The sequence below is a fragment of the Phoenix dactylifera genome, chromosome 8, assembly GCF_009389715.1.
Source record: "Phoenix dactylifera cultivar Barhee BC4 chromosome 8, palm_55x_up_171113_PBpolish2nd_filt_p, whole genome shotgun sequence".
NCBI classification, from domain to species: domain Eukaryota; kingdom Viridiplantae; phylum Streptophyta; class Magnoliopsida; order Arecales; family Arecaceae; genus Phoenix; species Phoenix dactylifera.
The window spans coordinates 23,042,523-23,155,712 of record NC_052399.1 but is presented as its reverse complement, the minus strand read 5'-3'; the positions used below and the strand labels follow the sequence as shown (position 1 = coordinate 23,155,712).

The window sequence follows — 113,190 nt, the reverse complement described above, 5'->3', positions numbered from 1 at the left end:
TTCTTTGTAGGAGCCTTTTTGTTATTTTGTGGTCCTATATATATAAGTTCATGCACTTGATTAAGGTTATTGAATGATTAAATGAAATAGCCTTCTTTTCTCTTCTTCTTCTTCTCCCTCCTTTTCTTTTTTTCTTTCTCCCTTCCTCTCCTCCCTACAATTGTCCTGCTATCACTTCATGACAACATGAGTAACCTGAAAGGACAATCAATGTTTACTTGAGAATATCGAGAAGCCGAAGAGAAGGATTCAAAGTTTGAGAGGGAGGCCTTGCAAATCCACAGCTGATGTGTCTCCCTAAAGACAGACATGTTGAGCGTGAATAACTAAGAAATATCATTTGATTAAAAATAAATTAAAAAAAATCTAAATTTAGGGTTTGGGGTTTCCTAGATAGGAGATGTTTCGTGTCTTGAACTAAATTATGTAACTATCTTGGTTCTTATTCTAGTACCTGGGATACACGCTGAATTTAAGATTCTGATACTTTTAAATCTTGTGCTCTAGCATATAAAAGAGTTTTCATATATCCTTTAAAAAAAAACACATCTACTATAATTTTTGACAATACAAATTATCACCTTAAATTATGACCACGTGCCAACCCTAACTTTTAAAGTGAAAGGCTGCAAAAAAGATTGGATGGGCCCATTTTTCGATGTGAAAATGACCCCAAAATAACCCAATTCAACTGCATAAAAATTTAAAGAAATAACCAGTCATAAACATTGATGGCAAAATATGATTATATCATGGTTTGTCATTGATTAATGAAGTATGGGTGTTGGTGTTTCGATTTGATGAGTATGTTAAAGATGCCCTTCATAAGTGTTCTTTTAACTTTTGTGATATGATGTTTGCTATCGTAGCTAATCGTTCTTGGTTAATTTTTTTATTCAGCATCGTACAGGTCTGACAACCAACAACTTGTTGGTCCCTCTACAGTGAATAATGTCCAGGGAGACCACGCATTGATCGGAACGCAATATGAGTGCGTACGTACATTTGGAGGCAATTTTGTTTACTCCTGCACTACTACCGCTTTGCAGGTATGGAGAAAGGCTAGCTTGTCTGTCCATCTCCAGAAAACCACATAAAGCCACATCAAGGTATGTAGACAGGTTAGATTGTCTATCAAAAAAACGCGGCCTTAGCTACGGTCATCAGCTAGATCCAAAAGAATCCAAGGGGCAATGGTTGCATCCACCATTTGCTCCGAAATATCTAGACAATGATGAGGAATGGAGGAGGTTTCCAAGCATGTCTTCCGTGAAGCTAATGAGGCCGCGGACTAGATAGCTGCTTATGTAGCCATTCACTCGGATAGTATCCTGTGAGCTGGAGATGGAGAGCTGCCTCTGGCACTCCGAAGTATTTTGTTTTCTGATTTTATTGTATGCATCCATACTCATATGGTATGATCCACCCACCTAAGAAAAAGAAAAAGAAAGCGAAAGCCACAAGGCACGTACAACAACAGATGCAGTTGACATGGCCTCTCAGGGCCCAAGCATCTGAGAGGGAGGCCCAATGGCCGGATTTATTCCCCAAGGGCAACATGCCGATAGGTTTATGTTACCATGCCCAGCAGACATTTTATGGCTCCACTCGCCAATCAATAAAGCTTTTTAAGTGTAATTGTACATAGACCCAACTTGAACATAAAACCAAACAAAAGCTGCTCAGGATTAAGGAACATATTTATGAACAGTTACTATATGCATTACAGGCTTCTAACACAGAAAAAATGCCCTCATTATCCGAAGGCAATCAATCACATAGGATGGATATGAGAAGTTGCAATCACAAATCCAAGTATGTATCTTTGAAGGATTCTTTCCACATACCCCATTTCCATCTGATCTTTGGGAAATTGCTGGTACACTTGGAACTAATACATTCTCTGGTGGCAGATTCAGCATCCGCATGAATAAGAATTGCCACCTCACAGCAAGGGCTACAATGATTCAGGATGAAGAACAGAAGAGCAGTATCACATTCCAGGAGTGGCAGCCGTACTGTCAATTTCTTCAAGCTCCCCAATTCGCATGAAATGCGAAGGTCCCCAAGGCCACAAGTTTTTTGGAGTTCATACCAAACCCCGGGGCCCAAATTTAGTTCATCCATATTAGGGAAGGCACTCATCAGATCAATAAAGCTGATAGTATTTGATGACTCATCAGCTTTGGTGCATCTGGGTGCCTCAAGCTCTAGCTTCTTAACAGTTTTGCTGCTCAAAAGCACTTCTGCCAGGCTGCGTATATCCAAAGATTCTATACTAAGTGACCTGAGGTTAAGAAACCTTTCCACTTTGATGAGACCACTAGGCCTTTTTAATATAAGACTGAAATTAGTTAGCGATGGTGCGCACAGATGAAGAACCTTTGGTTCAACACATTTCAACTGAAGCTCAACCAAGTTAGGTGCTTGGATGGTTAAAGAGAGTGGGAAGTTCGAAACTGTCCAACAACAGATCCTTAACTTTGAGAGACAAATCTTGGGCTCCTTAAGACCGCCAACCCCAATCAAATTAAGAACTTCAAGGGAAGGAAAGCACTTGTTCACTTTCTCAAGGTCCTCATCATCTAGTCTTATAAATTCCATTGTCAGAGTGGTTAGTTTCTGCATTGGCTTGAGCCCCTCAACTGATAGCCAAGCATTTCTCACTTCCAAATTAACAAGGTTGTAACCTGCAATTACAAATCTCTAGATCAAGATATAGTAATGTTGGGGAAAAAATCTAAATTACAATGCTGCCGTGTTGGAGCATCTCTTTTATGATATATCCAGAGCTCTAGTAGTAGTTATAATGGTTCCAAAAAAAAAGAAAAATTTGCTATTTCTCCTCTCAAAAATATATTATAGCAAAAAATAAGGAAAATCTAATTTTCTGAATAGAAAAATGAATACTCAATGCAACATATAGAATAAATTTAAATAAAAATATGCAGGAGCAGGTTGTTGCATTGCCTAGAAGTAAAATTCTTTTGTAAGATTGTTGCATGGCGCGAACCCTAGTCTACCACAAATCAAAATGCAGAAATGGCACCTCAAAAGTACCTATTCAGCATGTAGGTGCCAAAGCAGCATTATACTGTTTCATAAGATCTTTCCTTTGGAAAATATCATGTTAATTCAAGCATATCAACCATTTCTGTTGATTTGTGAATAAAATGTTGATTTGTTACTCATGGTTATGGTGGTGTTATGGGATCTCCATGTCCTCCTCTTGTATAATACCAGCTTTGCTCTCAAATTTTTATTAATAAATTTGCAGGTTCTTTCATCCCACAATTCTTGAACATAAATAAACCATTATTTTTAATCCATGGCTATCCAAGGGTTCGGTACAATTTGTCTCTAGGCAAGGTTTGGAGGTTCTTAATCGCCAATTTGGGGACCCAACAAGCAACAGTTGCTGCATCCTTATCTATCAACAAAGCAGATAATGAAAATAAACCATTACTAATTGGATTAGGGTAACGCCACTATAGTTAAAACTCATCTGTTACAGTCGGAAGTTGATTGAACAAGTAATATCATCAATTTCAAACTATGTTTTGGCTGAAACGGACACTGTCAGTGCAACATGGATACGAGACTAGGGGAGTATTACAAGTACATGCATGAATCGGGTTAAATATATCATTAATCATGAATATCCATATTCTTATATGATTAGCAGTCGGAAATATGAGTTCTGCAACTAATTTCTGTATCTCATCCAAGGACGTAAGGGGCAAAAGTGATTCTTTCATAAACATCAAATACAATTGCTGCTCAGAATATCATCATCTTGATCATCATAAGACATCATTACCACTAGTTAAAACACTGAAACAAGTTTTAGACTTTTGGTGAAAAATATTTGCTAGATCCATCAAGAGCCCCAAATAATGCCTTTTTTGTTTTACCTACCATATACAACTATTGAATGAGTCTACTTCTAGAAAAATCACATCCATCAGAAAGCCAGTGATGCTACTTACAAAAATCCACATGTTGGCAAAGATGATGCCATATCAACAAAAACATTCGTCATGCACAAATGTCAGCCCCAAATCACGCATATTTCCAGCAAATCGTAGTTTCCAACACAAGACATATTTACAGAATCCACCTATAAGGTCAACTCATGATGTGATCAGATGTTGATTACATTGCAGGTTAAGAATTGAACTTAAGAATTTTGTTACAAGCACAAACTTTCTAGGACCATGATTGGAAATTCAAGAGTCCATATTAGTTAACACTATACACAATTTTGGGTAACTCAATGAGCAATGTCTCTGGTACATATTAGAAGCATCCAATGGGACCATGCACCAATTTATGATGGCCTAGAAACGCTATGTTAGAATTATGTTTACCCACTAATTTAGTGTAATTGTTAAATTGGCATAGTCAGAACAACAATTTAGATCATGTTTATGTATCACGTCAATCAAATGAAAATTCCTTCATGAATATCAAAGGTCCCCAAAGGGCATATCACTTTTTTGTGCCATGCATATATATCCTTTTTCTTAAAAAAACAAAAAAGAATTGTCCTTCAAGAAGTCTTCCTTAAAACACAAGCCCATCACAATTAATTCTTTCATATTGTTTTTCTGGTAGACCTGTATTATATTTTATTGAGCAATGATGAACTGATTATCAAATCAATGCACCTGATATACGCACATTAAAATTTCAATTATGGGAAACCACCAAGTATCCAAACTTGACTTGAACACTTTATATATAGAGAACCAAAACTTCCAGGCTTACACCAAATGACTAATCTCTGGTCCATTGACACTTCTAACAAGGATGTCGGTGAGCCTTATAATCAGACGACATGCCAAGATAAAAAATATATAAAATATTCTTCCCTTCAACCAACATTTAGTTTACCTATGCAACATAAGACTCTCTTTTAGAAAAACTACAGAAGGGATTGATGTATACTTGTATAGGCGTACAAAGGGTGAAATAAAGTTTAGCATGAGAACTTTTCCCTTAGACCTTGGTGTCCCAGCTATCCTGCAGATACCTCAGCACATGCTTAGAGTGTTCAGAAGACCAAGCTAAGATGATTGACAGTTTTTATCCACCCAAGAAAGGACATGCATATCCAAAAGGAGAAACCTTTCCATTGCAATGAATAAAGGAACTTTATCTGAATGCAAGATAAGAAATTTACTGCATTTAGGTCACAACTCACAATATTTAACTTAAATTATTGGTTCTGTCCTCAATCCAGCTTTTTTGACTCAGTTGAGAAGGATATCATCACCTTTAGAAGCTCTTATCTTTACCATAGGAATTAGCACAGAAGCATTTTGTCTTGTGAAATTCCCATTACTCAACTGCTAAGCTTGCATTCTTAATCTGGTGTTAAAACATTACACTATATTATCAAGGTTAGAACCACCACTATTTCTAATGCAAGGAAACCCGCAGGAGTTGATCATTCAAAACGAACATCTTTTTCAAAACTCTACATGTCACCCTTTTTCCACCAAAAACCTATCAGAACACATCAACTATCCATTAGTCATCTATTATGCGGCAATGTAGTACGTGTTTATGTTTAACCAGGAAAAATGTAACAATCAACAGAAATGTCGAAACTTAAGCTTAAATCCAATTTGTAGTATCACGTAAGCTTGACATCCCTGTTGCTAGACCCAAGCCCAGATGAGAAAAGTAGAAGGTTGACATCAAGTTGCTAGCAACTCATAAAATATATGTCAAAAACTATGAAACAGATCCAAATTTAATACGCATGTTAAATATTAGAGCATCCATTGTACCATGCAATACGCCACAACTTGACCCAATTGTTACGAGAAGTGGACTAGGGTTTGCTGGGTCTTTATCCAAAGTCCGCAATGTATCGTATTGGTTTAGTACAATACATCCTTGTACCGAAATAGCTCTCTAACAATTTTTCTTAAATTTTATCTCGGCATGCCTCGATACAGGTTAGTACGCCTCGATACGGGTCGGTACGCACCTCGGTATAGGTCGGTACACCTCGGTACGGGGCTGTACAAAGCTAGTCCCGACTTGAAGTTAAGTTCTATGCTGGTTTTTTCTCCCGTACCGTACCGTCTGGTATGAGGCGGTACGGCAGACCATGTCTTTATCCGTAAAAAAACCATGTTGCAACGCAAACCGAATGTAATAACAAATGAGCAAGGGTTGTCAAGGTATTACCTATAACCAATGTGCTATAATATAAGCAGTTTCTAATAACAAATGAGCAAAGATTATTCAAGATTAGGGGGTCTTCTAGTTTTAACCTTGTACAGTGGCAGTCAGATAGAGTGATAAGAAGACAAGAAAAATTACATCATGCAAAGATTACCCTACAAAAGAAAAAAAAAGATTTGCCACTTGAAATATCGAAACTTCAAAAGAAAAAAAGCAGAAAACTCATGGATATGATGACATGTAGCAGAATCAATATTGTTTTCTTACAATAAACTAAATGAAGGGACAGTAAATGTTCGAAGTAGGGATAGAAGTAAACTATTGTATCTAGGTAAGGATGATAATTGAGATAGATAGATGAAGAAATGACAGAAAGATTGTACATAGTGATAGACTAATAGCTATTAGATTAATTTTAGATGAGGAGATGAGAACGGAAGAGAAAACCTTAATTAAAATGGATGGAAGTTAGAGAAAGAATATGGAGAAACTTGAAATAACATCAGAAGTGGTCCGGATAGGAATACTTGGGAAACAAAGATTCAACCTCAAATAGTTGGGAAAAGGATAGATGATTATAATTATAAAGCAAGCTCTCTTTTGCATCTAAACTACGATAATCCTAGTCTGTATCAGGAGGATAAAGCCAACATAATAAGTAACAATTTTGCTACAAACTGGGAAAGAAGGCTTGCTTGAGTTCAACATGCATTACACACAAAAAAAAGCTCCCCTTTCTTTTCTTTTTTTCTTTTTCTTCGATTCTTAATATTCGTCGGTTTGAGTCCAATTTGGTTCTTTTATGTTAAACATGTGCCTTTTTTTTCCGCTAAAGCGGGCATTTCATATAATACGGGTACGATTACACCCAATCGAATCAGAAAACATGTGCCTTCCCAGGCTGTTTTCGGTTTTCTAGGCAATTCTAGGTAAAGAGAGCTTAAAATTCTGACGTTCGTTTCTTTTTTCCAAATCTGCCCCTCTTTCTTCTTCCTCTTTGTTTTCTTTAATTAGCCATTTATCTTGATCGATGAAAAAAATCATCGGAAAGCAATTTCTGGAAATAATTAGCCATCGTAAGAAAGTAAGAGATAAGCAAGGTTCAAGAAGGCTCACAGAGATCGGAGATGAGACCCAGCGCCCCGGATCGGCGCCAGCAGGACTGGATCCAGAAATCCGAGATGGAGAGCGACCTCAGCCTTCCGCCCACGAGGGGCAGCCACCGGGACAGGAAACCTACTGCGGTAAGGTGGAGATCGTCGGCGTCGTCGAAGTCGTCCTCCTCCCAGGCGGCGCCGGCGGCGGAGGGCCTCTCGACGCCGATAGAGAGGGAGTCGAGGGCGGCCGAGTGGAGGGAGACTAGGTTGGCGACGAGGGATTTGAAGGGGAGGGTGCGGTCCCGGGTCTCGGGCGCGCGGGATCGGAGGAATCGGTCGCGAGAGCAGAGGACGTTAACGGAGGAGACCTGGTAGGAGAGGGACCGGAGGGTCCTGGAGACGAGCCGGCACCTGGCGACGTCGGCGGAATCGCTGAGCCGATTCAATATATCCAGAAGAAGGGGAGGAGGGAGGTCCTCCATGGCTATGTGCGGGGGTGGGCGTGCCCTCGGTGGTCGGTCCCTCGCCAGACGACGTGCTCTGCTACCAAGCGCCGCAGGTACCCAGAGACCTTCCTATATTTAGTAATATATTATTAACATAATCGATAATTATAATATTTTATTATAAATTTTTTTGGTCCTATTTTAGTTTTCTGATAAAACTAAAATAATTTTTTAATTTTTTTATTAAATATTTCTATTCCATCTAAAAATACTTTAGAGGAACAGAAATTGCTTTCTAACCTACCGAAAGCTCATATCAGCAAAGATATGATGTTAATGTCTTGCTATAAAGTTAAATGAAAACACCGTAACACAGTCCAATTGTCAATTCCAACGGCAGATAGACTCATGTTATCTATACAAAAAACAAAAATAAATGGAAGGAATACTTAGCATTTCATCCTCATTTTATTTTTATGCCATCAAAATCTCATTAAATATAGATGGGTTACATATTTTTAATAAAAAAAAGTTGTAATATCCAGGCTCACATAATGTAAGTAGAAGTTATCAAAATTCTGTTGCTGAATTTTTACCAAGAAGCCGTGAAAAGAATGTCTACAGTCTTCTGGCGTAACGTGAGTAGTGAAAGCAGAGGGTGTCAATTTCTTGCCCAGCATCTCAACCACTAATTACCCGATAAAAATTCCGAAAGCCTCAAATCTAGTTAAAAATAAGGGAAAACCAACCTTAAACCAATGGTACAAAGAATGGCATTTTTATAGATTTTTTATCATGTATTCGATAAATTGACCATATCCACCTCATCCAACTTCCAATCGAAACCAATGGGGCCACCTTGTATGCTTCCTTAAAGAAATGCTTATTATCCTTGTCTTCCAGAGCTTGTCCCATCTTACCGAAAGATTGATTGTAGTATGAAACTTAAGAAATTGGCCTTTCATCTTATTGGAACATATCTTTCAGTGTAACCATGCGATTCTTTTAAATTTTGGTGGTCTTCTGTCCCATAAGTCACCTTTAGGAGACCTCCTTTTGGATGAATGACCCCTTGGTTTAGGCATATAATAGACATAGGATTTTTCGATTGCATCAATTTCCTCGGCTTGAAAAATTCAGCTCTTAATAAATCATCATGAGTAAGATGCAACAGCCTTTAATATATCTACATAAAGAGCTAGATCAGCATTGACTTCTCGTACTTCAATCTCCTTTTATACATTAGATTCGTTTTCTTTGAAGACAAAGTGTCTTCTTTAGTTGGTGAATTTCTCCGTTGCTCGCCCTCTTCTTCAACCGGTGCTATCTTGTTGAGCTCAATATTGGTCAAACTAGGCTAGGGTACTAGATTGATAGTATGTTGGCTATCTATTGTTGGTTCTGTTGCATCTAACAGCTCTTCGTGATTCATTTGGCTTGAATCCTTCATAGTGTCTTTTGCTAATGTGGAAGTCTTTAATTCATGCAATTCTTCATTTGTTGAGTTGAAGCCGCCTGAGATGTTGGATCAATGATATGTTGACTGTCGGCCACAAAGACCATACTTTTGACATTCTCTTCTTCTACTTCTGGGACACTATGCTTTTCAAGACATTTCTTAGCTCCATTTGCCACTGGGATGAATCTCTCAACCGGGTCAATTTAGCCAACTTGATGATAACTTCCGTGGCCAAAAACATCTTCCCCTTCGACCCCAGCGGGATTTACTTGGTCCTCACAGCCTCCGACGTCACTGTCGAGCAGTTCTGCATGGGTTCATGCGGCTTCAACGGCACGGTTTTGCTGTCTCCGGGCAAAAATATATGCCATCACGGCCCATGTCGGCGACCCCGGCGTCCAGTGCCCAGGCTTATGCGCATGGCCGTTCGCCCAGGCGCCCAACGGACCACCGGCGCCGCCACTGGTGGCTTCGAACGGAGCTGGCGTGGATGGGATGGTCATGAACGCGGCGGAAGTACTCATTGCAAGGGCCGCCACAAACCCATTCCACGATGGGTACTACCAGCTGTACCATCGGAGGCTTCAACAGCATGCGCCGGGTTCTTCGGCCCGGGGGCCTACCCAGGATACCCTGGGAAGTTGATGAACGATAGCAAAAGCCATGCAAGTTCTAATGTTTATGCTCCCGGTGACCGGAAGTTTCTCCTTCCGGCTATCTGGGATCCACCCAGTGAAAGCTGCAAGGTTTAGACAAACCACAGTAAAGTTGGTGCTGGTTGATGGAAGATAAATAAAGTAGCATTTGATAAGTAGGTTTGTGCTATGGTTTTACAATGGTTTGTAACAAGTTGGATGATGACTTGAATGTTGTTCAACAGTAGTAGTATTTGAGGGAAAAAAGTACTACTTTTATGATTGATATAAGGCCATCACTGGAAGCAGGGACAAGAATGAAATATCCGGTCAACAAAGCATCCCAGAGATGGACCTCCATGTCCCCCTTGATATATAAACCCTGCCATGCTTATTCACCTAGGCCATCTCATCTTTAACATTCAGGACTTCATCCTAGTCCTCGGAGAGATGAAAGTACTGATGGCATCCCCTCTTGTCTTGATGCTTTTTCTCTATCTTTCTATATAAATCTGTTGCATATTAAACAATGAACTTTAATGATAATAGTATATATTAATGCCAATATCATTAGTATATATTGTATATTAAGTAAAAAACTTTTATGATGATTAAATACATTAATAATTTTGGCATGAGCATGGAATGGAAAAATTTATGTAGAAGCTCTCATCATTAATACTAGAATAGTGTGAGATACAAGGTTCAATTTTTCTTCTTTTTCCAACTATTTTTCCAAAGCAATATTGACTATGTAATAAATTAAAATAAATAGAAGGTTTAAATACATAGCCAAATTTCTATTGCATATTAAGCAATGAGCCTTAATAATGATCATGCACATGCATACCAGTATCATTAATATATATTGTATATTAAGAAATGAACTTTAATAATTACTAGATATATTAATAATTTCAACATGTATATAGTAAATGAAAATTTTGCACAAGATGAGATCTGGGTAGAAAATCTCGTCATTAAAAGGTACAATTTTTTTTCCCTTTTCCAACTATTTTTTTAAAACAATATTGATGATGTAATAAATTATAATAAATATAAAGCTTAAATAGTCAAATTTCTATTTCACATTAAGCAACACGCTTTAATGATGATTGTGCGCATTAACACCGTAGCAATGAACTTTAATGATTACTGAAATTATTAATGTTGGCATCTATATGATGAAGGGAAAACTTTATACAAACCGAGATTCTCCTTTAAATATATGTAATAGAAATGTAGATCTTCATCCTAGTCCTTGGAGAGATCAATGAAAGTACTGATGGCATCCCCTCTTGTTTTGATACTTTTTCTCTATCTTCCTCTTTCCACAGGCTTCTCTTATCCATTGGAGACCCCCCTAGAAGTCTCAGATTTGATTCAACAGGCATGCAAAGCAACCAAGTATTTCGAACTGTGTGTCTCAACTTTGTCATCTGATCCTGATAGCTACAAGGCTGATCTATATCAGCTCACCAACATATCACTACGGAATTCTTTGGACTATGCTTCAGCTTCTTTCAAGACCGTCTCTAGGATGTTCAATGACACAGGTGATCTCAACCTAAAGAAATGCCTTATTAGATGTGCTAAAAATTACGAAAGTGCAATTGACGTTGTTCGGATAGCTCTCCGGTCCCTGGCTTCAAAGAAGTACGATGACCTTCAGACTGAGGTAGGGACTGCATCTGACGAGGCTGCAGCATGCGAGGAAGCTTTCAACAATTCTTCCCCACCTAAAATCAAATCTCCATTAACCGAAAGAAATGTGATTATGAGCGAACTCTGTCAAATTAGCATGGATATTGCGCTTTTACTTGGGAAATGAAGACCTTTTTACTTCAAGCAATGGTTAAAGTGAATTAAAATATGGGGCATTTATATTGTTAAGATCATAGAACTTTTATTCATCATGCGTTTCTCTCCTCTTCTTGTCCTACCCATGCAATCACTGGCTAATTAGTCTATGAAATTTACATGGTATTTCATGACTTGTCATCACCATCATTATTATTTTCATTGTTGTTGCTGTTATTGTTATTACTAAATTGTTGTTACTGTTGTGGTTATTGTTGTGATAAGAACTCTACACCGTGTGACCGCCTACCAACCACAATCATTATAATATTCAACTCGATCTTATAATAAATTATAATAAACAGAAGACTTAAATAGCTAAATTTTTATGATATATTGCGCAACAAGCTTTAATGATCATCGTACAAATTGATACCAATATCATTAATATATATTGTATATTAAGTAAAGAACTTTAATGATGGCTAAATATAACAATTTCGGTGCACATATAGAATGGAAAACTTTGTACAAGATAATTAGCCTAGTAGACCTGGTATCCCTCAAATCAAAGCAATCCACAGAATTAGCAAGGGAGATAGTCAAGGGATCTGCTATTCATTGTCATCACTAATTACCTGTTTCAAATTGGTGCAGTATTCCAATCATGGTTAGTAATAAAATGAGAGACCATAGTATCAAGGTTATAATGCAAATTAACAAGAGGACATTTATAAACAATAGATATTGTCGACCTTTGTAAATTATTGTATTTTTTATTAATAAAAATAGGAAACGACTTGCTTCCTTTGTTAATACTCAAAAATAGGTGTTGTCAAAATTTCTAGGACTATTAACAGTGTGTGTGGATTCACCATTACCTACGATTAAGCACATTCTCTTCTGTCCTTGAAACTATTTACCACCGCTTTCCAACTGCATGAGGATTGACTGTGGGATAGGTTTGTTCGTGGTTCATGTAGGCCATACTCCTTTAGCACCAACTTGACCCAGAGGGAATTCTTCGCATGCCTCCCCATCGATCAAAGCATGCTTGAGCCAATGCAAATTTCTAAGAGCAAGACCCCCTTGTTGCTTAGGAGATAAGAGGGTGTCCCAGCCAATGTAATGCATGACTACCTGTTCCATTATCCCATTATTGACAGTAAAGCTTTTAGAAGTAGAGCTTTTGCCAGTAGAGCTTTTAACAAAAAGTATTTGGTGTTTGGTAACTATACTTCTAAAGTGTCACAAAATTTTAGCATTTGGTTGGTAATAAAATTAAGAAAGTGCTTTTAGCATGACAAAATCATAATAAAAGATATTGTAGAGTGCTTTCAATTTTTTAATTCTTTGTACAATTAAAAATTATTGTTATAAAATATTCTTATTTTACAAATTATTTATTTTGAATAATATAATAATATAATATTATAAGTATATAATAATATATGCTCTTAAAATATGGTTATTATTATGATATAATAATGATAGTAACATAGTATAATATGGCATAGTATAACGTAACATTACATATTATTACACATTAAATTATTATTACTTAGTATAATATTATTATAATGTAATATATTATTATTATTAATATAATATTATATGATATAATGTAACAGAACATAACATAATGTATCTATTATTAGTAAATAATTATAATACAATACTTTAATATAAAGTATTACATTTATTGTTATTAATATAGTATAAGATTATTATAATGCATGAATGAGATATTATTGTTCAGTGTAATATTATATTAGTATTATGTTACAGTATTATTTTTATATTTATATAATACAGTGTATATATTTTATTTTAATCTAAATATTAAGGTAATTAGCTTTTAAAGGGGGAGCACCAAGTAATAAAGAATGCCATTACTGAAACCAGGAATTCTTGAGTTCGTTTAGTAAAGTTTGTTGAGTAAATGACCAAATTAATCTGAGCTACTTTATTGTTTGAACTAACTCTTCAATGATTCCCAAACCCCAATTATTATTTTCTTTTGTAAATGATCATAGCTTCTTGTGCTTGCTCTGCAAAGCATAGTTTTCCAATATAATATTCAGCAACCAATGTATCGACAAATGGTCTCATAGAAATGAAATTGAAGCCTCTCGAACACATGACTTGTGACTAATTTGGTGAACAACCAATAAGAAGGAAATGGTGAGTCTCTGTTAGCCACACAAATTGGATATTGACATCTCTTCTGGATTTTGTGCTTCAATGTCAACAGACAATGTTCTGAATCTCAGCATATCAATCCACCTCACTTCCAATAGCTTCAACAACGTCCTCACCTTCCGTATACCATTCTCAGTATACCTATGTACTGAATTGAATCTCTTCCAAGGGAATGCTCAAGAGATGAATAATATCTTTTCAGAAGTTGTAGTGAAGCCAGGTGTCTAGCTTCATGAGCTAGCAATACTAAAATTAGGATGTGCCCAAAAAAGAGTTGCATACAATGCATGGAGCAAAAAACTGGCCGGCAAACACTGGCAGTGGCTGTGACTGAAAGGATTTTGACCTGTGAACTTGGTGGAGGGGTTATTCATAGAAGAAATCAGTTGAATTTCATCCTCTCATGAGCGAAAATAACTTGATTTTACTGACCGTAGTGGCAGAACTTAGTGCTTAGGGCCTGTTTAGAAAATATAGCAGGATCGGGCTGGATTTTCCATAGGATCATGGATTACACAGTCTATTTAAGTAAGGCTCGTATCAACCCAATCCTTCTCCAGACCAAGTCTTGTGAGAGGAAGAAAAAGATCTCCATGGATCTTCTCTTCTTCTATCCCTGCAGTCCAACAGGGCTTTTAGAAGAAAACGAGCTGAGCAGGCTAAGAATCCCGATTCCTATAGAAAATCCAGCCCAATCCTGCTAAATTTTCCAAACAAGTCCTTAATAACAAGATTTCCAAGAAAATAGAAGAAATAAAAGGAAAAAAAAGATTTTGGCATTTCATGGATTTCATGTGCTTTCATCTCATTCTTTGCGCTTAATAACAAGATTTCTTGCTCTCTCGTATCTCATTCTTTCTCCCCTCTTATCAGTGCTTCTCAACTTATAATCGTTTGCTAGTTATCAGATTTTGCCTTGACGTCAAGAGAAAAACCGACAAGATGGATCTTTGTATGGCTGCCTATTGGCATCTCTTAGCAATATTGTTGCTGAATAAAAAGGCCATTGCTTGCATCAATAGACATGAGATGACATATCAGAAGGCCAGAGGGTGTTAGATACATCATTATGGAGGAAAAACAGGTACATGCATTCCACGTTCATGATCATCTTCTGGTTTGCCATGATCCGATCCTCCTCATACCTACTCAATGCATGACCATGAGAGCATGAAAGCAGGGTAGAAGATATTGGATAAATTATGAGATCATGAATGCTATGAGGAATCTTAATCACGTATCATTGAGCAATCATGAGCCAATGGGCGACCCATAGTTTTAATTTTCTAGTTGTTTGAGTTGGTTTGATGATAGTTTCTATCTTCAAGTTCAAAGGGATCTCTGGATAGCTCCATCCAGTGGACAACATTTCTTCTAGTCTTTTGCATTGAGTGCTTAATTTGCTTATTTCTTGTCTATTATTGTAATGCATAGAATTCTACCAGTGCTCTATTTTCCCCTGATATATCACAAGAACGTGTTCCTCAAAAAAGAATATCGCAAGAACATAAGCAAATTTATGACTCTGTTTGGGTATGGTTGAATTGTCTCGTCCCAATAAACATGAAGAAAACCTGCCATCATAGAAAGTGAGGCCTTGATGTCAAGAGGCATCTACTTTCTAGCTGTGCTTTTGAAAAAAAAAACCCTGTTTCAAGTTATAAATTTAAATTTATGTTAATTTTCAAGTTATTCTTGAATTAAAGTAGTTGTTCAGTTATCATTTACCGAATCATTCAAAACATCAAATAAGTAATTTTTCTTCTTTTTTCTTTCTCTGCAATGTAAATACCATATCTAATATTTTTTTTCTTCAGAGAAAAATATTGTATCTAACTTAAAGAAATAGTTAATGTTATCTTCTACTGGGCGCAAAAAGAGACACATTTCCTGCTTAAACATGGATATCACACTATGATAGCAGGCATTCTATTAAAGATTGGATGGCTATAATTTCCAAGTGAGATTTACTGGCATTAAAGAAACTATGAATCGAACAAGTTTTGGGGAGGTTTTGTGGGAGATGAAGCATTTTTCAACCTCATACTACTATGCATCTGTTGTTTGTTTCCTTGTACACCATATGCATTTGATGAGCCATTCTAGGCACCAAAAGCGCAGAAGTTCGAAGCCTTCTTGACCCTTGGAATCATTAGGCCCTGCCACCTATCTTGCAGGAAGAGGCAAGCAGCAGAGCAATCATCCACCTTGGAAGTAGGAAACTTGGATCTCCATGCACGAACCGCTGCTTCTACCAATGCTTTTGATGCGTCCTCTTTGCTCTCTGCGGACCACACGATCGATACGACTCGTTCATTGCTGAGGACATCCCATACCTTCAGCCCAACAACATCATACATAGAACGAAGTCAGAGATAACCATTAAGGAAAGAAAGGTCAGCTGAATCTTGATGGTTTTGAAAGAAAGCTTGCATCATTACCCCATCAGTTGCTAGAACTATGAATTGGTCTCTTTCTGATAGGCGGCGGTACGAGACCTGAGGGATGGAGATTACGCCATAGTCCTTCAGCTGGAAGTCTCCGAAAGCACGAGCCATGGCAAGCCCCGGGTAGTTATCATTTGGTAACCATACACGCTGGGTGTGTGGCTCATCCTTCAGTGCAAAGATTCGGCCATTGTTCTTCCTTATTCGCGCGGCTTCTTCTGCACAACCAATTTGATATAATTAATATAGGTTCAGCCTTCAGTTTGATACAGGGAGAAGAGACTGCTTACTAGGAACACAGGGCTTCAGATCGGTCGTAAGCTGCATGGCCTCATGGCGACCCTCTTCAGAGATGGTTCCCATGATCGCCCTTGAATCTCCAAGGTTGGCGATAATTAAATCCTTTCCCTGTTATCAGATTAAGAACATGTAGAGAAATTCTTCAACATAACTAAGCCACGCCCGTATTATACCTGTTTAATGATGGACACTGCTGTTGTTCCACTAAAGGAGAAGTCCAAGTTAGGTTGGAGTTTGAGTTCCTTGTCCATGACTCTAAAAGCCTGAATGAAAACCGCTTTCCACTCATCAAACGTCTCAGGCGATGAGAGGGAGGAATCATCAGCATCCACCGAGCTTGCATCAGTGCCATCACTGGAGTCATCAGACTCTTCCTCGGCGAGCAGAAGGGCGTTGCGTTGTCTGAGAAGCAAGGAAGGAAGGTAGTCTCTGACTAGCCTGCTGACAATGTGACCGTTCCTCCCATGCCCATCAAACACTCCACAGAATACTCCTTCCTCCATTCCATAACCCTTTTAAATTTGAGGGAAGGAAATAGGAACTCAGTCCTCGTTAAAACTCTAATAATATATCTTCTAAGCGGTTTATAAGTGAATTAAACAGCAGAGGAGAGAATTGCATAAATAGTCTATTGTATTTAGAGGATCCTGGGTTTACGGTCCTCTACAGGGAATTTTTCTTCTTTTAAGGGCTTAACATCCAAGGATCTTTTCTGTAATTGGAATTTTATCCAAATGATCATCCGAGAAAAGAAAAAGATCAAGTGGAACTAGAAAAAGCAAGTCTGCAATTTTTTATCTAAAATGAAGCTTTTGTTCCTTCAACTCCCTCCCCCCACCCCGGCCAAGAAAACAGAAACCACATAGCTATACAACTTCGGATCAAAGACGAAAGTTTTTATCTAAAATGAAGCTTTTGTTCCCTTCTTTCGAGAACAATCTAAACAAAGAATGCGAACACCAACCAAAAAATATATATGAAGCTTGTGATTCATGTAATCCAATCTATTCAAACAATAAAAGCACGCTTTTGATCTGAATTATACGAAGTCACATACCGTGCAGAGGATGGCAGCATCTTGGTTTGGACCCTTCTTCCCTTGCCGAGAATATAGGGAAGCGAGCATCCTCACTTCCCCCTCGCCATAACCAAATTCGTCCTCTTCCACTACACACACAATGTTCTCGTCACTCTCTTGTTTCTCCAACGGTTCAGAAGAAAGACAGATCCCCATCAATCTACCCTTTGTCTAGAGAGAGAGAGATTCAACCACCTCTCCTCCAGTTTGCAGTTCTATACCCAGAGACCATATTATGGAAGTCCTAAAGGCGCAAGCCAGAAAATAATGAGATAAAACTCATAAATATGGAGCGGAGAGGGCAAATAAAGCTACGAGTCGCAGATAGATAACTACCTTAAATTACGGCTCTTAGATTAAAAGAAATATTATAAATGCTACTGGAAATGTTATTCTTTATTTTATTTTACTTCAACCTTGGATTTATTAGGACGAGATCCAGTTTGAGATCCACATTAGGCGAGAGATATGGTTCAACTTTAAAGTTAGGTATAAATGCAATCAGTGTGAGATCACCATTCTATCGATTCTTGGCAAAGAACCCCAATGGTATCATTGAATTACTATAGAGGTCAATGACAGGGCGGGCGACCATCGGAAAGTCGTCGGGTGAAAGCCATAGTAGACCAGAACCCATCTGACTGTAAAATATTTTGAGGCAGCTTGTGGGTCGCAAGGTAATTTATCAGAAAAAATAACAAATTTCAATGATTAAAAATAATTTTTTAATAAAAAAATCAAAATTAGGTTTTGCAAAGATCCAGTTTCTCTTGCAATCGAAAAAAAAACAATAGACTGTGCAGGTGAAGCACGTGTATCGTGAGGCTAACAAGATAGCAGATTGGGTAACCTTGTATGTGGCTAACTATTCAGAAAAAACTCTATGACTAGGAGAGAGGAGATTACCCAGTGCTCTCTAGCATTTGTTATCTTTTAATTTTTTTGAATATATTTGCATCCGACATATATGATATATCTACTTCAGCAAACAAAAAAAAAAAAAAACAATACCAAAGAGCAATCTATGTAACCTGTATTTTGGAGACTTGCATTCTAAAAACCATAGAAGTTGAGCTTAGGGAGGATGTTCTCCTTTTGCCAAAAGGTATAGATCTCTTCTAATAAGAAAATTCAACAGTCGGCAAACTTGACGACACTGCCGGTCCTCTGGTTACGAAACCAGAGTAGGGGGTTAACTGCCCCTGTTGTCTGACGAAACCATATGAAATAAAATAGTGGGTCAACCACGAGAACCAATAGATAAATAGCTAGATGCCAAGGAATCTCTTCAGCTCACCCATCAGCCACAAACCAACACCAAACCATCCCCTCTAAAAATAATGAACAATAGCAAGAGGATGACTCAGGACAGCGAAAGGCGAAAACGAAAGGGAAGAGCGTGCGCTTACAGATGAGTGACTTTCTAAAACGCCATTTGGCCCTGCAGTAAACAGCTAAAACAGCGACTGTGCCAAAGTCGAAATGTTCTGTCCTTTCAATCATTACTTTTTTTCTTATCATTAATGGCCTATTTTCTTTGGGTGACTAGGGAAATTACGACTACCACATAACAAGTCTTATGCAAGGGGATGGCACTAATGCAACCTGCTGTTTTTTTATATTAACACTAACATAACTAGCACGATTGAACGCAACTTGTAATCAGCTCAGAATTTTATATCAACAAAACCGTCCCAATAGCTTGAGCACGGATATCCAATTCCTGGGTGCGCATGCAGAGCTTGTAGTTTAAATATCATTCTATGAAAAGAACCTCAAGTGACAGCAGCCATGGTTATGCACAACCAAATTATCCAATAGGCATGAGCCAACAACCAGACACGAAACAATATACAACACTCCGATAAGTGTGCTGCTAATCAATTTTTTCAAAGGGGACAAAAATTATCTAAAATATGTTGAGGCCGCAAATAATGGTAAGAAATCTAACTAGCCTAAAGAGAATCTTTCACCGCCATTGAGGTGGTAGCTCAGTGGAACGGGGCCTTACTTTCAACCAAATGATTCTGAGTTCGAAACGTACGGGCATCGATTAAATTGTGAAGACCGGATGCTTCCTGTTCGGACACAGGGTTTGGAAGGGCTACTGGTCTGCTGGTTGCCTCGGTGGTGCCAGGTGTGACATACTCACACGGAGGATTCGTGCCGAATCTTAGAGAAGTATTATCCGAACCGGGCCCACGGGTGGAGAAGGTATGAGTAAAACTGGCCGGAGTGTCCAACACATGGTCATTTCTGTCCGTATTGAATATTCTCCTGGCGGGGTGGGGGCCCAGTAGGGGCTGCTACACGGGGGTGGGCTCGTCCCTTCCTCCTCCTTTCTCTTTCTTCAACAACAAAATAAAAGAGAATCTTTCACATGTCTTCCAACTTCTGCGGTTGACACTAGTAACAATGATTGACTAGCAGCAAAATAAGGGCCAGAGCTTTATGGCTTGCTACCATTGTTCATGACTGGTCAATCATAAATGACATGTTTGGTTAGGAGGAGTTAGATTCTAAAATACAAATAGAAATGAATGATTCTCATTCTAGCCATTTTGTTAATGGAAGAGTCCTATTGTCATTCTGATTCCGAAGGAAACGAAAATTGCTGCAATTTTTCAAAATCTAGTTTGTACTCTCTCCTATTATTCAAATTCTATTTCTATTTCGATTCCGATTACGATTTCGATTTCGGACATGAAACAAATGCATATAAAGATCAACTGTCACATTGCACAATTTGAGAACAAGATGAAGTTAATGAGGAACTATTTGGACCAAGGACCTATTTGGATGGTGGAAAAGGTTATTCAAGTGTAATCAATCTGCTAATTATCCTTGGATTTTCTATATAAAGTCCAATACAAAAAAAATTAAGGATGTGTTTGGTTTGTGACTGAAATTATTGTGTTTGGTTCGTGAACCAAATTGTAATTGGAATTGGAATCGAAATGATCATATTCTTTGACACGTTTGGTTCACGTCTAGAATCAGAATCAGAATCAATTTGAATACTAGGGGAGAATCAAGATTAGATTTTAGAATATTGATATTTTTTTTATTTTTTTTTCAGAACTGAAAATCGGATTCAAATTGAAATGAAACTCCTACTAATCAGTAGGTTGGGATGAAAGTAATTCATTCCTATTGTCATGCCTGTGCTCACTCCCCCTCGATAATGGAGACCACATTCTGTTTCACTGTAACTCGCCCTCGTTGGCCACCTGCACCTTGCTTCAGCGACGATCTTATCACCCTGTCAGACTGTCACTGCCTTCTCATCATCTCTATCAGTGGTTCGTTATCAGCCGGCTATGCATGGGACCCACCTGCCAAAAAAAATGAAAAAAAGAGAAAAAAAGGGGAAAAAAAGATTAAAGGAGGAGAAAAGGGCAAGAGAGGAAGGGAACAAGACAAATGGGAGAGCGGGAGGTGCAGGAGCTAGAGAAAGATGGGACTTGCTGGAGAGAAATGGGACAGCGAAGCTTCTAAGTGTCTGATTTGAGATATGGAGCCCTACAATATAATCCACGTCGATGATTCTTTCAATCACTTTTGAATTTTCTAACTAATAAATTTTAAGATTGATTTTAAATAAATATATATATATATATATATTAATTTCAAATAAATTATCAATTGGGATTTTGATATCTCAGTCTAACCAATATTTCAGAAAATCACGATCCTCTCCAAAAGAAAATAAAAAAGAAAATAATTTTGGGTGCATTAAGTTTCTGTACACCAAATTCCACAGGCTGCATCCCAAACTGGTCGGGCATTATCCAAATTTTCCGTAGACATGAACCGGCATGAACCAACAACCTGCCCTGAAAGAACAATTCAGGTCCTGTTAGACCCCAAACCAACCGGTTGGGCCTCTATCTACTAATCAATTGTTTCAAAGGAAAAAGAATGTCTGCGATATGTTGACTAAGGCGCCAGACGGTGGTAAAAATGCATCAACCTGGAGAAAAATCTACCACCTATCTTCCAAATGGTACCCTTTGCCGTTGACTCTATTAGCAAGCATTGCCTAGGAATGAAAAGAAGCCAGAACTTCAAATTTTACGGGATTTGTACTGGGTGTGATACAAAAGATCAAAAAGGTCATCTAAAATAAGGATACAAGTAATTATATTTTATGATGATATTTACAAATTAACGTCCATTAGTTCAAAGCATGCAATTTACTGGGTGGACAAGGAAATGCTATGGCTGGAATAGCATCAATTGGAGTTGGTGACTACTGTGTGAGGGACTTAGGGATGTCAGGACAATCTTAAATACAACGTTGCTGTGCGTGGCAAAGGAGCACGCACATCTGCCAGAAGAGGACCAATGCACGTAAGTCCCTGGCGAGTGGCTTAATGTATTTGGGGGTCTAAGACTGTTTTATCTTTGAGACATTTCTTGCAGTGAGCCGGCCTACGGCGAACTCACAAGAATGCCTTTTTCCTTTTCATTTTGCTTTTGAGATCTTTCCTGCGATGGGCCTTTTTTGAGTGGGGCCTGAGACGACCGCCTCAATCGCCTAAGGATTGGGCCGACCTTGGGCCCTGCTAACTCTCAACAATGTAACCTTATATTCCCTGACAAGCTCAAGGGCATCAACTGCAGCGTCATATACATTCTGTGGGCAGTTCTCAGAACTAGGCTTGTCATGAAGATAGATTACATACATGGTGAAAACCTTCAGACTAATTGCAGGCCCCTGATGCTGGGGACGAACTGATGATCTGCAATAAATGAGCATCTGAAATGTAATTTATTTAGATGTTAGCGCGCCCTCTTATTCTTGAAAGAATGAACTATAAATGCTGACTCAGAAAGCCGATGGTGAAGACAAAATTTATTGTTCTTATTGGCGACCTATTGCTAAAATTTCAGCATTTCTGATATTTCAAATAAAAATAATTTGGCTAACCAACTAAGATCCAAATGCAAATGTTTAATATATAGAACAAAAATACTCATAGGAAGAATGCAAGCAATATTATACATGCCAATTGCATTTCCATAAACTTTATACCAACAACATCCATTACTTTAACAACTAGATCCCTGAACAGCTCTACCATCAGCACCACCTAGAGCATGCTAAAACCTGAATTGGCCCCACAATTCTGTCCAACTCCAGTTGTTTTGTCAAAGAGTTCAAAGAAGTAGCTAAAAGTAACCAAATAGGTTTTAAGATATCTGGTTCCAGTAAATTATAAAGAAGGCCATCTAAATATTGGCAAACTTAATACCAGAAAAGAAAAAATAGCTGATCAGGTATGCTCCATTGAATCAAAGAATTACATATAGAAAATAGCTAATTAGGACAACATAGAGAACGCTAGATATCACTGTAATGCATATAAAATGTAAATTAGGACAAATCAACAGGCAAGAAAAACAGATTCTTCTGAGGGCAAAAGAAGATATTCAGTCACTATTTTACTTCTGCAGGTAACGACTTCTTGCTTTTCATGTGTTTAGTGTGCATGAGAGTAGCCATGAATTAAGGTGAAAAATTCCTCCCCAACTTGAACTATAATCACCTTATTAGCCGCTTCGCTTGGCAATAAGCATTTTTCAAAAAAAAAAAAAAAAAAGAACAGGTGCATGCAATCCCAGTGCATAACCACTCTCAATCAGATCTCTGATCATCAGTTAATGAATCTCCTGGTATCCATCTCTGAGCACCAAATGAGAATTCCATCTGAAAGCAAGAAGAAAGATGACACTTTTGCTCCACATCATAGAAGAAAACTATAACCTAAGTTTACGATCACGCCAACCTTGTTCCGATTGGGAAACTTGACATCACATGGCACGATGGCCAGCAACGCGGAAGCGGATTCTGGATCCCTCTCAGAAAACCTCCCGACATGAACGATCGAGTCATGGACTTGCTATTCATTGGCTCCGAGGCGTTTTACATCCTTCGCAGCCTGAAGCGTACTCACATGGAGCTTCCACCAAGTCCCAATGCAGAGTAATGTTCTTCTTCAGCATTTTTTTTTTACCTGTAATCTCATGATAAGAACTGATTAAATACTGCAAATAAAGAAAGTGAGTGTGTGTGTGTGTGTGTGAGTGAGAGAGAGAGAGAGAGAGAGAGAGAGAGAGGCGAGGGGGCAAGAGAAGACCTTGGCGGAGTTGCCCTTCTCGCGGGGGAAGCAGCCAAAAAAGTGCTCAGTGTTTCTTAGGCCCTGTTTGGGGGAGCTGTTGGCAGTAGAGCTGTTGGAAGTAGAGCTGTTAGAAGTAGAGCTGTCTGAAGTAGAGCTGTTATAAAAAGCTGTTTGATGTTTGGTAACTATATTCGTAAAGTGCTGTGGTACTTTATTTGGTATTTGGTAAACAAACTGAGAAAGTACTTTTGTATGACAAAATTACCATAAAGGACATTGCATAATATTATACAACAGAACATAATAAAGCATAACATAAATTAATACATAAATATACGATATAGTATAATATTATTATAATATAAAATAATATTATGTTAATATAGCATAATAGTAATATAATTATTAGAGTAAATTAATATTTGGTAATATAACATAATATTAAATTATTTAACATAACATATTAATGTATTATGATATAATGTAATATATATTATATTTATAGTGTAATAAAATAATAAAAGTATAAAATATTATAATTATTAGTATAAATTAATTTCTTATAATATAACATAATATTAAATTATTTAAAATAACATATTAATGTATTATAATGTAATGTAATATAATACAATATTTATAGTATAATATAATAATAAAGGTATAAAATATTATAATTATTAGTATAAATTAATTTTTCATAATATAACATAATATTAAATTATTTAACATAACATATTAATGTATTATGATATAATATAATATGATATTATATTTATAGTATAATACAAAAATAAAGGTGTAAAATATTATAATTATTAGTATAAATTAATTTTTCATAATATAACATAATATTAAATTATTTAACATAACATATTAATGTATTATGATATAATATAATATGATATTATATTTATAGTATAATACAAAAATAAAAGTATAAAATATTAAAATTATTAGTATAAAATAATTTCCCATAATAATTTTCCATAATTTCCCATAAAATAATTTTCCGCGGTCCAAGGGCTCTTCTTTGTGGTCCACGCTCGAGGAGGACCTCAGCGTCGGCCGCAAGGTTGATGATAAAAAAAAAACAATAGATTGATTTTGGAAGGTATGAAAAAAAATTTTCTTCTAAAATGTGGTTCAAGAGATGCATCCAAAAATTGAAAAGAAAAATACCTTTTCTTACGGAAGGGAGTCTGATGGCTAGGGTTCTTGGCTCCAGCAGATTTTTAGGTTTATAAAGGGACAAACTATGTAATTATGTTATTTTAATATGGGCATTTTTGTCAAAAATACAGCTTTCCGAAAAAGCTGAAACAGCTTCCTCCTAAAAGCTCCAAATTGGAGCTTCCTCCCAAAAGCTGTTTTCAGCTTCCCGCAAAAGCTGAAACAGCTTTTTGAAAAATTTACCAAATACAGTTTTTCATCTAAAAGTACTTTTGGAGGGCCAGAAAGTGTTTTCTGGCCCTCCAAAAGCTCCCCCAAACAGGGCCTTAGTATACATAAATTATGGGCTGGGGCCGCTCTAATACCATTTGTAACAATTCAAGATCTTACTCAAAATGGTTAGCCAAAAGGTATTATTTAGGTTTCTTGATCCCCTATAAGTATCTAAGATCTATCTAACGAATAACCAATGTGAGGCTAAACACACACCCGCACGGCTCTTCACAGTTTTCAAGCCAGCGACGTCGAAGAGAGACGGAGGAGGAGGAGAAGAAGGGCGAGGAGAGGAGGCGGAGGACCGGACCGCGTGAATAGGAAAAAAAAAAAAAATCTAGGGAAGGCAGATATTGTCAAAAAGGAAATATATAAGGGCATTTTGGTAAAACAGCACGTTAGGAAAAAAAATCTAGGGGTGGTTCTATATACACCCCCCCTATTGCTCAGGACACCCCCAAAAATTAAAAAAAAATTAAATACTCTCTACACCCCCCCATTTGCTAAGGACACCCCTAAAAAATTAAAAATTCCTAAATTACCCCCCACCCTCCCCACCTCCTCACCTAAATTGCTCTCTACACCCCCCCCAACCCCCCCCCCCCACCCCGCTCTTCCCCTCCAAAACACCTCGCCAACGCCCAAAACCCCCCCGTTCCCCCTTCTCCCTCTCGTCGCCGGCATTCTCCCGATCTCCGACCACCTCGCCGGCTTCTCCCGGAACCACCTCGCCGGCTTCTCCCGAAATTTTTTTTTTTCACGGTTCGTGCTCCGTTCGGCACTGGATCGCCGAACAAAAGGCTTCTGTTCGGCTGAACAGTGCCGGACAGAAGCCTTCTGTTCGGCACTGTGCAGCCGAACAGATCTGTTCGGTTGAGGGTTGCCGAACAGAAGGCTTCTGTTCGGCACTGTTCAGCCGAACAGAAGGCTTCTGTTCGGCGATCCAGTGCCGAACGGAGCACGAACCGTGAAAAAAAAAAAATTTCGAAACAAGGTGGAACACGTACCTTTGCGGTCGATTCTTCGTCCCAAATCACTAGTTGCTTGTCCATGCTTCGAATGGGGCTTAAATCTCCTTCAAAGATCGCCTAAACGATGTAAATGGATCGAGGGGTTTAAGGGGGGTTTGAGGGGGGTTTTTTTTTTTCTTTTCAAAACGAAACGGAGGAGGAGGAAGGGGGGGTGTATGAGAAAATTTCAAGGGCAATATGGTAATTACACTAAAGGTTAGTTTGGGTATTTTATTTTTGGTTATTGGGGGGTGTCCTGAGCAATAGGGGGGGTGTATATAGAACTACCCAAAATCTAGGGAAGGCAGATATTGTCAAAAAGGAAATATAAGGGTATTTTGGTAAAACATCTAGCCCCCTTTTCGCCGAATCTTTTATAAGATTCGGGATGCAAAGTTAGGGTTTCAATTGAGTTTCTCAGAAATCGCCGTTTCCAATCTCGGGCTTGCTCCGTCGTCCGGTTTAGAACCACAAAGAAGATCGGAGATGGGTAAGGCTTACAACCTCTCTCTAGGGTTTCTTCGTGTTCTTTGTCGACCTAGTTCTAGGGTTTGCTAATCTCTTTATTGGGACTTCGGGGTTTTCGCAGGGAAGGTGCACGGATCGCTGGCTCGGGCGGGGAAGGTGAGAGGGCAGACGCCGAAGGTGGCGAAGCAGGATAAGAAGAAGAAGCCGAGGGGCCGGGCGTACAAGCGGATGCAGTACAACCGCCGCTTCGTCACCGCCGTCGTCGGCTTCGGCAAGAAGAGAGGCCCCAACTCGTCGGCGAAGTAGAGGCCGAGAGAGAGAGAGAGAGGGTGGGCCACAGGTTCTTGGTGCCCTTTATGAATTAGATGGTATTTTAATTTCGTGGTGTAGGATTTTGGATCGTTTGGATGATAATAGTAGAAATATGTTTCCTTTAAAATTATAATTGGTGCTGTGGTATTTTCTTTCTTTGTTTTTTATTTTGAAGAACGCAGACTTATCTCTAATATTATCTCTATCTTTGATTCTTTGCATTTATATGGTTAAACTCGGGTTCTGTCTCGAATCCCGGAGCTCCACACCATTATTCTTCCACCATTTTTCTGAAATATTTCCAAGCAGATTAACGGAGTTTATTTTTCGTAGTATTTCTTTTCTTTTATAGCTTCCTTTTTAGTGTTAGTTAAAAGATAAAATAAAAAAAGAGAAAAGGACGAAACAGACGGAGCTTCCCATGAACATGGAATTAGCAAAACAGGAGTAATATGGCTGAAGAAATTTAAAATAAATACTCGCTGGACAAAAAAAGTGAATACCAAGATGTTCAAAAAGATTAAAGGAATTGGATATATGGATATGTTTTTTTTTTTTTTTTGAGGTCACTTGATCTGTAGGTCTTTTAGCTTTTAAGCATCTTTAATGATATATGAACGGTATAGGTAATGGTTTGGATGCTTTATTCTAAAATTTTAGATTTAAGAAGATTTTAAGAAGATATGTACCATCTTCTCTCGTTGGAAGTAAATTCCATCTTTGCAAATACGTGTACATATGATAAACATAATTAGTTGGACTGGTTATTTTTTTAAGAAACTAAGTTCGATCTACTTGACTGGCCTAGATATAAAAGTTGGAGTACGAGACAGAGAAAAAAAAGTAAAGCCCTATTTGATTTGGAGTAGAAGAGGGGCTCCTCCTTTATTCCAATTTTTTGCGAGAGTTAAAAAATCTAGCCTTTATTTGAAGTTTTTCATGGCTCGTTTGTCTCACCATCGGTAGGTTTGGCCAATCACTATTGCTGGTTTCTTCTCATTCTCCTATTAATTTCCAACGATCTTGGCTGACGATGCTCACCAGATATTTCAGTTGAGCGAATTTTAGGTTTTGAGAGAAAATTTCCAAATTACTTGGGCCTATAGTTTGGTTTTGCTCGCAAGGTAAGTAATGCAATTTTTTTTATAATTTATCGATAAATTATAAGATTATTATATTAATAAATTTGAATTATACTATTTATGATGCATGAATTTGATGAATGGTATTTTCACTGAATATGCTTTATTTTGAAATGTTATGACAATGCATGGTCGAAAATGTTGAACTCGTTAGATTGATTTTGATATCACAAGATATTTTGTATTTTTGTTGAGCTGAGATATGAAATGCATGATTGTTTTGAACTCTCGGTCTGACTATGCTAAAGACTCCGTCAATGGGAGCTAATACGTTGACACTTGATTAGTTCTGAAGGTTATGTTGCAAGAAGATGCAATATACCGTAAGCAGATACGCGGTACTAAAGAAATTTGGCGCAAGATGATGTGCGGCACATTACAAGATGTGTGGTATAATAACCTTGCTATAGAAAAAATATGGTTGTAGCTTGTAGTTGACGAGATGAACTTGATGTTTTTGAAATAATTTAGATTTATGAATAAATTTTAAATATTGAAAAAAGAATGAATTTAGCATGTGTAATATTTTGATAATACTATATATCTAGGTTTGGTTTTGAATTGATAATTCTATATATTTATTTTTGGTAAATAATTATTTAAATTATCGTCTAATTAATTTAATTAAAGTATTTATTTTTTAATGGGCTGCTTGGTTTATTATCCTACGATCTACTATTTTTACAGATTCAGAAAATTAGCTTAATCCAGATATTTGTTTCGGGAGAGCAACTAAAGACAAGATTTTGACATCTTTATTTAAATTAGATTTTATTAGAGTTGATGCAAGATTTTAGAATATTATTAGTATTGGTGAAAGATCTCGCATGACGTATATGGTAAAGTTTTTCTTCTTTTTTTCAACTATTTTAGAAATACAATATAACAATGTAATGGATTATGATATATAGAAGATTTAGCCATATTTTTGTTGCATATTAAGCAATCAACTTTAATTAAGGATAAGAACATTAATTCTGGTATCATTAATACTTGTTATATATTAAATAATAAATTTTAATGATGGTCAAATATATTAATAAAAGCATCCACATCGAAGAACTTGCCCGAGACCCTCGATCCCAAGCCTTGTCTTGCACAAGATATAAATTTTTTTTTCATCTGTTGTTGAAAAGCAGTATAACAATATGGCAAATTATAGTAAATAAAAGGCTTCATTAATTAGTAAATTTTCTATTACACATTTAACAATTGTTGATGATTATCGTGCATATTAATATCAATATCATCGATATTTATTGCGTGCTAAAGCGGTGAATTTTAATATTAGCCAAATGAATGAATATTATTGCCATTAATATTGGCATCCATATGGGGAGCTAAGCATCCATACGCATGGGCGCACACAAATACAGGAGAAATGCTTGAGAACTTAGAGCATTTGACATAATATAACTTAGCATTAGACGAAGTAGATGGACTTCCTCCACCCTTTCACTAAACTGAGCATCCAAAGATGCCACTTGGACAAGGATCCCTCATCTTCCACAACTTCTGCCGCAGTGTGATGCTTTTGCTGACTATTTAGGCCCTGTTTGGGGGAGCTGTTGGCAGTAGAGCTGTTGGAAGTAGAGCTGTCTGAAGTAGAGCTGTTATAAAAAGCTGTTTGTTGTTTGGTAACTATATTTTTAAAGTGCTGTGGTACTTTAACATATGTTTGGTAAACAAACTGAGAAAGTACTTTTATATGACAAAATTACCATAAAGGACATTGCATAGTATTATACAATAGAGCATGATAAAACATAACATATATTAATACATAATATACGATATAGTATAATATTACTGTAATATAAAATATTATTATTCTAATATAGTAATATGATATTGCATAGCATAGCATAATGGTAATATAATTATTAGTATTAATTAATTTCTCATAATATAACATAATATTAAATTATTTAAAATAACATATTAATGTATTATGATATAAGTTAATATAATATAATATGTATAGTATAATACAATAATAAAGGTATAAAATAATATATTATTAGTATAAATTAATTTTTCATAATATAACATAATATTAAATTATTTAATATTACATATTAATGTATTATGATATAATGTAATATAATAATATATTTATAGTATAATACAACAATAAATAACTATTTATCTGTTTAATAGATTATCTTTTTACTTAACTATTTGCAATGGCGACAAATTCACCGTACTTATCAATATCATAAGGATCAGATTATTTGCCACTCACTCATTATTTTTCTTTATATTTATTTATTTATACGTTCATTCGTATATATATTTTTATTTATGCATTTATTTATTTATTATTTTATCCATTGAAATATATTTATTTATTATCTTATTTATTTATTCATTCATTCATTCATTCATTTATATAAATATTTATTTATGCATTTATTTATTTATTTATTTATTCTTTTCTTTTCTTTTTTTTTTAATTTTATTTCCTTTTCTTCTTTTTTTTCCTTTTCTTTTTTTCTTCTCTTCTTCTCCTTCCTTCCTCTGCCCCCTTCTCCGTTCTTCTCCTCCCGCGCACCCGGCAGCACCGGAAGGGGGCCAGGCCACGGCGGCCGCGGAAGGGGGCCGGGCCGTGGCCGGCGGCAGTCTCGGTGGCCGACGGCGCCGGAGGGGGTGCGGCCCTACGGCGGCGGGGGAGAGGGACGGGGTGCAGCGGCGGGGGAGAGGGAGGGGGTGCGGCGGCGGGGGAGAGGGAGGGGGTGCGGCACTGCAGCGGGGAGACACTGCAGCGGCGGGGGAGAGGGAGGGGGTGCGGCGGCGGGGGAGAGGGAGGGGGTGCGGCACTGCAGCGGCGGGGGAGAGGGAGGGGGTGCGGCGGCGGGGCACTGCAGCGGCGGGGAAGAGGGAGGGGGTGCGGCGGTGGGGGAGAGGGACGGGGTGCGGCGGCGGGGGAGAGGGAGGCACAGCAGCGGCAGCGGCGGCGGTGATGCGGGGGTGGGGGTGCGGGTGGGTTGGGAGGTGGTTTGGGAGAGGAACAGGGCCGGGGGGAGGGGGGGCGGGTCGGTTGGGAGAGGAACAGGCGGTGAGGAACCTTTTTGGGGAGGAATTTTTTTTTTTTACATGGGGGTATTTTGGTCAAAAATACAGCTTTCCGAAAAAGCTGAAAACAGCATTTTCGGAAAGTTCCAAATTGGAGCTTCCTTCCAAAAGCTGTTTTCAGCTTCCCGCAAAAGCTGAAACAGCTTTTCAAAAAATTTACCAAACACCATTTTTTAGCTAAAAGTACTTTTGGAGGGCCAGAAAGTACTTTTTGGCCCTCCAAAAGCTCCCCCAAACAGGGCCTTAGTAAAGTTGGGGTTCCGTCATTATGACTCCAATGTAATTTGTGTCATAGCATGAAATCGTCAGTAATTAGGTTGCCTTTTGCATTAGAGTTTTTCAAGGGCTTAAGGAATTTCTTGATTTGTTTGATCACTTCAGGCTGGTCAGTGAATCGTGTCACACCCGGAGCACGACAGACGCCGCACGCCTGCACGGCGGACCGTACAAGCATGCATGGTAGCTGATCATATCAAAATAATTACAAATACTTAAAATTTGTTTAAACATTAATTTAATCAAATAGTTCTTACAATAAATTTAAAATAACATGTGCCGACATAAATCAAATAATCTAACTAATTTAACTGAAATGCCAGTAACTAAAGGGATCATTAAGAAATCTAGTGTCCCATACGATCGTACATCTGTATCTGAAAATAAAGAAAAATAGTAATGAACTATACTAGCCCAGTAAGCAACATAATACTCTAAAGTGGAGTCAAAGCAAGCCAGATATTTAATCAAAATATAAAATAATAACTAAAAAATAAATTACAAATAATATTTTTTTCGAAACTTATTATTATTTTCATAAAAACAAGACGAAGTGTTTATAATATCTCAGAGCTAATGGACTGTGCAATCTCAATGGTATGCAGACACTTGTCCAAACTTGGGTACATTGTAGCTACAACCAAGGCGATGCACTTTGTACAATGATCATGCTAGCTTACATCCACTATAAAACTACCATCTCACAGCACATTTGGTGATTAACTTTCTTTTCAATTTCATATGCACATTTGCAGCTAACCAATAGCAAACCAACTTATAATGGAAGTTGAGACATATCATAAATGAGACATTTATCCTAAGCTGGTGCAGCACCTGCAATATAGTTGGATGATAATCTAGCAAAACATAAGATTCAAGAAAACAATTCATGTCACCTTTTGCCAAAGCAGCATCACATATTGTTTGAAACTTATGAATAGTATTCTCATTTTTCGCATTATTACAAAAGATCCTCTCGTATGGTAAACAGAGGAATGGGAACTACCTGGATTTGTGCAAGAAAAATACCATTTCTTGAATCTTATGTTTTATAGAATTATTAATTTTAAGATTTTTTTTTGCATGAATATCCTTATAAAAATTCAAATTTGCGGGATACCCTCTTAAAATTTATATTTATTTCTGTATTCTCAAAAAATACCGTTTTTGTATAACCACCTCTAATATAATGGTTTTTCTAATACCATTAATAAAAACCATACTTATTTTAATTAAAAATTAAATAAATTTTTGATATTACTATTTTGTCGTCCATTGCCATCATGTTATAAATATTTCTTTTTGCACATATATCCATTAAGGACATTTTAGTTATTTTAATTTGAAATTATTATTTTTTTAGCGATGCTAGATGGCGTGGGTATATACGTAAAAATAAGGATAAAAAATAGGCAAAATAGCAAAACAAGTATTTTACGAGGGTATATATATAAATAATAATTTTGGTAGGATATTATGCAAAGTTCAATACATATGCAAATATATATATATATATATATATAAACGGATGGTCGCCTAAAATCTGAGTAACGGTTGTTATAACGTTATCTCAGGCCGTCATGACGTCATCTTAAAACTGCTTGGCTCTTTACCAAATAAAGAGCGAGAATCCACTTCGAAATATATAGAATTTTTTTGGAGATCCGACGGGCAGGATCGAGCATCCGGTTACGCGTCCTGAACTTGTGAAGGACCGCCTTTGAGGTGCTTTATTTGGATTTTTTTTTTATTTTTATCTTCTTCGTATCAGCGCCCGCCAAGGCTCTCCCAAACGTGAACCGGCAAGCCCCCCTCCCCTTAATTTCTTTCGGTTCTCTCTCTTCCGCATCGCCTCGCTTCTCCTTCCCATCTCTTCTGCTCCGATTGAAACCCTAATGCTTCTCTTCTCTCTCCGCCGGCGTCCGCTGAAACCGAGCATCGGGCGGTCGTTTTTTCTGGCGTTCTTTCGCTTCCCGTCCTGGTGAAACCCCGATCCTTCCGACATTGGCATCGTCGCTTCGCCGAGATTCTTGTTCTCAGCGGCGTACTGAAGAAGAAAGAAAAATTCTTAAGATCCTGAGAAGATCTTGAAAAGGCAGGGAAAAAGGAGGACCTGAAGGTAGTGCTGCCGTCTTTCTTGTAATAGTTCCAGCCTTCCTTGTTGCTTTTCTTTCTCTGATTTTTTTTTCGTGTCTAAATATTCTTTATATCATATCTTATTCTACCGTTTGATCTCAATTATCGAAGGATTTTCTTGATTTGAAGAGAGTTTTGTTTTTTTTCTTCTTTTGGGATTCTTTATAGTTTCAATATGCATGCTGTATTTCTATCAGGTAAATAACTGGTTCGCAGGTGATCAAGAAAGAGTTGGTAGAAAGAACCAACGGCTGTTAAGTAGTTGTCATAGTTTTGTTTGCTCGCTTGAAATAAAAGAATGGGATTGTGCTACTTTTCCCTTCTTACTTTCCTTTTTTATTGTTTTATTTTTGTTTTCAGGTGCATATCATAGTTGTTGATTTAATTAATGTAGCGAGGTGCCATCATCAATATAGATGCGGTCTTTTATAACCTAGTCTCGTAATAGCAATTGGCACTGAGTACTCTGTTACTGAGAATCCTGATAGGTTTTCTCTTTGACTAAAGTATAACTATATTATTAGATTTGGGCATAAGTTACCGTCCTACTTGTCCTTGGAACGACTAAACCTGTTATCGACTCACAAAGAAATACCATTAGGCCCTTCATGTACATGAGCTGGTATATAGCATGTATAATTGTATAGCTTTAACTTTTGTGCCCAGTTATACTTATTTATTTATTTATTTATTTTTTGCAAGTTCACCTGTAGACTTGAAATGCATTTTGCAGTTTGCACCATACTCGCAATATGAATATGTAAAACATCATACACTCATACATGTACAAACATATTGCACAATACTCATAATATGCATCATGTTTGGATTTCTTGACACTTTACTTCCAATATCATGTAAGATGCTTGTGTTTGCAGACCACAGTCCATTGCCGTTGCATCAAGCCACATAATCGAACAGGAGAATCACATGTAAAGCAAGTAGTTAAATTTTGTGATCATAGTTTTTGTAGAACTAGACATTGCTTAACCTTCCTTTGTTTGTGAATCTTTGTTCTGATATGTTAGAATTACTTGTCTTTGTCAACCTAGTAAAAGTTTTTGTATTGAGCAATAGTATGAACCGTGTCTATGCTGATTATGCCTTTTATGTTTATCTCTTGCCTAGGCTGCTTATTTTCTGCAATATGCATGCTTTCTTGTTTGCTCCTACATCATTGAGAATGTATTCTTTCTTATCAATAGTGAATCTGCGTAGATCTGTTATTGCCATGGAATCTTTCTGCCTGATTTTTTTTGTTTGGCAGTAAAGAGGTTATATGGGTCCTACAAAAAAATCTCGAGTTGTGAACAAGTGCTCATCTGAAGCTAATAAGGAGTGGCCTGATAATGATGGGACCAGCACAAACAACAGGAAAATAAGAGTAAGCTTTTTATCACCGGAAGAATCATTTAATCACCTGTCTGATCATTTGCTGTTGCAATGGAGTGACTATTTGATTGTTCTATTTTGGTGCCCCCATGTTCATAAATATGCCATATGAAAAATAAGTATTGTACACTTGTTAAAAATCAATGCAATTTTACTATGTTAAATTTGTCCAAGAAGTTTCCTTTCTTTCATATAGATTGAAGCATTCTACTTCTATGTAGAGAAGATGTACAATTATTTGATCCTGCCATTTTGTAGCAGTCCTGCTTGCCTAACAAGCGGGATGTTAGAACATTTGCATATTGTTTCTGCTCTTTAATTTTATACATTTGATATGACCCACCTTAATCGAACTAAAAATTCAAATTCATCATTTTATTTTATTGAATATATCTATCAGTTTGTAAAGAATTGCATGACATCAGCTGGATTCAACTTTTGATTTTGTTATTATTTATTAAATAAAAGCAAAGAACTTCTATCATTATCCTTTATCTTGTTAGGTTGGTGAGAGATCATTAGTCTTTTCCACGCTTTCTGATTGGTAATTCTGTATCTAGCTAAATACTTGTTGACCCACATCGAGGTAATACATGTATGCAAACAACAAGGTAGAATGATCATTGTATGGGGACCATGATGATGACAAATGCAAAAAAAAAGTCCTCATTTTCAAGAATGAACATTTTAGACTATATCACATTATTGAAGGCCAATGCCCTATCATGTTTAAGCCCACTAATGTCGCTGATGTTATTTTTCACTTATTTTTGACAGTCTGTTTGTATGCAATGAATAGAAACCATGACGTCTTTTATGGGGTACCGCATTTGTATTACATGGGATAATGGGTTCTGATCTAATTGCATGCGTTGATAATGCATGGCATAATAAAATGAGCTGCCTAACGAGACTTATAAACATGCAAAATTAAGCAACTGCTATTATACAAGCAAGACAGAAATATAGTAGGTCCTAGATTCTTTCGGATGAAGGAAAAAATTAGAAGTAGATTAAAGAAAGACTAACTTTATTTTTCATGGTAAGAACTTACTGTTTTATCAATTCTTTTGTGGGTCATGCTGTGTACATTTGAAATGCCTGTTTCAGCGTCTTTTCTTTGTATGGTATGTAATTCTCTTGGCTTGAACTGCTGCTATACACTATGTGGTTGTTTAGCTGGAAAGACAAATTTCTCCCAACTGCTTTGGTTGAATTGACCTTTCTACATAGAGCAGTTTATGGGCTTGGTACTTGGTTATTTTAAGAACGAAAAAAGTTGAAGATCCTACTTCTTTGGTCATCTACTTCAGCTTCTGAGGTTAGATTGTATATAGCCTTCTGCGACATTTTCTATTCCTTTTTGTTAATTTTTGAGAAGGATGTGAACTGCTATCACTTTCGGAGTAATTGATGTAAATGAGGCTATTGTCATTTTGCTACTTCATGTAAATCACCCCCACTAACACCACCCATCCACTGTTGGAGAAAAGCCTCAGGTGCCCCCTTTTCAAAATTTTGACATGATTCAAGTTGGATATGAAGTGCAGGTGTTTCCTGCATGTGCAAATTATACACCTGCTTACTAGTGCAGTATGCCTTGTTTCATTTTCCAGACTTACAACACTGAGCTTATGTGTGCAGAAGAGGAAATTGTCAGATGTGTTAGGTTCTCGATGGAGCAAGGAAGATTTGGAACACTTTTATGAAGCATATTGCAGATATGGAAAAGATTGGAAGAAAGTAAACCATTTTTACCCATCTCGTTTTGATGTTAGACTCAAATAGGATATCGGGCAAAGTGAAAAGTTAATTTTTAATAGGATATTCCGATTACATGTTTGTGCTTGCAAGTGTTTGCGTGGATTTGCAACGTGTTATTCTTTTTTACTCTTTAAGGGAGTTAGACAATGTTCCCCCTTTTTCTCTCTCTCCCTTAATCCTTCTGTGGTACGAGGTCGCTCTTTTTGACTCTCAATTATTCTCTCATGCTTTTATTTCATTTGGATTTACAGGTGGCTGCAGTGGTACGTAACAGATCCATTGATATGGTGGAGGCCCTTTATAATATGAATAGGGTAAGCATGCCTGCTGAAGCTTGATTGCACCATGTATAGTTCTTCTGGGTTTAAAACCTCTCATTCTATTTGCTTCGGGTGCCTGTGCAAAACCATTTTTGTTTTCTAATCATATTATGAACCTTGAGTTCTTTGCAAGCATTTCAACTCACACTTTAAAAAGAACACAGAAAATATGAAAGGCATATACACACATTTAAAACCACGCGTAAACACACAAACACACGCACAAGCACATGCAACTTGCATTGATGCATGCTGTCATATGAGCTTGTCTTCTACCCTTAGCAGTTGGTTTCATGATAGGTCCTTGTCTTGGCTAAATCTGCCTTGACTGGATTTTAACACTAACATAATAAGGGCTGTAGTCTGGTTGCAAAATGTTCTTACAACTTATTGTCTCATGTTATCTCTTATTGTAAATCCGGTGAAGTACATGCCATCCACCTAAACTTGAATATATTGCTATTATAATTTACAATACCAAGAAACTGAGAAGCCAAAAATCAAATGACTTGGAGGTTTCTTAGGTGACAAATACATAAATCACCTAAATTTAAAATTGATATTGATAATCATGATATATAATATCTGAATGCCTATAGCTGGAAGTCAAAATTTGAGGTTTCTTAGCTCTCGAGTGGTCATGAATATCAATCCTGTTAAAAGATTTTTGATATAGTATACGGTCTGAAAATATTTATATCTGCTGGAATTTTGGTCATATATGTGTTTTTTTTGTGTGTAGATCATGGCCAGGCATGTTAATTGTTGATTTAATATGACCACCATCATGCTGATGCCCTTATCTCTTGTTACTGTCCATTTCTTATTCACTAGATGCATGGGCAAGAATCATCCAGAATTATAGAGTCTGGATTTTTATTTATTTTGTGTTTTGTGGATTGTGATCAGCATTTTTTTTGTATTAGATGGCTTATCATGTATTTTGAACCAATGAGATTTGAATTTACATAATCTAACACACATACACCCCCAAAAAAGAAACTCCCCTTTCCATTCTTCTCCATTTATACCGATTAAGGGTTGCATACATTGTCACCAACCTCTTTCAACTCTTTCAAATAGCTCATTTTGTTCATCTGAGCATTATGTAATACCGATGAGCTTTAGATTAGATTTTGGTCTAGGGATATAATATAATAGATGTTTTCCCCCTATTATTAATGCTTATTATTTGTCCTATAAGGCAAGCCTTCCAATCCTATGTGTCGATTTTTTAGCTAACTTCTGACTTAATGGTCTTCCATTCATTCTTTTTGGAGTATAATCTACACATCATTAAACACACATAAATACGAAGTTATATGGTTTTCTAGTGTTTGATATATTATATGATCCTCTATTAATCTCATCTTGTTTTGTTTCTAGATTCCCCTTTGGTCTACTATTAGCATCCTCTTATATATTTTTTAAGCACACTTCAAAGTCTTTTCACTGTTTTGCCGATAGCTGTTCCTTGAAGCTGGAACTACATGAATTCTTTTCCTTGGTCACTTTCTGGACCCCATCTTCTTCTTCTTCTTTCTTCTTTCTTTTTTTCTTTCTAATTTTTTTGTGGTTAAGTCTGGATCCCACCTATTGACCCCTAAATAGTGTATATTTTTGTCAATTACCTTCAAATTCTCCAGGCACTTCTCTAGTTAATCTGATGAAATTAATGTTATATAAGAATTGCATTTGCATGGTGGTGGAAGATGTGATTAAGGTTCCTTAAGGTCTGATTTTAGCTTTAATGTAGCTTATTAGCATATCTATTGTTTATGGCTTCCAGTAATAGTGTATTACAAAATTCATGTCTCATGATTGTTCATGCTGTTTCATCTAAGATTGTAATGGTTGCCAATAGTTTTCTTATCCTGTTCTGTAGTAACTCAGTTCAAATTAAGCCTATTAGTATGCTACTTTTCTTTGTAACGTATCAGCCTCCTATGCTGTTTCCTATCATAGTTTCTTATTTGCATTGAGGCACGACTCTTGTTAGTCCGCCTCAAATAGGCAGAATTCCGATTATTCTTATAATCTCGAAATTCTCATGACTCTGGTGCAGTTGATGCCATGTTTTTATTCTACATTAAGGGCTTCAAGATAATCTAGTCATTGAGATTTGAGAACACAATTTTCTGTTTGACCATATGGTTTTGGTGATCATATGGTATAATTTTCACTCTCACCACTAAATTTGGTGAATGAGGATCCATAAAGCTGACCCCAAATAATTGGGAAAAGCCTGGATGGTTATAGTATTGTTATGTTATATGGTTTCCTTCCAAGAAAATTGGGAAGACACATGGGGGGATTATAGGAGAAAGGAAATTCTTGGAAATGAGTGAAAATGTTCTCTTATATAAAGAGAAAAAAGAAACTTCTGAAAATATTTTTCCATGCATTTTCCCCAATATTGCCTGTCTAAGATTTAAAATCCGTGCCAGTTTCCTGCATTATGGGCATGTTGGAGTGCCTGTTTCATGCACTAGCTTCAAGATGCACTACTCTCCATTATCAATGTGGCAATTATGCTAATTTAATATAGATTGATGTTGTCAAAATCCATAATCTTCCCTAAAATGAACATGTCAAAGTGGTAATTGATCAGCCTGGCCTGTCTATCTAATTCATAATCTTGACGGTGGCAGCAACCCACATTTTTTCAATTTATAAGGTTAATTGCTTGAGAAGAAGTTTTTTAAGTCATGGACAGTTTTGATGATTACAACCTGATATTGCATGTTGGTTATGATATGTTTTGGGTTGTTACTGGTTGGAGAGTTGATCTGTGGATTGATGGATGCAGTTGGGTCAGTCCTCCTGCAGCTGGTTGGAACTGCTTGTCTAGAACTGTGTCATATATTCCTTATTTTGTCATCTTTTGCATTTTGGGGCTTCACATAATATGAACTTGTAGTAAGCACCGATTTTTTCTTTGAAGTTTGATAATCTTAGCATAACTATGCAATTTCAGGAATACCTATCTCTTCCAGAAGGCACAGCTACTGCAGCTGGATTAGTTGCAAGGATGACTGACCATTACAACATTCTGGTGAGAATCAAAATGCAGCTCTTATTTCTGCTATTTTGCTATAATGCCTATGATGCCTTTGTTAACTTATATTTTACATTCAACAAGCAAATTGTTATTATCTTTCACTTAGAAGAAGAGTAACTCAAAATACTCTATCGACTGATTAAATAAAAATATAAATTATGCATGCCAGTGTACCTGTTTTTGTCAAATGGTAAATGCTATACGATGGACCTGTTTTCAGTGGATTTTCCATGACCACATGCAAATTTGGAGAATGTAAAAATGGGAGGTCTTATGAACCTTTTAAAGTTCTCTTAGTTGGGTGGTTGGTGGCTTGGTGTACATTACTTGTTAGGAACCTTCACCATAGTAGAATGGTTCAACTTGATGGTGTCACATTTGCATCCACACAATCCCATGATCCTTCTAGTAGATTCTATGACCTCAGTAAGATACCCACTTTGGATAAGAAGAATCACTATTAGCAGTTCATGGATGCGCTCGCCAAGTTAAAGTTGTCACTGCATGGAAATTTAATTGAAGAATTCTGATGCTGTTACATATTAAACCCAGTTTGGAGTTTATAAGCGTCATATGAGATTAAGTAGTAAAGTGGATAGACGATAAAGTGTAGATTGGATATGTGTGTATATTCACATCCAGATCCATATCTGATTTGATTTAACGGCATAAATAAGGAGTACTGATCTTAATTAAATGGTGTTAACTTGCAGTTGCATCAAGATATATTTTGAGATGGAAATAGATATAGATATATATTATCCAATCTGTTTCCACTTTCCGCCCTAATCATCTGCATATTTATCCATTCTTTGAAATTGAATAGTTTCGTACATAGATTTGATATTGTTGAGCAAGGTCTGCCAGACCGATACCAGGGCTTGTATTGGCCAGCACCTAGTTCGTATATGGTACTGGTGTATATTGTATCGAGTTAGGGCATACCAAAGCATGGGTAGGCAGACGGAGAGAGAGGGAGGAAGAGAGAGAGAGGAGGGAGGGTGGGAGAGGGGCTTACAGAGAGGTGGGAAGAGGGAGAAGGAGATAGGGATGGGGAGAGAGAAGGAGGACTTATGGAGAAGGGAGGGGGGAGAGGGAGAAGGAGAGGAAGGAAGAAAGAGAGGGAGGGAGGCTTACCTCGAGGGCGATGACGTCGGTTGGCATCGCTACATCGAAGGGAGAGGGGGTGGGGAGAGCGAGCAGGCAAGCATTTGAGCAAAGAGATAGAGCAAGCGAGCGAGACCGTGGAAAGCTCGCAAAAGCTCTTGAACCATCGAAGCGGGAGGGGGATGGGTTTTATAATTCGAATCGAATCAAATCAATAAGCCGAACTGTCTCGACTTGGTGTTGGTTCATTACAGGCCAAAATGCCCAGTTCGGGTCAGTTCGACAAATATTGTTGTAGAGTTTGTACATGGGTTTCATACATGCAACTTTTAGTTTTTGCAGTTGCCTTTGTATGTTATGAGAGGAGAATTCTTCACTACTTTGCTTAATTTCCTGGTGCACTGGTGACTCGCTATGATATCCAAACCTCTATAGTTGGTATTGCTTGCATATTTTCCACATCATTTTTTCCTCTTTATGGCCTTTCTAAAATTGTTTTGTTTAACTACATGCTGGAATATTAAGACTTTATTTTTAGATATTGCCTAAAGGAGAACAGCTTGCATTAGGGATAGTCCTTATTCATTACTCCTATAGACTGTAAATTCTGTGTTTGGTCATCAAAATGAAGACAACATACACCCTTATTCATATAACATTTGAGTTACTACCACTGCTGAAGCAGTGGAAGCTAGACATGTGATGTCTGTCATGGGTACGGGTGTCTTGATGAATCCAACATGGCAACCCTTGAAGCTTACACTTGGAAGTAATTATGTAGTACATTTCATATTCACAAATGACATAGGTTGAGTACCAAAGAGATACTGAGATTAGCTTCAAGGATTCAAGTCCCAAGGGGACATCCCGTGGGACACTGGGACGGAGTACCATCCCATGTGTCGGTACAGGGTCGCCCAACCATTGTCCTAGCATTTTGATTGGCACGTCTTGGGACATCCTTCTGTCCCAAGTGTTGGGACGGGGCGGGACGGCGATGCATCCTGTTTCATAGGAAAACCAGGACAGCTCCATCTGACGGGATTTAAAACCTTGATTAGTTAGCATAATTGGAAGATGATGATAAGCCAAAAACTAGGCGAGCACACAAGAAATAAATAAAGTGGAATTTATGAATATGTGTGGGCATTGGTTAAATATGAATTTGTTAAGCATAACTATATTTATAGCCAACAAGTCTTACCACAACAGTGAGTTTGGCTTCATGAATTCCACTTCACTATTTTGTTCATCATTAAATTCAAAATATGGCACTATAAATTAATTTGGATCAATAATGGGTAGTAAATAAATAAATGATATATCATAAAGTAATAACAATTGGACGATAGGCTAGTGAAGCTGATATTAAGAGAGGACTATTTATCATTAGCACATGTTTGCCATAACTAGGAACCAATCTGAAAAAAATAGTAAATTATTTGGAATGAGATACATGGATAACTGCAAAGAATTCTAAACAGTGAACAGATGACTGTTCTTTGGTAACCAGTGCAATTATAAGAAAGGACTTGGGTTCTGATTTTGAACTAGGTATATGATTAAATATCTTTTTTTCCCAAAGAAAAGATCTTTATTCTTGTCTGAGATGAATGCATGTACACATTTGTATGGTCTCATAAGGTCATACTACGAATAGGGTATACTGGAAGCATTTTTGGTGGTGAAATGAATGCTCACTTGCCAATGTTGTGTGCACATGCATTCACACATGTGCGTGTTCTTGTTTGTATGCGTGCATCCATGTGCATTCATGTGTGTACAAGGATATCCGTGAGCTGTTGCCTTGTGATAATCAATAATATTCCTTGTATCTATATCTCATCCCTCTTGTTATTTCAAAGAATAGTTATTATTTCTATTTCAGAAAGTGTTGTATGATGTTCAGATATATACTTGTACATAAGTAACATATTTATTTCACTTATTTGATACGTAACATTATTTATCAAGAAACTAAATCTCGTTGTGTCAGCTGATATCAGTCTAATTTCTCACCTTCTAAATAAGCATATTCCTTAACTAATTTGGAAGTTTTCTATAATTAATTTGGAAGTTATTCTGTTTTAGGGAAAATGACATTCTTGTGATTGTATTCCTAGTTTTTCTTCACTTTCTTCAGTCTACTTTGGTCATGTTAGAGGATGGTCAGAAAGGCCTGATTCCTTGTTGTTGTCTGAAATCAATAAACCATCAACTTACAGGATGGAAGTGAGAGGGACCGAGAAAGCAATCAAGTGTTGAAAGCATCTCACAAGCCTCAGAAACGTGGCCGTGGGAAACCTCAACTTGACATGCCAAAAGGATATGAAGGGCCTCATCCTGATTATTTGCAAAAGCAGTCAGCTGTGTCAAGTTCCGGGCACCAGCCTTTATTGAAAAACCATTTTGGAGGCAAGTATTAATCAGTTAGTAAACAAAAATCTCACTTGGATCGCTATATTTATCCTTTCAAATATAACGGCCTACTAGTTTCGTAGCAAACAGATGCATTCAGTTCATCAATTGCATGGAATATCCTGAATTTTGACAATCTTTTGTTTGAAGTTTAATTTGTTGGTCCTGGATGTTCTGATGACAGGGATATTTATGTCTTAGAAGAAAATAAAATTCTTTCTCAAACAGTTAAATTTGCTTCAAATGGCATTCAGACCTCCCTTTTTTCACATGGTGTCTATTTTCTTATGATATCCTTAATGTGCTTGCATGATTACTAGACAGGAGCATGATGACTAGAGAGAGGGCTTCCTAAAGAGGTGGTTCAGATATGTGTTTGTGTGTATATCAAAGAATTAGGAAAAGTTGCAGTGATCCTTGAGTGTTTAATCCATTAAAGAAAGTAGAAACCAGAGCTTGTCAATTTGTCAAACTCTCTGGAGTCCATAAAGTAGAAAATACAACATTTTATAACTCCACAATTGTAGGTGAGAGAACAAATAAAGTAATATTGATTGTATGTATTTGAAACAAAAATATTGATGTTGGAACTGTGGGAATTGAATATGGAGTTGGAGGTAAGGAGGTAGCACAAGTGAAACCTCGATAAACACTCTTTTCCCACAAGGAATCTGCCAAGGGGATGGGAGCAAGAAGATAACAAGAAGTCCTTTCTACGAAGCAAAAGGCTATATTTGCAATCAAATCATCAAATCTGAAGCTACATTTTCATGCATGTCTAGATTTTGTATAAACCTAGATGGCAATTCTCCAAATCTGTGCATTTACTGGAACCAAGTTCCTAGAACCAAACAAGAATCCAAGAGAAATATAAATTCTACATCCCCACCAAGTACCTAATTAATTAAGAAAAGTTTGGTAACAGAGAAGACATTAAATGTGCCATCCAAAATTCAAATTTGGCTTACAAATAGGATCCAGAATCTGCTGAAATTAGGCTTCAAAATGTCTGGGTTTGTTTGACTTTATGAGCACTGGACTGATAAAGTAGCTTTGCACTGCCAGCCTTCTTGGGGCTTGAACCATGGAAAACCCGAGTGTTGAATATTTAAAAATCATTATTCCATTACATGTCAAATATATTTTATCGATGAATCCTAATATGATTTTTCTCTTGCAAAGACCAATTATTTGATGCAACTCATAATTTTATTCTTGTTTTAATTTCTATACAATTGAAGTAAGTGGAGTGAAATTACCAAGAAAACTGACAACAGTTTTGATAAAGAATTGAACAAAGCTTAATGGTGACTCATTTACATGAGAGGTAGCTTTGTTATAGGAAGGAGTACTAGAGAAGGTAATTTGGTAGGTTGTTGGAAGCACATGGGATAAGGCTTGTTGGTTAGGTTATGATTACTTTCTCATTATGCTGTACCCTATAAGTGCCATAGAGCAAGTTCTTTGCCCCATTATTTTCATGTAAAAACATGGTAATCAGGCAATGCTGAGGGTAGTGCCATGTGTATTATATAGAGATAATATGATGCAATTTAATAAAAAATTCAAGGTTTTTAATTTTAATATTTTGTTGTATTTAAGTAAATCAACATGTTGGCTGCATACTTTAAGAAAAAGACTATGCTTTTAAGCAAGGTATGCCGTACCAGTAGGCGTACCGGTTGCCTACCGGACTGATATGGTACCGGTTTGGACCGGTACCGAACCGACCAATAGCGCGCAACCACAATGCCACAGCGGGCTATGGCATCCCGTTGTGGCATTAAATGCCACAGGCTGTGGCATTTAAATACCACATGACTCGGTGCCGGTTCGCATTGGTCGAACTGGACGAAACCGTTCCGGTTCTGTCTGGTTCGCTCTCAGTTCCAGCCCCAATGGGGTCGGAACCATTTTTCACTGCGGAACCGGACTGGTCCGGTACGCGATGAACCAGCTGGTACGGGCCGGTTCAGCATACCATGCTTTTAAGTTTTGCCAGCAATTTTCGTATGTCAAATTTTCACGTTTCTTGATAGCACTGAAGCCTCCTTAGTTTGTTTATATATGTATCTATGTGTATATATTTGATGTAAGGTGATGTCAGTACCATCTTTCGTAGACCTCATTTCTTTGCCATGGTAAAGCTGTTGTCAGAAATGGCAACGCCTGTAGTATGATGCAACTTTAATATAATATATATAGGTGGGGACCAAGGTCGGAGGAATCAGTACCGGATACTGTACTGGTTCTCCGGCGGGACGACTAGGTACGGGCCGTGTCGGGTCCGTACCGAGAGGGCACAACACCGTGGGAGAGAGGAAAAGAGAGCGAGCGAGCGGGGGAGGGTGGCGGATGCCGATGGAGGTCCGGCGAAGGCCGCGGCTAAAAATTTTTGCGATTTTTAAGTAAGTCGGCAAGCGATTTGCCGACTTCACTTAAAAATTCTGAAATTTTTAGCCGCGGCCAGACTTCTGTTTCGTTTGAAATAGGGGAATCGGCTGCGGCCTTGGCTGCCGCGGCCTCTGCCGGCCCCCTGCAACCCTTCGCCGGCCTCTTGCGGCCTCTTCCGGCCCCCTGCGACCCTCCGGCGGCGTCCGCGGCCTCTCCTCCCTCCCTCTCCCTCTCGCTTTCCTTCTCCGGCTTCGGTAAGCGTCTCGTTTTTACAGCCAGAACCGTACCGGTGAGCCACCGCTATGGCTCGAGACGGTTCCGCTGACCTTGGTAGGGACATACTTCTGAGTTCTGGCTATAATTTTAGTATTGAAATTGGGACTAGAATCCAGAATTGAACTTGAGATAGTCTGTTTAGCAACATTTTCTTTTTCAGAATGGTGCTGCCAATGTGGAAGTGATAGATGGTGGGACCAATTCTTAAACTTTAGTCATTTGAGGTGTCCGGTAGTTGTCACATGTCTGTTACCAAGATCATGAATAAGGGTTGGGAAAGTGATTGATTTCAAGAAACTAGGATATGCTTAGAAAGTAGGCAATATTTTTCACTTTTTCTTGCCAGTTGAATATGAGATCGGAGCTGGACTATATTAAATTGATTCCTTAAAAGCTGTGAAGACACATGGTCTAAGGACCTTATCTAAATGTTTAGGTCTTAAATCACTGAATGACATCGCCCATTCTCTTAATTCAGAATGTACTCTTTCGAACTGGAGCTATATGTTGCATTAGAGTATTAGGGTTGTACATTGTTATTTCAGTTGGTTGACCATGGTATTTTAAACCCTTAAACGTGTAGGAGGGCCAAGGGTGTTGCAGGCCATGATGAGATAATGGACTTAGTTTGGTGCATTATGGGAACTTGGATGATACAATTCCATGTGGAGGCCTTGTTCTTTAATAACTATCAGTGGTGTTTACTGAATGAGCTTGGTGACTTGAGAACTTCAATATTGTTCTCATAGGAGTCCTTTGTTGGTGACTTGAGAGTTTAAATGACAAAGCATATGGTTCTAAAATACATATATTGAATGGGCATATATTATGGTAAAGATGTACATGGAGTTGTATCTCTAGTTTATGGAAGCGTTATAGTGGGGAATGGCTTTGTCTCGTAGCTTTATTTTTTAAAGGTCCATTTCGGATTACTTTTGGAGGGGCCAAAAGTGCTTTTTAGAGTCCAAAAAGTACTTTTGGGCGATGTATGGGTGTTTAGTAAAGAACTTGAAATAGATTTCATGTTCTCCTAGAAGTCGAAAAACCTGTACTTGGCAAAAACTCTAATTTGGATTTTCTCCTCAAAAATGCTTTTTGAAGCTCGTCGAGAAGCTTTGTCCAAAATAGCCCTAAACTTTGTAGTATTATATTATTTAAAAATAATTACATCATTTATTATAATATTTAGATTAAAATAAAATATATAAATTATAGATTAACAACACTTCACACTATATTATATTAATATGAAAAATATTATTATAATATAATATTATAATTTTATAGTAAAATAATAATATCACACATATATTGTGTTAATATTGTACTAGTAATAATATATTAATATGTAATTATAATTGTAATATATTAATATAATTATACTATTATAATATAATATAATATTTTAATAGTAGTATACTATATAACAATATATTAATATGTGACAGTAAAAATTGTATTGTATTATATTATATTATTATACAATATTATATTATTATAATATGTGATATTATATTATAGTTTATCATATTGTATTGTAGTAATATTACGACAGTGTAATGTAATATATAATTATATATTATATTATATTATAATAATCATACTTTAATAGTGTAACACTATTATATTTCTATAATATTATACTATTATACTACAATATTGTACTATTCAAAATAAATAATTTGTAAATAAAGAATAGTTTATAATAACAGGCAATTTCTACCGAACCGGGCCAAACCGCTCGGTTCGGGCAGTGCCGAGGCCGAGCCGACTCGATACGAAATCAGGTCGGTTCGTCTAATAATTTTTGTTGCAGCCTCATACTGGCCGGAACCAGTCGATTTGGTGCAGACTCGATGCAAACTAGCCGAAACTAGTTGGTTCGGTGTAGAGTCGGTGGGAACCGGCCGGTTCACATCGAGTCAACCCAGTTTCGAACTGGGTTGACACTGTGGACTTGCTGTGGATCCACTTTTTCTTTCTAAATACTTCAAAAATAACACTGATTCATGCTATCAGAAGGAAGATCCAAGGCTAAATAAGGTGTGCCTCCTCTTTCTTATCTTATTTTCTTCTTTTTTAGAGGGCTTGAAAAAATAGCTCAAAAATTGCAAAATAAGAAAACATCATGTTAAAATTTTCGATCTGGGCTTCTTTTTTATATGTTGTAGATCTATGGACGATCTATATGCTGACATAAAAATTTTTAATTTTTAAATTATATATAATTTAAAAAATTTAAAATATATATTTGGATTAAATAATAATTTTTTAAAATAAATAAAAATAAAAATTTTTATAAATTAGAAACATATTTAGGGGCATGCAAGCTACTCTTCATAAAAATTTGATGTCTATTCATTTAAGTTTTGATGCGATCATGCGCGCAGTAGCTTAGGCCTAAATTTTAAAAAAAATTAGAAATAAGTAGCCTTTGAAGCATGCTCGAGGGCCTAAAAAAATATATATGGCATCTATTATTGCGTTCTACATGAATCTAGGCTAAAATTAATTTTTTAAAATTAAAAAATAATTAAAAAATATATAAATAGTATTAAAAATAATGAAAAATTAACAATACGTAGTACATAATTCAGAAGTAAATTCTAGGGTAGAAATCATATTTTTTTGAATTTATGATATTTAAACATATTTATAAATTTAAAAATTATTAAAAATGTATAAGTAAATAAAAAATATAAAAAATTAGGGTTATGTATTAGATAAATCAGATGTATTTTTGGAGAAAAAAATTATCTGTCATAATGAAGTTTTGCTATTTTTAAATAATTAATAAACTGACGTACTTGATAAACCTGTAGGAATGGAGCTATCAAGAAGAAAGAACCTAGAGTGTGACATTGGCTGGAATCATGGGCAAATGCTGTCTGACCGACACCATTGGAAGTGCAACCAGCGCGACATAAAGTTCAAAAGAGAAGGGGTAACCAGGTTGAATAGCACTTAGTTGGGAGTTATCCCGATGTATCTATATACCGAAAATGCTCACAGAAGGTTCGACAGCTGATGAAGAAGCACTTTGCTGATTTCAGAGCAGCGAAGGAGGAAATTTTCAAGAAGGCAGAGGTGGACTGCCGGGCTGCAAAGCCACCTCCTATCACTCCAGAGTTAGAGGAGGCATCCGCTCCAGATGACGAGGAGTCACAGATCTAGGCTGCTATACAGACGAGTCTGGATGATCAGTGGCAGCAGAATGAGGTGGCCAGATATAAAGCTTGATTTAGGCCGTTGTATTACGAGTCGGGCTCCAGTTCTGCGAGTAGCAAGGTAGATCTATAGTTCAGAAGGACTGCCTCAGTCAGGGAAGCTGTCAGTAAAGGCGGTGGCTAGATTGCATCTATGCCAGGTGCTTTTGGTAGCAAAAAGAAGTCATTCAGAGAGATTCTGCCAGGAGCATGAATTCATAATTTAGATCCACATGCCTCTCCAGCAAAGATTCAAAGCAGCAAAGGGTTGACTCAATGTTGTAGAAGGATAAGAAGAAGAATATGTGGCGAGCTATTGAATCCTGGTTTCACTTTAGCATTCCAGCGAATGTGGCAGACAATACGTACTACAGGTCTGCCATTTCCGCCATATAGGCTGCCAGTCCCGGTGTAGATCCTTCAAGCCCGAAGGACATCCATGGTGAGCTTCTTGACAATAATAAGGAGCTAGAGAATTGGATTGCCTCCTACAATAGCAAGTGGCCCACATATGGACTGATTGTAATGTGTGATGGTTGGACCAGTCCTACTAGACGGAGCATCATTAACTTTCTGATATACTATGATACAAAGATTTTTTTCACAAGTCGGTTGATGCTTCTGATCAGGTGCACAATGTCTGCTGCTTACATCCTCAAACTGATGGAGGTGATTGATCAGGTAGGAGAGGAGAATGTCGTGTAGCTCATCACTAATAATGGGCCATAATATAAGTTCGTCGGAAAGATCTTGATAGAGCGGCAGCTATATATTTTTTGAACCTCATGTGCTACACATTGTATCGACCTTATGTTGATGGATATTGCGAAGATTTGTAGGGTGTAGCCAAGGTTCGCGGTACCGAGCGTACTGACGTACCGGTCGGCTCCAGTAACGGTACGATACCGGTGCCGAACCGAGCTAAACCGATACCGTACCGATAGGGCACATTCGGCCTGGTTTCGACCCCATCGTCGTTTTTTTTTGAGTTCTTTCACTTTTGGATTTTTTTTGATGTTTTTATGTTTAGGTTTAAGGTTAAAACTAGATGATGCAACTTATTACTTCCAAATGATTCAAATAATGAGATGAAGAACATAAAATATCAATAAATTAAGATACAATCAATTACATATATTTAAAGCACTCTCGGATATCTAAAATTGGGTTGAGTGGCGATGCTTCTCGTCGATATCTGGATCATCAGCATAATATGAAGGCAGATCAACCCATCCCTCTAACTAAGCGGCGTTGTAGTCTTGTATGCTCAATCCTCGAGGAATGCGCGTCGGATCATAAGAACTCTCGGATCTCTCGCTGAAGCTTTGGCTCAGAAAGGTGTCTTGATAATATGGCTGTGAAGGGGCCCATCCGAATATGCCGGCACCAAAATCTGACTCGTAAGATCTCCGGGCTGCGCAGGGTAGTAACCACCGGAAGATGACTCCGATGCACCGCATCCATATGCTGGCTGAGGCTGCGGATAATAGGAAGACTCGGAACTTGATACATCAATGGATTTGACTCCACATAGGAGGTCATCTGCAGCTGCATCCTGGCCTCCTGAACGACTTTGAGGAGTCTTTTTCGATATGCAATGGTATCCGACCGGCCTATATCAGACGGTCTACCGTGGTCCATATCTTGTGTAGCATGCGTAAACTGAGACTCACCGGTGTATCGAAAATCTTCCTTCGGCTGTGTCTCATAAGTAGTACCATACTGTCCTCCACTCCCTCTATGGCTAGTAGATCCATTACCACCAGAACCTTCATCGCTGCTGGTCCAAGTCTCCTTCTCGACACTCTCCATTGGGGCCCTTTCCTTTCCTTTTCTTGTTTGCTGGGATTGACGCCCTCCTGATCGAGTCGACTGGGTACTAGAGTGTCCTCGTCCTCGCATGAGAGGATCGTCTTTCTGAACAGGAGCGTCGTACCAGTCATGCGGTGACTGGCTCCCCTCTAGCCACGTCCGATCAGCTGTAGGAGTGCGTGGAATATTGCGCTCAGCTCATTGCTGTGGATTGACTATAGCCTCGGTGGCTATGATGCTGGCTGGTTGTCGAGGCGATCCTGGCTTATCAATCTCGGGCTCCTGCTGCTGGGCCGCAAGCCAGTCGAGTATAGAATTATCATCATCATCTGTAAAAGTCCTATAGATGGGATCTGCATACTGGAGCTCCACTTTCTTCTGAATGCATTTTAGCCTCAACCGCAGATTGTAGTGCACATAAACTAGGTCGTTGAGGCGCTTTTGTGTCAAACGGTTTCTCTATTTGCTGTGGATGAGGGCGAAGGTGGACTAGTTGCACTCACAGCCACTCGAGGAGACCGTTTGAGAGAGGATCCGGATAGCTATCCGTTTAAGATTTTTTGCGGATATGCCAAAATGAATCCACCATTCAGCTGCAAAAATATTGAAGATAATTTCATTTTACATATATGATGGGTTCATAGTTGAAGATAATTCAGCTGCAAAAATGTCTTGCGGATTTGTATTGTACTTGGATTCATAGTTGTCATCCTCACGACAGCTAGTCGCTGTCCAAAGCTGTGGCTGCCCTCTCTAAATTATTTGGTCTGTGAAAAGAAGCTTGTTGTAGTATGTCAATAATATAAGATCCGATATATTTACATATGCTACTAAATCATAGTTACCTCTTCTATACATGACGCGACGACTTCTGGATCAGGCTCCATCTTATAAATAACATTACGCAGAGCATTAAGAAGTTCATCATCCATACCAATTCCACTCCTGTACTAAAATCGGGGATTCAGGTAGTATGCTGCCCATAGATGACACCATCTTAGTATAATTATACAAATATATCAATCAGTATAATTATCAATATTATCGCTTACCTGCTAGATGCAATTTACTACCCATTTGGGCTCCCCACCGCCGCTCAATGATGTTGATGTACTCCTGGGCATGGGCTACATTTGCTTCCATGATCTGAGCCTTTGCCTTCTCCATCATGTGATACAAAAGGCCCATCTGGGGGTACCTCTCGCTATCCACGGCCCGCAGCACTTCATATAATGGTTTGATAGCCTTGACTATCGCATTGGCCTGCTGCCAGAATGACTGCCTGCTTACCAAGTCTTCCATCTTGCTTCTTTTAGTGCCGGCCTGGGCATATCTACTTTCCTGCCACTCGGGACTGACAAACATCTGACGTAGGGCTTCTTTCTTCTCAATAAGGCTATCAAGTGCAATGTAATTCGTAGCAAACCGTGTGACTCCTGGTCTAAGAATTTCTCCCCCTGTATACTTTCTCATTAATGAAAGAACCCAAGTATGGCTATAAATATACCTAGTGATGCGTTGGGCTATTCCACCGTATGTTGCACCCTACGGATCTTTCCAATGTCCATCAGGATGAGGTCGATGCAATGTGCAGCACATGGGGTTCAGAAAATTTGTGGTCCCCGCTCCATCACGACCTGCCCGGCCAACTTATATTGCGGTCCGTTATCAGTGACGACCTGCACGATATTCTCCTCTCTAATCTGATCAATCACCTCCTCCATAAGTCTGAGGATGTATGAGGCGTTGTGCACCTTATCCGAAGCATCAACTGACTTGTGGAAGAAGATCTTCGTATCACAGTATGTCAGAAAGTTGATGGCCCGCTTTGTTGGACCGGTCCAACCATCACACATCAGAGTAAGCCCATATGTCGGCCATTTGCTCTTATATGAGCTAATCCAATTCTGTAGCTCCTCCTTATTGTTGTCAAGAAGCTCAGTAGATGTCCTTCGGGTTTGGAGGATCGACACCGGGACCGGCAGACTGTATGGCAGAAATGGCAGACTTGTAGTATGTATTGTCTGCAGCATTCGCTGGAATATGGCTGAAGTGGAACCAGGATCCAATAGCTCGTCACATATCTTTTTTCTTCTCCTTTCCATATTGTGTCTATCCTTTGCTGCTTCGAATCTCTCCTGGGGAAAGCATGCGGATCTACATCATGGATTGACGCACCTGGTGGAATCCCTCCGGAAGACTTCTTTCGGCCACCAAAACCATCCAGGATAGATGCAATCCAGCTACGTCCTCTGCCCTCGCCCTTCCTGACTGAGGTTGTCCTTTGAAACTCTGGATCTTGTCTGCTTCTACCAGAACCGGCGCCCGACTCGAAAACGAGGGCCCAAATCGAGCCCGATGCCTCGCCACCTCCTCCTGCTGCCACCGATCATCCAGACTCGCCCGCATGGTAGCCTGGATCTGTGCCTCCTCCTCATCTGGACCCTCGACCTCCTGTGACTCCATCAAGTGATAGGAAGGTGCTTCTGCAACTTGGCGTTCCACCTCCGCTTTCTGCTTGGCAGCCACTTCCTTGGTTGCTTTGATCTCAGCGAGGTTTTTCCTCATCAGTTGACGGATGTTCGGTGGGAACTCCGAGCACGCAGATATCTCACGAGAATTACCGGCTAAGTGCTGTTTTAATCTGGTTACCCCTCCTCCCTTGAAGCACTTGTGGCAATAATTGCACTGAAACTGGTGTCGTTCACTAAGCATCTTCCCATGCTTCCAGCCAATATTACGCTTTTGGGGTTGCCCTCTCCTTGTTGGCTCCATTCCTACGACCACATTAATTTTTTTCAATTTCTAATTTTTTGTAATTAAAAATTTATTTTTAAATTTTTTAATTAAATTATAAATTTTTTAAATTCTGTAAAAACAAAAGTTAATGTCACCATTAACATCGTCCATATATCGACAACATATAAAAAATTCAAGACGAAATGGAATCATTGAATCATTTCCTATTTTTTGGCAATTTTTGACTTAATTTTTTTAAGCAATTTAAATGGAATATTAAAAAAATAATGTAGGGGAAAGAAAATTTACCTTATTTAGTTTTTGCTGGATTTTTCTTGAAGAAAAACGACGCTCTCCGACCCTTCTAAATTTTTTTCACGCCTTTGTCTTTGTCTTTCTCTTCTTTTCCTCCTTTCTCTCTGCCTTTCCTTCACCTAAGCTGACGGATTTAGCTTTAACATTTGTTCGGCTTTTATGGCCAACTATTGAGGCACTATGGCACTTTGAAAAGTGCCACATTTTGCCACCACACGACACTTTCAAAGTGCCGCACAAAGTGCCGCACCGACACTTTTGAAAGTGCCCCAGTGTGGCACTTTTGTGGCACTTTCAAAGTGCCTCTGGCCAGCCAGAGTGGCCAGCGCTGTGGCACTTTGAGGCACTCATTTTAAGCCTTGAACCAGTGCGAAACGGCTCGGTTCGCACCGGTTCGAGCTCATACCGGCTCGGTTCGCACCGGTATGAAGCATATGCCGGTCGGTTCCCACCCAAATTGGGTCGGAACCGTTTTCTACCCCTATACCGGACCGGTGCCAGTCGATACCGGTCCGGTACGGGCTGAACCGACCGGTACAGGTCGGTTCAGCAGACACTGGGTGCAGCAGATAGTGGAGACAACCCAAACCATCATCAGGTATATTTATAACCATACGTGGGTCCTTTCACTGATGAGGAGGTATGCAGGGAGAGAGATCTTGAGACTATGAGTCATACGGTTTGCTACCAACTACGTTGCACTCGATAGCCTTTTTGAGAAGAAAGTAGCCCTACGTCAAATGCTTGTCAGTGCGAGGGCTGACGCTGAAGAGAGCAGTGTCGAGAATTTGGTGACGAGGCAAACATTCTGGCAGTGGGCCACTGTGATAGTGAAGGCTATCAGACCATTGTATGAAGTGCTTCGGATTGTGGACGAGAGGTAGTTCCAGGTGGATTTCCTGTATTACATGATGGAGAGGGCAAAGACTCAGATCATGGAGGCAGATCCAGCCTATGCCTAGGAGTACATCAGCATCATTGAGCCGCGGTGGAACTATCAGATGGGTAGAAACTTGCATCTAGCAGGTAAACAAGAACATTGAAAATTAGATTGCTTCTATACTTGTATAATTTTACTAAGACATTAACGAATTTTATGTGCAGCATACTATCTAAGCCTTCGATTCCAATACAACGTAGCTGGAATTGACATGGATGACAAACTTCTGGCCGCTCTGTATAATATCATTTACAAGATGGAGTCTGATCTAGAAGTCACGACCCTATATCTAGAAAAGGTAAGTTAACTTAAGTGACTTGTGTAAGTTAACCAGTATCTTCTATTATTAATACAGTACAATACGGTTCTTTTTTACATGCCAAAATATTTAGAGAAGGCAGTGACATCTTTGGAGTCTCGACATCTGTTGTAAGTAAAGAAAAATATGAATTTAGATATGTTATACATCAGGAGGATATTTATCTGGCGTTAGAAGGTTACTAATATGGTACTATGTTATATCTAATTATCTTCAATATTTTTACAACTGAATGGTGGATTCATTTTGGGCTGTCCGTAAAAAATCTTAAGTGGCTAGCTATCCTGATCCTCTTTCAGACGGTTTCTTCGAGTGGCTATGAGTGCAAATGGTCCACCTTCGCTCTCATCTACAACAAGCAGAGGAATCGTTTGATACAAAAGCATCTCAACGACTTTGTACATATTTCACTACAATCTGAGGTTGAGGCTGAAGTGCATTCAGGAGAAAGTGGAGCTCAAGTATATAGATTCGATTCATAGTGCTTTCGTTGATGATGAGGATCTTATGATCAGATGGCTTGTGGGCCAGCAGCAGGAGTTGGAGTTTGATGAGTGAGGATCGTCTCCACGATCGGTCAATTTCGTAGCCAGCAAGGCTAGGGTCGATGCAAGGAAATGGGCCGAGCATAATATTCTACGCTTTCTTTGAGTTGATCAGCAACAACCACAGAGGAGCCAGTTACCACATGATTTCTTGTCTGAGATATCCTCTTAGAGATATGATCGAGAGATGCTTAGACGAGGCCACTACGCTATCTGGTCGACTCAGTCAAGAGGGCGATATACATCCTCCTAGTATAGTCAGGCAGAGAGGGGCACGAAGGATAAGAAGGCAGCTGCCCAGTACACAAAAAAAAGATACTTGCAGCCCCAGTGGAGAGTGTCGAGGAGTTAGTATGCTTAGATTCAGAGACCAGGAGCAATAATGATGACAGTTTTGGTGGTCATAGATTTGCTGGTTAGGGAGAGAGTGGAGGACAGAAAATCACGATTTATGAGACACAGCCGCAAGGTGGTCTTCGATTCACCGGTGAGTTTTAGTTTACGCATGCTACACACGATAGGAATCACGGTGCACGATCTGGTAGAGCCCGCAAGGATGCAATTGCAGCCACAGGCAGCCTATGGCCTCGTACATAGGGTAGGATCCATAGACGTATTAGATTTTGAGTCGTATACTGGATTCTATTATCTGCAGCCACAGACAACCTATGACTCATACGGATACGAATATAGATATGGTGCGTTTGAGGCATTTTCCGGTGGCTACTATCCTACGTAGCCCGAAGCATCACAAGTTGAATTTTGCTGCCGGCATATTTAAATGGGCCCTTCTACAGCCGTATTGTACGCTAGAGGACACCTCTCAGAGCTAGAGTTTAGTGAGAGATTCGAGAGTGTTTATAACCCAATGCGTGTTCCTTATGGGATGAACGTACAAGGCTAAAATGCCATTTGGTTAGAGCGGTGGGTTGATATGCCTCCTGATTATGTTGATGATCCAGATATCTACGAGAGCCATCACCACTGGACCTAATTTTAGATATTGGTATACATGTACTTTAAATATATATAATTGATTGTAATATTTTATAATTTTTAAGTCATTTTACTTGATTTGAGTATATTTTATATTGTTTCTTGTAGCATGCAACATCTCACTAATTATTTTATAATTTGTATAATTTTAAAACAATAAAATGCATTATTTAAGTTAAATTAGGATCATGAAAACATCAAAAAGCATAAAAAAACAAGAAAATACCATAAAAAATCAAATTAGACTTGAAATCATTGAAATTTTTTTAAAAGAGTGATTACTAATTAAATATTCTTGAAAACTCAAAAAACATTGGGCATGCCGGTAAGGAACCGGCGTGCCCTACCCGTCCTGTACCAGTTCGGTACCTAATCGGTACCAAATTGTACTGGCCGCCGGCCGGTACGGATTTCGGTATCGGTTCGGCGGACCTTGTAATAGGTCTTCCCAGTACAAGAAAATAAAAAATGAAAAGCAATATGCAATATCCTTTATTATCATTTTTTTTATATTAAAAGTATTTTCTCAGTTTGGTAGCCAAACTGATATTAAAGTTCTACAACACTTTAGAAATATAGTTATCAAACACCAAACAACTTTTTGTTACAAGCTCTACTAGCAAAAACTCTACTTCCAAAAGTGCTACTGACAAAAATTATACCACCAACAACAATCCCAAACATAGTGTAAGACTATATTGTCTGGAGGAGCTTTACTCCTTTGGCCCAAAATTTGGTATGGACACAAACTTTTGGAGATATTATCTTAGTTCTTGTCTCAGATCCTTTATCTTGCTTATCCTTTTATATATTTAAGGTCTTTTTCCATCTTTTATTGTGGTTAAAGTAAAAAACTTGAGAATAACAGTAGTTTAAGTATGAGTTTGGGTCCATTGAATACTTTGTTAGCAACTATATGAAAGGATTCCTTGTAGTACATAGCACACTATGGAATTGGGCTTGTATATCATTTTTTATTGTTATAGTACCTTTTGTGAACTAATTCACACTATTCTAGGACAATCTCGAATCCTCATTCTTTAACAATGGTTTTTGCAGCTCCACTGTTCTGACTTGTTGCATTGTGGTCTTTTAATTAATATCTCATAGTTGATATAGTTGTTAGACAGCAACATAAGGTGGGAAAAATGAACTTATTAGCGGAACAAGAAACAACTCTTGCACTATACTAATGTTCTTCCCCATTGGAATTTCTTGTGGGTACCTACATGTTTCCCAGGTTGTTTTCATGTCATCCCCTGTTTCAGAAAACCACGTTCTCTTGAGAAATGCAGGGGAACATGTAGTACGCTTTCTGTGGAATAACCTTTGCTTTTCAAAATGGTAAAACCATTACTGTTTGAAATCTTCTTTCTAGAGTCGCACAACTCTTGCAGACTAGTTTCTCTTAGCTGTAGTTAATGTTGCAGTTTTTGGTTACCCTTTTATAACAATTGAAAATTGTTTCTCTGTTAATCTTACTGCATGATATATACATGTGAAACTGTTAGGATTAAGCATATAATTTAGTTATTGACATTTTATATTGAAACTTAATGCCAGATTTGTTTGGTGGCAATCGGCTTCGTGCTGTTGGAAAGAGGACTCCTCGCATCCCTGTTCCACTTTGGCATGACAATAATGAAAGAAATAATACTATTTCACCACAAAGGCGTGATTTGAATTTTAGGGTAGATGCTGCTGCTGATGAAGGTGTACATGGGACAGCTTTAGCTTTAGCAGAAGCTTCTCAGAGAGGAAAGCCATCACAGATTGCTGAGACATGTGACAACAAAGCAGAATGTGTCAGATCCTCTCCCATGTGGAGTGGTAAAACGGGGGTAGTTATCTTCATTTTTATTGTCAATATATTGCTTTGTTTCATTTTTTCCATTCATGAACTGAACAACTTTTTTCCTATTTTACTCTGCTATGTGTTTAGCACGCTGAACCAGGTATGACCAGTCTTGATTACAATAGTGTTGGAATTGATGGTGACTCTGTGCAAGGTAATTTGGAAAGCATAGAGGCAGATAATGGGGGATTCACTAGTGATGCTAGACTATCAAATATTGAAGGTAATGGTGCAAGTAAAATTCAAAGGAAAGTGAAGAAGTTGCAAGAAAAGAAGTCAAAAGGTCCAGGCATCCAGATCTACCAATTTGATGATGCAAGGGAGGCTTGTAGTGGTGCTGAAGAAGGCCATGATGTCAGACATGGTAAACATGAAATTGACGCAGAAGTTAGAGACCGAAAAACTGCCATAGGTTTGCAGGGTTCAAGTCACGAATTCTTGTCTCCAGGTATATTGCCTTCTAATATATTTTTCAGTTATCGCCTTCCATTTATCTTCTGTTCCTTAGTTGTTATAAGATTCTTTTTCCTTTTTGATTTTCTGTCATGCAATCATAAGATAATGCTTGTATCTACTTTTCCAGTGTCAAATGTAGTTCTTCATCCAATTACTTAATTAGTTTTGCAAAATAAACTATTTTAAGGCTTTCATAATTGTCACAATATACTCTTTTATCCAATGACTTATCCAGTTGGTAAAGTTATTGGGGCAATACCAAATGACGTGGGTTCGAATCCCACTACACCTGGGTGGTTGGATGGGGAAACCCCTCCTTTTTTCTCAGAAAAATAGCTCTTCGTAGTTGATTGTTGTCCTCACATGCAAGTCTCAGATACTTCCACAAAGGAAACTTGAAATTGTAAATAAATTCTGTAGATTTAAATTATTATTGATGTAATATATCATTCTTTTGTTACATTATACTCAACCTTTTTAGTGCTTTAAAGTCATCTTTAAATTTATTTCCTTTATTTTGTTTTTCCCTTTAAACTAACATAAATTTGAGTATATGTTACCTATTTCCATGATCGAGAATTTTATAGAAATGCTAAATATTCTTCTTGACTTTTTTTTTTCTTTATATGTAGATGAAAGCTGTGCCCTAGATGCTCTACAGGCTTTGGCAGATTTGCCTGTGAAGATTCTGTTGCCAGACTCTGCTTCGAAATCTGGTCAGTTTTCTTATTCCTAAATTCTATGACTAAGCAAAACTAATTGATGTTCGACATGGTAATTTAGGATGTTTGGATTTCGATGTGGAATCTTTTTCTTCATCATACTTCCTTATCCGCTTTGATCAAATAATTACCATCCACGATTCCCTTAACTTTCTTGTAGATTCTTGCATCCTCACTCAGGAAGATGAGAACTTGTTACCTATGCCGTCATTTAGTTAACCTTTTGCAATTTGTTTCTTTTCCTCCATTTAGCTGTGCAGCAGATCTTATCCATATTCGGTGTAAAATCAGGTTGTTTTTGGGTTTTTTCCCCTCCTTATAGATAATCGCTGATCAGCCTATAATATATTTTTTGGTAGACAATTATAAAGTGGAAGCCTTTGATTATGTTACATTGCCCTAACAAGTATAACATTCACAGAGTGAGATGGATTACAATTTGATGATTATCTAATTTGTTTTTTTTTATTGATATAGACATTTGGTGTGAAATCAGGTACATGGACATGTACATTCTGGTAGTCCGTGATCATCTGTTTTTATTGTTTTATTTCTAGGGTCATCTGAACATGCTAATGAGCAAAATAGAAGTGTTGATTCAGCCTTCACATCTAACATGCCTGGATCAATGTCAGCAAAGCAAGAAAGTGATAAATCCAGAATCTCTGTCATAAAGGATGCATATTCTTCGGATGTTGGGGTTCATGTTGTTCGCCAAAAAAGTGTACATAAGAATCTCTCGCCTGGTGGAAATTCAATCTTTGAAGCAACGAAGGCAGACCACCCATCCATCAGTAAGATGTTGAAAAGAAAACGGAAGCGCCCGGCAGAAATGGTAAGAGTTTTATGAAACTAAGTTGATTGGATCCATTCATCCCCATTACTAGTAATCTTTTTTTAAGTCACTTAATTTGTTACATTATATGGATTTTGATTGCTTTTTTTTTTTGTTAGTTGCAAATTCCAAAAGCTGAAATTCAAATTGAATATCGTCTTAGTGAATTTTAGAAGAACGTGTTTACTTTTCTCCTGTTGCATTCAGAAACTTTGTTGCTCATTTTGTTGGGTGCACAATTGATGAGATCTAAATATACACATTCTCTTTGCATTTGCTTATGGCCATGATCTCAAAAACCACTGGCAGGGGATGGTACAGCTTGTACCGTACCATTCTGGCATGAAACCGTCACCGATACTGGTGCCAGGATGCCAAAATCCTATGTATCTGTATCGTACTAGCCTGTATCGGTCTGTGCTAGTGCATACCAATGCTACCGTACCAGTGCCTACTGTAGTTTTTCTTCTTTTTATATCATTACTGCACTATTTTGATAGGAAAATGGTATGGGGTTCGGTATCAGTATTAAAACCTTGCATAAAGCCACAAATTCTAAATGTTCCTGTGTCAACTTCACGAAGCTTTAGATTTCATTAAGTAGTTATGCAGGAGTTTTATGTGAGCATCCCTGTACAGCAAGGCACAATAGACATAATTATTGTCTTCCTGTAGACTGTCAATCTAACACATAATTGCAGTTGCTCTTTCAAGAAATGTTTAATTAACTAGTGGACGAAGTGCAATGTTTTATATTTTGGCAGATTATGCTCATCCTTGCCATTTTGAGATGAATGCCTGTTAAAAAATATGCTTTAGAAGTGTTGCTTGAACCCTACAATAGACATTGATAAACAGTTTTTGGTGCACGACAAGTCTTCTGTGAAGAATGTTACTTTTCCTTTTCTCATCTCAAATTTAGCTCCTATAGTTCATTGAATTCTTACAGCGACTCCAGGAAGTATTTTTGTTTCTCGTAAGATGATTTTGAGTAGTTAGTCTTTTTGTAACATTGCATGGCTTGGAGAAATCTATCTCTAAATCTATTGCATTGTAAAACCTATTTCTACACCCTATCTCTTCCTGATCTATGGCCATTGATATAGGATTACGATTTGATGGTTTTGGTTCTTGTTTTATGAACAAGGAATTAGATAGGTAACTTGTGAGAAAGAGTTGAAAGCTTCTTTCATGAGATGCATGTTGGAACTAGACAAAGAAAAGGATATGCTTCAGTTACATGTAGTAAAGTAGTTCAGTAAGGATTTTGTGTGATATAAAGTATATTCTCTTGTTTATATGGATTATGGGCATAACATAATGTGAAATTGTTTGAATGGCTAGAACCTCATGCAGGTAGGTGAAATGAGTAGTGCAATCTCTCTCCTCACTTATTCTGAGTATTTGGTGTCCTTGTCAGATCTCTCTAGAAATAAAGCTTCTAGCTAAGGTTCTTGTTAGTTAAGCAAATCTGTTCCATTAAGTGGATAGAATGATTACTATATGCTCGTAACGTTAATAAGATATTATTAAACTTTCAAGGCTTGCATTTAATTCTACCATTCATCTCCATGTGTGTATAGTTATTGGTGTCCTTGTCAGATCTCTCTAGAGATAAAGCTTCTAGCTAAAGTTCTTGTTAATTAAGCGAACCTGTTCCATTAAGTGGATAGAATGATTACTATATGCTCGTAACATTAATAAGATATTAATAAACTTTCAAGGCTTGCATTTAATTCTACCATTCATCTCAATGTGTGTATAGTAAAGCAATTTTATTTTTTGAATTAGAACCTGACACATGCAATGCAAGTAGCTTATTCCCATGGAATAAGTATCTGATAGGCAGCAGAATGCTTGTTTGCACATGCAGTGCATATGAGTGGTTCAAGAATTTGATGGACCAGTGGTGATGTGGGACGAAAGTTAGTCCTCAGCTGCTGGCATTAAAAAACAAAAAAAATCTGTGTATATGGGTTACCCTTGCCAGTTGGGATTCTTGGAAATTGGGGAGGTGACGAAGGGCTTTTGCTTCCTTCTTTTCCAAATTAAGGCTCATAAGAAAGGCATAGAAATTCATGCAAACAACACAACGAGTCCTAACTAAAACACATCGCTGGTGACAATGCAAGTGATATTGAAAAAGAAAATGTTCGGTGTGACTACTTGTGAACCCTTTATAGTTTTTACAGTGGTAAAGTTCATTCCTGCTTTCTCTACAAGTTCAGTAATGCGATAATATTCTCAAACAAGAACTCAGAAACTTGTTGTTAACAATTTTTACATTAGTTCTGCATTTGCATTGTATCTTCTGCACACGTACAATTGTAACCAATTAACTGGGCTAGGAGGGAGGCGAACAACGGACCTTGGATTGGTTGTGTGGGATTGACAGTTATCCACAATGGTTTCAAAAACTGGCAAAACAAGATGGTACGATCGGTATCGTACCATTTAGGTGCGAAACTGGCATTGGTACAGGTGCTGGGACACTGAAACAGCTGCACCTATACGTATTGGCTGTATTGGTGCATACCAGTCCATATTGTATGCCCACCAGGACTGGTTAGTATCTGTGGTTTTTCGATTTTTTATAAAAAAATGTCAGTTTTAATGTGTACGACTGGTATCAGTTCCACACCAAAACCATTCCATTCCGATACAAAAATTGTATGAGGTTCGGTACCGGTATTTAAAACCCAATGTATTGTACTCCCTTCTCTGGTCTGAAGAATCAAAACCAGAAAATACTCTTTGGCTTCTAACTAAGGGCTGCTTATGACTCCTTTCAAGTAGTTTTCTCTTTATGCTTTAGTGGAAGCTATGTCACTAGCTCATGCCTTGTCCCATCAGTTTTTTGGGATGTAGCATTTGTTCTTGTAAAGGACCTAACTGTGCAAATTGCATGCTGTTTTAAATATTTATTTTCACAGTATAAGTTTTTGTTATTAGGATTTTCCTTAAAAACTGCCATTATTCCACTTCATTCTTTAAATTTTGGGTTCCATATGTTGCCTTTTCCTTTTGAAGATAAAGCAAGAATTTTGCTTTTGTTCCATGAAATTTCATATTGTTAAGTCTTTTTATTTTGACTAGAATTCTATTTATTACCTTGGGTTTTCTAGGTCTCAGTTGAAGAAGGGAAAACCTCCTCTGGTGGCCAACTTGTTCCACTGGCAAAACAACAGTCACCTGGTTGCTCATATTTAAGTATTGATCTGGGTAGAGGAGAGACAAGTTTAACTGAATCAACTCCACAAGTTTCGGCTGCAAACCATCCTAGTATGCCAACCAGTGCTAGGAACAAGCGTAAAATTAGTTTGCAGAAAGCAATGGCTCAGAGGAAGTACAGATTTTCTGATGGAGTCGGAGATCAAGGCCTTAGTGGATGCTCACATTTTGCCAATAGCAAGGCTGCTGATCTAAAGGTTAGGTATTCTATATCCTGTGCATGTTAAGGATTATGAACTTCTGGCTTTTTATACTAAACAGTTAACTCATTGCAGGGAAAAATTTCTCACTGCCTATCTTTGCAATTCCTACGTAGATGGTGTGCATTTGAGTGGTTCTACAGTGCACTTGATTATCCATGGTTTTCTAGAAGTGAGTATATGGAGTACTTAAATTATGTAGGATTGGGCCACGTACCCAGATTAACTCGTTGTGAGCGGAGCATTGTACGAAGGTATTTACTGGCTAACTATTTCTTATAAATACTTACAGTGGTTTGATATTTTCTTGGTTAGTTTTTACCCAATTTATTTGGTTGTCAACAGTTCTCTTGGCAAGCCACGTCGATTATCTGAACGGTTTTTGTTGGAAGAAAGGGAGAAACTAAACCAGTATCGTGAATCAGTGAGGACTTATTATGATGAATTGCGTGCTGGTGTGAGGGAGGGGCTTCCAGCCGATTTAGCTCGACCTTTGTCAGTTGGTCAGCGTGTTATTGCCCGTCATCCAAGAAAAGGTGAAATTCATGATGGAAGTATACTGACAGTTGATCGAGACCGGTGCAGGGTTCAATTTGACAGGCCTGATCTAGGGGTTGAGTTTGTGATGGTAATAAATCCTTTATCTTTTAATTGCTTAATTTGACTTCATTGGATCTTGCAATCTCAGCAAGCACTGAGAAGTTGCATCTACCTTTGATGCTTTAACTAATTTGTGGCTTTAGGGATGCTCTTTTTAGGCCTTCATATATGATGCTGGACTTGGCACTAGAAAAGCTTGTACTATTTTAGGACTGATTTATGTGTAGGTGCTAGAATTCACTGGTTTTATGTGTAGATTTTAGAGTTCTACAATATGAGAGCACTCCTGCATCATGCACACATTGCCATGTAACATGTCATACAAGGGGGAATATCCCAATAACATATCCTGTAAATCCACACAAAGATGTCAGCTTCATTGTGTTCAAAATTACTCATGAACATGGGATGACAAGATCCAACATGCTTTGAAAACCAGCACTCTGAACTATTATTGAAGTCTAAGGAGTCATATTAGTTTTCCTAGAAGTGTGTAGGTAGACCGAAGAAGCAAAAGTTTCGACATTATGCTTTGTGGTGTGGCTGTGTCGTTATTATCATTATATTTGATTATCTTTTCTTTCTCTGCTCAAAAGATCAATTTGTCTAATTTTTCCCAGCGAAACCTTAAGTAATTTCTAAGAAATTCATCATTAATGAAAGAAAAGGCAAGAAATTTGGGGCAAAAAATAGATGTTGTACACAATAAATAAAAAAGAGAAAGAAAAGGTCAAAATAGGGGAATGAAGATGTATGACTGCCCTGCTTTGGTGCTTTCAAATTTTAGATTGCCTAAGGTTATGAAAGCCACTGGGTGCAAGCTTGGGTTCAAAAGAAAAGGTCGCATTTTCTGCATGGAAAATTTTAGATTTGATGGTTACTTTTAGAACTTTAATGGGCACTGACTATGATTAACTCATCTTGGAGGGATTGCAAAATGTAGCTTTAAAAAATGTAATGTAATGAGGATAATACTACACTCTTGATTGGTGACTCAAGAATGTGTTTACCATATAGGACATAGTCTTGGTGTTCTTGATGAAAGGCATAATCCCGTTACAGGATACCAATGCTGCATGCTGTTTTTAGATAGTTTTAAATTGCCCATTTATTGGAGTTTTGACTTGTGGAATTGTGTAATCTATATAGATATGACTAGCAAGTCGTGAAAGGGAACCTAGAATTGGAGGTAAGCTTGTTTAGAAGAGAATATGAGTGCAGAAGTTATATACAGAAGTAAGCAAGGCAAGAACAATGGAGCCATGCTTTTCTATCTTAAGGGTGTTTTTTTTTATAAAGTTGGTTTCATTTATGACTCACCTTGAAGTAATCTCTTGTGCATTCTAGGGTGAAATGAGGTAATTTTGATTCTTGCTATTGTTCTATTCGTTTGGAAGGGTTTCATGTTTCAAGGGAAAAAGGGTGATTCCGAGAGGGCTTATAGTTGAATTATTTGCTTCATTGTGGAATATCTTGATGAGATCATAGAATAGCCACAGTTTGGACTATGTAGAAGTTCCTGAATGTATTGTCATTACTTTCTTTCCTGATTTCCATGTATTGTTGCTGAGTCCATCTAAGACCAGTGTTTTTCACCCTTTTGCAAACCATTGAGATGAATAGTTCCTTATGTGTAAGGAAGGCATGGGGCTAGGATTTAAAATTACAATGGGAGGGGTGTAGTCCCTAAGTGTTAGCTGTAATCCTCATGAATATTCTAAGAGATTTTCAAAAAAAAAAAGGACGGCACACGAGATTCTAATTTCTCAGTCATATGATAAATAGCATACATAGGAAGCAAAGTAAGGTACACAACATATTGCTCTCATCAGGATCATGACACCAAAATTGCACTTAGTGGTTTGTGTAAAATAACAAACCTGTAATACTTTGGCTTGGCATTTGAATCTACATGTAGAGACTTCATTGATGAATCTAAGAAAGAGAAAATATCAATCCCTTTCTTTCATGAAATAATCAGTGCCTGATTTGTGTGCCTCCTATATAAGGTGAAACATAATGTATGAGATGTGTGCCTCATAGGAGCCTCGTTCTATGATGTTTACACCACAATGGATACAACCTCGACTATGAGCTCTAGGGTATGTCACGAAGCCTCACCTTGAGGTGTGAGGTGCAGCATGCGGCAAACAAGTCTCTTCAAACAATGGTCCAAACAATATGATCCTCATTATCGCTTGGAGGTTCAATTTCTTGGTCATCTAATTCATTTAGGCCCCTTTTTAGTGAATCAGCATGTTGCTAAATTTGAAGCAGATCACACAGGTTAAATTTGTGCATACTTGACCACCAAGTCTTGTCTTATTATTGTGTGGTTTAACTTTTATTATGATTTGTTCTTTGTGTTTATCACCCATTCCGTACCAATATGAGGAACTTACCCTTCTATCAATCTCTCAGTGTATCATGCATTCAATTTTGTGTGTTGCATTCATCCAATAGAGCTCCATGGAAGGCAATGGCAGAAATTCGCATGTGTTGATGGCTTTGATCATTATCTAGCGAATCAGGAAATGGTCTAACATAGGTTAAGGCTCCTTGGAATGTCTAGAACTTGTCATGCAAATTGACTGTTGTTAGATTGACTGGTCCATTCTCCATCTATTCAGCTCACAAATTTAAGTTTTAACCATAACTTGATCCTAAGACTGATCTTGTTTATCCTTTGTTCTTCAGATATATAGAAGATTTGTAACATTGATCTAATCTTGAGTTGGGTCCCCTTCCATGTCCCTTTATTGGTATCTCTGCTGGAGCAATCAAGCATATAAACTTCTGATCTGATGATCAATTCTAAGATGCTGTATACAAATATTGAGTTTAACATTCTAACATATTGTATTGCAATAATGAGGTATAGTTTATGCTCAAGAGCTTTCGCTAGTATGTTGTACTGAGACTTATTTATATTTCTGCATTTCCCTTTCCATTCTAGATGATGTCTAAATATTGCATGCTGGGATTGTTTAAATTTTGTTTAGTACAGAAATAAAATTAATTTAAATACTTGTCTAGTTATTGTACTATTAAAATTTAAAACATTCTAAAATTATGACCAACTCTCTAGACAACCTGAAGAAGCATGGATTAGTGCCTCTTTTGTTGCTTCTAGGGGTGAATTGCCATGTGTCTGGGTGGCAGGCCATCATACAGGCAGAGGTTTTGGGCAAGCTAAATCCTGTTTCTTCAGTTTCTTGTGCGGTTATCAATTTATCATTGCTTTTTTATTTTCAAGACAAGAAGATTAGTTGAAGATGCATCCATCATCTTTTATTATTTTTTCTTTACATTCATGGGAGCTTTGTGGCTGCATTTCAGATTATAACTAAATCTACCTTTTTCAGGATATTGACTGTATGCCTCTAAATCCATGGGAGAATATGCCTGAAGATCTTAGAAAACAGAATGGTGTCAATTACCATTTATGCAACAACTTTACTGGTAAAAAGCCTGATGGTCATATAATGGAACTGAAAATGGATAGTTCTGCAAAGTTTTCTCCAAAAAAGAGTTTGGTGATTGCAGATGGGACTTCTATTATGGCCTCGACCAAATATCCATGCATTGCATTGAATGAGCAGGCTAAGGTTACCTGTCTTTTCCATTTTGTATATCTACTCATGCAAGTGGATGATATCATCCACCATCAACTCAATTATGCAACTAAAATCCTTTCTGATAGGGGGATATGAAAGATGCCAATGCACTGGGCAAATATTCTGCAAGTGAAGTTGCTATTGTTGCGCAACATATGATCTGTGATCAACCTTGTACATCGGCACAGATCCAAGAAAGGGAAGCTGATATTAGAGCCCTTGCGGAGCTGAATTGTGCTTTGAAGAAAAAGGTGATCTTGTTTGGTACCTTTAATGCATTAAAATCTGTTCTCTTGTTGTTTAGTGTAATTTTAATTCAACTATTGGATAGTCTTTTTAAAAGTAAAAATTTAAATTACTCTCTTTTACACACTTTGTGCGGTAACTGAAAAGAATATATATTTATGTAATCTGTTCATTCATCAATGACAACTCCATACTTATGAAATGTTGTTCATGTACAACAACTAGTTTGAGTTGTATTAAACAGCTTGAGATCTTTGAGGCAATTGGTATTAATACCATTTTCATCACCACCAATAGTATATAAAACTATTTAATATATGCATACATCAGAAAATTTGCATATTTTCTAATAAGCATAGTCTCACTGTTTTCTTTATTGGAACCGCTGTTTAGAAACTGAAACAATGTTCTTGTTCTGATCAGGAATATGCATCTAAAATTTAACATATGGTTTCTTGCTTTTTATGAGGTCTTTTAGTCTTTTTGACATGTGTGAAAATTCTCCCGCGACCACTGTCAAAGAAGTTTCTGGATGCATTACAGTGCAGAATATAGACTCCAAATGAGTTTCCTGATCCATAGTTTGCTCATTGGTTTTTCTTATTTAACTAGTTAGCTGTTTGAGCATTCTTTGGTGGCAAAATCGACCTCAAATCCAACCAGACTTCTTGCTTATGTGGGTCCTTATGCGACCACTTTAATTATTGAATGGAGACATAAAGCTTAGGTTGGCCTGTAAGATTATGTATAGATGTTAAAGAAGAATATTCATACCATGAGAAATACTGATCTTTATCAATACATGCTATACCATGAGAAATACCTATCTCTATCAATACATGTTATGTGACCACTCAACTTTGAATGGTGGCATAAAGCTTAGGTTGGCATGTAAGATTATGTATAGAGGTTAAAGAAGAGTATTTATACCATGAGAAATACCTATCTCTATCAATACTATTGATATGGGTTGGCACATCAGGAATCATGTTTGAATGTACTCACAAAATCAATTATTAATGAAAAATTTATATTTAAGGTAGAATAAAAGTGTCAAATGTGGGGAACTCTAATGTATCTTCTAGCTGTGTCCGGTTTAAGAGTTTGCGTAAATTGTTATAATTTAGTTAAGAATAAATGAAAAAGTAAGGTCGAGAAAGACTAGGAAAATAATTGGTCTAAGGAAATTTCGAGTATTGTGACATATTGATGTTTGAGGGTATATGGTACCAAGATGCTTGGTAAGTCATCTCGGTCACTCTTAATCATGCTTATCAGTTTTGCATCATCAATAGAATATGTTCAAAACAGTGACTTTTTAAGTTGCTTCATTCTATGGTTTCTAGTTTGCCTGTCTAATGTCCATTGGTCGAGCTACTTTACTTGAAAATTGAAATGATGACCACCCATTGGATTCTCATCTCACTCCATTAGATGATGTCCTTCGCTATAAATTCTTTCCATAAAGTCTCTCTGAAATTTCTAAATATTTGTAGTTTAGACTAGAAGAGTTGGTTTGACTTGACTTGGGCCCAAAAAAGCCTGCTTGTATAATCCCAGATGTAAACACGTGCGCGCGCGCGCGCGAGAGAGAGAGAGAGAGAGAGAGAGAGAGAGAGAGCTTTCTGGTCTTGCCATCATTGTTCTAAAGAGAAGAAGATTGACAAGGTTTGGTCTATTGATTGTCACTATTGAAGCGATAGAAGAGAGAAAGTTCCCTGGTTGCTTTGGCATGTGGAATATGTCTATGATATGGTTATATGAGTAGTACGCCATATTATCATTTCAAATTGCTTTTTTGTCCCTATATAACCATAATCGGGTCTGTCTCTTGGCTTAATATGATTCCAAGCATTTTTTTTTTCTTTTGGACCAGAGATTGGGGTGTCCTGGTTCTGCTTATTGATACCCTAGATTTTAACTTGTGTGCTAATTCGGTGTTGGCAATCCCACAAAGTGGGATTTTACAAGATCATCTGAACAGGCCCTTGGGAGGAAAAGGCTCACGAAGAGGGGTAGGCTAATTTTGATAGCAAATTAGCAGTAGATCATGAATGGGCATAGAAATTTATATGCAGACTGCTTGAACCTCATTTGTTTCTAAATTCTAACACACAATAGATAGTTGAAGATATGCAAGAACTTGGAATAAAGATGATGGTTTAATTTCCTTTGCCCATTGGCTTTATTGATTACGTTACTTGTTTAATTTGTCAAGTGCTTCTGCATCTATTAGATTATTATTTTCTTTTGTACTATTGACTTTCATGTGTTTTCACTGGGATTTCCTCTAATAATATCTTTTACAAAACTTTCGTCTCATCATCCACATATGGTAGTTTGCTTCTTCCAAGTTTAAGATGGATTTTAAAATTAATTGTTGGGCTTCTTTCCATAATTGTCTAAGAAATCTTTGTTTCCCTTTTGCAGGAAGCATTGCTGATGGAACTAAGGGAAATGAATGAGGAAGTAGCTGGAAAGAAAAACGATGGAGATTCAGAAAGGGACTTGGGACACTTCAGAAAGCAGTATGCCATGGTACTCTTACAGCTACAAGAAGCCAGGGACCAGGTAAGTTCTTGATGGACCTTATTGCCTGATACTTTGACTTATCACAATTCCTTTTTTTCTCTTTTTCTTTTTTCTTTTTTCTTTTTTGAGGCCTCTGAACAGAATTATAGTAAACTGCCATAACTTCCAGGTCGGTTCTGCCCTGCTTGTTTTAAGGCAACGTAACACTTTCCATGGAATCTCTGCATCTCCATTGCATAGGTCAATGGAAAATTCAGGACTTGCTGGATGTTCTGGCTCTTTCAATACCTATGACCTTTACAATCATGATACCGGATCTCACGTAGTAGAAATTGTGGAAAATTCAATGTCTCAGGCAAGGAAAATGGTTGATGTAACTGTGCAGGTAAGACGGACGGTGATTGTCTTGATTTCTTAATCTTAACCTTACTGAATATATATTTTAAGAAAAATAGGACGTGCCAATATGGGCAGTCTATTTTTTTTCTTCATGCCGAGCCACCCTCTGGACATATGGGAGTCATCTCATGTTTCGATGACATGACTATATTCTCCATTTTCATCAACCTGAGAAAAATGCTAGCGGTCTTGAAATATGCTCTCAGGAGTTTATATAATCAAGACCCATGATAATATAGATGTACTTCACAATATACCTTGTTTTTACATGATTATGGATTTTATTCGGGTTTAGCATGTCATGACTTGTTGAACTCTTCAGGCTATGTCGTCTCTGAGGGATGGGGAAGATGCTCTCACCTGCATCGGAGAGGCTATAGAATCTAAAAATAATCAGTGTTTTGGAACTGAATCTAGCAAATCGAGGATAAGATATATTCCTCATCCAGGAAATTTCAATAATCAGAATCAAGCAGTTTCATGTATATTACAGCCAGCAACAACTCATGCACTCAGTCCACGAGTACAATTTTCATATGCAATCCCTTCAGAGTTGATTTCATCCTGTGTTGCTACTTTTCTCATGATTCAGGTAAGTTACAGATGGAGTTGCTGAGGATTATGGACAAAACATTATCTTCTGAATCTCTTTATTCTCTAATTGTTTAGTGAGCTGTTTGAGGTTGGCTATGCAGAACTAGTCTATCATAGGAATTGGCTCTGCAAAAGTTGATCTGTTGCCACTCCTTTTCCCTTTTTTTATTTAATCTTTTAATTGTTTTCCTATTGTTCCTGCATAACTAGTATTCCTTTATGCCTTTCAAATTATTGGAAGAATGTAGAAGAAAAAAAAAAGGTTCCCCACTTTCCATGTAAAATACCAGATCTTGTTTGATAAGAAACTAATAAGAGCAATTTATTGAGTTTTTTTTTTATCTCCTGATGTATATTCTTCATTTGAATTGCTTTTCAAATTTTAACCAATCAACTTGTAGGCTCAAGGTTTGTTGTACTGGTCGATACTGTATCATACCGGTATTGAACTAGTACACCATACCGTACTGTACAAATACTCGGCACGTCGCTTTGTATCGTATGGAACTGTATACCGATACTATAATAGAAGGGTGTCGGTATGGGTCTAGTACTAAGATGGTGAATCTTGTATTGGCTCCAGTAAAAGTGATTCAAATACCCACATTCTCTGACGATCCATGTCTTGCTTGCTGCTTTTGGCCAGTGGCAGGGTTTGTGTGAAGCATATTTGAACTTTTGAATAGCCCCAACCAAATACCCCGGCTTGAGATAATATAAAATCAGGGTCACGGGTCTGCTTGTTGACATTATAATACCTTGATTTATTGCAAATGGAATATAAGCACAGCCTCAAAACATTTCAAATAACAAACTTACCAAGCATCTTCTTAGTCTTCATAGGTCTAAAATCTTCTGTTACATTTGACTTTGAGAGATGTGGTGCCACCTTTTGGCAGTAATGGTTGACTAATGCAGCTAAACTACGAATATTTGCACCTTCAATTGTAAGGCTCCTGCCACCTGTTTAACTGTAAGCCAAGGATGTTTTACATCTCCAAGTGCCAATATTACACTCAAAGTTAAATGTTACAACCTATTTTCCATGGGCATACACCTTTTGTTGTGCTTATAACTATCATTTCATCTCACTATTTGTGGCAATATGCATTTCATGCTCCAATTTGTTTTTAAAATGCAGGATTGTGCCGCGAGACAGTATCCTCCTGCTGAGGTTGCACAGATACTGGAATATGCAGTTACAAGTTTGCAGCCATGCTGTTCACAAAACCTTCCAATCTACAGAGAGATAGAGACATGTATGGGCATCATCAAAAATCAAATGCTAGCGCTAATACCATCTTTAAGCACCACTTTTTGTCCAGAGGTTTCAGTGTAATGCGATAAAGATGAAGCCAAGGGAGCCATTTGGCATTTTTGGAATTATTTTTGTTGGTCTTTTATCAGGAAACTCTCTTACATCCTAGTAAGTAGTGGAAAGCGTTAGTTCCTCATGGAAGGTATATCACATTGCATGGACAAAGCCTGATTAGGCAGTACACATATCACAATTTCTGTCAAATCATATGGAGTTGGATATCCTACAATGTGGAAAATGGAAGTATGTATTGAGATGCATATTTAAGGAGCAATAACTGTTTAGAAGCTATGCCAAACAGTAGCCAGCTTTATTTCTGGATTGACTCGCATACAAATTGAAAATGGGAAGGTTTTTCCTTCCCTTGAATTTTATGGGGTCTTGAAGTAGTTTCCTGTTGCTAAGCTAAATCTATGGTCTTAATCGGGCCAGGCCATCTTCACAATGATCCAGCATTGTTTGTAAACACCTTAAGACGTGGTAACATCACTTATAGAGGCATAAGGAAAAACCGTGAAAAACCAGGTTAGCTTGTACATTTGCTTGCAAGAGCGCCTGCCATCTAGGAACATTTTGGAGGCTAAGCAAATTTTGTCTAGTGAATGTGAATTATAGACTTAGCAAGATAGATGGCATTCGTCACAGAATCAATGGTCATGATTTGATAGCTTTGTTAAATTTACGGGGCACATAAGCCATATACATCATCTGCTTGATTATTGCCTTTCTCAAAAAGTGGAGCCTGTTACGAGGATTTTCACAAAACAGGGTTGCAAATGAAATCTGGTTATGAGCCATTCCCGGCTCAATCCTTAAGCAATTGAGGCGGTTGCCTAAGGCTCCGGCCTAAAGAATGCCTCCTGTAGAAAAGGCCTCAAAGACAAAATGGCAAGAAAAAAAACTTTTCTTTGAATTTGCCTTAGATCGGCTCGCTGCAGGAAAGACTTCAAAGACAAAACGGCTTTAGGCCCCCAAATACATTGGGTCGCTCCTATCAGCAACGTAGGAGAGTCCATGTTTTCCTCCATTACTATCAGCATAATTGCCTCTTCTCAAGTGTGGCAATAACAACAGTGTAACCTTCCTTTTCAGTGGATTCAAATATAGCATTTCCTTGAAATTCCTTAATGCGGAAAACCATGGAAAGAACTTGAAAGCAGGCTCCAGTAACATGGATTTTATTTGTCAAATCACGCTAGACCTGTTGGAGCTCATGCACAGAGATGTCAGGCATGGGAGTGTACCACATTGTTGAGGATATTTGTCATTCGGAAAAAAATATACAACATTTCAGGAGAAATTAAAATTTTACATTTGGTCAGTCTCTACCTATGCAAAATCATAGCTATGACGGACATTGGGTCCAATACTTCAAGTCAAATGATATTGCTAATGCTCTGTAATCAGATTGTTGGTCAATCATTTCCTTGTCAGGAAGTGATTAATGTCATATTCAGTTGTTGGAAAAAAAAAACAAGCAACCTTATGCTTTTGCTTCTTAAGCCTATGAACAAGTCACTAAGTTGTATCGCCTCTCCTGCCCAGGGAGAAACAATGGCTAAAACAAATTAAAAGCAAAGATTATTCCAATAATCAAGGCCCAAAAGCATGATAGCAAAATTCCTATCACCTACCCCGTAATTTATTGGTAAAAAAAGCACAAACGATGTCAACTATTAAGACTGCAAGGATGACAAAAAAATTTCCAGATGTACCTTTTTCCTTTTCCTCACCAAACCCTCGAGCATGGATACACCTGAAAATTTGGTCGCCCTAAAGCATGGATATCCTTAGTCGCCAGAAAACTATCTAGTCACTGCACCTGGTACATGACGAAGGTCATTATGTAACATTGACTCAAAAACATGACAATATAGGTTCCCAAGGACAAAATTAGAAGCTATACCCAGAGTTCCAGGGTAGTGAGGATGATGAAAAATATTATAGCCTATATGCATTCCAAACCTTTAAGCAAATCACTAAATCAACATTAAAAGGTTAATGGCTCAATGCCTTGTTAATATTGGATCTCTTAAAAATATGATCATCTAATATCTTCTTGGGCACATCAACAAGCAAAGCCACCATCACTGGATTCCGTATCGCAGCTTCCTAGCAAATTTCATGTTTATTTCACGTTGCAGATTTCCCGACAGTCGTACTTACTCATCATCATTCAAACGTCAGCAATTTGCTTACACCTTTTTTGGAACTCATCCCCCTGACCAACACGATGCAAAACTCTCAGCATCCTAACCCCCCTCTTGGAGTTCATATATTGCATCAATGCACAATTTTCATTTTCCTCATTTGCAAAACCTTTATCGTCCAAGGCAAATCAGAAAGACAACAGCCTAAAAATTCTCAAATCTCTTAAAATTAAATATTCCAATCGCACAACATAAGCACATTGATATTCCTTATAGCCAGAGTTAAACGGACTTAGGTATACAGGTCCGAGATTTCCAAAACTCAGGAATCAATTACATTCACTAAACCTCACTATATATTTGCAATTAATTTCACTTGTATCTGTAATAGCTCATATTGGAGTTTAAAAATTAATGCAGAGGATTTTTTACATACACCGCATATCATCCCGAAGAGAGAAAGCTGCAAAACAACAGTTCATATGCTTCAGATATTTTATTTACATATAGACAACATAAAAGAAGATCCACAACCACAACCAAAATTTTGGCTCCTATAAACAAAACATCCAATATGAATATTACGAGACACCAAATTAACTACATCTATGCCCATGACCATATTGGCTTGTAAAACCCATTAGGTGTACCCTGGAGAAGCACATATGTATTACGAGTCAAGCCGTTGCCTCTCTTCCTGAATTGACCGGAAAATTCGTGCTGCACACTCTGTGGCAGAGCTTGCATTGTGGGGTACAACCTTAATCACATTAGATTGCGACAGTTGTCTTGAATCCTCTGTAGGTGGGGTTACAGGATGGTCTAGTGCATCCCTCCCCTTCCCTTGAACCCTCTCACAAGGACTGCTTGCCGTGCTTCCCTGCAACTCGCAACCTTTAGATACATTCAACTTCCAAGAACAGCCTCCAAAAGCTTCATTCTCTAGATTCAACATGTTACATGAACCCTGTGAGTACTGTTCTGTCTGCTCCATAGGCCTGGTCATAGACCTCACATGCTCAACAACTGAAGTAGGGATCAATGGGTTAACAACCGGAAGCCCATAAGGTGCCGGGAAGTAGTTCAGAGGAACTCCATGCGACCTAAAAGGAGTCCCCCCCATGTCTAGTTGCTGATGAGATGCTGGGACACCATAACCTTGGTTCATGAAATCTCCAACAACTTGAAGCGGCAGAGGGCCACAACTTCCATAAATAGGGGCCATGAAACCAGCAGTTGGAGGACAAAACCCTGTGTATGGTTTGTAGATAAGCCCTTCTGTAGGCGACATCACAGGAACCAACCACTGATTTGTGGGTGATTGGAAACACAAAGGACCTGCTCTGTTATCGGGAGCCACAGGGACGGTTGATGGTTTTCCAGAGCAAGGTTCACAACTTGGAAGCTGATCAAGTTTCTTGCTAAGGCCACCATCAGGAGAAGGGGATGTATGAACCCCCCTTTTCTCTGCGGGGCACTTGATGTTCTGGTTCTGTTCCTGAATATCATCTCTCTGTTCTGTCAGTGGCTGCAATTCTACATTGAACTCAGCAGGTAGGTTCTTTGTAGGCAATTCTGACATAGAACTGTTCGAACCGTGATTGTCACCAAGAAGTAGATGTGGTGATGCAGCGAGCAACTTCTGAACCTGTTTGACAAGAATCAGATTCACTAATTTTCATTGTGTACTATGCATCCAAGTAAATTTTCTAGTTATGTCAAATTGTTGATACCCACTAACCTTTATCAATCTATGCAGCTCAAACAACTGCAATGCAAAAATCCTCTGTTGGCTGCAACAAATAAGAGGGGTTTGTTGATCACACAAGAAACTTCAAACCCAAAAGGTAAGACACTCATCATCACTGTATTTCAGCAACAGTAAACTTTACACAGGCATTTCCTGGCATATATACCTGACAATTTGCTATTTTTCAAGAACTGGCAGAGAATAATGCACCATTATTACTACCACCATGTAAAGCAATTAAGTGAGGTTGGTCTAAAGTCCAAAACATATCTTAGCGTGGATCCTTACTATTAACTTAAAAAAAGGAAGGTGCTATACTGCTATTTTTGGGAGGGATGAGATCTCTCTATTCTCTGGATGATTAGATTACAAGAGCAGTGGGCAGAAGTGACGTGGTGCAAATAAACCATTGGTTTGTAACTGAAACATAATATGTTAAGAAATGTCAGCGAGTGAAATGTGAAAATGAGGCAGCAGATTCAAGCTCGAGAAGAAGTATTGGAGGGACTTATCTGGGTGCAGATACGAATGTTGGAAAGCAGGAGCAAGTTGTAGAGCCAGAAGCATTAGTGCCATATGATTTCAATGTGATTTACTGATTCTTAATGCAAAGATCACTGGCACATAAGATGTGCCAAGGAATAATTCATAGACAAGTGTGATAATTTGATATTGCATTTTTATATGCATAAGTGCTATAGGTTCAGGGATCTCTTAATTCCCCATGTCTACTTTCTTCTCTGCAGGAAGACACCATTCGGAGTCATCATTTGATGAAGGTCAGCCAAGCAGGACATTCATTCCACAAAGACAAGATAATATATTTAAGTGTCTATCAATAGGATATGATGAAAGTTTCCAAACTGTCCTTTTAAGATAAAACTGTTGAAGGGTCATACCTCAGGCATTATTCGATGTCTCTCACTCTATTCACATGTAGGCATAGGTGACAAATTAATGGACACACTCTGCAACTAGAAGCAATTAAAGAGCGAAAGTAAACTAAATGCTCACCATGTATGAACTAGAAACGGCAACACAGAATTGCAATTTGATATCTCCTCCATTAGTTCATGACATGCCTCAAGATTTTCATATACAACATGGCCAAACTATGGTCAATGGATGAGAAAAGACATCCAAGGAAACTAGAAAAACTGTTTATTGCAGAAAATAAGAAAAACTTCTACTAGCTAGTTAAGGTAGAACAAAATCATATACAAGTAGATCATCTGGGGGGCATTAAAATAATCAAGGAAAATGGTGCAACTTAAGCCAGACAATCACATGAGAATAGGAGTAACATAGTACACATGGCACCTCTGGAAGCATTAAGTCACAACTTGCAAACAGCTTCTGGCCCATAATGTTAGGAACATACTGACCTTGGTAAAAGGCACTTTCCATGATTCTATAACATAAACGCTTGTCCCATGCTCTCAATTGGCTCCTAATCTGCTGGATATTTTCTTTACCCTCTTCTTTGTCCAAAAATAAAAAGTCTAAAAGAAAGCTAAAAAATTTTGGAGGTTCAACCATATCACCAATCAAATCAATCGAAAAAAGAGTTATTAGTTCGCCCATAGATTAAATGCAATTCCCACATTTATAAGCAGTAAAGGGGAACCTTCAAATTCCTTTATTGTCACTACTTTCATCCTATATATTTCATTTTTCCTTTTTTTCTCAAATTTAGTGATATTATTCAATGCTCTCCTTTAGCATGGATCTCTGCTTTCAGCAGACACCAGCAACTGATTCATATTCTGAAAAAACAAAGGATTTCATCATACTTCACATGTCTGAAAACCAAATACCAATATTATTCAAGAACAATAGCACAATCAATGATAATAGAACTACACATAAGGACCTTACAAGAGTGATTAAAAGTAATAACTCCCCGCAAGATTCTAAAACGGTTGTATAACCTGCTTTTGCAAATGGCCTAACTACCTATTTGTAAATCTGCATGATTAAATTATGCAGCAGAATTACTGAGACAATGGATAATATATGGATTCTGGGTGCATGATAAGTTGTTAGGCATGAAGAAATTAAGTTGTTTAAAAGAGACAAAAGGTGAAGTGTTAAAAGAACACTGACTGCCCACATGCGACCACCAAAGACGAACTACAATGGTAAAGCAACTTCAGCAAAGAGACAAATTATATTAAAGATCTCTCAATAAGAAGAAACCATCATCATGAGATAAGGAGGGTAGAAGCCTGGATGATATTGTAATGTAGTTGACAAGCAACTAGCATGGTACTTACTTGATGATAGCTGTTCTTGCTGTCCAGAATTGTTTTGGACCAATTACACCAACAACATCATCAGGAGAAATATTCAAGCCTGCTATGGAGTCCATCGACGTATCGGACATTTCACCATTTCTGTCTCCATCTCTCAATTCCAGTGATACACTTGCCTTGTCACCCAGTTTTCGGTAGCAGTTATCCGCCATATTTTGATCCTTGTGACTATTTCTAAGTGATGACTTAGAAAAGCATCCACTTGTCAGCCTAGCATCCCCATTTTCTATAGCATATCTGCTATCCAAGCATCCAAGTTCACCCAGACAACCATTATCATAAGATTCTTGACTTCTTCCAATATCTCCATAGCATGTTTTCTCAATAGCATTTCTGATTCTTATGCATTCATGATCTAAAGATGCCTTGGAAAAAGTTAAAAGTTCTGAAAGCTTCTCTCTATTTTCTGTGTGGAAGGCAAATTCTTCTGTCTGTTCTTTAATTCCTCTAGTTTCTTCATGCATTTTCTCACTATGGTTACTTTCATGTTTTCTTGAATTTACAGCACAAGCACTTTTTTGCTCCAAGGGCTTGTCGTAAGAATTTGACAGCAGGGCAGATGAATTCATGGTACAAGAGTAACTTTCTGCTAACTCATTTACACCAGAGGCAGATGATTTTTGTGTCTCCTTCACAGGCATATTCTTACTTGAGCATTTAGCAGACTCAGAGTGAACGAATGTAGGAACCCTGAAATCATCGTCTTCCTCGCTAGAATTCTTCCTATCATAGACGTCGTGAGAATCGAGCAAATTGTAGCCAGCAATTGAACATGCAGCATGTGAAGATCTTTGATTCCCATGCCTCACAGGTCTTTTGAATTTCCTGATTGTAGAACGAGGAATCTTTCCATTTGACGAGTGTGAATGAACCTTCCTAAACTTATGCGCAGGTGCATCAGGAGGTATATAATATGGAGATAAGACACTCCTCTCGTGACCACCTCCCTATAGCCAACATATTTTGTCAGCATTGGAGCAGCAGAGGCAAGGAATTAATAATAGATGAAGCAACAAACTTTCTGTGATCAGGTATGTCCTCAATAAACTGGCTTAACTTCATCCAACACAGGGGGAGTGGGAGGGGTGGGTGTTTATGAGAAGACAAAAGGTAAAATTTAGTATTAGCAATGAATGTGCATCAGGCTAGGATGGAGACCAGTTAGTAAAACTCAGAGAGAGAAGGAGAGAGATAAAGACTATCAACAAGCGAAAAGGTGCACAATATGCAATACAAGAAACTTTGTATACAAACAAGATGGAAAAATGCAACAGTCAAACTGCTGTGTCAGGAATAAGTGGAAAGTCTAATGTAAATCAAACTATTGTGTCAAGAAGAAGTGGAAAGTCATATGTAAAGTTTTCTCGAGTAAGGAGTGTAGCCATACTGAACAATGGTCAAAGAATAATTTTAACTGAAAGAGCAAAGCTTGTTAAGAGAAACAATAGGATTGGAATTTGGGAGTCATATGAAATCCTGAAATCTTAACTGTTTCAATCACTCTTCAGCTCATGCCTGAACATTATAAGCTGATATTTCAATGTTTTGATAGCATGCCCTCTTCCAGCAAAAGTATTGAAGCCAAAATGGCCTCGTCAGATAAAAGAAAATTAACAAATATAGGGAACAAATGGGATGCAAGATATAATGCAAGAGGATTTAAGGCTATTTCCCACAACAATGCATCATCTATTTATAGCCACAGACAATCAAGTCAGGGTATGACATCATGTAATAAGTGAGGATAATTCGGAGCAAAGCTAACCATAATTACTCATTTAATGCTTATGTGCACTGAATCATCAGCCCAATAAACTAGGTAGTAGGGGCTTCTGAGATGGACGGAAAGATCCGCCAATGATTGCTTTTGAATTTAACAGAAAGATGATTTTAAGTAATACAAAATGTTAGAATGATGAAGACAAGAAAGAAGCAAAGGGTAGACAACGATGAGATGTTAGCATGAGAACTGTATACAACTATCTAAGACCTTCAAGAGCATCATCTATTTTAAGTAACAAGGCAAATGACCCGAAGTAAGGTTTAAGTAAAGGTGAAAAGAAAATGAGTGTATATAACCATAATAAAGCCCTATATCTGCTAATTAAAAGAAAAAATAGCCTAAAGTTTGAATAGAATGACAAAAATCATATTGTAAGGCAACTTTTCTTGAATAATATGTATTCAGTTGACGATTCACCAGATAAAGAAGAAGGTAAGTGCATATAGGAACGTGATGAAGAAAAAGCACCTTGTTGGCACACCAATGCCTTTTGAGTATCTTTGATTTCATATCAACACGGATCAAGGAAGCAAATAAAAATGAAAGTTTCTGTTTTAAAGAGAAAAGGAAAAATAAATGCACATTTTTGTTTTACAGAAGAAAACAAGAATGAAGGAAATATAAGAGTAAAAAGAAATAGAGATGATAGGATAGGGAGAGTGAAGATCAGGGATGAACACTTCTCAAGTATTTCAAAGTTAGAAAATATGACATTAAAGAACTAAGTATTTTATAAAGCTCCATATAAAGCTCCATATAAGGATCAGAAAACTGAGACACACGACTAAGACCTCTCTAGTCAATACTACAACAGCATAAAGGATTTTATAGCCAATCCTAAGTTTAGGACTCCTCAAGACTCTATATGTCTACTTCCATAATTAGAAACTAACTTTTAACAGATTAGAAAACAAAAGATGTTATTCAAGAGATCTGGTAATTATGATTTCATGAACATGTAAAAACCTTCTTACTTTAAGACAATTATATGTTCTATAAGTAAAAACAAAAACAAAAATCGAGCAACTAAAATTTCTCTTTTGTGTCAGCAGACATTGGAACAATGTAGAAAGGAAAATCATACTGTATAGGGCCATCCAATAATTACATGAATATCATTAGGTGACCAGCCATCTCCCCTCTTCCTTTATAGAAGGATTCTTCCTGGAGTCTTGAAAGACAAAAGGAAAAATGAGAGGTGGCGGCATATTTATATGGACCCCACACTTAAAAGTTATTGTCATTTCCAATTCAAAGAAGAGGTGAAATATAGAAAGTCTTTCATGGAAGCACATCCAAACTTAGAATGGAGAACGAGATCAGGACTTCCTTCATGTATGAATGAAGAAAGAAAAACAAAAGAACAGGCAGTTATGGAGGTCCCAGGATGGAAAAAACAAGCTCAAGCTGTCCGAAGAGAACAATGAGAGGGTACAAACATATCTCAACTCTTCCGTAACTTATAAGGCATCTCGAAAGAGAGAGAGCATGAGCATGGCCACATAACTGACTCCTCTTATAGAAGTTCCTTTTTGAGATTTCTCTCTGACCATTTTAAGCTTCTTTTTCCCATCTTGCATCTTTCATTGAAGCATTTAGAAGTCAAAGCAATACTTGCTTTTATTTTTAATCTAGTTATTTATGTGATGAAATGCCCTTAGCTTATTACATTCAATTGCTTGTTATGATACCATACTCTCATTTAATATTTATCTCCTTGGTTTCAGCAGACAATTCATGTAACAAGTGTTGCTATGACTAGTTGGATTTTTTAACCCTAAAAAGAGATTACAAAATTATTATTATCATCAATCACTGAATGCCGACAATTATTTTCCCATTCCTTACCTGCAGAGTTCACTTTCGCTTACCTGCTGGTATGAAACCTCCAGAGGGTTATAAAGGAAGAAGTTGTGAAATTGTCTCCATATTAATGTCAAAAAATCATTTCCTTGCTCCACTAAAAGCCCATTTAGGAAACTTGTATTTGGTTAATATTGTAACTAATGCGGCTGTCACAAGGAAAATTGTAACTTGTGAGGTTCCTTGAAGTCCAATACATTTTTGTTTTAGTCCTTCATTCACAAGGCCATAAAGGAACATTGCATAGATTGTGCCATCTGGCTCTGTCTAATGCCTTTGTCCTTGCTACTGATATTCATGTTTCTCCTTTTTATTGCAAATAACAAAAGGTTTACTCTCTTATTCCATATTCTATGGGACTTAAGGATCTTTTGAAAGGTATGTCCACCCTCCGACAAGCAGCCCATGCTAACTCACCTTAAAACTAGGATTTATTTTGATTCTAAGTAGTAATCAAGTAAAGCTAACACTTTTCAACTGAACATCCTTCCAATACCCCTACTACCAGGTCTTGCTATTCATCTCAGTCCCACTGAAATCTCTTAAAAGCATGGAAGTACTGACAATAGCCTTTGCAAACCAAACAATGCCCCGAGGGATGTGCATCCTTAAAAATGGACATACCTAAAGGATATATGACCTCCTAACATTTCGGCACAATTCAATCAGAGGATCAAATTCTTGAACCAAAGACTAAGTTAAAGATGAAAATTATATACTTCGACCAATAATTCATAATTTATAGCAGTTCTCCCTCTTTTACTGACCAAAAATGAGCTAACTTCTGTCTTTGTGATGAAAACATTCATAACCAGTTTTCTCCTCCACCCCCTATCCCCCTGCACAAATAAAAGGAAGGCTTGTAGGAATCAGAAGTAATCACCTATTACGGAACAAAAAAAAAAGGATAGAAAAACGAAGTCTCTTAGGCTCTTGGGCGTATGGCTTGGGTTTAGGACACTAAAAGAGGACTTTACCAAACAACAAAACAGAATGCCTAAAAAATGGCAGTACCCTGCCCTGCTTGCTGACTATTTTCCGCTCTAAAATACTTTGCAAGTTTTGTCCCTTCAATGTATAGCTAAAACCAATTTGCTTCTAATTTAAATGACATGACCACTACAAAACTCTAAGAAGCTTAACCATGTAGCAGCCATCCTATAACATAGAAATAATAGATTAAGCACATTTTAATATACAACGAAATGTACATATAAGAAATTCTTGAAGTCAATCCCCCATATTCCTTTCTTCCCTAGCATGCCTTCCGCATTTAACTTTCAGTTGTGCTCATTATTACATATCACTCCATCAGCAGCATTGTAGTAAATATAGTCGGGAGCAAGTTTGCGTTGTAACCCAGCAAACCAGTCCTTGTCCTTGATCTTTTATTTTCCACCTAATCTCTTCCACAAATTTATGACATTTGCCACAGCACCTCTCATTTGTTCTGAGAAGAAAGAAAGAAAGAAAGAAAGACTTTACACCATTCAATAATTCATTCTCATAGAAAGCAAAAAAGTGGTTGCACCATATCTTAACAAACCTTGACACTTTGAAAGCAATTCCTATTAATACATTCATGTACATTTTATTAATCGCTTCTTTAACTTATGTAAAAAAAAAAGTAGGGAAGAGATAGGTCTTCTTGTCCTAGCCCCTCACTTCTTCCAAAGAAATATTGGACAACCCAGAACTAAAGAAAAAAAGAATACATGGAAACCTCTTTTTTTTTCTCTTTTAATCTAGGCATCTATGTGAAAAAATACATCTGAATCCAAGAGTTATCGCAATCTTTATTGATTATATTAAATTGTTTCCATGAGCTTATATAGAAGTCCATGCATTTGTCTTATATGACATGTATTTGTACTTCTACAGAAGACCAAAACTACTGGTGTTTATCAAGCTTAAAAAACAAATTGTCTGGTTGTATATCAAGGCCCCAACCTCTGTTGGTAGTGTTTGGAAATCTAAAAGTAAGAAATGGGAGAACGCTTGATCGTATTTGTTAATTGACAGTAAAAGACAACTAGCATATGCAATACTGTTACATGAACCTAGACGTCTAAGATTAAATGTGGTCAAAATAAATATGAGTAAAAGCGTGCCATCATAAGAAGCAAGAAAGCATGCCAAACTAAGGTCATGCCACAAATGGATGGAAAGAAGGGTTCATTAGAAAATTGACCTGGTTTGATGCAGAGGAAACTGGGGTGCTGGCATTATGTGGTGGAAGAGGAAATACAGAAGCAGCTGTAGAATTGAATCTATGTGAAGGGATGCTGAGCTGTTCATACAGGGCCATCTTGTTCCTAGGCGGTGCTCTTGGACCCCCTTTATCTGTATCATTCACATGAAGCCTTGGAAACATGGGTCTCATGATCTTTTCATCTTCCTTTCCTCCTTTCACCATCTCCCAGTCTGGCATGCTCAACACAAATCCCTATCAGGAAAGGCAATCACTTAATGACACTCGAAACAAGATCCCTAGATTTCCAATATCTAAACAACCAATCCCAGACTCCAAGAAAGCAATTCTTTAGTCCAATTCAAGGAAAGACCAGAGAAATTGATTTCTTGAAGTAGAGCCCAGGGGAATTCTTCTCCGCAGAGTCCAGGCGAGAGTGAAAAATCCAAAACTTGCTACCCTGGGGAACCTCACCGAAGGAATTTAGAGGCACAAGAAAACTTTTTTTTAAACCGGAACAGAAGCTTATATTGATTAAAACCCAAAAATCTTATTACGTAATCCAGATAAAAATCCAATTTTTTTACAGCAACCGCTGAGGGATGCCAAGAACCAGTTCTCTCGTAGTAAAGACCCCAGAAAAAGGATCGCTCTCCAAACGAACGTAAAAATCTCAAAACTGCGGCAGGAACTTTAAAACAGAGGCACAGGAAAACTTATTACCAGCCGGAATTGCAGCTAATGCTGAACTACAAATACTTGCGACAAAACCGAGATCAATCTATGATCCTTTCCTTTGAAATCACAGCGAGACCTCAAGGACCTAAACTCCCGCGACGAAATTCTGTGGAAAATCCAATATTTCGGCCAGGAAAAAATAGTAGCATCGAAACCCATGATGATAGATGGTTTGACGAAGGGAGAAGATCCAAATCGCTCCAAGAACCCAGAACAAGAACTCTTCTTCCCAACCGAGAGCAGAAATCCCAAACCCTTGGGGCAAGAATCCTAAAGCAGACGAAAAGGATAACTTACTATCAGTGGGAATCGCAGCTAATAATGAACTCCAAAATTCTTACCAGAAGTAAAGAGCAACTAGATAGATATCCAAACCTCTTATGCGAGACCTCAAGGACTGAACCTCCCGCAGCGAAATCTCGCGAAAATTCCGATCTTTCAGCCAGAGAACAACATTAGCATCGAAACCCGAGAGGAAAGATGGTTTCACGACGGCATGAGAGCGAAATCGCTCCAAGAACCCAGAAAAAGAAGTCTTTTTTTCCAACCAAGAGCAAAAGTCCCAAACGTTGAGGCAAGAACCTTCGAAGAGACACGAGAACACTTGCTACCAGGAACTCCAAGATTCTTTCCCACAAAAATCCAGATAGATACCCAGCTCTCCTGTCGAAATCGCTACGAGACTTCAAGGGCGAAATCCAGGGGACAAAATCCAATCGTCCAGAGAGGAAGCAACCAACAATAATAGCACGAGGAATGAAATCTTCTTCCTGGATGGAAAGATACCAAGAGCGAGGCGGGGCGAGATCGCGGAAGGAAAGAGCGTAGAAAAGAAGAGGAAAAATCGAGAGAAGGGAGGAGGGGGCCGGGAGAGAGATATGGTGGGGTGGGGTTTTCACTTCTCCCTTGGGCTTGCCCCTCGTTCGTCCAGGGAAAGCAACGGGAAAAGCGCAGGGCATTGCAGGCCCCGCTGCCAGCTGTGACAGCTGGCGCCCGGTTGGCGAAACCATAGTGCTACTTTTAGCCACATTCGCACGTGCAGCGGTGAGGATCTGACTACTTTTATTTTAAACGGAAAAAAAAAAAAAAAAAGTTTAGTTGCCAACGGCAAAAAGAAAAGGAAAAAAAAAAAAAGTTTAGATCGCTCGTTTGAATTCCTCCCTAAATCACAGTCCCGTATTTAACCCACCACGTCTGACTCGTGTATACTAAAACTTAACGTTTTTTTTACGTGGGCTGCTCATGCTAATCTCCCAGGAACACAGCCGGCAGTATCAAAAAAAAAAAAAAAGAAAATAACTCAGTAGAAAAAAAAAACAATAGAACTCTGAGTCCAAAAAAATTCAATGGAGTGATAAGCAGTATAGGAAGTGACTCAGTCAGCAGTCATGTTCGCTTTTCGGTAAACATACATGGTCTGAAAGGCATCACACTTCCTCACCAGCCACCGTATGTCACTTAGGAGCGGGTGATCTGATCTCTCCTTTCCTCATCCAGTATCCACCCAAGCAGCACGACTGAGTTCTCCTCAAAGATGATGCTCGTAGCCCCTAACACCTGTCTCGCGTAGAAAATACCCTCTTATGCAGCTCAGAGTTCAGCCCTCAATGGATGATGCCTCAAAGGCATGCCTCTCCCCCCTCCCGCAGCAATCAACCTAGAGTCATGGTCCCTAATCACAAAAACAGCTCCAGCTCTGTCGCCTCCGCTTGACAGACTCCTATCAAAATTCTTCTTGAGATGGCCAGGGGGTGGGAGCTCTCAAGAAACAAGACAAACTTGGGTGCTATAGTAGCAGAAAGGGAGTCCCAAATTTCCTTAGCCATCCCAGATGAAGCAACCATAAAAGCCTCGGTGACCTCAGCAGCCTGATAGCGTGCCCTGTCCACAATAGTCCTTAGGGGTGACATTCTGTCCTCGAAGATCCTCTTATTTCTATCCAGCCAGATATGATAGGCCAAATAGGCACAGGCGATGCCCCACCCGGCAATGCTCAACGACTCCAAATCTATGTAGCCCATGGGCATACTGGCATTGCGTGGCTCATCATCTTGAGTGCACCTGAATTTGCTTGATAACAAAAATGTGGCAAATCCCACGAACGGCTATCTTGAAGAAAAAAAATCCTGTGATGCATGCACGAGGGAAGATAATATAAAATGATCATTTTTATTTTACCATGTGTTCTATTGTTTGCATTTTAAAGTAAAAATTAAAGAGTTGGTGAAATTTCTCCCCCAAAGTTCATCCATCAATAATTCAAAGAATAAAAAAAATACATAAAGTGTTATTCGTCTGTATTTCTTTCTTCTTTCTTATCAAGCAATTTTTTACTTTTCATCTATCCATGAGATCTTTCTCCTCCTTCCTATGTCTCTTTCTCCTCCTCCTATGTCTCTTTCTTCTCCTCTGAATCTTCTTCCTACCCATCCCACGTATGTATCATATGCACTACAGGAAAAAGGGATGATGCCAACGTATACATGCCGACGCTAGGTAAAAGTGTCGGTAATTTTGGCTCCAGTGCAAAATTGCTGACGCCTTTAAGTAGCGTTGGTAGGGATAAAACTAAAACGATGCTAATTAGCGTTGTCGAAAGCAAATTTGTAAGATGATGCTTCTAAGCATCGTCAGAAGCCAAATAGGGAAAGAAGCAGACGGTGCTTAAAAACATCGTCGGAATCCTACTCACTAAACTCCCCGTCCCCCACTTAACACTAACTTTTTCTTTAAACCCCTTAAACACTAACCTAAGACAATGCTTATAAGTATCATCGGAGAAGACTTGGGCCAGACGACGCTTAAAAGTGTTATCGGAATCCTATGGTCCAACCGCAATGCTCAACTGCCAAGTCTCCTTATAAAACGCCAATGCCCCAAGGCGATGGAAACCCGAGCTGCTGTCAAAGAGAGAGAGAGAGAGAGAGAGAGGAGAGGAGGGAGTGCATGTACTCCGCCACCCGAACTAAGGCAACGGAAACCCTAGCTGCCCGGAGCAGATCGGTGTGGGGGAGCAACGGTCAGCTACCTTGCTTGGCATATGTCTCCACCACCACCCGAACCAGATCTGCAACTGTGTTCTCCGGCGACATCACCACGAGCACCGGCCCTATGCTCCATTGATCTCCGGCCACTGAGGGAGCTTCAAGTGGTTCTCCGGTAGCTAAATCGGCGTTGCTCGGTCGGAGGCCCCCTATGCCAGGCCATAGAAGGAGGCAGATCGCCGCTCGATTGTGGGGCCTCGGAACCTCATGGCGGTTCCACGATGGTGCAGAAGTGGCCACTGCCGACGCGAGAATGAGAAGAGAAAATGGAATCGAAGGCGGAGGTCGGAGTTGAGGTTTGGGTTGGGATTAGGGGATGGTATATAATTTGTAAATTGTAAATGGAAAAAGTTAGCATAAGGCTGGCTGCTTTATGCATTCAAGACATTATTGTGATACTTTGTTGCTTATTTAACTAGAGAACCGGCATATCATAGTTGTTACTGTTGCTCATAGCTAACTTTTTTGATGAGTAACAACATCAAACAATCCTTCAAGTGTGATTTTTAATGGTGTGATTAATTTGTGAGTAATATTTCTCAAGAAAATTAATTTTTGAGTAATAGTGATGGACTTGAAAGCCTCAAAATTAACTGTCGATACTTATAAACATTGGCATTTTATCGCTAATTAACGACGCTTTCTAGCAGCATTGACAGATTTTGTTGCCACTCTCACATCGCTGAAGCTTTTGCAATGCTTTTTAAAGCACTGACAATACTTGATTTTATTGTAGTGATGGTTACGGACTATATACTGGTGAGCACAATGTTCTAAAAATTGTATATATCGACTTGCTTTGAGGTATATATTGCGTTGTTGTTGGGTATTGATGCACTCAGAATCGACCATAGCCGATGTGACAGATCAACCAATCAAAGCTCGCCACAAACCCTCCGATCAACTAGCCAAAACTTGCCACATCGTCGACCTCGAAGGCACATGGAGAATCCTTTAAATTTCAAAATCTCCCCTAGATGGCGACACCTCGGCCACAATCACAAATAGTTTCCATAACTATGTGACGAAAGATCGAGATGCACGGAGCATGATGCTTGAGTGAAACACTTGCACATAATTTTTGGGACGTGCTATCAGTTACCAAAAATGGCCGATCTGTGCTCTTGGATTTCTCGGTGACATGCGCCAACCCTCACCTATATAAATAGTTCCCAAAGGATCTTATAGGTAAGTGCACTTAAGCTTTCTTATGTTATTGTACTACCACCATGTTGCTCTCATAATACCTCCATTGTTCCCTAAGAATCTGTCTGACTTAAGAATTTGCAGGTCTCCATTTGGACACACTCTGATAAGAGGATTTCTCTAACTTTCCTGTTTTAGGTCAAATCCAATGTCATAGCGAATGTTCAAGCACAATCTCCTCCGCCCAACATCACCTCGAGAGTGACTAGCATGAGAACCATCACCACCTTGAAGACACATCATGATCTTCAGCTGACCCTTACGGTCTAAGTAGCCAAATATCCGAGCACTCCAGTTGCTCAGCTAGCTCAGCACCTTGGTCGAGCTGAACAATGACAACAGGTACATATCAAAGAAACTTGAAGTATGTATGAGAAACTCTCGAGTATGTATCATCTAAATATATGCTATGTAATGGTAGACGCGATATCCTGAAAACTATGTATCAATTTGTCTAGATGTGTATTGATTTTCCTAAAGATAGATCGTTGTTGGGCATGCATCAAATGAGCTTACAATATATACCAGAAACTCCTCAAATGTGTATCACCTAGATATGCATCATGTACTAGTGAACACCATGTTTTGGAAATTGTATTAATTTGCCCGAATATGCACCGATTTGCTTGGAGAAGTGTATTGGGTCAATGCTGGGTATGTATAAAAACAAGATTAGGATTTGTTTGGTTTGTGGGAAGAAATTTAGTTTAGTATAATGTTTTTTTTCTAGAAAACTGATATCTGTATATATGATACACAAAAAAGTGGCTTTTGCATATTTGGTTGACTATAAAAAAGTGGTATAGAAAATACACTTTTTATCTACAAGAAAAATATTTAAATACTTCAAATACTTCAAATCTAAAATATTTAAAACTATTCTTCAATATTTAGAAATAATATTAAAAATATTTATTAGGTTGAGTTTTTAGAGTTCTAACAATTTTTAATAATTAGACCACTTCTTTATATTATGGTAATTTTTAATAGTTATTAATATATTTATATATTAGAATTACCACAACTCCTTTATAATGTAGTAATTTTCAATAGCAATTTTTTAATAGTTTAAGATTGACTATTAAAAATAGTTATCAAGAAAATTATGATGGCTTAAGGAAAAAAGTTAGCATAATTTTCAGTAGCTTCCCATGTCCCACATAATTTTTTTCATAAATTATGTAAAATTTATTTTCATAGAAAAGCTACTTTCACATCTTTTTTTCTTTGAAACCTCCAATCAAACTTGAGACATTTTCTTATTTTTCTACTAACCACACTTTCTCCCCTCTTCTCGCAAACCAAACGAGTCCTTAAAATATATATCAAAAATTCGTCAATTAAGTATGCATCACCTGAATATGTACTGTTTACTAGTCAACATGATGTTCTAGTAACTTTAAATCAATTTGTCTAAATATGTATTTAGGTTATTGGATGACTTAAGTATGTATCACTTGGTCATGTACGGTATTCTGGTGAATGCAGTCCATGGTCATGGGAGGAAGAGACTTCAGATTTTAACAGGGAGGAGAAGGAAAGTCTTACGGATGGATTTAGAGGAAGAATAGAAGGATACAAGACCCTTCGATTTCCCTTCTAACGAAGTCAGCTTTCTTATCCAACGGGCAAGCAAGTTCGGCATTCAGGGATGAATGTAGACCCATCGGGCAGGGATAATCATTCCGGTCCTGGGAGAGGTGGCGACACCAGTCTGAGCTGAGGGAAGCCCTATGAGTCACTGAAACGACCGCAGGAGGCGCACCCTAAGCCCAGCTTCTCGGAGCTGCTATTGCGAAATACCGCTTACCCTTAATACAATCATCTTTGATGCGCACAATGGAGGATTTTCTTTACTACCTTGACCTTTAATAACAAGTACCAAAATTTGCTCGTAGAATGGCTTTAGTACATCAAATTGGATGTCTCACCTGTAGACAGCTTTATACACAACACCTTGTTAGAAAAGTTTAGAAGCTCCTAGTGCTGTAGGATATATGGAAGAGCTAAACTTGGAATATAAAGGTTGTGGACAACGGGTCATTGATCTAGTTAGTTAGATGGATACAATTTATCAGTCTAGAAAAGGAATTGGAAGTATTATCTGATTGTCTCAAAATGCAAAAAAAAAAAAAAAAAAGAATAACTATACATGCTAGAGAAATATATTAGAGAAACCGGTTCTTGTTTTTTCCCCGGCCCCTTTCCCCACCTCTTTCAACGAGATTTTCATTCTTTGGCATGGTATCGTGTTTTCACTTCACGCTTCACATTTTGGCAGTGTTAATTATCATTTTCATTTCTCTTGGCAACACACACCATAATCTAGTTGGAAGCATCTGTGAATATATTTTTCTAATACACAGCAAATAACAATACCATCAAGTATAGAAGTCGTCATGGTTTGCTTATTTATAGACAGAATAATAAATCATCGAATGCTCATGAAATCGTTTGTAGCATTTACCACATATTGTGCATGCAAACGCTTAAAGATATGAAGGCGTATTATGCACCTAAATTCTTATATATAGAGGCATATTTGCATCAAACAGGCATGCAAATTGGCGTTTTAAGTTTTATCTTAGGCATGCAAATCCACCACTCAGGAGGACACATGCTTGCATGTAGTACTAGTGGGTTTTAAAAGGGCATTAGGCAATATTTTCTCCTTCTAATCTTAAAAAGAGTACACAGTACCTGCAGTTTTTCTTGAGCAATAGGATATTTCGTGTAAGTCACCAAAACATATCATGTTAATGTCCATCTTCATAGAACATCATCCACATGGAAAAGTCATGGTAATGAACAATTGGTATTCATTAGACAAGTTAGGCACTCTCTTACTTTTGCTATTTAAGGGGTACATTAAAATATTGAATCACCTTTGATTTCTACAATACTAGGTCGTTGGTGAACTGTGTAAATTATAGATAGCAAACTACATTATAGAAATAGATTTGTTATCATCATTTCTGTTATGTATAATGCAAATTCGTGTTGTGTTGAACATTGGTGTTGAACCACATGAATCGTTATAACAAAGCACTATATCTTTAGCTAATAAAATACTTAGCATTCATTTATTATCTTTCTTTCAGTATCAAAACAGAACAATTTTAAGATAAAACTAGCACTTGCATGAGGATAGAATTTTTTTTAGAGTATAAGAACCTAGTCCTGCTAGCAAGTGAAGCCCAAATTGTATACAATACTCTCATACCAATACTCATACATCAAAGCCGGCCATATATTTGGATGATGGTAAAAAGGAAGTGATATTTCAGGCTATGCATGTATTCCATGAGGCTAATGGTAAAGAGAAAGTTGCTCGGAATACTTTAGGACCTGTTATTTGCCAATTCTATTGGGTATATTCGAACTCTTGATGTATGAAATACTCGTTTCAGCAGGAAGAAGGAAGAGAAAATGGATGGAGAGAGAGAGAGAGAGAGCCGGCATATATATGATTCGCGTGTGCTCGAATCAATCAAATAAGACTTGCTTAGTTTCCCGTTGACGGACGGATATGATTTGCCGAAGCAGTCACTGGTGAAAGAAACTTTTGCCTGCTATTGGGTCCGTACATCACCTCTCTCTCCTATATATTGGGACGTATGGGGCTGAGCTCCCCATAACATCAATCAAAGCCCATTTGCTTCTTGCGTCCCATCCACGCCCACCGAGAAGGAAGAGACCCAAAGAGGAGTCCAGAGAGAGCGGAAGTATGTTCTTCTTTCCTTCCCTGCTGGTTATTCTTCTTCTTCTTCTTCTTCTTCTTCTTCTTCACCTTCTTCTTCTTGTTCTTGTTCTAGCTTGTTCTCATCTTCTACTATTTCTTCTTCTTTTTCTTCACCATCTTCTACAATGGGTTCTTCTTCTTCCTGAGTTCTTGTCCGAGTCCTTAATTCTTACTGAATTCTGCATTTCGTTCCTTAGCCAGCAGTTCTTCTTCTTCTTCTTCGCCTTGTTTGAGTCAATTGCCTACGTAGCTTGAAGATTATGCTGTTCATAGCCCTCGATATTTGTTTTGCAGAGTGAGAGAAGAGATGCCGAGACGCTTACAAGAAGAGAGGATGCCATCGGGGCTGTCACCACGTGAAGAACTGATCTTGGCCATTGGCACGACGATCACCATGAGCGTGATACTTAGTCTGTCGATCTTCCTGTGCGACTGCGTCTTCTCGACCGACGACTTCTGGACCTTGCTAATGAAGCTGGTGATCACCGTGACGTTTCTTGTCTTCTTCTCATGTCCCCCTATTCTCCTCATGTGGTGCTTCTGCCCTCGCTTTCTCTCCCACATGATAGCCCTGAGCTTCCCCGATTATGTCCGCTAGCATCGCAAACACCAAAGGCTTCCGATGGGGGGGTGGCGGCGGAGAGAGAGAGATTCTTGGTTTCTTGCATTCATGGATTCAATCGTATGAATAAAGAAAGCTGCATTGATTTTTTTACAATTTGTTCTTTTCTTTTTTGTGTTCCTAACGATCCACTTTATCCATCTTTTAGCCGTGGGAACTTGTATACAAGTTCTCCAGATGTCAAGTCCTAAATCTTGACCATGGTTTCTGAGATTTTTGCTCGCTCTGCAGCTGGAAGCCATATTTGAGTTCCTGACATATTTGAGAGATTTGAATGCGAGAAGGAAGCATCTGAAGCCTTAAGTTCCTCGTTATAATATTTTTTTCGTTAACGAGAAAGAAAGCTGTCTAGGTTTGTTACACTTTGGCGATTACCCTAGGCCGGGATATTTGCACTTCTTGCAACAAGGATCAAAGTTATATTCTTATACATTAAATAACTCCATAGGTGACACAAGGCTTATTTAGACTAACAAACTTAGAAGAAGGACATAATGAGTTAATGTGATGGCGACATCAGAGCCTCTCATTTAGATGATGGAGTCAATTAGTTGCTTTTGTTATTGGTCGAGTCAGTTTGGTTAGTTTTTGTTTTAGTCAAGTTAATTGGGTTAGCTGTTGAGTCAACTGATTGGATCAATTGATCAATGTAAGATCTAATTATAAAGGTCCAATTTTATGTGTGATCAATTGGTTTAGTGGTCTAATGTTAGTAAGGTTTAATTTTGTATATAATCAATTAATTGACTTAGTCAATTAATTGAAGGGTCCAAATTTATTTAGTTATTAATTGTTTGACTTGATCAATTCATGATGCAAGGCCTATATAAGTGCCACCCCGCTCATGAATTAGGAAATGGAATGATTAAATAAAAACTCTAGCCTTCTTTCTTCTTTTTCTTCTTCTCTTCTTCCCCCTCCTTTTCTCTTCTTCCTGCGTCTTTATAACCTCTTCTTCCTCCTCCTTCCCTTCTTCTACCTCTTTCTCTCTTCTCCCTGTAGTGGTCCGCCATCATAATGCCTCTAAAATGGTTCTGAATGCTTAAACCATAGATATAACTCAAGAGATTCAACCACCAAAATTCATTGAATTAAATAAATATATTATATTATAAATGCAGCTATTTTATGCAAGTTATGGCGTTTCTTTGAAATTTTTTTGAAGAAAATGAAAGAAAAGGAAATATACTTCATTTTTTCATTTGTAATTTCTATAACCATACTAATTTAGAATAATATTTAAAATGTTTCGGTACCTTACTATTGAAACTTTATCATCTGTTGTTTTCTTTAACATATAATTTTTCTTACATTTTTTTAAAATAAGATAATTTATGATTATTTTTTCTTTATGCTGCAATTAAAGAGTAGTGTAGAATGTACAATTTATGACTTATAAGGATCATGTCTATTTTTCTTGCATTAAAAATTTTATATTTTATATTTAAATATATTTTAAAATAACCTAGCTTAAGAGATGGACCTAACATTTGCAACAATGATCTAATCTTTTTCTATGGACGGTCTGCAATAAGGGTTTAAGAAGTATAACAAATGAAGCAACAATATAGGATAGATGAAATTTTTGTCTATGCCATGATATTAATTGAACTTGTAAAGTGACTTTAGAGAAAAACAACTAGGATGGATGAATTGTTGTGCCGTGACTCTAGAGAAGAACAACTAGGATAGATGAATTATTGACATGTCTTTTGTCATAGAAAAAATTATCTTATTCTAAAGCTCAACCATAGCAAGTAAAAGTTACTTATAGGTCCAATGTTAGCTCTCAATTTATTTTAAGATTTTGCACCAAAATATTTTTTTTTTAAAGATGGATCCTCATCAATATTAAAACTTAATTAAAATAATAGTAATATAAATCTTTTTTTTTTCATCACTATCAATTACTTGTCGTCTCAATAGGTTGATAAATGAAGAACTGAAAAAGCTGCATACGTAAATTGTCCTGAGGGATCCATCTTGAAGGAAATAAAGAACTAATATGTAACTTATAAATAATTTTTCACTTACCATAATAAAGCTGTATAAAAATTTCGATTAAAAAAGGACCTGCATTTAGTTGCTGACTAATTATTTTTTAAGAAATCGATAAAATAAAGTTAAATTCAAATCAGATATCGACCTACATGTCAGGTCACTGGGGTCATTGGTGCATCCATATAATTATCACTAGTTTATGTCGATCTTGTCCGCAAAGAAATAAAAAAGAATCAGAGTCCAGTCCACCCAAAGAAAAAAAAGACATGGTGATGAACAATTGGTATTCATTAGACAAGTTAGGCACTCTTTTACTTTTGATATTTAAGGGGTACATTAAATTATTGAATCACCTTTGATTTCTACTATACTAGGTCGCCAGTGAACTGTGTAAATTATAGATAGCAAACTACATTATAGAAATAGATTTGTTCTTATCATTTCTGTTATGTATAATGCAAATTCGTGTCGTGTTGAACATTGGTGTTGAACCGCATGAATCCTTATAACAAAGCACCATATCTTTAGCTAATAAAATACTTAGCATTCATTTATTATCCTTCTTTCGCTATCAAAAAAGAACAATTTTAAGATAAAACTAGTACTTGCATGAGGATAGAATTTTTTTTAGAGTATAAGCACCCAGTCCCGCTAGCAAGTGAACCCCAAATTGTATACAGTACTCCCGCACCAATACTCATACATCAAAGCCGGCCATATATTCAGGTGATGGTAAGAAAGGAGTGATATTTCAGACTATGCATGTATTTTATGAGATCAATGGGGCAGCAGACTGAGTGACTGCATATGTAGTGAGCCATTCAGAAAGCACCCTATGGATTAGGAGGAAGAGTTGCTCGAAGCACTTTGAAACTTGTTATTTGTTGATTTTATTGGATGTATTTGTGCTCGTGATGTATGCGATATGCGTCTCAGCATAGGGACGAAGAAGAAAAAGGAGAGAGGGTGAGAGAGAGAAAAAAAAGATGGCTATAAATATGATTCCCGTGTGCTCGAATCAATTAACTAAGACTTGCTTCGTTTTCCGTTGATGGACGGATATGATTGCCGAAGCAGCCACCGGTGAAAGAAACCTTTGCATGCTATTGGGTCCGTACATCACCTCTCTCTTCTGTAAATTGAGACGTATGTGGCTGAGCTCCCCATAACGTCAATCAAAGCCCATTTGCTTCTTGCGTCCCATCCACGCCCACCGAGGAGGAAGAGACCCGAATGGGAGTCGAGAGAGCGGAAGTATATTCTTCTCCCCTTCCCTGCTTGTTATTCTTCTTCTTCCACACCTTCTCCTTCTTGTTCTTGTTCTCATACTCATCTTCTTTTACTATTTCTTCTTCTTTTTCTTCACCATCCTCTACTATGGGTTCTTCTTCTTCGTGGTTGAGTCTTGTCCGAGTCCTTAATGTTTACTAAATTCTGCATTTCTTTCCTTAGCCAGCAGTTCTTCTTCTTCTACTTATCCTTATTTGAGTCCTTGCCTACATATCTTGAAGATTATTGATGGAGACATTAGAGCCATTCGTTTAGACGATCGAGCCATCAGAGCCGCTCGCTTACGCTCATGCCAGGAATTGACATCATTATGGCTAGAAGATGATTTTGAGCTACCGGATTGAGTCAGGCCTGGAATTGGGTCCATTCGAGTCTGCGTCATGTTTCTTTTATTGCTTTATTAGTTGCTTTTGTTTGAGTCGATTTGGTTGGTGAGTCAAGTGATTGGATCAATTGATCAATGTAAAACCTAATTATAAAAGTCCAATTTTAGGTGTGATCAATTGGTTTAATGGTCTAATGATAGTAAGGTTTAATTTAGTATGTAATCAATTAATTGGCTCAATCAATTCATGCTGTAAGGGTCCAAGTTTGGTTAGTTGTTAATTATTTGACTTGGCCAATTTATTGATGCTATAAGGCCTATATAAGGGTCATCTCACTAATGAATTAGGGAATTGAATGATTGAACAAAAACCCTAGTCTCTTTTCTTTTTCTTCTTCTTGTTCTCTTCTTCTCTTCTTCCTGCGTCTTTATAACCTTTTCTTCCTACATCTCTATAACCTCTTCTTCCTCCTCCTTCCCTTCTTCTTCCTCTTTCTCTCTTCTCCCTACAATGGTCCGCCATCAATTATGCTGTTCATAGCCCTCGATGCTTGTTTTGCAGCGTGAGAGAAGAGATGCCGAGACGCTTACAAGAAGAGAGGATGCCATCGGGGCTGTCACCACGTGAAGAACTGATCATGGCCATTGGCACGACGATCACCATGAGCGTGATACTTTGTCTGTCGATCTTCCTGTGCGACTGCGTCTTCTCGACCGACGACTTCTGGACCTTGCTAATGAAGCTGGTGATCACCGTGACGTTTCTTATCTTCTTCTCATGTCCCCCTATTCTCCTCATGTGGTGCTTCTGCCCTCGCTTGCTCTCCCACATGATAGCCCTGAGTTTCCCCGATTATGTCCGCTAGCATCGCAAGCACCAAAGGCTTCCGATGGGGTGGCGGCGGCGGAGAGAGATTGAAGGGGATAGAGAGACAGAGATTCTTGGTTCCTTGCATTCAGCATGGATTCAATCATATGAATAAAGAAAGCTGCATTGATTTTTTTACAATTTGTTCTTTTCTTTTTTCTGTTCCTAACGATCCATTTTATCCATCTTTTAGCCGTGGGAACTTGTATACAAGTTCTCCAGATGTTGAGTCCTAAATCCTGAACATGGTTTCTGAGATTTTTGCTCGCTCTGCAAGTGGAAGCCATATTTGAGTTCCAGACATAATTGGGAGACTTGGAATATGAGAAAGAAGCATCTGAAGCCTGAAGTCCCTAGTTATAATAATTTTTTCGTTAACGAGAAAGAAAGCTGTCTAGGTTTGTTACACTTTGGTGATTACGCTAGTCCGGGAGATTTGCACTTCTTGCAACAAGGATCAAAGTTATACTCTTATACATTAAATAACTCCATAGGTGACACAAGGCTTATTTAGATTAACAATCTTGGAAGAAAGATATAATGGGTTAATGCCTCTAAAATGGTTCCGAATGCTTGAACCGCAGATATAACTCAAGAGATTCAACCACCAAAATTCATTGAATTAAATAAATATATTATATTATATATGCAGCTATTTTATGCAAGTTATGGCATTTCTTTGAAAAGTTTTTGAAGAAAATTAAAGAAAAGGAAATATACTTCATTTTTTCATTTGTTATTTCCATAACCGTACTAATTTAGAATAATATTTAAAATGTTTCAGTACCTTACTATTGAAACTTTATGAACTGTTGTTTTCTTTAACATATAATATTTCTTACTTTTTTTAAAATAAGATCATTTATGATTATTTTTTCTTTATGCTGCAATTAAAGAGTAGTGTAGAATGTACAATTTATGACTTATAAAGATCATGTCCATTTTTCTTGTATTAAAATTTTATATTTTATATCTAAATATATTTTAAAATAACCTAACTCAAGAGATTGACCTAACATTTCAGCAGTGATCTAATGTTTTTCTATGGTCGGTCTGTAATAAGGGTTTAAGAAGTATAACAAATGAAGCAACAATATAGGATAGATGAAATTTTTTGTCTATGCCATGACATTAATTGAACTTGTAAAGTGATTTTAGAGAAAAACAACTAGGATGGATGAATTGTTGTACGGTGACTCTAGAGAAGAACAACTAGGATAGATGAATTGTTGACATGTCTTTTGTCACAGAAAAAATTATCTTATTCTAAAGCTCAACCATAGCAAGTAAAAGTTACCTATAGGCCCAATATTAGCTCTCAATTTATTTTAAGATTGAAGAAAATAAAAGAAAAAAAATGCTTCAGTTTACCATTTGTTATTTCTATAATTGTACTACTTTAGAATAATATTTAAAATGTTTCAGTACCTTACTATTGAAACTTTATCATCTGTTGTTTTCTTTAATATATAATTTTTCTTACATAATTTTTTTAAAAATAAGATAATTTATGATTATTTTTTTTCTTTAGGCTACAATGAAAGAGTAGTGTAGAATGTAGATTTTATGATTTATAAAGATCATGTCTATTTTTCTTGTATTAAATTTTTTTTATTTTATATTTAAATATATTTTAAAATAACCTAGCTCAAGAGATATAATCTTTTTTTATGGTCAGTCTGCAGTAAGGGTTTAAGAAGTATAACAAACGAAGCAACAATATAGGATAGATCGTTTTCATTGAAATTTTTTGTCTATCCCATGATATTAATTGAACTTGTAGAGTGGCTTTAGAGAAAAACAACTAGGATGGATGAATTGTTGTACATTGACTCTAGAGAAGAACAACTAGGATAGATGAATTGTTGACATGTCATTTGTCATAGAAAAAATTATCTTATTCTAAAGCTCTACCATAGCAAGTAAAAGTTACTTATAGGTCCAATATTAGGTCTCAATTTATTTTAAGATGGATCCTCATCAATATTGAAACTTACTTAATTAAAATAATAGTAATATAAATCTTCTTTTTTTTCATCACTATCAATTACTTGTCGTCTCAATAGGTTGATAAATGAAGAACTAAAAAAGCTGTATACGTAAATTGTCCTGAGGGATCCATCTTGAAGGAAATAAAGAACTAATATGTAACCTATAAATAATTTTTCACTTACCATCATGAGGCTGTATAAAAAATTTCAATTAAAAAAGGACCTGCATTTAGTTGCTGACTAATCATTTCTTAAGAAATCGATAAAATAAAGTTAAATTCAAATCAGATATCGAACTAGATGTCAGGTCACTGGGGTCAGTGGTTGCGTCCGTATGATTATCACTAGTTTATGTTGAACTTGCCCGCAAAGAAAAAGAAAAGTCAGAGCTAAAAGTCCACCCGAGGTAGGGCTGAAATGGATCGGATAAATATTTATTTTATTTGATAAATATAAATATGAATATAAATATTAATTGAATGTAAAAATTTATATTTATATATATTTTAAAGGAGTATGAATACAAATCGAATATCGAAAATATGAATATAAAATATGGATATATATGAGATAATTAAACTTTATGTCCACAAAATCAAAAAATATTACTAAGTAGATGATAAATCAAGTTAATAATATGTTAATATGATCATTTATTTTTCTTAAAAATTTATGAGTACTGTACAAAATTAAATAGGATTACAAATAAAATTAGATATTCGGATACGGATCAGATAGTTGTCTATTCATATCTATATACATTTTTCTTTCACAAACATAAATACGGATATAGATATTAGTAGGATGCTCAAATTTTTATTTATATCGAAATAGATTCGAATATGAAAATAGATATGAAAGAATATTATTCAATCTACTTTTATCTCTATTTTGAGCTATCATTTCATTAAGCTGGTAGTCCAGCACGAGAGACGAAAATGCCCTGGACCATGAATTTGGTGGCCATTATTGGGCCCTCTAAGTCTAAAGCTTGTTCTCATTGGATGGCTTGGAAATCCCACTGCAAGAACGTAGACTAAGCCCAGCCCAGAAGGCCCAATCCCCTAATTTCCCATCTCGGCTCCCGGCTTCCTCCCCTCCGGTGCTTCAATCCTGTTCCTCCTTTATAAGAAAATCGGAGCCAGGGCTCGAATGAGCGCCGCCGAGATCTTCTACCGTCGTCAATTGCGAGGAAAATATAGGGTTTCCAACCATCTCCGCGACCATGGCGCCCAGCTACTCCAATGACAACGAAACCCTTAACCCTAATCCGACTCCCGACCCCGAGGGTTCCTCCGTCGAGGCCTTCGGTCTCAGAATCCAAGAATCCGTGGCCCTCCCGAAGCGCCATCGCTTCTGGGAGACCCAGCCCGTGGGGTGGTCCACCATCGACGACGCCGCCTGCGCCGAGGTCTACCACCTCCTCGCCCTCAACTACGTCGAGGACGACGACAACCTCTTACGCTTCAACTCCTCCCAGCCCTTCCTCCGCTGGGCCCTCCGCCCCCCGGTTTCTTCAAAGCCTGGCACATCGGCGTCCGCGTCAAGGCCTCCAAGAAGCTCGTCGCCTTCATCACCGCCGTCCCTGCCAAGATCCACGTCCGCTACGCCGTCGTCCGGATGGCCGAGGTCAATTTCCTCTGCGTCCACAAGAAGCTCCGCTCGAAGCGGCTCGCGCCAGTCCTGATCAAGGTCACACTGCGGGTCCATCTGGAGGACACCTGGCAGGCGGCGTATACCGCCGGGGTGGTCATCCCGACCCCGGTCGCCACGTGCCAGTACTGGCACCGGCCGCTGAATCCCAAGAAGCTGATCGACGTCGGCTTCTCCCTGGCTCGGAGACTGGATGGCCATGAGCCGGACCATCCGGCTCTACAAGCTGCCGGAGTCCGCGGCCACCCTGGGACTCCGGAAGATGAGAACGATGTGGAGCATTGGCTTCTTCCGAGGGAGGACGTGGTGGATAGCTATCCGGTGGAGAGCCCCGAGACGCATGAGATCACCGACATTTTTAGCTTCTATACGTTGCCATCTTCGATCATTTCGAACCAGAATTACTCGGTGCTTCAGGCTGCATACTCGTTCTATAACGTGGCGATGAAAACATCATGGCCGCAGCTCTTGAATGATGCATTGATCGTGGCGAAGCAGAGGGACTATGATGCGTTCAATGCCTTGGATGTGATGGAGAACGAGACTTTTCTCAAGGAGCTGAAGTTTGGGTCGGGGGATTGGCAGCTCCACTACTATCTTTACAATTATAGGATTAGTAAGCAACTGAAACCTTCCGAACTTCGGCTTGTGCTCTTGTAGCTTCTTATTCGCTTGGAGATTTTGTTTGAACATTTTTTTTGGACGTATGTTTTGTTACAATTTACTGTGTTGTTGCTGCTGTTTTATACATCTGGTCTTTTTCATGCACTACAAACGTTTGCAGAACTTATAGTATGGCAAGAGCTTCCATTTTCTTGTTAGGGAATGATATAGCATTTGAGTTGGTACATGATGTTTCTGTATTCACGCCTCCTGACTTGAAGCCTATGATGATTCTTAAAACTCTTCTCCTTTTAACATTTGATTTTCAATTTTGCTGCTTGTCTGCTGATTAGCTTCACTGATTCTTGTCTGTGCTGCAAGAAACTTCATCTCTCATTATCTGCTTGAGCTTTGCTAGTTATAAAATGATATTTTCAAAACTTGCAAAATATGGTCTATAATCAAGGTTTTTTATTTTCACAGGCACGGGCCGTTCTTTTTGGGGTTGTTCGTAATATTCTTATCCTACTTGATGCATTAGCTTCCAGGATGACCATTGTCTTAATTTGTGGTAAACATTGATCCCCTCTATACATTTTTATGCAAATGAAACAGCTAAATTCGAAGCCATACTTTTGCATACTAAAAATTGCATTCTGCCGTCACATTGTTTTTCAGTTATGACTAACTATGTTAAGGGTTTCATTTGAGCACATATGATTGCAGAACTATCATTCTCTTATCCTGCATCATGTAAATTTACTAACAGAATTCAGTGATGGTTGGGTTATAAAAATAAATGGTTTATATTTAAGAGACAGTAGGCTCTTATCAAGTCAGATTTCATGGCTACAGAGGAAAATGAATCTGCATCAATTAGAGATTGCCAGAAACCAAGTCAAATTTATACCATCAAATCATATTTTGAAATTTCATTTTGTTAGAATTTTTTTGAGTACATATGGTTCTGTAACTAGTATTTTCTCTTCATATATCCCTTATGTTAAATTAAGTGGGTGCAATTATGTTTGAATCATGAAAATGGATATGAAATTATTTGGCTTACAGCAGACATTTATCAACATCCATCTTTCATAGCATTGCAGTAAGATGGATCTGCATTTTTTGAGATGATTGGATGTTAAAGTTTTTTAAGATGGGTTTGTATAGGATGTTTCAATTAGGTCCAAACTGTTCTTGGAGTTATACTCTTCTTCACATGTTGAAACTATGTTATTATATAATACATATACGAGATAGAGGCATGTCAGGGTATAGGGCTTTAAATTTTTTTATGATGCAGGACTCCTACTTTCTACATTATTGTGGGAGGACCATGAAATAAGCCATTTGCTCATAAGCCTTTAATTGTCTCAATTAGAAAGCTCCTGAAGTCCTACAGGAACAGAGTTGTAGACTCTAGGGATGAGATGGGAGAGTGAAAAGATAATATCATGAGGTATATGCATAATAATTCTTTTATAAGTGACAGTTCCAAAGGGAATCACTGAAATTACAGAAGTTAAAAGATTTTATTCAATGATATATGACATACTGATTCTTTAGCAACACAAAGATACTGGTGATGCAATTCAATGTGGAGATGAAGCAAGAGGTTTGTTACCAGAATCAGGTCCAACAGTTGCAACTGGGAGAGTTACTTCTCGTATATCCAAAGAGCCTTGAACAGGAGATAAGGAAAATGCTGCACATCCTAGAGGTATTAAGATGATGATCTTCTTGCCATCGTCGATCCCCTAGTACATATAAATGACACGTAATGATCTTTTCCCCCAAGATTTTAGTATTCGAGACTAGTTGGTAGCTCACTGCCTAGATGTCTATCATGAGGCTGATGTTGTGCTTTCTGCAAGATCTGTAGAAAGGTGTTTGGCGTGGCTGGGCAAATTGTGTAATGACAAGCTTATAAGCTGAGCAAGTTGATCTTCGATGATGTCATTTCAACAGTGTTGGAAGTTAGCTTCTCTAGCATTGTGGTAGAAGTCACTGAGACTGTGAGACTTCTTTCCCCAACTATCTTACTGAGATGGATATTGATTTGTGTTCATATTCTCCTATTTGATGCTAAAATGTGGTCAATCTATATTGGAATTGAATATCTTATTGGCTTTCTTGAATGTACCTATTGTAATTTCAAGATTTTGTTTTGTAGATCACCATTCAGTTACTGTCCTTGTCGGTCCAGTGGCTATGGTTAGAGTTGCCTTTTTCACATCTCAGTTAGCTTCATTAATGCATATTTCTGTTAGAAATTCCCATTCGAAACTAAAATAGAAGTCCCAGCTCTTGCCTCAAGATGGCAGACTGGAACTCAATGGAGCTTCAGCATAATTTTGCATTCAGCTGCCTTAAAATAATGTTATAACTCAAGGAAATCGAGTATCTGGTCAGAATCGTTGCATGGAAATACAAGGGTCAAGCTTGCAAACAGTATGCAGCACTGGCTGCAACCTGATGTATAACCACTAGTAAGTGGGGCTGGGCTTGTGAAGATGCTTATACTGGGAAGTGGACTTGAGTCTTGATGAATAGCAAACGAAATACCAGGCAAAAGGTTTTCTATGGGAAGTGGGGGCCATTGATAGCAGGCCATGGAGAAGTAATGTTTGATATTAGTTTTTGTACAGCAGATACTGAATGGCAATCTGGGTGTGGTAGTCTGGTGCATTTATTGAAGTCAGATTGTTGGCCTTGCAGATTAGCAAGCTGTCCATAATGTATATTGGGTGTAGTTGTCTGGTGCATTTATTGAAGTCAGATTGTTGACTTTGCAGATTAGCAAGCTGTCCATAATTTACATCTGAAGTAAGTAAAAGATGTAGGTACTCATTTAATAAAGTTATAAATCAGCTGAATTTAGTATCATTTGACCATAGATGTTGATGATTTAATTGTCTTTGTATTACCTGGAAAAAATGGTTTAGTGCATGATTCCTAGACCAAGAGGTGGAGTATGGCTTCCCTAATTAATATCTGGTCTAAGGTCCCGAATCTTAATGAGAAGCATAATGTTCTGTATGAATCAAAATAGGAAGATAGTTTTGCCCTATTTTGGCAGAGTTGTTCTCTCAATAAGATACCTGGTAGCTTCCGTCGGTGTCTGGTGTGGAAAAGATGGTTCCTGTATTGATTTCTTAATTTTTATGTACAACTCCTACCCTTAGTTTCAAAATGTATATAAAACATGTCAAGACTTGGATTCTGGATGGTCTGCCTTATGAATTAAGAACCAGACTCTATTGTAAAGACTCCTTATACAGGTCATGTACCAATTGTTAGGAATATAGTGGACAAGTCCATTTTGCTTTTTTTTTAAAAAAAAATAAAAATCAGTAAATATTGTAACAAGGTAGTTGAGTTTATTTGGATCTATCAAACTGATTATAGCTAGGCCTGTATTTGGTGTGTAAGTGTTGATTTGGGTGCAGAAAGGGTACCTCTGAAATGGATACTACATATGCTACCCTTTGCAGTAGGGCTAAAATGAAAATAATCTGGCAATTGAAGCCTATAAAACAAATATCTTCTTGGCCATCACTACTGTACTTTGCAAAATGTCTTTTTGGTGAACAATATACAATGATCAGAAGATAAATAAAGGTAGGGCCTGTAAACCATGGCTGAAGATTTGGCATAACCATACAAGAAGTTCTGCTTAATATCCTACATTTGTTTCAAACAATAAAGTCCTCCGTTTTCAAATAGGTGGGAGGACGTCTTTCTCAAAAAAAAAGAAGAAGAAAAGAATAGAAAAACTTTGAACTATTTTTCTATGGCTTCTTACAGTCAAACAATTGTACGAATATTTGTGTAGAATCAGAGATGGTCATTTTTGCTGCCTTGCTTCCTTTATTTTCTGCTCATACATACTTCCAATAAAATTTCTCTAACATGGGAAATTCTAATTAGAAGTGATTTTCTGATATCCATTGCAACCTCTCTATCAGTTGTCAAGATTTTTGTCAAGCATATCATAATTGCTACTTCAAGATAGATGTTTTCTGTCTCTGCCTCTTTTCAGGAACCATGTTAGTGCTGGTATAGACTGTACAGATATACAGACAGTTTACATTACAATTACAGTACTCAACAACCTACACTTAATGGAACAGGCTGTGTCTTCCGCATATAGTTGAGTGTCATCTCCAATCAACTTTGAGTCGCTATTTGATTAGCTGCCTCTGTCAAATGCAACTCTATTTGTAACCTCTGATGGAGTGCTGTGTTTGTCCCCACTCCTTTCTTTTCAATCTCCAACTCTTCTCTTAATGGTATGGTAGCTAGAAATCTATTTATGAACTCCCTGCAGCACTCCTTCCCACTGCAGTGTAGCTCTTCTCCACCTTCATTTCCACTGTCCTCTGGCAACCTATACATCTCCGTGGAGTCATCAAACCGGAGTATGTAGGCTTTATAACATCCTTCAAACAATCTTTCCCCCAGTGTATCAATGACATAATAAGCATTAGCTTCCACCTTAAGCAAAAAGAAGTGATCGTTCCAGCTCACGATATAGACCTTAGGATCACCTTCTCTGATGTTGCTAGTAATGTCTTGCCATATATCATCAAAGGACATTGCCCCATGTAATGATTCAAAACTCTCTGGTTGGAAGAACCCAACGAAAGATTTCTCTGGCAGAACAGATATAGGCTTTATATTTGCTTCTATTATGGTGTCAAGGTCAAAGTGCTTGTTGGGGAAACGGCCTATATAGGACACATTTTCACATAACTTTCTCCACTCAGAAGAGCCTTCTCTGATAAGAGTATCAAACTCTGATCTGGTTGGTGGGTTCAGTCCATTGGAGTGGAGTGCATTAGCAATTACAGCAACGAGGGCAGTGCAAGCACTCTCGCCACCTGCGCTCTCATCTCGCTGGTCAATGGAAGCAAAGAAGACTTGAGTTTTGAGCTTTGTTTCCCTATCTCTGCTGATGAATTCTTTGACTTTCCAGCTACCAACTAGATCATCATCTTGATCAGATCCTGAGGATTCTTTTTTGTGCTGAGAAGAAACATGAATAATTCAGATCATTCCATCCATGTAGTCATCGAGATATATGGAAGGCTTATGTTGTAGTGATTACTTACCATGCCACTTCTGGAAGGTATGTTTTCAAGACTAGAAGAATCCTGGGTCTCCCTGCTTTTGTTAGCAATCTTGCTTCTCTTTCTCCAGGAAAGAAATGATTCTTTTGAAGTCAATCCTGTCTCTGGACTTGATCTCCCACTGCTGCTGCTGCTGTTACTGGCAGCATGATCCCTCTTGCTGTAATCTGCCAATTTATCTTTTTCATCTGCTAATAGGAGCTGATCTTCTGCATTGAAGATACATGAATCATCAGTTCCAGCCTCGTCGCTTGTTTGCTTTTCTTGTTGGTTCTTCTTGCCTTTTGTGGGCTCATCAAAGTTGATGGTCACCTGCATGACCCACACCATCAACAGACTTTTTTATTATCAAACAGTTAAATGGTTTTATTAGAAACACTAAATCGCAGTTTGGCTTTCAATATAGTACCTGTTGTTGGTTGAAATGACATTATAAATTTATAATGATACTTCCATTATATTTTCTCTTTCAATGTTGTCAACCTCATTTTCTATTTATATTTTGCATAACTCACAATTCTTAAGAGCAGAAAAGGATACTGAAATTAACCCATGGTAATTCCTTCACAGATGGGGAAAGAAGCGCTTGTCAAACAACTGGGACCAGCCTAGCATCTTAATGTATCCAACTCTTACCACTTGTAAAATGGTTTTAATCTTTCACAATCTTATGCAGAGGTTGTTAGCATGAGAAACCAAGATGCTTCTTTTGCACTCAAAAGCAGGTCACATATCATACCGTTTTCATCAATATTTTGAACATTGACAAATTGTTAGGTACCATATTATATTGATGACTAACCATATTGTCTTTCTTTTACATATTTCATCAGCTTCTTTAGATTTCTCTTAATAGCTTCTGTTATCCTGCACTACTGAAATTCTAGCCTTCATGAACAAAAATTAGAACATTAGAGATAGGTACTTACATAAAGTGTGGCCTCCCATGCCAAGCTTTCCATTCGTAGGGTGATGGGAAGCTGCTTCCTTTGGACCTGCAGCTTGGAATCCTTCCCTTCTTCACCTTGTCTCTGCGATTGGTAAGAGCTGGCCCAGTCTGCTAGGTTTACCATTGCTGTCCCTACCTCTTCCAGTTTATTCTCCTTCCCTCCTTGTTGATCATGGAATCCCTGGAAGATCAGCAAAAATCGGTGAGCGAAAAGGTTAACATTTTGGTCCAGATATGATCTCATAAACCAAGGAGAATTTAGCCTTCTGAATTAGATACTGTGACCCAGCGGACAAATTATATTGGCTGCATGATTCACTGACACGGCTTAATTTTGGTTCAAGTTCGAATTTTTCAATTCACATTTATTTGTTTGATTAAGCTTTTGGAGTTTTTTTAAGAAAAACAGAAAATAATGGGGCATCCAGGCCCAATCGATCTTTTTGTTAAAACTTCACAAACTTATGGGAGTGTTAGCCTAGTCTAGCTACAGATGTTTGTGTCTAAGTTATTCAGTATTTCAGTTCCACACATATCGTTTCCAAAATTTACTCCTTTTTTTATTAGACAAAATTTACTTTCATGTATACATAATGGCCACACCATAAGTTTCAATTTTAAAAAATTGTACTAAAACAAAATGTAACTAATAATTGGAATAGGACATGGATATGTGGACTAGGAAGACCTTATATTTGCATTGAAGTATGAATTTGCATTAACCCATGTATTACAAAACATTTATTGGGTTTTTACCTCTAACCTGCACAAACTATTAAATTATACATGATTTTCTTGCTGTTTCTAATGAAAACTTAAAACAGTATCAGTATCTTCTGACAAATTGGAATTTATATTCTATGGTTGACCTTCAGACGTTGAGATAAAACCAAGGCAAATTGTTTTAATCAGGGGTCGAGTCAATCATCATCAGAAGAAGAACCCGGCCAAAAACTAGGTTATACTGTGAATAAATTAACGCGTCAAGACCAGTGCGAACCGATCATTGACTGGTCACCTCTTCTGGACTGAGTCACAAATCACTTGGTCAATCCAAATAAATTAACTAACGCCGTATAAAGCCCTTCGCTAATCAAGTTAATAGGTCATTTAACGTTACGTTTCATGAAACTAATGACACTAAGTAATAATAATTAATTAAGGAAAAAGAAACAGAAAAGAAAAACCGAGGAACTCACATGTAGGATGGAGAAGGTGACGTCCAAAGGGCCGATAGAATTGGGATCGGAATCGGATCGTGAAACGAGCTCCGAATTCCAGAAGCAACATATGTTTGCATCGCCGCCCTCCTCCCAGTCGACGACGCCATCGTTTCCGACCGGTTTCTCGCGGGAAACGCTCCGGACCGGCTTCCTTCTCCGCCGCACGAGATACGAGAGGCTCCCCATCCTGCTCGGCCGTTTCCATTTGATCTCCACGGCGGCCACCTTCCCTCCTCCTCCTCCTTCCCTTGAGGGCGGCAACCCCTCAAGTCTGGTCACCGCCAGCCGCACCTTATATTTCTTCTTCGCCGTCGTCGGCGCCGAAGGGGCCCATGGAGAATATCTCATTACCTTCTTCGCCACCATCTCTCTCCGGCGGGTTGGGATATTTCCGGGATAGCTTTATTCTAACCTTTTCTCCTTTCCTTATCCTCTTTCTTCCGCCTTTCTGATGGTTTCTTTTTTTGGTACCTGGGAATTTATGCTCTGGATATAATGGGATTGCTTAAATAAGATGTTCCAGCGTTAGGCCAGCTCGGACTTTTCATTCCTTCGCTCCCAGGGATGCCACGTCAACACGGGCTGGTTTATACGCGTGCGAACGCGGTTTCCGTGGGAACTCAGAAGCGCCCTTTTTCTTTCTTTCTCGTGGGGTTTGGCCCAAACCCTAGGTTTGGGGGGTGGATGCAGCTTTGGGTCAACCCCCAGATAACTTAGGCCGGCCGGAAGCCGTTCTCCGAGGGGACGCAGGAATAGCGTAAACTCTTGGGTTGGGTTGGGGCAGGTATCTTTCGCGCGAAAGAATGGTTCGCCCTCCTTCGCGCGAATCCACCGTTGGATCGCGCGATGGTTACTTCTGGATCTGCACAGCTAGATGAATGGACACGTTCAGAGTGATTTGAGATCTGTGTGGAGCGTGATCCGACGGGCGACATCTCAAATAATGCTCCAGCTCCAAAAATTCAGATCTCCTGTTTAGTAGGCTGTGAGAACAGGCTCAAATTAGATGCATTTTGGACTAAAGTTAGTAGATGCACTTGATTTTAGTTTAAAATTGCAACAAAAAAAAACGAAGATCGAAATAGGAAAAAAAAATGTGTTCCTCCACCCAATCCTCTGGCTGTTGAGATAGGGTTGTAGAGCCGTTGCCGGTGATGGCTCCCAAGGGGCCGGTACAAACGGCCTTCGGCCGTTGGGGTTGTTCACAACCATCGGTGAGATCACAGGCTGGTACAATGACTGACACCCCCCCACAAGCCTCTTCTTCTCTCTTTTCTTCTTCTCCTTCATTTTTTTTCTTATTCGTCCTCTAATTTCTCCCTTTTCTTCCTATTTTTTCCTATTTATTATTTTCTTTAAAAAATCCTCTTTTCTCCCCTTGTTGTTTTTCCTTCTTAGACTCATGGACCAGATACGGTAATGTATCCATATCACTGACAGACCAAACCTGCACCTGACTTAATCTAGATCGAGTATCTCTCTCTCTCTCTTCTCTCTATCTTTATTGGTTGGCTTAAATTGAGCCAAAATCTTTTTAATCAGTCTAATTTTCTCTCAATTAATAAATTAGATCTAACCCAAGAACTCTAATTTATTCATGTGGAAATCTGGATCCGGAGAGTGAGGAGGTATGATCAAGACTAATTTGTTTGCATTTGGGTAACTATGCACTCCACCTCCTTGTGAAATACATGTGTTCTTGCTAAAGTTACAAGTCATTATTGATCCAAAGGGTGGTCAAGACCCCTGGATATTAGACTAGATTTGATGGTCTGGACATAGACTGGATGTTGTCATAGGATATTTCAAGTTATATAATACTTATATAGAAGTCTAATAAGACATTGGATTATTTTAGATTTTTGCGATTTTTTCTAGTGAATTTCG

General features: G+C 37.9%; 7 protein-coding genes, 2 long non-coding RNA genes and 1 pseudogene across 13 annotated transcripts; 5 read left to right on the top strand and 5 right to left on the bottom strand.

The window, feature by feature from the left end:
• Nucleotides 1–1,597: 1,597 nt before the first annotated feature.
• On the bottom strand, nt 1,598–7,862 carry LOC103702010 (F-box/LRR-repeat protein At4g29420). Its single transcript, XM_008784276.4, has 2 exons — nt 7,318–7,862; nt 1,598–2,690 (listed from the first exon to the last, which is right to left on the bottom strand). Exons 1-2 carry the CDS (start codon nt 7,778–7,780, stop codon nt 1,804–1,806), a joined length of 1,350 nt encoding a protein of 449 aa, XP_008782498.1. The 5' UTR covers nt 7,781–7,862; the 3' UTR covers nt 1,598–1,803.
• Nucleotides 7,863–9,622: 1,760 nt separating this feature from the next.
• Nucleotides 9,623–11,669, top strand: LOC103702068 (cell wall / vacuolar inhibitor of fructosidase 2-like). Its single transcript, XM_008784354.3, has 2 exons — nt 9,623–9,893; nt 11,176–11,669. The coding sequence occupies exons 1-2, from the start codon at nt 9,623–9,625 to the stop codon at nt 11,667–11,669; spliced, it is 765 nt and encodes a 254-aa protein (XP_008782576.3).
• Nucleotides 11,670–15,747: 4,078 nt separating this feature from the next.
• Nucleotides 15,748–18,002, bottom strand: LOC103702012 (probable protein phosphatase 2C 12). 2 transcript variants are annotated; one of them, XM_008784277.3, is made up of 5 exons: nt 17,645–18,002; nt 16,761–17,099; nt 16,578–16,695; nt 16,282–16,505; nt 15,748–16,176 (listed from the first exon to the last, which is right to left on the bottom strand). In XM_008784277.3, the coding sequence occupies exons 1-5, from the start codon at nt 17,819–17,821 to the stop codon at nt 15,943–15,945; spliced, it is 1,092 nt and encodes a 363-aa protein (XP_008782499.2). In that variant the 5' UTR covers nt 17,822–18,002; the 3' UTR covers nt 15,748–15,942. The 2 variants fall into 2 exon arrangements, with proteins under 2 accessions (XP_008782499.2, XP_026658395.2); XM_026802594.2 differs by having other exon boundaries at nt 16,282–16,502.
• A 5,080-nt stretch (nt 18,003–23,082) lies between these two features.
• Nucleotides 23,083–23,782, bottom strand: LOC120111791. Its single transcript, XR_005513191.1, has 2 exons — nt 23,458–23,782; nt 23,083–23,378 (listed from the first exon to the last, which is right to left on the bottom strand). It is a non-coding gene; the product is annotated as an uncharacterized LOC120111791 (long non-coding RNA).
• Nucleotides 23,783–26,601: 2,819 nt separating this feature from the next.
• On the top strand, nt 26,602–27,251 carry LOC103702013 (40S ribosomal protein S30). The gene is made up of 2 exons (XM_039129293.1): nt 26,602–26,736; nt 26,836–27,251. The coding sequence occupies exons 1-2, from the start codon at nt 26,733–26,735 to the stop codon at nt 27,018–27,020; spliced, it is 189 nt and encodes a 62-aa protein (XP_038985221.1). The 5' UTR covers nt 26,602–26,732; the 3' UTR covers nt 27,021–27,251.
• A 5,827-nt stretch (nt 27,252–33,078) lies between these two features.
• Nucleotides 33,079–74,238, top strand: LOC103702014 (protein ALWAYS EARLY 3-like). 4 transcript variants are annotated; one of them, XM_039129292.1, is made up of 20 exons: nt 33,079–33,638; nt 34,923–35,039; nt 36,692–36,790; nt 37,063–37,125; nt 40,109–40,186; nt 43,525–43,714; nt 58,823–59,100; nt 59,202–59,214; nt 59,338–59,562; nt 60,203–60,286; nt 60,850–61,127; nt 64,253–64,555; nt 64,634–64,812; nt 64,904–65,186; nt 68,524–68,766; nt 68,862–69,026; nt 71,452–71,592; nt 71,723–71,938; nt 72,275–72,544; nt 73,688–74,238. In XM_039129292.1, exons 2-20 carry the CDS (start codon nt 34,935–34,937, stop codon nt 73,883–73,885), a joined length of 3,411 nt encoding a protein of 1,136 aa, XP_038985220.1. In that variant the 5' UTR covers nt 33,079–33,638; nt 34,923–34,934; the 3' UTR covers nt 73,886–74,238. The 4 variants fall into 4 exon arrangements, with proteins under 4 accessions (XP_038985220.1, XP_038985218.1, XP_038985217.1 ...); XM_039129290.1 differs by having other exon boundaries at nt 33,080–33,638; nt 34,928–35,039; nt 59,202–59,562; XM_039129289.1 differs by having other exon boundaries at nt 33,080–33,638; nt 59,202–59,562.
• Nucleotides 74,239–76,367: 2,129 nt separating this feature from the next.
• On the bottom strand, nt 76,368–87,571 carry LOC103719991 (protein HEADING DATE 3B-like). The gene is made up of 6 exons (XM_039129288.1): nt 87,030–87,571; nt 86,640–86,924; nt 85,917–86,171; nt 80,041–81,026; nt 77,756–77,807; nt 76,368–77,662 (listed from the first exon to the last, which is right to left on the bottom strand). The coding sequence occupies exons 3-6, from the start codon at nt 86,154–86,156 to the stop codon at nt 76,685–76,687; spliced, it is 2,256 nt and encodes a 751-aa protein (XP_038985216.1). The 5' UTR covers nt 86,157–86,171; nt 86,640–86,924; nt 87,030–87,571; the 3' UTR covers nt 76,368–76,684.
• A 15,224-nt stretch (nt 87,572–102,795) lies between these two features.
• On the top strand, nt 102,796–104,217 carry LOC103708228 (annotated as a pseudogene).
• A 360-nt stretch (nt 104,218–104,577) lies between these two features.
• On the top strand, nt 104,578–109,960 carry LOC120111637. The gene is made up of 2 exons (XR_005513057.1): nt 104,578–106,014; nt 109,702–109,960. It is a non-coding gene; the product is annotated as an uncharacterized LOC120111637 (long non-coding RNA).
• LOC103708227 lies at nt 107,614–111,792 on the bottom strand. The gene is made up of 4 exons (XM_008793048.4): nt 111,280–111,792; nt 110,061–110,261; nt 109,114–109,443; nt 107,614–109,027 (listed from the first exon to the last, which is right to left on the bottom strand). Exons 1-4 carry the CDS (start codon nt 111,667–111,669, stop codon nt 108,170–108,172), a joined length of 1,779 nt encoding a protein of 592 aa, XP_008791270.2. The 5' UTR covers nt 111,670–111,792; the 3' UTR covers nt 107,614–108,169.
• Nucleotides 111,793–113,190: the final 1,398 nt, after the last annotated feature.

What these genes read in the sequence shown, in the direction of transcription:
- LOC103708227 (XM_008793048.4), bottom strand. Translation starts at nt 111,669, where the DNA reads ATGGTGGCGAAGAAGGTAATGAGATATTCTCCATGGGCCCCTTCGGCG. An exon ending in CATGGGAGGCCACACTTTAT is followed by an intron (nt 109,444 to 110,060) that starts GTAAGTACCTAT and finishes TGGGTCATGCAG; the next exon opens with GTGACCATCAACTTTGATGA. An exon ending in TACCTTCCAGAAGTGGCATG is followed by an intron (nt 109,028 to 109,113) that starts GTAAGTAATCAC and finishes GTTTCTTCTCAG; the next exon opens with CACAAAAAAGAATCCTCAGG.
- LOC103702012 (XM_008784277.3), bottom strand. Translation starts at nt 17,821, where the DNA reads ATGGGGATCTGTCTTTCTTCTGAACCGTTGGAGAAACAAGAGAGTGAC. An exon ending in ATGCTGCCATCCTCTGCACG is followed by an intron (nt 17,100 to 17,644) that starts GTATGTGACTTC and finishes CAAATTTAAAAG; the next exon opens with GGTTATGGAATGGAGGAAGG. An exon ending in TCTGAAGCCCTGTGTTCCTA is followed by an intron (nt 16,506 to 16,577) that starts GTAAGCAGTCTC and finishes TTGGTTGTGCAG; the next exon opens with AAGAAGCCGCGCGAATAAGG.
- LOC103702068 (XM_008784354.3), top strand. Translation starts at nt 9,623, where the DNA reads ATGGCCGTTCGCCCAGGCGCCCAACGGACCACCGGCGCCGCCACTGGT. An exon ending in TTCTAATGTTTATGCTCCCG is followed by an intron (nt 9,894 to 11,175) that starts GTGACCGGAAGT and finishes CTCTTTCCACAG; the next exon opens with GCTTCTCTTATCCATTGGAG.
- LOC103702010 (XM_008784276.4), bottom strand. Translation starts at nt 7,780, where the DNA reads ATGGAGGACCTCCCTCCTCCCCTTCTTCTGGATATATTGAATCGGCTC. An exon ending in GGGTCTCATCTCCGATCTCT is followed by an intron (nt 2,691 to 7,317) that starts GTGAGCCTTCTT and finishes TTGTAATTGCAG; the next exon opens with GTTACAACCTTGTTAATTTG.
- LOC103702014 (XM_039129290.1), top strand. Translation starts at nt 34,935, where the DNA reads ATGGGTCCTACAAAAAAATCTCGAGTTGTGAACAAGTGCTCATCTGAA. An exon ending in TAGGGGTTGAGTTTGTGATG is followed by an intron (nt 65,187 to 68,523) that starts GTAATAAATCCT and finishes TACCTTTTTCAG; the next exon opens with GATATTGACTGTATGCCTCT. An exon ending in CATTGAATGAGCAGGCTAAG is followed by an intron (nt 68,767 to 68,861) that starts GTTACCTGTCTT and finishes CCTTTCTGATAG; the next exon opens with GGGGATATGAAAGATGCCAA.
- LOC103719991 (XM_039129288.1), bottom strand. Translation starts at nt 86,156, where the DNA reads ATGCCAGACTGGGAGATGGTGAAAGGAGGAAAGGAAGATGAAAAGATC. An exon ending in GCAAGAACAGCTATCATCAA is followed by an intron (nt 77,808 to 80,040) that starts GTAAGTACCATG and finishes TATTTGTTGCAG; the next exon opens with CCAACAGAGGATTTTTGCAT. An exon ending in AGCTGCATAGATTGATAAAG is followed by an intron (nt 77,663 to 77,755) that starts GTTAGTGGGTAT and finishes CTTGTCAAACAG; the next exon opens with GTTCAGAAGTTGCTCGCTGC.